General features: G+C 39.6%; 1 protein-coding gene across 3 annotated transcripts; it reads left to right on the top strand.

Moving 5' to 3' along the window:
- Nucleotides 1–21,055: 21,055 nt before the first annotated feature.
- Nucleotides 21,056–82,303, top strand: GRB14 (growth factor receptor bound protein 14). 3 transcript variants are annotated; one of them, XM_050968965.1, is made up of 13 exons: nt 21,056–21,240; nt 43,150–43,306; nt 52,964–53,085; nt 55,008–55,082; nt 64,933–65,073; nt 67,310–67,420; nt 67,613–67,708; nt 68,412–68,492; nt 71,200–71,316; nt 71,410–71,479; nt 71,552–71,639; nt 76,601–76,694; nt 81,629–82,303. In XM_050968965.1, the coding sequence occupies exons 1-13, from the start codon at nt 21,178–21,180 to the stop codon at nt 81,773–81,775; spliced, it is 1,362 nt and encodes a 453-aa protein (XP_050824922.1). In that variant the 5' UTR covers nt 21,056–21,177; the 3' UTR covers nt 81,776–82,303. The 3 variants fall into 3 exon arrangements, with proteins under 3 accessions (XP_050824922.1, XP_050824921.1, XP_050824923.1); XM_050968964.1 differs by having other exon boundaries at nt 71,410–71,639; XM_050968966.1 differs by lacking the exon at nt 81,629–82,303 and having other exon boundaries at nt 71,410–71,475.
- Nucleotides 82,304–144,179: the final 61,876 nt, after the last annotated feature.

Genomic DNA, 144,179 nt, shown 5'->3' on the forward strand with positions numbered 1-144,179 from the left:
TAAGGTGGGCTATTATCAGCAGGAGAAAAATAACTTTTGCAGTGATCATCAGGATGGCCGATTTCAAACAGTTGACAAGAAGGTGTGAGTAACAGTAGGGGAAAAATTAGCATGGGGAAATAGTTTTTACTTTGTGTAATGACCCATCCACTCCCAGTCTTTATTCAAGCCTAATTTATTAGTGTCCAGTTTGCAAATTAATTCCAGTTCTGAAGTTTCTCATTGGATTCTGGTGTTTTTTGGAGAATTGTGACTTTTAGATCGATAATTGAGTGACCAGGGAGGTTGAAGTGTTCTCCAACTGTTTTTTTTTTTTTTGAATGTTATAATTTTTGGATATTCTAATGTTATAATTCATGGATAGTCTAATGAACCAACACCGTATAAACAGAATAGCTTTTGCTGAAGAAACTTAACACTCTTGAACAGATAAAACTACACAAGAGGTTTGGTTTAATAAAACAAATAATAATAAAAAAAGACTGTGTACTATAAGGCCAGTAGGGTCACAAATCTTGAGTTCTTTTTAAGTGGGGAAAGAGAGACTGAGATGGGTATCCCAAGGAGTGAGCTGTACACTTTGAGGCACACTGGTACTTCTTGAACTAATACTTATCAATCTGTTTAAGGTATTTGTAAGACTTGATTTCAGCAAGGAGCTGCATGGGTGTGAGATTGCACCTGGGTGGGATTGATTGCAAGATCAGGCCTTGGTCTGAGAATACAAAATGCTGAGTTGTATTGCTCTGCTTAGAGAAAACCAATCTGTTCCCTGCTCTCTCTTATTTTTTCCTTAGTGCACGAGTAATACAAGAACAAAGACAAAATCAGTGTCTGTCAAATTTAGAACACATAAAAGGAAACACTTCATATAGTAACAGTACATATGTAATCAGTCTGTGGAATTCACTTCTGTAGGAAATCACTGTCAAATACTGTAGCTGTAATATAAGATGGCTGGATAGTTTTGGCCATAAATAACTCGTGTATATATGCATGCTCAGCAAAGAGTAATCAAATATCTTGCTTCAGGGCATAATATGTTCCTCTGCAGGGATCAGGAAGAAAATGTAGCCCTAAAGTACAGCTTTGCAGAATTGGCCAAGTGTGTTGGTGGGGAATTTTGCCTTTCTCTTAAGGGTCAACCATTTGTTATCGTCAGAAGAAGTATATAAGAGTTGAATCTATGGTATGATCATGAATGGCAAATCACATTTCTATCTTTGGTATATTTTATTGGATTCTATGCATGCTATACTACCTATATTTTTATATTCCTTGTAGTTTCTTAATTTAAAGAGGAAAATAGATTAAACCTCTGATCTTTGTTTTGTGCTTTAAAGTGTGACCATTAAATATATGAATGTCAGTACTTTCTTCTGTAATTTATATCAAACAAAAACCAACAGAAAAATGGATGTTTGTTTTTCTGATCATTAGCAGATTACCCAATCTCTTTACATTCTCTAGTATACTTTTTCATTTTCCCCCATTCATGTTAAATAAAGACCAGTATTTAAAGGGTTATTGAAATTATTAAAGCCTTGAGTCAGCTAAGTTTCAGTTTTCAGTGGTCTGTGATGACAAAACAAGAGTAATTTGCCCAGGAGTGACAGTTCTTGCTTTGCTCAAGGATAAGCCAAAAACTATTCTACCACAAAAGTCATTCAAGGTAATTAGTGCTTTGAGTTTCCTTGAATCCAATTTGAAGTGTAAAAATAAAACTACAATGAATCTCAAGGTAAAAAGAACAGTTTATTCCTTGAAATGTTATCTTCATGTGTTTCTCTTTCTTGGTGTTCTCAACAAATGGATATTTTTATCATTGAGACCAAATACGCTTCAAATAATTCCATAATTCTCATTTTAGAAAAACAGTGCTGTAAGAGAACCTTAGATACACATTTTAAGTTCCAGTAAGATTATTTGCTTACTTTCAGAATTTCCTGCCTTGCATTAGTAACTTTATTTAAAATTTCATGGCAAAGAAGAACTTTATGTCATAGAACATGGCTTTCTTTAAATATTTACTAATCAAAGGTTAAAATTAACATTAAGCATTTGACACTCTCATAACCCTTCTCCTTTACTGCCGCTATAGTTCAAAGTTTTTCAGTATTTCCATTTGAAAACTCATTTTTCACAGTTACAAATAGAGCTGTTAGTAATTGTGCATTGCTAAATATCTGACAAATTTGCTAAGTCCCAGTGACAACTTGATTTAAAACAAACATTATCTCTTGACTTAAAAACTCCCCCAGGCTTAGGGTTGATTAACTGAAATAGAAAGGGGAGACACCTGTGCTCCCACTTGAATGGTTCATGAATTTCCAGTAAACTGGTGGTGGTTGTACTTGTGAATATTAGGAGTCATGTAAGCCTTTGAACTATCTTATTTTTAGATTCATTTTTGCACTTGTAAATGCTTTTCATATAAATGCCTTTAGGACTCATTAACCTTAAAAGCAGCAGAGTCCTGTGGCACCTTATAGACTAACAGACGTATTGGAACATGAGCTTTCGTGGGTGAATACCCACTTAGTCGAATGAGGTGGGTATTCGCCCACGAAAGCTCATGCTCCAATACGTCTGTTAGTCTATAAGGTGCCACAGGACACTCTGCTGCTTTTACAGATCCAGACTAACATGGCTACCCCTCTGATACATGAACCTTAAAGTTTCATTTCTTTCAAATTTTGTTATTATGCTAAGATTTTTTTTTTTAAGGCTGAGAGTACAGCAGAGAATTGAATGCATTAATGAGGATTAGATTTTTTGCTTAAAAAAAATGAATGCAAACTATATAAAACAATGATAGCAAAAAGTTTTGGTGGTAAGTAGGTAGAAACTTAAGGATTAAATGCAATGTTTCAGCTAACCTGAAAAAGTAGTCTGCTAAACAAAGTCTTGTTCTACATACAGACCTTTGTACTGCTATAAAAACTGTGTGTGTGTGTGTACGTGTGTGTTAAACGAGAATAGTTATATCAGTACAGCCTTTAATATGAATGCGACTCTACTGGTATAAAGGTGTCTTATGTTGGTATAGTTTTTCCCTTTTTGTATGCTAAGATATACTGTTATAACCACACTTTCATACTGGTAAACTGTTGACCCTAGGGGGAATTGTGCCACTTTTAACTATATCTCTGTAGTTAAAACAGTACAACTTTTGTGTGTAGACTAAACCTAATAAGCTGCTATGTATTCTCTACATTTTCATTCTTTGATAATTGGAAAGATGTGTTTTAAGATGTTTCCAGTCTATTGTCGGGATAAATTTAGCTGATGCGTCAATTGATGAATACTGTGGTTAGATGCTGATAGATATTTGGCTGTGTGTGTGTGTGTGTGTATGTGTGTGTGTGTTCGTTCCCTCTGTATGCTGCCTGAGCCATGTGCAGAAAGCTGGCACAGCAGACCTCAAGTGGTCCGCTCAAGACCGCAAGGTTCATTATGGGATGAAGGCACTCACCTAGGTTTGTCAACAAAGTATGGTACTAGTATGCCGTAGACTCTTCTGGATCAGCAATGCATGGATGTCTGTAACAGTGGACCAGCTCAGTGAACTGTTGGACTTTCCATTCCTCCCTAGGCTAGACAAAGACACTTCCTCTGAGCTACATTTTTATACCCCAATACAAACAAGTTACGCACTGCCCCTTTGACATAGTTAGTTAGTTACTGCTCCCTGACATGGCTAGTTACTACCCTCACCTTGTACATGTTGATTTGATTTAAAACATTTTATTACATACTCTTATCCTGACCTTATCTTTTAGGAGGGGTCAGTGTGTTCCTGTTATCCTTGGGGAATGTTTTTGTACCATCCTTGATATTGGGATGTGTTTGCTTGAGTACTTTGTGCCTACTACATTCCTCTGCTTTTTGTCTTTTTATGGAGAGGATGTTTGCCCATTATCCTGGAAAAGCATAATGCACAGACTGAAAATGACCCAGTGGGCTAAAAACTGTTTTTTGGCCATTTTTGCTTTACCCATGATTTATTTCCTTCCTAAGTGAAGTACTTCGTATGTGGTTTTTATTGAATTCAATCTTGTTGCATTCAGATCAATTTGTCAAGGTCTTTTCGAATTCTAATATTGTCCTCCAAAGTGCTTGCATCCCCTCCCAGTTTGGTGTCATCTGCAGTTTTTACAAACATACTGTCCCCCAATCCCAGAGTGTCAAGTACTCTCAGACTTTTCTATTGTATAAAAAGGTGCTGGCAGGATCTCCCAGAGCAGTTGGTCTTGGAGTTAACATCCCACTGATCTACATGATGTAGTTCACGTCTCTGAGCTATTGTCTCAGACCGTCCCAGGCACACCATGCAAAGGTTATGTTTGGTTCCTGTTTCTAGTTAGTTCCTGTTGCAATCATGAGGGCTAGAATCTTTTGTTTGTCTTAGATTTCATTTAATCACATGAGAACTGGGACCATTGTCTCTATACCTATGAATTAATCCAGTCCTGAAAGCAAGGAAGCAAAAAAAGCGTCAATGGAAGCTAGTTTCATTGCCAGTCGACTTCCTTTCCAGTTCACTTTGTCCTGGTAACATGGCATGTAGCCTCCTGCCTCAGTTGTTAGTTCTCTCTATTTTTTCCCTAGCCTCCCTCTTTCTCTTCCAGAGAGAAGAAAGGGAAGCAGGGGAAAGGAATCTAGTAACAGAAGAATAAGGGGTTTAAGATTGGTGAAAAGGAGAGGGAGAGAGGAAGGACAGCAAGGAAAATTCCTTGGCTGCAGAGACTTCCCAGTCTGCTGACAGATAAATAGGATACTCTAGACAGTTTCCATGGGGAATCAGATGGGAGAGTCAGAGCTTCCAAGTCATGGGTCTGACTTGAAATTTTGCTCAGAATCAGCCCCTTCTTGCAGGGACAAAGCATCAGCTCTGGCTTCTTCATTGCACAGCCTGTCTGAGAGCTCCTCACCAGCTACTCTAGGAGTTAATCAGTTTGAAAGGTAAATCCAAGTGTTAAGAGACCCTCTTGTCTTTATTTTCATAGGCTCCTGACTTCAGTGTCTGTATGCTAAATGCAGTCTCTGTCACAGCCCTCAAATCCCAGATTTGTTTCTTGTCCTCACGAGGGCAGCTGCCATGTGTGCTGCTGATGAAGGGAACTTGGAAATGATTGCCCTCTTCTACAGTACAGTGGGGACCTGTCCTTCCCTTCTGCCCCAACCTGGCTGGAAAACAGAGATCAGCCTGTTGCCCCTAATCTTTGGAACCAAAATAATGATTCAGAAATTCACTCCTGGGAGTTGTAGTTCAGGTGTCTCATGCACCCATTCTCCTCTATAGGCCAGGCTTATGATATGCCACAGCCTTTTCTCTTGGTAAGGGCATGTGGTACATCATGGGATACAAAATCTGTTCGGGTAGCCTGGCCCATACAGGAGAACAGGGATATGAAGCACTGTGGTGACATATACAAATTGAAATGTTTTTGTTTTATGATATTTTTTTTTGTCAAAACTGTATTGATGGAAAATTTCTGACCAGCCCTACTGTAGACCCTTTTTTCCTAGGAGAAACTGATGAGGTGTGTCTATATGTGCTTCTCTGCATTGATTTCTTTTTGCACCGTAACCTCTAGATGCAGACACATATAGAAGTGTCATCTTCATCCATATCTCCAGAAAGGCCAGCTTGCAAGATATAGAAATTTCTTCCCACCACTCTGAGGTGTCTGGAGAGCTCCCCCTTATCTTTTTATTTACCTCACAAGGCAACACATTCTACAGAGCCTTTTGATGAGTGCTTCCTTAGAATCCTCCCTTCTCTGTGAAGCTTCATTGACTTGCCTTCTGGGAAGGACATTCATTGACTCACCATATTTGCTTCCACACCCATCACTCAATCTTGGGAAGCAGGGGTGACTCTAGGCATTTTGCCACCCCAAGCATGGCAGACAGGCTGCCTTTGGCAACTTGCCTGCAGAGGGTCCAATGGTCCCCCTCGCGGCGACCGGCAGAGCGCCCCCAGTGGCTTGCTGCCCCAAGCATGCACTTGGCATGCTGGGGCCTGCAGCCGCCCCTGTTGGGAAGCCTACTTATTATCCTTCCAGTCCACTGGTACTACCTTGCTTTGGCTCAATACTCTTGGCATCTATGAACAGTGGATTCCCAGCTACGTGGGTTGGTGGTGTGAGGATAGATGAGCAAATTGCTTTAGCCAAAACTTGGGGCTAGCTAAAGTTATATGTAGTCTCCTAGAAACGTGATATATTTTTGTTTTTATTTACAACCATTTCTGTTTCTATTATCTCAGCTTAATATCACTTAAATCTCTGTCCTTTAGTAATGAATTTATTCTCGTTTTATTATAATTCATCTCAGTGCTGTTGTATTTAAGTGAGATATACAGGCTGGTGTATATTCTGTCTCTTTGGAGACAGCAGATCCGTATTTCTGTGGGCATTCAGTGACAGGCTGGATGCTGTAGGGAGATCCTTCTGGAGAGTTTGGGAACGGAAGTACACCAAGGGTTATCTTGCAAGGCAAAGTTAGGAGTGGCATAGTCCCGAACAGTCCGTTTGGCTTGCTAACGGACTGGGACGGTGGGGAGCTGCCACACATTATGGCATCAGCATATCTTTCCTTTGCTAAGTTAGGAGAGTGGCTTTCAGTTCTGGATGCTGAGAGAGCATCACTGCTATACTGGAGACCTAGTGCCATATACCTTCCATTTAATTTAATGGAAGATGTGTCGTTCAGTCCCTTTTCACTGATTTTAAAATCTCAACCAACTTTCTTTTCCCAAAGAGCTAGACGTGCCAAGTAAGGATAACCAACCAAATAGGGAAGAAGAACCAGGGTTGCAATAATTTCATCCAGTTTATAGGTTTTAGACATATGGACCTCTTTATTGTTTTGCTAAGAGTATGCCTCCGTCTCAAACAATAAAAGCAAACCTTTTTGCTTCTGTGAAAAGTCCCACTGACTTCAGAGGTGTTCCATGCAGGTGCAATGTTCTGCTTGCACAGATCCAGTTGTAGGATCAGGGCATTGTACTGTATATTTGTAAACTAACTTAGTCATCAGAGGGGATGTGGCTTTTTGACCTCACAACAATTTTGTATAAACATCTACATTACCTCATATACTGTAGGTTTGTAAAGGGGACAACTTAGACACTATTCACTACGGGATGAGATATTAACTAGTTGGTAGTTTTCTCCATAAGCTGTATTGTGCGAATTTCTGAGAAACTAAGATGTTTTGGGATCAAAGCTTTTATTATGACTATCTCTACCTTGTGCCTTTTTGGCTTTTTTAATTTTTTACGTCAATGTAAATCAACTTCAACATGGTTTCTATCCTTAGATACTGTGCAGCTTTTTTTGTTGCAGAAGAATGGTGTGATCCCAGTGCATCTTTGGACTGTTGATTTTAAATGGTTGGGAAGCTCTTAAGGGTGTGTATAATAAAATTAAATTTCATACATATTTCTATCCAAACTGAAAATAGGAAACCATTAAATCGTGAAGATATGTACTCAGAGGTCTCTGAAAAGAGAAAGTGACCTGAATTCAGGGAGAAACACTCACAAAATAAAAATGTAGCTGCAACAGGAAGAATTTATATTTAAATAAACAGAACATACTGCCAAGCAGATACCAACAGCTAAACCTGGTCAGTGACATTAACATTTGATAAAATATATAAAGTAATTTTAAGTAGCTGTTAACGAAAATTGTTTTGTGTGCATGTATTTACTTTCCAGTTATACGCTATTCAGGGATATCTGTGATGACACTTGACCATTCTAAACAGGACTGTCATTTGAAGGCTATTAGAATGCAAGATATTTCTAATCACATTTGGATCCTAGTTGTCACCTACATAACTAAGTTTACCACTGCAATGCATTTAAGATTATTTCTAGCTTCTCGGTGAGAACAGTTAATCTGGACAAGAGTGGTTTTCACTCACGTAGCCCATGGTAAACTGACACTTTGCTACTTATCTTGTTGTCTTTCTGTTCCTCAGCCTATCCACTCCCCTCAGCACTAAAAACTTTGAGTCAGGAAAACCCAGATGGTAAGGAAAGCCTGCTTTCTGTAAGAAAAAGGATGGGGGCCTCTAAGATCACAGTTTTTTATGGTAGCGCGTTTGGCCATCTATCAATTACTTAGTGTAAGGGGTTTGGGGCAGGGGAACCATCTTTGTGTACAGTGTTTGTACAGCACTTAGCACAATGGGGTCCTGGTCCATGGCTACTTCTCCTAGGCATTCCTGAAATGCTGCTGCTGCTGCTGCTACGACTACAAATAATTATTAATTTGGTGCACACCTTTTTCCTGCAGGGCCAAAGACTGATACAGCATATTGGGTTTCAGAGCACCAGGACTTCAACTTTCTCCTATGACATTTCAGTCTTAAGCCTGGTCTATACTACACGATTAGGTTGACATAAGCTGCCTTGTGTCAACCTAGCTGTGGAAGTGTCTTCACTTAAATTTAGCTCCTGCTGACATAAGTGCCTCCCTGCACCAATTTAGTAACACCACCTCCGCGAGTGCTGTAGAGTCACAGTTGATGTAGTTAGGTCAATGCAGCATCAGTGGAGATGCTCTGTTGCTTATGTCACCTGTTACTAGCATTCAAGAGCCATCCCACAATGCTCCATGCTGACAATACAATCGATACAAGTGCTCCTAGTGAGGACGTGCACTGCTGACACAAGAAGCCAAGTGTGCCTGCACACAATTGACTTAACTGCAGTGGCTGTATGCCAACATGAGTTAGGTCAACATAATTTTATGGTGTAGACTTATTAGGGAGGTGAAGAGGTTAATTATCTGACCTTCCTTAGGCAAGATAGGCTCCCCCTATGTGTGTCCTTGCTGCAGAGAGGAAATTAGGTAAATTCCAGCTGGGGAAAGGTTTCTTCAAGCACCTAGATTTGGGGGAACTTTTTCTTATTGTATGTGTCAAGAAGCAAGAGTTGACATCCTTTAGGAAATAAAGGAGCAATCTAATCTGGAGAAACCACCATCCTCAGGAGAGCACTTTTGCTTCAGAAAAAGCCACATAAAGCAGGGTTCTGCCATAAGGAGCTGATAGAATTTCTAGCCCAATTATCATAGATGATTGGGCGTTAAGAGATTACATTGGATCATTGAGCATATTCAGTGTGTTTAGTTGTTTCTCTTTGTGAGTGCCTACAATGAAGAGCTACAGCAGTGCAGCTGCAGCATTTTAAGCATAGACACTGCAGCGGTGGGGGGGTTCTCACATTGCTGTAGTTCAGTGGTTCAGACTTTTGTACTGATGGCCCTTTTCACACAGCAAGCCTCTGAGTGTGACCCCCCCATACATTAAAAACACTTTTAAATATATTTAATACCATTATAAATACTGGAGGAAAAGTGGGGTTTGGTGTGGAGGCTGACAGCTTGTGACCCCCACTGTAATAATCTCATGACCCCATGGGGGGTCCCAACCCCCAGTATGAGAACCCTTGCTATAGTTAATCCACCTCTCCAAGAGGCAGTGGCAAGATTGATGGAAGATTTCTTCCATTGACATAGCACTGTCTCCATGGGGAGGTTAAGCTGGCATAGCTCTCATCTCTAAGGTGTGGACGTAGCTCTGCTGATTTAAATTCCAATGTAGACCAGACCTTAGTTATGTCTAAAGCTCTTATCACAAGATACCGAGGAGTGTATTCTTCCCATGCAGGCTTGCATGGGGAGAAGGGAGTTCTTAAAGACCGTGCTTTTGCAAAGGGACTCATCCTGTCATATAGCTCTAAAATGAGAGCCTCTTAGCGAGGGAGATCTAAAAGAGGCAACATCCCTTTCACCCAAAAAAGATAATTGTGCAGGGAGGAAGTAATGACAAGATGGGAGAAATGAGATGGCCAACACAAAGGAAACTCCCTCCTCTTCTCAGTCCCTAACTCTGATGCTTGTCATAGGAAGGCATTCTGTTGCTAATAAGCTGCCAGTTTGGCCCAGCCATTTTAATGACAGCTTTGTTAATATGTGAAATTACTGACTCAGTCAGCTCCAGATAAAGATTTCATGATATTGCTTAACTTTGAGAACTTGCGCTCTGTGTGTGTGTGTGTGTGTGTGTGTATTTTAAACCAATAAGCAGATACGCTGTAACATTCCTATTTCAGGTACATACGTATATACTGTGTGGCAAGTACATGTGCTAAATACTGGTTTATATGCATATACACTTCGGAACTTGCTACAATATTCATGATGTGCAGCAAAGCAAGATAGTATAAATTTTCTTGTGACCAAAACTGAAATTTTCAGCTAGTGCCTGCACTTAGGCTATAAATAGGCTTTTTATATTAGTTCTGTTATGAGAACTCCTATTACTGGTTGCATTAAGACCTTGAGTTTGTGAGCAGCTGCAAGCACTTGATAATTACATAGAAATGCTTTCAAATGTTGAGAAAACATTCTTAAAAACTTCCAGCTCTTTTCCTCATTACTAATAGTTATTGATATATTAAGGGGAAAAGAAAACATGAAATACAAGGGTTTTGTTATGACTGAGTTGACAGAGCTTTGGAGTTAATGTCCTTTGATTTAACTTGAGCATATCAATTATTACATGAATAGCAAAGCATTGAAAAGTACACAGATTTCCAGGAATTGCTTGTTATGAGGAGTTTAACAATCTGCAAATACTGACCAGAACAGGAGGGGTGGAGGAATGGGCAGAGGAGGGGGAGAATCCTGCATTATGCTATCTAATGTGACTTCTCTCACAATTTTTGTAGACAAGAAACTAGAAGAAAGCAATCTTCAGCTGTCTCCACTGTGTATCTAAACTTGGGAACAGTTGACATGCAAGGTGGGAACTAATATCCCCACAGCAGCTGTGCAGATGAATAGTCTAATAAGGCCACAGAACATTCCGGGATTGATTTTATTTTTATTTATAGGTTTTTCCATGTTCATTACCATAATATCTGAACATCTCATAGATATTTAGCCTCTGATATAGGGAAGTATTCTCCCTATTTTTCAGTTTGAGCAAGTCACTGAATATTTGTCTCAGTTCCCAGCCAGGGGCACAACCAGAATTTTCCAGGTTACCTCCCAATCTCCTCTGGTCATTACCTCAGCATCTCTTCTCCCCTCATAACCTCAGGGGTTCCCCAGGGACTCTCCGATCTCTTTCCCTGTCCCAGTGAACCTTGCTGGGAAGCACTGCTCAGGAACCAGCACTCCCTGCCAGGACTGAGGAATCTAGCTCCACTTGCTGAGAATCCAGCACACAAGTGGGGCCCTGCCCTAATGCTGCTAGGCATGGGGCTTTGCTTGCCAAACTCGACATAAGTGGTAGTGGCTCAGAAAATAGATTTTTGGGGAGCTGAGCCCCCTCTAGCCCTAGCCACTTGCTGCCTATGGCAGCCCAGGGTTCGCGAAAGCGGGGATCCGGGTCTGGGGCATCCTGGTAAGTAGACCAGGCGTGGGTAAGAGAGACCTGCTGGGACTGGCCAGGACTAATACTTCCCCCATGCTTCCTGCTCTGTGGCCAATGGGGAGGGGCTGCCCCCCCTGCCATTGTGCCCCTGTCCTTAGCTCATATGCATAATCTGTAGCAAAATCTGGAGGTAAAATCCAAACTTCCTGAGGCCCTGTTAGTGCATTACAGGTATGGTCATCTGGCTAGACTTTCTAGCATGAAAGTGCTTCTTTTTTGTACTTACTGTCTGAATGTCTCTTTGGTCTCCTCCGACAACTGTTTGTCCCCATTGAAACAATGTTTTTAAAACCTATTTTAATATTAAATTAAATGTAGTTGTAAATTGTGTTTTTGTGTAGAGCTATATGGAGACTGATTTCACAGCAACTTTCAGGGTATCAGATTTGTTCTTGTTCCATGCTGGAATGTCAACAAAACCTTTTGAACATTTTGCAGAAATACATTTGTATTGAAATGTTTCTTTTTGGATCAAAACCTGAGCTTTTCAGTTCAGGAAGGTCTTTTTGGGTCCCGGGTGCTCTCTGATCCCTTCTGATGAGAACTGACTCTCTCACTTTGTGCCCTGGTGCTTAGAGTATGGGCATGGAATGTTGGAGATCCAGTCTCAAGTTCCTGCTCTGCCAGACTCAGAGTGATCTGGGCTGAAAAACTCTGCCCTAAGTCACACAGACTCTGACCATCTTTCCCAGTGAAACTGATATGTCTCTGAAAAACGTTTTGGTGAGTTGTCATTTAGTCAATGTTCTGATCAACTCTAGTTTTGTGTTTGCCTTATTAACTGGAGATAAACCATACAAAGCTGATGATTTTCAGCCATCTTTGGAACATGGTGCATTTGGGTGGGAAGCTGAAGATAAGTAGTGTGATAACTAACAATGTGCCATCTACCACTTTTTTTTTTAAATTAATGGGTTGAATCATTTGTGGTACTTCGGGGATTTTTTGTGACTACTAGAATGAATTAGAACATTGTACCACTGTATTTTTTTTAACAAATAGAACCTAGACTGCATCCTTGAAATTACTCTTTAGAATAGACAGGCACAGGGATAAAATAGGCACACAGCATTGAAAATTAAATGTTAATAGGGGCTTGAAGTAAGATCTGGCAGGAGGTCTGTAACTCACTTTTTACTGATTTTATCTAGGGCTGTCAAGCAATTTAAAAAAATTGTCATGTTAAATAATAGAATACTATTTATTTTAAATATTTTGGATGTTTATCACATTTTAAAATATATTTAAATTACAACACAATACAAAGTATACAGTGCTCACTTTATATTTATGTATTACAAATATTTATACTGTAAAAATGTATTTTTCAACTCATACAAGTACTGAGTGCAATCTCTTTACCATGAAAGTTGCACTTACAAATGTATAATTATGTGCAAAAAAACCTGCATTCAAAAATAACACTGTAAAACTTTAGATAAGGCTAAAAGTCTACTCAGTCCTCCTTCTTGGTCAGCCAGCCACTCAGACAAACAAGGTTGGTTACAATTTGCAGGAGATAATGCTACCTGCTTCTTGTTTACAATGTCATCTGAAAGTGAGAACAGACATTCACATGGCACTTCTGTAGCCAGCATTGCAAGGTATTTCCATGACAGATATGCTAAACATTTGTATGTCCCTTCATGCTTCGGCCACCATTCCAGAGGACATGCTTCCATGCTGATGATGCTTGTTAAAAAATAATGCGTTAATTAAATTTGTGACTCTACCCCTTTTGGGGGAGAATTGTATATCTCATGCTACGTTTCACTCGCATTCTGCATATAGTTCACGCTATAGCAGTCTTGGATGATGACCCAGCACGTATTTGTTTTAAGAACACTTTCACAGAAGATTTGACAAAACGCAAAGAAGGTAACGACGTGAAATTTCTAAAAGTAGCTATAACACTCGACCCAAGGTTTAGGAACCTGAAGTGCCATCCAAAATCTGAGAGGGACGATAGTCTTAAAAGAGCAACACTCTGATGCAGAAACTAGAGAACTCACACCACCAAAAAAGAAAATCCAGCTTTCTGCTGGTGGTATCTGACTCAGATGATGAAAATGAACATGTCAGTCCACACTGCTTTGAATCGTTATCAAGCAGAACCCATCATCAGCATGGAAGCATGTCCTCTGGAATGGTGGCTGAAGCATGAAGGGACCTATGAATCTTTAGTGCATCTGGCATGTAAATACCTTGCTATGCCAGCTACAACAGTGCCATGTGAATGCCTGTTCTCACTTTCAGATGACATTGTAAATAAGAAGCAGGCAGCATTATCTCCTGCAAATTATAACCAGCCTTGTTTATCTCAGTGACTGGCTGACCAAGAAATAGGACTGAGTGGACTTGTAGGCTCTAAAGTTTTACTCTGTTTTGTTTTTGAGTGCAATTATATAACAAAAATTTGTTTGTAAGTTGTGCTTTCACAATAGAGATTGCACTTCAGTGCTTGCATGATGTGAATTAAAGAAAAGGAATAGTATTTTTCTTCATTTTTATAGTGTCTATATTTGTAATAAATAATATAAAGTGAGCACTGTACAGTTTGTATTCTGTGTTGTAATTGAAATAAATAAAATGTAGAAAAACATCCAAAATATTTAGGATATTTCAATTAGTATTCTATTGTTATAAGTGCGATTAATTGCGATTAATTTTTGTGTTGACTACGTGAGTTAACTGCGGTTAATTGACTACCATATTTTTAACACATGAAGCAGGGGGCTAACAGGTGTACAAATCCTTCATGTGAATGGTGACCTTTGAAGTCCTGTAATACATTGAGCATATTAAAGGACAAGGTGACAAAAGCTGAAGTAATGCATGGAGACTTTATGGCAACAATGGATATTAGTTTGAAGACTAAAATTGGCATGGTAATTATGCCATATAAGAGAAGAAAAATACTCAGAATATGATAGATTTATCAGCTGAGACAAACTAACTCAACTCAGTTGATTACATTTATCGTCTTCTCCTGGGGTGCTCTGAATTAGAGAGATGCCTGAGTCCTGAACAGCTTAACAAGTAAAAGCTATTCAGCTTCTTGAGCCCCCCCTAAGGAGTTGGTGGTATATCTGCAAATACAGTAGATTGTGGGATGGGGGATATGACAGAACCTTACTAGGAAGAGGAAATGAGTCACTCGGGCTAGACTTCTGATAAAGATAGAAACTGAGGAGGTATGGGGAAAGGAGAAAAGAAAACAAACTGTAGTAGACTTTCTTTTATGTCCATCTAACACATATATAGTCAACAAGCCCATCTCGGGTCCGTGGTGTCTGCTTACAAAGCTCCTCCAGCCCCAACACTAAAACTGCTTGGGAATTTTTCAATTAAACTGTTTTTGATGGAAAACGAAACTTGTGGGAATGATTTGGTTTTAACACAACTTTAATCAGTAAATTTTCTCAGATCCATGATGGATATTCTGCGGGTGGGGGGGGGGGAGAGAGAGAGAGAGAGAGAGACTGACTCTCGTGACCAACAATAGCCTGGTGGGTTTGGCACTCACCTGGGATGTGAGAGAACGGGGTTTAAGTCCCTGTTCCAAATTGGGCAGAGCAGAGATCTGAAGCAGTGTCTCCTGCCTCCAAGGTGAGTGCACTAACACCAGGGTATTGTGGGGTGGGTTGGTCTGTCTCTTTTTGCAATATTTTTTGAAATGTCTCAGATTCATCCTAATGTGTAATGAGAAAAATTTCTGAAATCTTAAAAATCTTTGCAGGATAGGAAAACCAGTTCCTGCCTACCTCTAACCCACACCTAAAGAAACTGGCAGCATTTTACCCAAGTCCCAGAACCACTTCTCACTATTTCTTTCTGGGGGGGGAGGTCCCTCTGAGTGAGGCTGGGGGTGAAATCTATTGCTGGTGCTCTGACGGCTGAAAAGAAGGGGGACACATGTGCCATGCCCTGCCCTGCCTGCAGGGTGCAGCAGGGAAGTAGCTGTTCCTTCACATCTGCATGTCTGAAAACAAAATGAATATAGCCAGGAGTCCTGGATTTTGTGTAATGTTAACCTTACATACTTATTTAAACCCTGAGCTTTGCCAGAGGTTATAAGCTGTGTGAGTTTCATGTCAGTGTTTTTTTTTTTTTTTAAACCACTGTGAACTGCATGCTAGTGGAACATATTACTAAGTGAGGCCTAAAACGTGTGGCTCGTGGTAATTATTCCTGGTGAAAATCAATCCTGCTTAGCTTCTGAGGCCTTGAATATGATTCTACTCAGGATGATATTCATATCCACACTCTGTTTCATGTACCCTCTGCTAGGTAATTATGTGACGGGACTCCATGTTTCTAAAACTAAACTGACTCTTTATTAAGAGAACTATTCATAGTGGTGCTGCATCTGCATCTAGCATTCCATCCACATGCATGTAGAGAAGCTGCTTTGGTATCTCCTCCAAACTTTTATCTCTTGCAGCCTGTGCTCCTTCTGTCAAGTTCCATGCATGTTACTACTTACTCCTATTGAGGAAATAAATATTGAACCTTGACAGAAGTTTGTCTCTTAGCACAGCCTACAGAGCTTGTAAAGTCGTCTGAGAGCTACTGTTCTTGGAATAGGAAAGTGAAGCAGCATATGTCTAGGCCTTGTTTGTCAGTCTGTGTGTCTCTGGCAGCATGCAAGTGCCAATTTCCATCTCCTCTACTCCATTAGCTATTTACTGGGTCAGTCATGATAACACGATGCAAGGGGATGGGACGGGGGCATGGATCAGTGGCTGTGTCTCAATTCCTGTGGATATCTGGCACAAGCTGAAGAAGTTAATAATGATACAACCAGCTGACCAAATTCGGTGATGAATCCTGCTCACGTCCCATCTGAGAGAAGAAGTAGAGGGGTTTCAAAAAGTACACAGTACACCTGTTTCTTTGCCTCCTCTTGATCCTGGTTGCTGCACTGGCAGCTGGCTGTTAACTGAGCACCACCAATTGACTAATCTGGGTTCAGTTTTCAGCACAGGACTCAGAATCTCAGGCTATCATGCTTTGCTCTTAACTTGCCCTGAAATGGATGGTGTTATACCTGGCTGTACACAATATAGGCTGGAGAGTTGTGGTATCCTCCTACAACTGAAGAGTGTGCTGTTGGAATTCTATACTGTACCAGGCTAGTTTTAAGAAATGCAAGTTAAGTAGGTGGAAGATCAATGTGGAAGAATAGAGGTACATAGTTAACGATGATGATTCAACCTTAATTGTAAACTTCCTAGGTATCTAGAATTCAAGTTTAAATATATGGCTATATATACTGTGAATGTTGTTTTACAGGGTAACACTTTAATGCAGCTGTCTCTACGTGGGAATTAATAAATATTTACTCCAGACCTACTTCAAGCATATCTGAAATCACATTCCATGTTCAGTTTAGAAATAAGACCTTGTTCCATTTTATGCGAGGAAGCAAAATGACTTTAAAGTCTGAAATGTTTTGTCTGGTGTGCTTCAGTTTTACTTAAGAGAATACTTTTTCAGAAAAATGCAACTCTACCATATAACATGTTTCCTCAGTAACCTTGGTAGTATAACTTTGATTCTTCTGGTAAAGAGACAGAAACTGTCTGACCCATTTAATGGCTTTGGTAAAGAAATGCAGATGTTATAGCTAACAGACTTCTTTAACTATATGTTGGTCTTTTTATGGTCATCTAATACTAATGTATTGGGTTAAAATAATAGTTCTGTAGCATCTTTCATGTAAGGGTCTCAAAGCTCTTTACAAATGCTAATGAATTTAGCTTCTCAATGGTATTATCATTATTCTAAAAATGTAGAAACTGAGGCACAAAGATTGTTACTTGTCCAAGTTCACATGCTGTATTTGTAGAGGAGGTAGCAACAGAACTTAGCTCTCGTTATTCCTGGGCCAGGGCTTTCATAAGACCAGCCTTCCATTACTAGAAGTGTATCCATACTTCATGTGCTATTGAAAAAACACTTGATTGTAGCTACTGATTTTCATGAGCTTTGCACAGGTCTTAGATATGCCCCCCCCCTTCAGTTGATTACTCTTATTAAAAAAAAAAGTGGCAACAAATGTACTTGCTTCTCTAGAATTTATTATCCAATATAACATACATTTATGTGTAGTTACTCTCAAAAGTACTATGGAAAAACTGCCACCTTTTTACTCAGCTGATCTGCTCCCTATATGTATTCAGAGTAATATCTGCTATTTTAGTGATGAAAACAGTTAAAAGTGGTACAAACACAGAGTGGGCTGGATTCTATTTCTTATGCATCATCAACATGGATGTTTACTAAGTTGCTGCTCTAGAGCTAGATCAGTAATAACTTCAACCTACAGAAGGCAAAGGAGTTGAATACATGTACTTAAGATATTAGCCTGAAAAATCTTTCTGAAGTTGAGGTCTGCTTATCTCATTCATCAACTTAACTTTGCAGAGCTGGCAGTTGAAAGTTCACCTGTTCATCCCTTTCCTTTAGGAGTCACAGTAAGAATGGGATTACCTGAATTGCTTTCAGTATGCTCCTAACGCTTGCAGCTTTGCACTATAAGATAATGACTATAATCAAATCTCATGCTTCAGGGCTTCAGATGGTCACTTGTAAGAGTCAGGAAGGATTTTTTTTTTCCTGAATGCACATTTGTCCAGATGTTTCAGAGGAAGGCAAAAAAATGCAGACTACATCAGAGATTGGCCACAGCTGGAGATGGGGTACCAGAAGGAGTGGGCCAATGCTGTGCAGTGATCAAGAGAATCTTCTTTCTAGATGAAATAGCTAAAGGTAAATAGCTAATGGCATGGGGGAGGTGGAAATTGGCACTTGCATGCTGCCAGAGATAGGGAAACTGCCAAACAAGGCCCAGACAAATGCGGTTTCCTTTTCCTTTCCAGGAAAACCACTGTCAGGCCTATTTCACCATCTTATTGAAATATTTTTTTTTGCCTGAGAATGTCCTTTATTTTATTTATTTATTTATGTATTTTTTCATGCACACAGCTTGTAACTGAAAATAGCCTAAACTAAGTTCCCTTGAGATAGCTCACATGTTCAGGGTCATACTAACTGCCGTATTTGGTATCAGGAAGGAATTTCCCCCCAGGTCAGATTGGCTGGGACCATGGGGGTTTCTCATCCTTCCCTCCAAAATGAAGCATGGTTTGGCTGCTGGGATCATCTGGACATATGTTACCTAATCAATTCTCTGCCACTGCAGGAACCTCAGGCATTAGTGGCACCTTAGTCTCTGCTGTTTTCTGCCTGTGTCACACAGTTTAGTCTTCCAAGAACCAAAATGCTTTGGTGTCGCTAAAATATTGTGGGTTTAATATAGGTGAAAATTAATGGCCCATAATATACAGGCAGTTTAATGGTCTCTTCTGGTTTTATCTCTATGCAAATTTAAAAGTTATATTTTTCTAAACAGTGCTGATTTGATATGGATATAATGAAAAAACTGGAGCAGACAAACACAAATAGTCTCTCTGGGGAAAATAATCCTCTGCTTCACCTTGTAGACAAATAGGAAAATATTATTCATTCAACGAAAAGCATTGAAATTCTTGGCCGCCAACAAGGAACTTCAGGACTTGAGGGTAAGATTAAACTGATTTTGGTTATTTTTATTCCCTTTGCAATAAAGTGGTTGATGCAATATATTGGGATTACTATTATTGAGGTGTTTTTTTAATCTCACTTTTTGTAGAAAATTGAAAAAAAAAATCTTCATGGGATCTTAAAGCTCCAATGCTGCCAACGTGTGCATGTGTAACTATATTCCTGAGAGTAAAATGTTTGCAGGATTGGGGCCTAACACCAATGTTTGTGTCTCAGGTTTTACTGCAGACATGTTAATCACATTATGGGGTAAATGGTGGAAAAAAATATACAATCAAACATTAGCTACTATAAATGTCAAAATCTGAGAATGATGGTAGGAGGAGATGCTCTTTCCAGATGCTATAGAAAGGTAATTAAAATTTGAACTTCAGAAGTAACTATATCTTAGAAATTTCCAACACATAGGTATAATGAATTCTTTACCTAAACCTTGAGATAAGCATAGTATAAAGTAAGTGAGTACCATGTCTAACATTTGGGAGATTACATAGTTACCATGATTTTGGTTTTTCTGTAGCCTGAGTGTGAAATGAACCAAAGTGAAAACTGAGCATCTTCTACTGAGCTAACAAAAAAGATTTTTGCCACATTTTAATTGGTTTTATGACTTATTAAAACTATATGATTAAAGTTAACTAGACAAGGATAAATTCTGGCCTCCAATCTAGATCCTTTTATAACTGTGCATCAGTTTACAGCAGCTATTCATCCCTGCCCTGCCCCGCCTGTCATAATCAAGGCCAATAGATTTTGAAACTGCAGGAAAATGTTTGCCTGTACTTCCTATTATCTGACAATATTTTGTCATTCTTTAACAGCTGTGGGTAACACCATCAACATACTACAGGTGAAATTGTTATATTTAATCTGCATATTGCTCTGTGCAAAAGCGCATTAAAGCTCTGATTCAGGGCCTCATTCTGCAGAGTACTTCAGAATGTGTGTGAGCCCCTGAAGCCAACAGGGCTTACCAAGGTCATCAAGCACATGCCTAATTTTAAAATCATGAATGGGCACATTGAATTTATGAGCTCTAATTATGCCGTATCAGTACCAGTGGCATGTTAGATATGATTATATTTTTTGTTAATTATAGATGATGGTATTGTTTCTCTTTAACGCATCAGCATTTAATTCTTTAAAATCACTGACTAATGTGGCTTGTAATCAGTTTTCCTTCCTCAACACATTCTGCGCATAAATGGCTGCCTTCATCTTCCAATTATTTTCCCTCTTCCCCTCCCCCCACATCTCAAGGATAAGGTGGTTTTGGCATAGATTATTATAGTATTTGCCAAGTCAGCTCTGAACATTTCAAGGATATGTACAGTACTCAGACATGCACTAAATAATTTACTCAGTGTTTTTTTTAAAGACCGCAATAGCTGTGTATGTTACACATCATTATTTGAAATGTTATGAACTTTTGACATGAACTGTTGTAGATTGTTTACCTTGTTAATCTAGTGTGAGCGACATTTTAGATGCTACATATTCGATCAAAAGAGGCTTGTGTTTAAAACATTTTAATCTCATAGTTCTAATCATATCTACTGCAGAATCTGCTTTAATTTAAGTTATTTTAAGAACAGCATATTTTAAATGTAATCTAAATATGCCTACTTCTTAAAATTTTAAAGTATAATGATGTTCTGTCTGTAAATTAAATACTTAAACAAAAAAGTCACAATTCTTTTTCTCTCCAACCAGCAAAGAAGGCATACAATTGCTCTAGTTTTTTGAGGGGGGGGGCGCGGGGCGGAGGAGGCTCCTGTGTGATTTAAATACTTGTTAATCTGCTTCTTTAAATATCATAAACAAAAGTATCAGAACATATTTCCAAGGACAAAGGAGGAGTTTGCAAGCCCTGTGATTGGTTGGTTGCTAGTTAGTCCTGTCCCAGAGTCATCTTTAATTGGCTTTGGGTAGGGTTGGATTCACATAAGCAGGGTGACATTTATTGCATTCTTACTTGTTTCTTTGCACTGACTCTAAGGTATTGGGTTCTGAGAACTGAGGCTTCAAGGAATATTGCCAGGGACGGACTTTATTTCATGTATGACCTGAATGGAGGCTGTTAGTCTAATTCTGTGAAGAGCAGACATGAGCTTATATGCAAGAAGGGTAACTTTGCCAGCGATTACTCCAATAGTTCTTCAAAAAAGGGTAGGGCATTTAAATAAGTGTGTAACATTCACTGTAGTGTGTGTGTGTGTGGGGGGGGGTGGGGATAAGTGGTTGCACAGTTTAAACAAACAATGATTTAAATACATATAATGTAGCCATATATAAGCAGATATGATTTTTAAAAATCCTGTAATATTTTAAGAAAATAGTGAAATGTCTTAATTTCCTCTAGTTAATTTAATGCTTATTAGACTGCTTGTCACACATACCTTTTTCTCTCTTATAATTTTTGTTATAATACTGTACCTTACAGAGAAAATTGTATGTACAGAATATCTTAGTTGGGCCAAAAAAGCTAAATATAATTCCATTTATTAATGTTAAAATATGCCCTTTTTATAGGGTTTTTAAGAGCTCGATCCAAATCCCACTGAAGTTTGAATCAGCGTCTATATTCTTATACTCTCTTACTGACTCTTTTGGCTAAGTTTCAGTTTAAAAATTGAATGTAAGCATTAATGTTTAGTTTTAAAAAAAAGTTAGAAACTGTTTTAAACTTATTTGTTCCAGTTCTTAGTATAAGGATTTAACTTTTAAAAATGTACTTATGATACAAAATCATACAATTTTGATATTACAGCTTGCGAATAATAACCAGAGTTAGAAACTAGCCAGTCTACATCATCTGGCCGTATAGACACTTAAAAACAACAAGTTGAGTGAGGGAGATGTCGTCTTTTCTAATACAGTGGTATTATTTTATATTAAATGCAGGAATCTCCATCAGTTTTTAATAAACCCACGGGATTTTAAATAGATTTGCAAAGGTAGGTTTCATTGCCATGTGCTATAGTTTTATTTCCTTGAAATAAATGAAATTCTAGTGAACAGGGTCTTTCGTTACTCAGTTGCTCTTGAGACACTGTCACAGCTATGAAAGATGGAATTTCAGTGAAACATCATTGTAGTTCTCAGAGGCTTTCAAGGCCGTCTCTACAGAAATAAGACACAGTGCATGTTGTTATGACCTGTTTGGCCCATGGTGTGTACACTATTTGATCATACAGCGTTTGTAGCTCTTATTACTCAGAAAACAGTTTTGGCTCAAATTTTCTCTCTAAAAAAGTACTTTAGGAGAATGGTAAGATTACCCAGTTCAGCATTCAAAATTTAGGAAATGCCACAATTAAGGTTTTACATATAACTTAATTTTTCTGTCTTATGCAATATGCATTATGATACTGTCCTAATTAGATGATTGCATACTATATCTAGGGTATAATATCCCTCCCCCCCATCTTAGATATGCAAATAGCATGTTGTAAATGTCTGTGTCCTTGTCCTTGTCTCCTGGCATTTTGTTTGTCCTAATAGTCCAATCTTAACTGACTGGCTAGAGAAGAAAATTTTCTTCTCTGGCTTCTAAAACATTTGAATGTTAAATTAATCAATACTCTTGTATTATGGATTTTATTTTCAACAATCCTTTCATGTATTTTAGGAAATGAGGCGGTTAGCTTCCAAGATAATTGAGTTGTAAACTTAGGTGGTCTACACGTGCCACAACCTTTCATTATTGCTCTATTTTTGTTTATTGGGCATTTTTAATGGACTTTGTGTAATATAGACAGAGTAATACACAATATTACCCATTACACTTGTGCTGTACACACTGACATAGGTAAAGGTGTACCTGTAACTTTGGAGTTCCCTGGTTTTTGAATACTTTACTGGCAGCCTTAAAGTTTTTGTCAGAATTTTGGGTGTGCACTAATGAAGGAAAAATTTAATTCCACATTGGGGAGTTTATTTTTTGCTGTTTAGATACCATCTGTGCCCAATCCTCTGAAACTTTATAAGGTATGCCTGAAAGACCCCATTCTTCCACGAACCTTGGAAAGTGTTTAAGTGTTCTTTACATACTTTACAGATAGACAGTGAATGGGACAAGTGTGCCAGTCAGCCCTTACCCAAGCTCCACACAACTTCACTAAGTCTTTTAACATGCAGCTAAGTGAGCTATGCATGCATGCTTAGTACAGCCTTCCACATTTTATAAGCTCAGTTAGAAAACTGCAAAATGTACTATGTGCACCCAGAGTCCGATAGTCAATGGATATCTGATCCAAACAACTTTTACACTGGAATACTCAAAGGCACATGTCCTTGATTAGGGCTAATTCAATGCCAAATCTACACTTCCTGATACAGGTTGTGCTCTTTGTATCTGTGCATGTGGCATACCTTCTGTATGGATCTCTTTTCTCCCCGCTCCCACACCCACCCCTTGAAGGATGACTTAGCCAATTCTGTAACACCATCTTCCTCAGTGTTTTCCCCAGGAATTGAAATTCCAGGGGAGTGTTTGAATATATGGGGGACGGGGAGGAGAAGAGGATCAACGAGGGTTGAGATTGTAAGGGTGAAGATGGGCTGTATAGTGCCATAGTAAAAATGCTACTCAAGCCTACTATGAAGCACTACATCTACATCCTTCTCTTGGCTTCTTGTAATTTTGCCCAAGTCTTTGGTGTCATCTTGTATGTCCATTACTTACAGTCCTTCATGATATGATCATGCAGAAGGCAACTTCTTTCAGAACACAAAATTCTATTCAATGAGGAAAAAGAATGCTCAACTGTAGCTGTTGTGACTAGGAGTAGTAAGAGATGAAGTCCTACTTCTTTAATCCCAGGAAACATAGCACAAAGATTGGGTCAAACCACTAGTAGTGATGATGAAAAAGTTGAAGTTAAATCTTCATTTGTTTGTTGTATGAAATGCCACTCTGTGTTCAAAATTCTCTTTTCTGTCCTGATCACATAGCAGCCCCGTTGCTGGTAGCACCTCACTCCACTCAACTGTAGGTGTTTTATAAGACAGACATCTGTAAAAGCTATGTAGAAGTTGAGTAGAGTCAAGAAATCACTATTGTAGATTTGTAAGAATCAAGTCTGTGTACTTTTTCAGCTGGCTTGACATCCTATAAAGAGTCAATATAAGTCAACTTCTGGACTGAAGTCTTTGTTTCTTCCAGTATGTTTTCAGTGGATATCTCTGATCCAAGGGTAGCTTCTATTGCTGGACAAAGATCTATTACTGTTGTAGCAGATGCTGGGATGACATTGTTTAATGACCCAGGTGGTTTCAACAGTAGACTTACCAGAGAGAGAATGGTGACCGTCTTCTCTGAACATAGTAACAAAAGTAGTCCAGCAGCCTCACTACTTAGATCTGTCCCATCTCGGTAGGTGCTTTCCAAAGCCAGTAATAATGGTTGCAGTAATTTTAAGACGACAGCCAAGAATCACTCATGAGAAAGCCAGCAGGTTTTCCCAGGTTGGACTGATCTGAAATTCAGTCCCAGTGTATCTTCTGTTTTGTTTCCAAGATGTTCAGTCCTTCTGGACTCTTGCAGAAAAAAGAATATAACACAGCCATTAAATTTCTGGCTTTGTTAATGTCTTTTGAAGATTCTGCAGCTCGTACTAGAGCAAGCTGGAGTGGATGGCCTCTGCAGTGTGTATAGGAGAGTTTAGAATTACACTTTTCTCTGAACAAAGCTTGCACTCCACTATGTCTTCCAGAGAAGTTTGCAGCTCCATCAGATGCACAAGCAGCCATCTCTTTGGGGTTCAATTTACAAGCATTTAACTCTAAGATATCACGGATGCAGCCAATGTCTCTTCTATAACCTGAACATCTAGAATGTATCTACTGGTCTACCACAGCTATCAAGATAACATATGCAAGAACTTAATACTTGACATCCGTTTGCAGCGGTGCATTCATCTGCCATGTATGCAAATTTTCTGAATGTGGTGAGAGAGTTCTTTACTTTTTTTCAATTACTAAGTCTTTCACTGTTGCACCGCATGCTTCTAACCAGTCAGTTTTGTTTCTTGCAGAAAGATAGTGAGCATTTGCTGGTCTTGTTCGAAATCAGTGTACAACTTCAGAACTAACAAATGACAATGCACTTAACATTGGCCTCCAGTTTTTAGTGTGTAGTATCTCTTGCTTAAATAGAAACTATCATGCAACAGCCATGTTGGTTGGCATAAACTGAGTTGTCTCCAACATTATTAACAGCCTTATTAAGTACTTCTAAAATTGGCTTTGATAGTGACCAGCTTATAAGGCTTTCTACATGCTGAGGCAGTCTATAGGCATGCAGTCCATAGGCATTTCATGTAGGTTGTCAATATTGGCTTGGCTGATCAGTCTGAAAAATCAAGTTCCTCCACTTTTACTTTATAAATTGATGATACGCTCACATCTTGAATACTGTATTCCAAAGATATATTGGAATTGGAAAAGGTACAGAGAAGGGCAACAAAAATGATTAGGGATGTGGAACAGATTCCATATGAGGAGAAATTAAAGACTGGGACTTTTCAGCTTGGAAAAGAGATGACTAAGAGTGGATATGATAGAGGCTTATAAAATGTTGACTGGATGTGGAGAAAATGAATAGGGAAATGTTATTTACCCCATCATTTAGCACAAGAACCAGGGATCACCCAATGAAATTGAATAGGCAGCAAGTTTAAAACAAATAAATGAAGTATTTCTTCACACAATGCACTGTGGAACTTTTTGATAGGAATGTTGTGAAGGCCAACATTATAACAAGGTTCAAAAAAGAACTGGATAAGTTCCTGGAGGATAGGTCCATCAATGGCTGTTAGCCAGCGTGGGAAGGGATTCAACACCATGCTCTGAGTGTCCCTAACCTCTGTTCGCCAGAAGCTGGGAGTGGATGATGGGATGGATCACTCCATGATTCCCTGTTCTGTTCATTCCCTCTTGTCATAAACAGATAGTTAAGGGTTAATGTCTCTTACCTGTAAACGGTTAAGAAGCTCAGTAAACTTGGCTGACACCTGACCAGAGGACCAATCGGGGGACAAGATACTTTCAAATCTCGGTGGAGGGAATTTTTTGTTTGTTGTTCGCTCTTGGGGCTAAGAGGGACCAGACGTGCACCCCAGGTTTCCCCAATCTTTCTGAAACAGTCTCTCATGTTCAAAATAGTAAGTGCTAGCTAGAAGAGGCGGATTAGTCTTATGTTTGTTTTCTTAACTTGTGAATGTGTATTTTGCTGGAAGTATTTTTACCTCTGTTTGCTGTAACTTGAATCTCAGGCTAGTGTATATGAGCTGAATACCCTGTAAACATTTTCCATTCTAATTTTACAGAGCTAATTTTAACTTCTTCTTTCTTTAATTAAAAGCTTTCTTTTTTAAGAAACTGATTAATTTTTTCCCTTGTTTAAGACCCAAGGGGATTGGGTCTGAACTCACCAGGGACTGGTGGGAGGGAAAGGGGGGGGAAGGTTAATTCCTCTCTGTTTGAAGATCCAAGGAGTTTTGATCAGTGTAGCCTCTCAGGGTAACCCAGGGAGGGGAAAGTCTGGGCAGGGGAAAGGAAGGGGGATGGTTTATTTCTCCTTGTTTTAAGACCCAAGGGGTTTGGGTCTTGGGTTCCCCAGGGAAGGTTTTGGGGGAACAGAAAGTGTGCCAAACACTATATTTTGGCTGGTGGCGGCGCTATCAGATCTAAGCTAGGCATTAAGCTTAGAAGGGTACATACAGGTCCCCACTTTTTGGACGCTAAAGTTCAAAGTGGGAAAAATACCTGGACACCTCTAAAGCAACTGGGATTGGCCACTGTTGGAAGACAGGATAGTGGGGTAGATGGACCCATTGGTCTGACTCAATATGGCCATTCTTACATAAAATTAATTATAATAATAAAAAATTTTAGTACAGAATCTCCCCAAGATAATGACCTCTTGAGATAGCAATGATGTGAAATACCTTGGCAAATAATGCATTTTAAAAATCTTGGCCTACTAGGAAACACATATTTATGTACATTTCCCTGTCACAAATCTAGCATTCTGGAGTGAAGTCACTAAAACATAGTCCAACAAATAAATGCTCTGGCTGCTGCTGTTCATTGTAACACTGTTCACTTCATTGCTCTGTCCCCAATGGCCCTGCACTGTCCCCTTCTGCTGCCACCTGCCATTGTGACCTCTGCGAGTTGGTCTCTCAAGGTTCCACCCAGCTCTCAGTCGGGGAACCTTGCTGCTAGTGCAGGCTGGGCAGTCTCCTCCACAGAAACACTGTCCTGCAGCAGGTCTAAGCACTTTGACCTGATTATCTCTGATTTCAGCTCTAGTGGTCACTTAACAAACCAAAAGGCTCTCTATGGAGCCTAATCAGTTTTATCTCTAAACAGGAGAGAGGGGAAGGTCAAATAGTGCTTGTGACTTTTGGGCAGAGCCCACACCACCAAGCAAAACACCTGTGCCCAACCGTCCCTCCCTCTTCACCTCATGTGTAGGGAGTGCAGTTCAGTTGAGGGTGACCAGTGCTTAATTTGTAATAAGAGGGGTGCCGGGGCTCAAGCAAGTACTTTTATAACTGATGTGACAAGCCCAGAGGTCCCAGGCCTATGAACTGCCAAACCCAAGGGGTGCCGGGGCGCAGCCCTGGCAAGCGCTAGCACAAATTAAGCACTGAGGGAGACACCCTCATTTAGGCAGGCTACATACAGTTCTGCTACCCTTTACTCATACAATAAGTATAACATTTCATGACCCCCAAATTCAATACTAAAGTGATTTGTAGCCCAGCACCAGCTAAAATTGATCAGTCGGGCAGCACAGCTCTGGCTGCTAGATACCTAGGCAGCATAGGTGTGTTCATGTAAATACAGTCTGGTCCTGACACCTTTCCACCCACCCTTGGCTCATCACTAGCTGTCAAGGGAGAGCTCATTCAGACCTTGCTTACAAATCATAATTTGAAATCATTAGGTAGGCCAATATAGTTGGAAAAATGTTCTCACGTTGTAATAAATAACAACTGTATGAGGAAGCTAGACTTTGTTTATACTTTTCAAACTCATTATGCTTTCTCAGGTACAAGTATTTTCTCCTGTACTGTATATGTTTTTAAAGTGTGTATTGTTTAAATTTCAATTCAAATTTTCAGCCAACAACTAAATTGGGAACACTGCATGTAACTGGGGGGCGAAGGGGGGGGGAGAAATTCAGGGGGAGTGTAGACCCTTCCCTAGGGGAGTGTAGGAAAATCCCTGATATTCCCTGACTATGGGCAGCCACAGTGGAGGAGGGAACAGAGACTTGGGAGGCCAAAGGCAGGAGTGCATATGAGATGATCAGTTGGGATATGTATCATTTTGTCTCCTTGTGGACATTAGGCAAAAGATAATAAACAGCCCTAGGCTGTGTTTATTTCTGTATAGCCCCCTCAACTAATGCTTCTAGGCAACTACCATGGGCAGGAAGATCCCCTAATAGAGCAGCTCCAATGGAGCTGTTTTTCCAGGGACGTGGGGAGAAGGGGGTAGTAGAGGGAAGGGGTGCAGCAGGTCTCCATGGGTATAGTTGTAGTATTCTTGGGATCCTCCAGGTTTGAAGGTGGGTTCTGCAGAGAGCAACCCCCACTCTAGAACAGTTGTGGGGAACGCCTTGCAGAGACTTCCTCCCATGAATCCCTCCCAATAAGTTTTATTACAGCTATTTAAATCGCTCTAGTGTAGAAACAAAGTTGGGAAAATGTTTATAAAGGGGGAGAGTATCAATCTCCTTTTAATATAAAAACCAGTTCAGATCTTTTTTTTGGTTAGTTCTTTCTAGTATATTTATAGTAACTACACAGACTGCATCATGTAGTATAACATTTAAGATCTAATCATACTATTATTGAAACCAAGGTCAAAGCTCTCCTTGACTTGAACCACATCATCTTTAGGCTTTTCTTACGTTACATACTATTTGAAATAGTAGATTTTTCCTTAGAAGAATGAATGCACGTTTTGAAAGCAGTCTCCCCACTGTTTTCTTTTTTCCAAAAATATGCTTTAAAAATGTCACAAATATACTATTTTTGTCCTATTTTTATAGTAATAGATTTATATACAATGTTAAAAATGGAAAAAAAAGTGAAGTATGAAATGTTATGTTGGTATTCAATGGTTATTACAAATATATTGTCAGACAATTTTAGAAATAGCAGCTCTACTTCTTTTCAAATGAAAACTGAGCCTTAGTTCACAAAGTATTCTCAATTGATGGTCATCTATTCCATAAGAATTTGACTTAAGATGTATCCAATATAGTGGGCAAAAGTGAAGGTTTTTCAATTATAAAAATTATTGCAATGGCATTTTTTTTCATGAGAAGAAAAATTAGTTGCATTACTTAGCTGATCTTTGGCTATTCTGCTAGTTCCTGATGGATGCACTAGTCACCTTCATTTTCTTTTTGAAAAGCTGAAAGGAATACATACTCCAAATATGTATCTGTTGTACCCTAATATAGACAAATGCTATTCATACCATTGCCACTCAACTACATCTCATAAGAATAAAATGCAGTACAAGCTTTATTACCTCTAGAATGTACTTCCATGATTCATGCAATTCCTTTTCTACAGACCATACATGGACACTGCTTGCTACAGATGTTATTCTAAAAGGGTCTGACTTTTTCTCCAAAAGGGAAAGCCTAAAAGTCAGCCGGAAAGGTGATTTATTGAATATGCATGAAAATATGCATATCTCTAAGCATTGTTCAAATCAGATCTGTACATTTTGGCCCCACGATCATTCTAACAGTCAGGATTAATATTGTTTTCTCTCTCTCTCTCTAGTCTTGGTAACTTTTTACTCTTCTATAAACGTTTTTTAACGAATATGACTAAAAGTATCAGTCTGCATTAAAAGCATTTATTTATGTTTGTCTGAGAACTAGTTAGTCATTAAAAATAAATGCTGATACATTCATGGGATTAGTTGTGATAATAGGTAAACATAGACACTACCATGTACATGGAATGAGGAATAAGGCATGATAAAAGCATTCTGTGACATTTCATGCTAACTAGGATCTTCTTTTATAAGGTTTCATAAGTCATACTGTGTATAAAAACCAAGTGCATATATAGCATGACACGTAACTGTGTCATGCCCATTGTTTAAAAAAATATTACGTAAGATAACTTATAAATGACAAATTGCAATGTTTTAAGAACTGATTGTCTGATTAGATTGGTTAAAGTCAGGATGAGTGTAAAGAACCAATTTGAAAGTTTCCCCCCACGCACCTAGTGTACCTAACTTCTGGCCTGCAACCGCCATTATACTTTAATCCTGGGCCTTTTCTTAGCAAAAATTGCTACTTAAGCTAACTCTTATTCAGAGTTAGTGATGAGAACATATATCTGTTAGGCTGAAAGCCATTTTTTCAATTTGTATTCTGGTCCCCAGAGGTGAAAGGTTAAGGGAACTTTACATAAAAGCACTCAAATTGACATACCAATGGTGTCTATACATGGATACATCTGGAGGCAGTAGTTTCTTCTTGGAATATTTTGTCTTCCTAATCCATAAGGACGATTGGAAAAATGGACTTAATTAAAGATGCATAAACACCTGAGCACCTTTTTTTATTTCAGTATGAAACTACTTTGTCTAAAGGCCTGACTGAACAGGGAAGTCTTGTTCTGCTTCTTGAAGCTCACAAAATCCCAGGTTCTGGTATATTGCCAGAAGGAATGAGTTTGTTGTGGGCACTAACTATATTCAGATCTGCCATCTGCTGGGTCTGGGGAGTTCAACCCAGAAATCTACAGCAAGAATAGCTCACGTGTGTGTGTGTGTGGGGGGGGGGAGTATGTGAGTGTGAAGTTTTTCCATAACTGCTAAGTCTTTCCATAACTTCCCATAGGTGTCTATCGGGAGCTGGCTTGTGTGGAGAAGAATCAGAATAAAAACTGTTCAATAGCACTACTGGATGGTTGATAAAGTACCTTCCTAGCACTTTCTATGGGATAATACAGCTAATACTACTAGGAATTTTGAGACCATATGAGAATTGCGGCTGAAATAAAGAGGAGGATAAATATTGTTGGTGTTTTTTCTATTTTTGGCTCAGGTGATTATTACTGACCACTGTGCTGCATACAGAAAAGTGCAAGCACTTTAAGGGTACATCTACACTGCAACTGGGAGTATACATCCCAGCTCAGAAAGACAGATAAGTGATAGCAAGCCAGGGGTAGTGCAGATGGTAGCTCAGGCTAGCTGCCTGAGGATATACCCTGAAGGGGGTCTGGGAAGGTTTGTATCAAGTGGCTAGCCTGAGCTGCTTGCCTGTGCTATCGCGGGCTATATTGTGACTGACTGATTTATTGAGCACTGGCTCAAGCAGAGCTAGTGTGTGATTGATTGTCTTCCTGAGCTGGGAAGTATGCTCCCAGCTGTAGTGTAGACATACCCTAAATGAAGGATGAAAACCACTATTAATATTGTTTATTATGGAGTCATTTAAGGGCCAACCAAGAATGGGACCTGTTGTGCTGGGCCCTGTACAAACACAGAGTAGTAGACTGTCCCTGCCTCAGAAAGCTTATCTAAATACATAAGACAGACATAGGGTGGGGGAAGAGGTATAATGCACAAACCACCTATATAGCTGAACATCTGCAATTTGAATGTTTATGATATTATTAGCCTAATGCTATGGAAGGCAGCTACTGGTGGGAAGCTGCCATGTCAGTCATCCTGGGCTGCTCTGTAATAAAACTGGGGGAAATAAAATTGTTTGCTTATGTTCCTCTACCCAGAGGGGGACTAAGATGAAAATGAGGTCAGGTGGCATAGTCTAATAAGGTAAGGCACTGCTCTGGCCATCAGGAGACCTGGGTTCTGTGCTTGGTTTGACTACTAACTTTGTGTAACCTTTGGTAAATCACTTCACTGCTCTGTGCCTCAATTTCCCCTTCCATTCTGTGTGTATCTGACTAACTTAGACTGCCAGCTTTTCAGGGCAGGACCTGTCTTCTACTGTATGTATATATAGCATTTAGCAAATTGGGCCCCTGTTTCAGTTGAGGCCTCTGTCTGCTGCTATCATACAAATAATAAGGCATGGGGGGAAATGTGGTTAAAAAAACTGGGAGTTTGGACATGTATTCCAAGTGCATTTATTTTAATATTGGGCATTTAGATTGTTGTGAATGCACTGCTGCGCTTGTCTCCCCTGTAAATCCTGGCTGTTTTGCCTGACATAGCTGTTTGAACAGAAGATGCAGCTGAAAGGCTGATCTTAGCTGAAAGACACCTGTGATTGAATGAATTTTAAATTAGTGTGATTTTCGGTCCTATTAATTTCCCCAAGTCTGCAGATATTTAACTGTATACATGTTTCTGAAACTTAAATGAACTTTTTCCATTGCGTATTCAAGTGTCCGGCAAGTGATAAGTTTAGGCTATGCTGAGCATAGTCTGAAGAAAAGGCTTGAAAAGGGAATGAGCAGAATTATGGAAGGGCTTAAAGACATAGACAAGAAACTTCAATTTCATTGGTGGAGGCGACAGAGGGAATAGAAGAGTCCAAAGATAGTGGTGATATGGTCAGAACAATGCTTGAGGCAGATTATCTTAATGGGCATGGGTTTTTGGGGTGGGTGGGTGGGTGTGTGTGTGTAGACTGGAAATGGGAGGGGAGCATGGTTTGTCAGTTGGACCAGAGAGAAGATGGTAGAAATAATCATAAGAGGAGATCATGAAGGCCTAAATGGGATTTTAAGATGTAATGGACGGATTCTAGACATGACCACTAGGACAAGCAACAGATTTTCAGATGGTTTTGATGTGAAGGGTGGGGAGAGGGATCATGATAGTCAAAGTTGACCTTAAGGTTATGAGCCTGAGTGACAGAGAACAGGAGGAGTAAAGAGCTGTTTGGGAAGGCAGATAAAGGTTTATTTTGGTGGTGATTAAATTTTAATTTGATTGAGAGACAACCCTAAAGGAGATGACAGAGTCCAAATATGATTCAGATTGAATGGAGGGAGACAAGTTTGTGGCCTTGCCTTCTCTATGTATTGAAATGGCTGCCCTTTGAGCAGGGGAGAGAAATAGATGACAACTACTTTAACATGCACATACAGATTATTTAAAAATTATTTCAGCAAATAGCCATATTTGTTTACAAATATGCAATAAGGTATTTTGTTAGCCATTTCAAAGGAATAATCTTAAAACAAAACCTAGTAGGAAGACCAGCGTTTTGGTTTTTCCACAGTCTTTGTAAAAATCCCGTTCCGGCCTTTTGCTTTTTCTAACATGTGCATGCTAAATATTTTTATCATGTGACAAAATACTGTGTGTTAGATTCAGTTGCTGTATGCTAGTCACTCAGTGACATTCTGGGCTCTACACTTGCTGTGGCTTTTTCAGATGATTTTTAGTTACAGAATTCACAATGATCTAATGTGAATTGTATGGCAAAATGTAGCACAGCTCATCTGAAATTTGTGTGTGTGAGAGAGAAGTCATAGATATGTGGGTTTTTTCCAAGTCTTTAAATCTCAGTGGTGTAATGCATTCTTTCATTACTACTTCGCTGGGGTGATTTGACAAGATTTAGTGGCACAATTAATGTTGCACTCCACTCCCTCTCCCTCGTCAGTTTTTTTTATATGTTTTTCAGTTTCTTCTTGACTTCTTTGAACATCTAACATTCTTCATATAGTAACCAAGGAAATTGGCAATGTTTAGTGCTCTTCTCTGCTCATAATCCTTTCCTTTTGGCAGACATCCCTTGGAAGAAAACTGATTTTCTCATCAATTGGGGAAAGTGCTTGGCCATTTCCTAGTTGAGTCTCCTATGAAAAAATTTAGGCTTCCAGTAAGTCAGAACTTAACCTTCAGACTCTGTTATCTAGCCTTGAAGTGTATCAAGAACCTTTGCTCAATAGTTATTTCTACTAGGAGTAAATCTCTTACTTAGTAGACATGATTCTGCATAGCTGTATATAAAGGCATAAATGTAGCATACATACAGCACAAAAGGAATTGCTTAGGCTTTTTATGCTAAAACTGAAGTATTTCCCATACCCCCATAACTAAAACTTTATGTGCAGCTTTGAGATTATTCTAATCCATATAAATATCCAGTTACTTATTGAGGTATTTGAGCTTTTTATAAAATCTACACACACTAACTTGCCTGGAAGAATTCAACACAATGTACTGAATCATTCATCAGGTTTAGACTGGTCTTCCCTTTTTCCATCCCCAATTATTCTCCTTCTTCAGTATTGACACTAATGTGTCTCTCTTTTTCCTACTTATAAGCCTCCAGACCTTCTTTATCTCCCTCTCTTCACACAAGCATGCTCTGGTCTCCCCCACGTACCTGTCCAAATATCAACCTATTTCCTTCATTTCTTTCACCTCTAAGCACATTCTGTGCTTTCTACAACCGTTGCCCTCCAACTCCATTCTGAATTCCCTCTTATCTGGCATCCGCCTTCTCCTCTTCACTGAAACTGCTCTCGCCAAGTCTCTAAAGACCAGATCTCAGGGCCTCTACTCTGTCCTTGCCTTCTTTGACCTTTGTGCTGTTCTTGACATTATTGATCATACTGTCCTTGAAATCTTGCCTTTCTTTGGCTTTCATGTTTGTCCCTCCTACCTACTGACAGATCTACTGACCGGACAACCAGTGTCTGGTTACTGTGGGTGGAGAAGGCAGAGAGGTGCCAAGTCATCACCTGCATCAGCCCTACTCAGCTGGTGCCACCTCCTACCTGTGTCTGGTGGCAGCAGCTCCCAGCCCTAGCTCAGCCAGCGAGTCCCTTTTGACCCGGGTGGGGGAGTGGGAGGGGAAAAGCAGAGAGTGATAGGAGGGGGGAGAAGAGGGTGGGAGGAAGACTCTGGGGAAGAGTGGGGCAGAGGTGGGTCCTTAAGGGAGATGTGGGGGGGGCACTCCCGCTGGAGTGTCCGTTTCTTTAAATTATTAAGAAGTTGGCAACCCTAGTGAGTCATTCTCCCATTTCCTGTGAGATCAGCTATGTCTGACTGATGTAATTATAACAACATAATCCCAGTGTAGACAGAGCTATGTTGATAGTGCTTAGGGCTTCCATTAACATAGCAACTTTGTTTAAGTTGGTGGTGGTCCTACACCACAGGAAAAACCCCTTCTGATGAGTGTAAGCTGCATCTACACTACAGGCCTATGCCTGCATAGCGATGCCAGAAGAGTCTGCATCATGCAGACTTAAACATATTATGATCAAAACTGAACTCCTTACCTATTCTATTCTTCTAGACTGGCTCCTCCCACCCCACCCCATTTTGTCAGCTTTAACAACACTAATATCCTTTTGTCATTTAAGCCTGTAACTTGGGTGTCTTCTTTGAGTTCTTCTTTTCCCTTGCTGTACACAGCCATGCTGTGTCCAAAACTTCCTGCTTCCTCCATAAAATCCCTGAAATCCAATCTTTTTGTTTCCATTTTAGTAAAACTCTTATTCCAGCCCTCATCTCAAGTGTTGACAATGTTAACCACCTCCTATCTGGCTTTCCTGACATCAACCTTGCCCCCCACCTCCATTCTATACTAAATTATCTTTTTTTGTCTGTTCATCTGCACTTTCCTCTTTCTTCACTACATAACATTCAAACTTCTTATCCTTGCTTTCAAGGCCTTCCACAACTCAGCCATTTGATATGTATCCACGTTTGTCACTTATTTCATCATCTCCATCCCCCAACTTTGAATATCCTATTTGTCTACTGCCACAGACATTGTCACACTTGTTGTCCTTTAGGCATGGAATTCCTTCTGTAACCATAAGACACTATCTTTATTCCCTACCTCCCATTTTTTTGTTACGTTCACTTGTCTTGTTTCAAGTTAGATAGATGTTGCCCCAGAGATATTTCAGTCTTCCTGTTTGAGCTAGATACGTTAGAAAAAACAAAGGGTCCTTTAGGCTTGACCACAGTACAAATAATAATCCATGGGAGATGTGGCATATATTTGTGCCAGGTAAAAGGAAAAATTTGCCTGGACAATGTAGGCTACTATCAGAGAATAATGCCTTAACAAGCAGACAGATTATCAATTTTTAAATTTAAAGCTGAAATTTAAAGACTTCTCAGCTTTGTTCCCTCATCTATTTTCTTTCTCTAATGAGCACCAGGAGGATAAACTGATATTAATATTGGCATTTTACCTTGAAGCCTGTATGTTATAGTTCAGCCTAGATTTCCTGTATAAAATTGCTGCCCAGAAAGAACATAATCTGCTCCTCTTATTGAATAGCAGGAGCTGCTGCAGGATGAGTGCAGGGCGGTTTTGCTCTCCAACAGCCCCCTCCCTGAGCCTCGTAGCTCCTTGGGGCAGGAAAGGTGGGAGTCCCCTAATTTCCTTAGTGCATAGGTCTCCCAAATGCTTTAATCCAGCCCCGAATGTGTCAGTAATGGATTTACTTTATGTAAGAACACCAAATTCTATTGCCCTCTGACAAGCAAAGAATATGTTAGACAGTTAAATATAAAGCACCATTTTAAATATTGGTGACACTTGACACAAACAAGAACAAGGAATTCAAATGTATGACTGATGACCACCTGCCCTTAACTTCACTGATCAGAGCAAACAAAAATGAGAAGTATGTGGTGTTAGCTTGATTTTGTAACTCCTTTCTTTCCCTCATTTTCATAGGTGACTTTTTTTTATTTTTTGTAAGTGTACCTGTATGTGGGTGTATATTCCTAGTTTAGGAGGAGAACTGTGAGTGCAGTGCAAGCCCCCTCGCTCCTCCATCGTCCCCTTCCTCCCACAGCCTGGGACTCAGGAGACAGTCCCTGCTCTGGCACAGACTTGCTGTATGACTTTGCGCAAGTGACTTAGTGTCTTGATGCCTCAGTTTCCACCATCTGCAACATAGCAATAATAATTCCCTAGCACGAGTGTGATGAGCACAAATTCACATGTGCTTGTGATGTACTCAGATACTAGGGTAAAGGAGGCCATATTGGTGCTATGGTAATACAAATAATTAATATCACATAATTAGCTTAGAATAGGAGAGAGAAATCTGGTATGCTCACATTTTCCTTCTTTTTTTTTTCTTTTACATGATTGCATAAGGTAGTTTCTGAGAGTTGTGATGGTCTTTTCTGTCTATATACCTGCTCTTTGTGGGTAAATGCTAGAGAATGAAAAATTAAAAAAAAAATAATTCTGGTAAGGTCCTTAAACTCTCTAGATTGGCATTCCACCACACCCATGAAACCTACCTGGTGATGGAGATGCTACATGATGGGCAGATAGAATCCTGCCTGTTGGTTGATAGGCTAACAGTAGCTTTTTAAAAATATCCACGTTTTCTTAACTGTGTTGCAAAATTTTCCCATTTCTAGTGGAATTCTCTGTGATAGTGATGGGAATATTGCTGGGAGTTGTAAAATGTTTCAGAATGCCTCCATTGTAGTGCAGTATGCTACAACTCTCATTGCCCTACTCTGCCAGCTCAATAAGAAAACCTTTCAGACTAGAAGAGGAGACAGTTGGGAGCTAGAGTGCAAATGCTCCAGGCAAACAGCCTGTTAGTTAACTCTAAGATAGTGGGTTATTGATGATCATGCATAATACCTGGTTTTGACATACAATAATTATCTGTTTAATACATGACTGAAACTGTAAAATCAGTACAACATGTGCAAAGTTCTATTCATAGGGCAAAAAAATAATTGTGGTAGTGATGACCTAACGTTAAGCACCTAAATCTATATAAACGTGGACTGGTTTTCAGAGGTGTTGCTCATCTATGGTTGTCAATAGGTGTTCAGAGATGCTCAGTATCTTCTGAAAATCAGGTCATTTTGATTTCAGTGCCTAGGTTTTGGCACTCAAGCTCAGTAGTTTTGGCTGTTAGCTCTAGTTCGCTCTTTACTTGTATGGTAGTTTATACATCTTATTGCATTGTCTAGACCACACATTAAATGAATTAGATTTTAAACTCTTTAGGACCGAGAGTGTGTCTTTCTGTATGTTTGTATAGTCTCGGCATACTGAGGCCCTCCTACTGTATTGTAATACAAATAACGCAGTCTGAATAGAATACCAACAGGAATTAGTTTTCAAACCTGATTCTGTAGGATTTGCAAGATTCCTCCAACAAATCCATGAAGTTCACAGTTGCAGCCCTTGGTCTGGTAGGAGACTTCTCAGCATGACAGATTGGGAGAATTACGGGACAAAAAAATCCCCTGCTCTGGTTACCTTTATGCTTCCTTTCCCCTCTGCTGCTCCCTCTTCATTTCAAGCTGTTACTGTTCTCCGATGTTAATGATATTTCAAAATAATTCACACAGTATTCATTTCCACCTTAAATAGAAGTCAACTGTGATTTGACAATCTGAATAAGATGACTAAGGAAACAAATATAATCAGGGCCCACGAGAGGGGCAGGGAGCCAGTACAAATTACCAGGGCCTGGCGGGTCCAGAAGGGGGCCCCGCTTCCCCGGCTTCATTGGCCCTGTTTAGCCGGTCCGCCCTTACTGGGAGGCCCAAAAATTTTTCTTCATCAGGGCCCAAACCCACTCTCGGTGGCCCTGAATATAATCCAAATAAAATGTATACTGTGACACTTCTGGGTTTGTCTTTTGGCACAAATGCTTTCACGAGTCTCTTTCAATGTTCAAAATGTAGTGATAATAAATAAATGATAATTAAATTGATCAATCCCCCATCCCACCCTTCAAGCAATATAATCACTTAATAATGCCTGTTGCACTAGAGGTGGTGCCTTCCCTTTATGCACAAACACTTATCTGAACTGAAGTAGAAACTTTTCCACTTTAAGACCTTATGTCTGTCTACGCTGAAATGAAAAACCTGTGGCACCAAGTCTCAGAGCCTAAGTCAATTAACTCAGGCTTGCAGGGCTTGGGCTGCGTGGCTAAAATTTACAGTGTAGATGTTTGGGCTCAGGCTGGAGCCTGGGCTATGAGAGCTCTACCCTCACGGGATTTCAGGGCCTGGGCTCCAGCCCAAATGTTTTACACTGTGATTATTAGCCTCACAGCCTAAGGTCCTCATGCCTGAGTCAACTGACCTGGGCTAGCCACAGCCATGCTGTGAATCTTCTATTGCTTGTAGACGTACAAGTACCAGGGTCTGGGGCCCACTTTTAAAATGTCCTACTGTACTGGCTTATAGCTTTACACCTGCCAGGTGCTTAAAATAAGTAAAGGAAGCAGCCTTTGTCTTCCTTATCTTTCTGTTTCCGATCACTGTCTTGGTAGGTGTCAGGAGACAGCCAGCCATCTTCATTCTCTATCCATTTCCTAAGTTCAGGAAAGGTATAGCAAAAATAGAGACAGACATTCACTTCTACAGCCTATGAAGTACCTGCCTATCAGGGGAGGTCAGTATGGTCACATTCTTGGCCATGACTTTATCCTCATTTTACTTCTAGAGAGCATTTCTCTTCTCCCTGCTTCTGGCAAGAAAGAAATGTATAGCTCTACTTTTTAAGGAAAGCCAGCGTCTCTGTACATCCGCTTTCAGGTGACTCTATTCTTGGAGACCTTTGAAACAAATACATTCTTAAGAAATTTGCCTTGGACTTCTCTCAAATGCATATACCCAGAAAATGCATATGGTACATTTTTTCTTAATTTACAAAGAAAACAAAAGGTCACTCTAACTTGATGAGACTTACCCTGTCACGCTTACTTCATCAAACTGTAACAAAAGTTCAGAAAGATTCTTATGCTACAAGCAGTCAGTTGTCTCCCAGCAAAATTTGGATCTTTTGCAAGGAACAGAACTAAATGGCACAGTGTAGCTATGCTTTTACAAGGCATCACCTGTCATAGCTGAGAGTAGGGGGTAATTGAATGTCTTAGACTTAGGCAGGATGTATTCGCCTGTACTGAGAAAGTGAAGAGACTTAAAATATAAACTCTACTTTAAAAACCTTTTTTTGGTTTTGCTTCAGCTGTAATGTTATGGTCCAAGGCGACCTCCAAGGCTTCCCTGTCTCCACGCCATATGGCCTCAGTCAGTTCATTATCAGGATGTGTGTTGCAGTCTTCAGTATTTTAAAAAGCCAATTTCTATATGTTCAGCAGTAATACAGAGATTAGTCATCTGTACTGCAACTCTTAGCCATTTTAAAAGAAAAATGTGTGTAAAAAAGGCCTCAGCATACACTGCGTGCATATTCTTGCTATGAAGTGACATTACATGACTCTTGACTTGATGTATATCTAAAGGAATCTCTATATGCAAGATACATACTGGCAGGAGACAAGTTTCTGGAATGGGAATCACATCTAGCTCTGCAACCAAAATGTTGTGTTACTGTGGGAAAGTCACTTTGTTCTGTTTCTCTTCCACAGTTTGTCTTATCTGCTTAGACAGTAAGCTCTTTAGGATAGGGCCCACTGTAATGGGACACCAAACTTAGCTGGAGCTTCTGGGTGCTATATTACTGTATATGATGAATAATACCAGTGTATCTTGAACAGTTGAGCATAGTAATTTTTTTTTTCTAGGACTGGTAGGTGCTTCTTTGCTAAGTTGTTCCAATCTCCTATGACCTTTGCAGAGACCGGAATCATTCCAATGCATAGATCTAGTCCCAACACCTACAGGGACAGAAGCTGGGATGATATTGGGGGAAAAAAAACAGTTAATGAGAATCTGACACACACATTCAAGACATTTTAAGGAACTAACTCCATCGCTAACAAACAATCTCAACTACCCCTCAGGCATCATTCCCTTATGTTAAGGTGCCTCTTTCCCATTGTATTGTAAGAATTGCCATTTAATCTGCCATACAGTGACCTAAGGTGACCAGATAGCAAGTGTGAAAAATTGAGATGGGGGTAGGGGGTAATAGGTGCCTATATAAGACACAGTCTTATATATCAGGACTGTTCCTATAACATCAGGACACTTGGTCACCCTAAAGTGACCTTGCATTCTGGCTACTCTCGTGGCCTATATCCCCTGGAAAGCTCTATTTGGATTTGCTATCTCTTAGCCTGGGCACATGTTGCTACTGCTGCAGCAATGTTGTCTTTTCTTGAGACACTGACTGCATGAGTTAGGGGTGGGATTTTCTGCTGGCTGTCTAGCTAATACTTGAGTGGAGGAATGGAGTTCCAGGGTGGATTTGGCCTTCAGTGCACTGCTGCTGATGCATGGATCAGGTGCTCACCAATAAGCCTTTCACTGGTTAAGTGAGATGAGATTCAGAGAAGGATGAAGCAAATGTTTAAGGGATGCAGGATTGCCTCATGAAGGAAAGCTTTAAAAGGAGCCAAATACATGTAGCTCATTTAAATTACAACATAAGGGAGGACAAAGACATGATAACATAGTGTGTCAACCTCAGAGGACCAGATGAGTTATGCACACTAGCATGATAAAAGGGTCTCTAGATGCATTTTCTCCTAGTGTAATAAAAGACTTTTAAGTTGAATATCAAGAACAACTTTATAATGCTGAGGTCTCTGTGTCATGGACTTTGAAGGGAAGTGAGACACTTAGTAAGACAGCAATTTGTCTACTTCAGAGTTGTTTCAAGCTACTAGAAAATACATACACTAGGGAAAAAGCTCTGTACTGGTGGGAGATATTAATGAAATGATCTACAATTTATTTGTTCTCTACCTTTCAATGATTTTAAAATAGCTGTAGGATTAAAATACTCTGCCCAGAACAAACAAAACTCAAGCTAATAAAAATAAAGGGCACAGTTTCAGATTGTGCCATTTTACTGGACTTCAGAAGATCTAAAAGATCTTTTTTTATATGCATATTTCTCCTGCACCTATGTGATATGTTGACTGATCCATCATTTTTATAATTAAACTCAAAACACTTATGTTAATTCAGTGATAAAGTTGAGTTCTAATACCGCAGTGAAGTAAATGAGAGCCCAGGCTTTTGCCAGTGTCTTCTATATTTTTCATTGCTTATTTTTGTTATCTCTTTAAAAATGGAAAAATAAAAATAAAGGCAAATTCAAAATACGGTGCTGAATTAATTCAGTTTCAAGATTCTGTTATAATTGCATGCAAATCAAGAAATAAAAAAATGTTTCCTGAATACCAGAAACTCTTCCGTGTTGATTTTAATTGGAGCAGTAGTGCACAGCACTTCAGAAAATAAACCAATAGCAAGTTTCATTAATTCCATCTGATTGGTTGCAGTTTGGTCCTTCAAAGAAATGGAAACAAAACAAATTGCATCTGAATTGACTTCTGTATGCATTTAGAATTCATCTTTTGGCTGGGTGCAAACATGAGCAATTTCAATTCAAACCTTCAGTTCTTCCAAAAAGCTGTATGGTATTAAAATAATACACATTTCCCTATTTTTCAGAAGTGTGGATCTTTACTGAAATTTTCAAGTCAACAGCTCCTCATTGCTGAAGATCACCAGAAAATTACAAATTTTATATAAAAAATGTAATACAATAGGAAGGAACTTGGAAGTTGTAAGGATAGAAGATGAGCAAATCAATGTGTCCACTTGTGCTGTGTTCCCTCCTCCAATATTTTGAACTACTCCCTAGTTACTCATAGCAGTCTTTCACATGTATCATTTTTGTTCAGGTGCATGTTTTTAATTCTACTTCCATTCCCTTGTGTCTCAATCCTTTTTTAATGCCCTGATTCTTGCTTGTCAAAATTCAAACAGTCTTGTGGAATCTATCCTTTCTATTCCCTACAGAATTACATACACTCAAATTAGCTCACCTCTCTTTTGTCTAATTTCTTCCAACAAATTCAGACCTGGTTTCACTAACCTTTCTGTATAGCTCATTCTCAGGATCCTTGAACTGTACCATTCGTCATCTGCAGCATTATCCTTGTCTAATATTAATGTGGAAATCCAGTTACTAGAAGGGGACATGGAAGCTTTCTGCTTTTGTTGAATGTCATGTTACACTTTTAGGTTCTTGTCTCAGTCATAAGGTTTGGAGATGAGTAAGTTGTCTGGGCTGATTTAACCAATCCCATGCAATTTTAAATGTATGGGCACTTGAGCTTTTCCAGTTTATACTCATTGTTTTTGCAGGTAATTAAAGTATACAGTGAGGATGACACTAGCAGAGCTTTGGAAGTGCCAAGTGATGTAACAGCCAGAGATGTATGCCAGCTATTAATACTGAAGAATCATTTCATAGATGACCACAGCTGGACACTGTTTGAACACCTTCCTCGCATAGGTCTAGGTAAGATTGCCTTGTTCACAGCATAAAAAAGGTATCATAGCTGCTTGTGTTTTTGTTTTGTTTTGTTTTTTTAATGTAGGAAAATTCTAGGAAGCTATTCGAACTCATTCTTCTGTTTTCCACATTTCTTTTCTGATGCAGAGTCATAAGGGATGCTCTTGCACTGATCCCAAATTACCTTGACCTGAATCTGAAGCAGGGGTCTTGAGGACATAGATTCTTCACACTTATGATAAATGGCTTTTAGTTCTTTCCTGCTTTTTTTTTTTTTTTTGGACAGTTTTTCCCCTTTTACTTTCTTGACTTGCTCCTGTTTACCTCTAGCAAAAGAGCGGGGCCCGTATTCCAGTGCAAATAGTAGCTGTGCCACTTCAACACAACCAGCTGAAATTTTTGAGAGGGCGTAGTCGATGAATATCTCTCATACAAAGGACAGAAGAGCTGTTGTACTTCATACTTTTATGTGGACAGTGGGTGTCTATCCCTCTAAATTACATCTTTCTATTGAAGTAGACTTGTCAACATCCTACTGCAATACAGTCAATTAGCTTTGTGAGGTTTTGATATAAACTCCAGAGAAATTGACCTACATTTTTTTAAACTTCCCCCCCAATCTACATATTAAATACAAAAGAAGCCTACATAAAAACAACTGAGCTTAAGATTTTAAACCCACAAAAATCAAGATATTCATACTTCCGCTTCCACAACTATATTTGCCTTGTTGGTATTGTGTTGTCATATAAAGTGTAAATGTTTCTGCCTTATTTATGTGTAATGTGACGGACACCAACTTTTCTGTGTCTCAGATAACTACTGTAATGTTGTGGTGGTGTTGTGGTCTCACTTCCTGTTTTCAGTGTATACGTAGTTTCAAAACTCTGCAATAAAAAAGTAAAGTAAGACGTATCAAGTATCGGACATGTTAAAAATGTGTAACACAGCAAAGATTTGCCAAAGAATTAGTGTAGATGTCTTCTCCCAGAAGACATCATCTTAAAAGTTACTTTACTCAGACAGTCTAAATATCATTTTCAGTATAAAAAGGACAATATCTTCCCATATTAGATTTTGTGATTTTTTTTTTGAGAGCTATAGTGGAGAAATCTACTATAAATCAAGTCATAAAACAACTCCGTTACCTCCCCCTCAGCAGCTATGAAATCACCTGGATTCAATTTGTAACTAAAAGAATAGTCAGTAATGCTAGAGTATTTGCCCAGCATAATGAAATTTTATTCTCCCTGTGTGGCATGGAAACACCATAACGACTTCCAGTGTAGGACTATGGCTAGAGAATAGGAAGCGGAAGGCATTGCTGGAATGTTTTTGCATCTACAGCTTCTAGAAGATTCTTGTGATGTGAGATAAATTTAAAACCGTCTGCAGGCTGTTCTACCACATGGAGGGAACTATACTAATAACTAGCAGTTCCAGGACTGAAACTACCTTTGGCCACCTCTGTGTTTTGTGCTGAGTGTTCCTTGTTGCACCAGAGAGTCTGGCCCAATCACAGAAGATTAGGGTTGCAAGAGCCCTCGGGAGGTCATGTAGTCCAAGCCCCAGCTCAAAGCAGGACCAACACCAACTAAATCATCCCAGCCAGGGCTTTATCAAGACGGGCCTTTAAAACCTCTAAGGATGGAGATTCCACTACCTCCCATTGGTAACCCATTCCAGTGCTTCACCACCTTCCTAGTGAAATAGCATTTCCTAATATCCAACCTAGACCTCCACCACTGCAACTTGAGACCACTGGTCTTTTTCCTGTCATCTGCCACCAGTGAGAACAGCTGAGCTCCATCCTCTTTGGAATCCCACTTCAGGTAGTTGAAGGCTGCTATCAAATCCCCCCTCACTCTTCTCTTCTACAGACTAAACAAGCCCAGTTTCCTCAGCCTCTCCTCTTAAGTCATGCGCCCCAGTCCCTGGATCATTTTCATTGCCCTCTGTTGGACTCTCTCCAATTTGTCTACATCCTGCCTGTAGTGGGGGGACCAAAACTGGACACAATATTCCAAATGTGGCCTCACCAGTGCCAAATTGAGGGGAATAATCATTTCCCTCGATCTGCTGGCAACGCTCCTACTAATGCAGCCCAAAATGTCGTTAGCCTTCTTGGCAACAAGGGCACACTGCTGATTCATATCCAGTTTCTCATCTACTGTAATCCCCAGGTCCTTTTCTGTAGAACTGCTGCTTAGCCAGTCAGTCCCCAGCCTGTAGCAGTGCATGGGATTCTTCTGTCCTAAGGCAGGACTCTGCACTTGTTGAATCTCATCAGTTTCGTTTTGGCCCAATCCTCCAATTTGTCTAGATCACTCTGGACCCTATCCCTACCCTCCAGTGTATCTACCTCTTCCCCCCAGCTTAGTGTCATCCGCAAACAATGTGTGTTTATGTAAAATGATACCCGACTGTGCAGCTCAGAGTGTATTGTTACCCGACGTTTTGGTCCCCTTGTGGGTTAGCATAAGCAGGCAGAATCCCTGGAATGATGGCACAGTCGCAAACTCAGTAACAATAAAATGTGTTTTTAGTATTGGAAGAGCGAACAAAAGCAGCTCCCTTCCGGCTTCTGGTGCTACTGACTTCAAGCCCTTTTTCTTTCCCATTCAGGAAGCATACTCTCATTGTACTGTCATGGGTCCTTCCCTTCTGGGAGGATCCACACCCTGTATAGGCTGCCTATGCATATGCCACACACAGAGACCGAGCCAGAACATACTGTACTATGTTTAACAGCAGTATTTTAAAGATGAGCCACAAAGCTAAAATTGTTTTTGCCCTTTACTGCTCTTTTATGGTGTATAAAGACAGCCAAAAATATTTTTGCAAAAAGGTTTTCTCCTTTGTAACATTTCAAAGATATTTCTAACTTTTTACCCTGAGTGCATCTGTTGTAAGATACTTCCAGCTCAGAGAATAAGGCCAGAGTTAAAACTGTGTCAGAACTGTACATTGACTAAATGTGCTATCGGGAGAAAGCTAGGGATACTAAAGCTATTGTATAAATAATAGAAGTATTTTCTCTCTTTATCAATGAGACTGGATTTTAAAATAGAGAAGAAAGTTAGTAAAAAGCATTAAGGAAAACAAAAATGAATTATAAACCTAAAGAAGTGATTCTGCAATGGTTCCTGGCCCAGTCTGTCACAGTTGTTGATACAATGCATATTTTGTCATGTAATTGGACCACTTCAATCCTAATGATATTAGTTGTTGCTGAAATATCAATCTTCTAGCTGTCACTTTTCTTAAGATATTCGAACAAGGGGAATTTTTAAACATCTATGAAGTACTATGTTGAGATATGTCCATTCCTTTTAGAGAACGAGATTGAGACCATCAAGGTGTTTCACTTAAGCATACAGATTCTTCCAGTAGTAACTACTGAGCTCTGCTAAATGTGAACCAGTACTAAGGCACTGCATTCCCTAACCAATCCTCTGAGATGTCTGGTTCTCCTTCAGGTGTAATTTTAGTAAGAGACTATATTTCCCTTTTTTAGTCAGTCTGCCTTCTTCAGGCTGATGTTAGAGACTAATGAGGTACCAGTTGGTATGGAGATTAGTTCTCTTTCAGGATGCCGCCTCCTTCTGTAATACTTAATGGTTAAACCACGTCTACTGTTTGTTATTGTTATTTATTTGTTATAACACAAATGTAGACCCTTTTTAGGTGTGTGATATATTCACAAACTGATCTTCTTTCTTGTAAGCAAACCAATTCACTATTTGTAAGTATTGTACTAAATGAATAACTTTCAGTCTGTGGTTTGTGAACAGTTTGGTTGACTGGTTGCTATGTATTGTACTGTGGTGTGATTTATCCACTAAGACACGCGCGCACACACACCACATTTTTTTTTCAACTATCTGGTTGAATGACTGAAGCACTTGAAACAGGAAATAGCGAAAAGCTCATTTCCAGTAAAACATTTTTTTGTATGAATAATAATTAATGTTAAAATTCCTGAATCTGTCATGGATACAAACATTTTAGCTAATATCCAACAGCTATCCAAATACTTGTGATTTTTTTGACCCCATGAATCACAGTAAACTGAACATGGTGCTTTTTATTTGCAAATAAAGCCACAAGTCAGCTGTTATTTATATAAACATGACATTAATTATCACAAAGTCATTGGAATATGCTCTCATCTGTGTACATATATTTGAGTAGCTACTTGCACATTCAGATGGGTATGTACCCTGAAAGGGGATGTGTTTACCAGAAATTATTTCAGAATCCGGTAGACTTCATACATTTTTAAACAGTGTTTTTTTACCTTTGTCATGGACAGCAAATACTAAAATATATTTGGTTCTCCATAGTACATTTTATAGAATTGTTACACTTTTCTCAAATGTTTAACCTACAATTCCTTTTCTAACAATTACGCTCATCACAGGCGTGTAGGATTTTTTTTTTAATATCCACTGGATGTCACTATTGTTCCTCATATACAGGTACTGTACTAGATTTATTTGAGCAGAATAAAGGGTAGCACTTGATTCTTAGGCTGTGTTTACACAGTCCCACAATTCAGACTATAGGGTGTACAAATTACAGTGCGCATTGGATTGCCTCACTGTAATTCCCCTAAGTGGATGCTGAGGGCATAAACTAAAAAGTACTTCGTTTGCAGTTAAATAGTCTTGTTTAAAGAAGGCCATGTTAATGCAGACTAGGTACCTTGTAGTTTGCAACAGCAGTGTCCATACAGTGTAGTGCACTAGTATGTGCTACAATTCATCCTTCCATAGTTCAAAGTGAAGAGCTCTGTAGACAAGCCTTTAGGCTATGTCTACAGTTGGAGAGGGGAGTGTGATTCTCAGTTCCAGTAAACATCAAGCTAACATGCTAAAAGTAGTAGTATAACTGCAGTTTTCATGGTTCTGGGCTAATGCACCTCTGTTATCCCTCTGTGATCTGTTCTGAGGCTTTCAGCTCCCCTGCATTCACCTGTCTTGAGGAGAGACGAACATCTCTGTCTCCCTCTCTCCTATCTGAGGATTTCCATGCTGCCCACTGTGAATTCTCCAGCAAAGCAGACTGCCTCAGCAGGCCTGTTTGCCTTTCTTCTTCACAGGCTATAAACAACATAATTGCCCACAGTTAAGTGACGACATAGTTCTTTCTAAAATAATCACATTTATTCTTAAAGTAAAAGAATTATGGAGAAAACATTAAAAATAATACGTTTGCAAATTATCTTACCAGAGATTACCCTGACTCAACAAGAGCTCTGGCAGGTAAACAGTCCTGCAGACACCGACAAGGGGTTTTCCAATGGTTACAAGTTCATAACTGCCTTGGCTCAGAACTAGCACACCCATGAATCTGTGTCTTTTTTTTTTTTCTCCTTTTATACAGTTTAGGTCTTTTTTCCGTAGAGGCCAGGAACTAGGTGATCAGATGGACAATGGGTTTCTCCACAAGGCGAATCTTTCAAAGGTTTGGTCTGGAGGTGTGGAATTTGCATTCCCTCCCCAGGATATTTCCCTAGGAAATCTATTTAATTTTGTTTTCCTCCAAAATATACTAACTTATCTGGCCTGTTGTTCTAAAATAGGCCTTTGACTCTCATAATGCTTCCCAGGAGACATTTGTCATATCTCCTCCCTAGAGATGTTACATACAGTCCCACAATAATACATAACTATTTGCATTTTTAATACAATGAATTCCTAAAATACTTAATTCAGTAAGGTTTGTCCAGAACATTGTAGGAAATAGCTGCATCTGTCAGAGCTGTAGAATGGTGAGCAGTGGCACAAGCTAGAACCCACTTCATCAGATGCACAGAGTGGAAAATACAGGAGCAGGTATAAACACATGAAAAGATGGGAGTTGCCTTACCAAGTGTCAGGTCAGTCTAATGAGACAATTCAGTTAACAGTAGGATACCAAGGGAGGAAAAATAACGTTTGTAGTGGTAATGAGAGTGGCCCATTTCAAAGAGTTGACAAGAATATGTGAGTAACAGTAGGGGGAAATTTAGTATAGGGGAAATTAGGTTTAGGTTTTGTAATGACCCAACCACTCCCGGTCTTTATTCAGGCCTAATGTGATGGTGTCCAGTTTGCAAATTAATTCAAGTTCTGCAGTTTCACATTAGTCTGTTCTTGAAGTTTTTTTCCTTGAAGAATTGCCACTTTGAGGTCTGTTATTGAGTGACCAGGGAGACTAAAGTGTTCTCCTACTGGTTTTTGAATGTTATAATTCCTGATGTCAGATTTGTGTCCATTTATTCTTCGGCGTAGAGACTGTCTGGTTTGGCCAATGTACATGGCAGAGGGGCATTGCTGACACATGATGGCATATATCACATTGGTAGATGTGCAGGTGAACGAGCCCCTGATGTTGTGGCTGATGTGGTTAGGTCCTAGGATGGTGTCCATTGAATAGATATGTGGACACCCTGGTGGTAGCTTCCAGAGCTGTTGTGTTTTTTTTTAAGTCAGTGAAGGTCATTTATTTCCCAAATCCTATTGTATTTAGTAGATTATGGTGAGCTGCTGCATTTTTCCTTTGGATTAGGCATGATGTAATAATAATAGCGGGTTTTCAGGACTAATGTCAAATGTTTCTTTAAAGTCCCTTTAATTAAGGTGGTTTTTACCTTGTCACCATTTCATCAAGGAAGCCAGTTTGGTGGATTTATTTATAGCATTTATTTAAGAGCAGAAACAACTATATGGTTAACTAATTTCTCATACTTCCTTCAAGTGCTAAACAATATGAAAAATACATTGGGATTATATTATAAATAAAATTAGTCAATCAAGGAGTTAACCAATTTTGGTAGTATTAACTAAAAAGATAACTGTTTAAGATGAACAATTGGTCTAATCATTGCATGAGTATTATCAGTATATGTGGCCTGCAATGAGTCCACTTTTTTTTTCCTACTTGTAGAATTTAGCTGTGTGAATGTAATATCTCACTCAGAGGAGATTTGGAGACTTCTTGACACAGTAATTAATCTAGGTTTGCAGACTTGACCGTATTTGGGCTGTGGATAGTATTTCTTGTTTTGTGAAGGTGGGTGTTGCCACAAGAAGTGAAGACCATTGATGGAAAGAGGCTGCAATTGTACTCCTACCCTTTTAATTCTTTCTGGGCCAAGATATTCCAAAGTAATTTTTAAAAGATTTTGTGTGCCCAACTTGAGATATCTTAATTAGGGTCTGATTCACAGAGGACAGGTGCTCCACATTTTCTATTTGGGGCCTCAAAATCACTTAATCCCTTTGAAAATCTTGGCCTTTGTGTAACAACAACAACAACATTTTTTTAAAGGGATAGAGGTGTACTGTTTTTCCTCTTTAAGATTGCTACTTCTGTCCAGCAGCATGCGAGCTGCCCGCATGTCGCTAAGCTTGGTGCCCACCCTGGTGGACAGAGCTGGGGGCGGTACAGCTGCACTGGAGGAGCAACCTGGACTGGGCTCTGGTTCCTATGAGTGGTGGCCTGGCAGGCCGCTGTGGTTCCTGGTAGAGCCCTGCAGCCTTGTATCCATGGATATTCACATCCTCAAGTACAAATTTTGTATCCGTGCAGAGCTCTACTTTTAGTATTCATCCTTTTAACATTGTGTCTCTGAGAACTCTCCTGAACTCCTTTTTCCTTTTGATTTTATTCCCATGGGCCATTACCAACCACTTCTTTGAGTTTTGTAAAGTCTGCTTTTTTGAAGGCCATTGTCCTTATTTTGCTGCTTTTGCTCCTTTTTCTTAGGGTCACATAATCATCATTTCATGATCACTTTCACCCAGATTACCTTCAACTTCAGATTCACAACACTGTTAGTCAGAATAACGTCTAAAATGGCAGTTTTCCCTAGTTACTTCCTCCATCTTCTGAAACAAACATTTGTCCCCAATGTATTTCAAGAATTTAATGGACATTTTGTGTTTTGCTGCATTACAATCATTCTGTTCACACAGTCCTGGAAAGTAGTGTTGTGAGCTCACAATTTTATCACAAGTCTTGAGATATGTGGTGGCTCTTAAAGCCCCAGCTCCTGGACTAAAGTGACTACGTAAGAGTTTCAGTAATTTTTTTAAAATTTAAGCTTAAAGCCCTCATGATTATGGAATAAAGCATGAGAACATGAATTGGCTGTACCTTTTTAAAGGCTGAAAAACTAGAAGGAAAAGACATAGAACTCCGTCTCTCTCTCTCTCTCTCTCTCTCTCTCTCTCTCTCTCATATGTATTTTTAGAGCTTGACTATGGTGGTTTTTTTGGTGTGCTCTTGCATTTTGGCAATACTTGGGGGTGGGGAGGAGAAATAAAATAAGGTTGTTGTATAAAATTTGTATAATTGGCAGGGGGACCAGGAACAGTACTTGAAACTATTTTAAATTGTTGATTTGTTGGAACTAATTAGATTTGAAATTGACAGTGACCCTTTAAGTACAATTCAATAAAGTTCCAGAAGAAATATTCCCCACTTACATTTAAAATAACTTGTTTCCTCATTGGTTCACGCTGTCAGCAAAATGAAAATTGCCCACAAAACTTTTTCCTGTGCACTTTTTCTTTGTAGCATGAATGTTACATAAGTTGTTTGAGGTTTTTTAAATGTGATATCCAACGTACAGAAATAAATTTAATCACAATCCTGCAAAGGGTTATGCATGGGCTTACCTTTACTCACTCTACGTTGTCTCATTGAAATCAATGATAGTGCTCCTAGAGCTTGTAGTTAAGCACATGCATAACTCTTTGCAGGATTGGGGCCTTAAATTCAAAACCATATTTCCTTTCATACAAATGTAGTTTAGTATTTTTTTACATTGCAGGAAACTGTCAAAAATGAGATAAAAACAGCTTGCAGAGGAAATGCATTAGTATTCTGAAAATCTTTAGAAAACTCTGGAACAGACATAGGCGGATTGATTGGTTATTTATTATCCATTTACATAAGTCCTTTGCCATTTTATTTAGATTTTTCTAAATCCCCAATTACTGTAAAGTTAATTAGCAATCAGAACTGGTTTTCAAAAGGTTCAAATTCCCCACATGGCTTTGCAGATCTAAATGTCTGGCATCCAACCTAGCTAATGAGCTCACCTCTATACAAATGGGATCACTTCTAATATCTTTGCCAGCTCTTGAGTAATTCAGGATGAACTCTTCCAATGTGAAAAAATGCTTTATGAATGAATGTTGGGTGTTTTTGTAATTAACCATTCCCCTTAATTAATTTTGGCTCCAAGTCTCTAATTTCTCAAAGAAGGAAGTTATACAACTGAGAAGTCTAGCTGCCAAAATCACCATCTCTCTATTCCAAGCTTTGTAAAAAGTTACAGTATGTAATAAGTTGGCTTTGGAAGAGGCAATACCTCATTTTGCATTTATGTGAGATTTTAAAACCTTATTGGTGTTTGAGGAAGAGGAGGAGGAAATTCACTTGCTCACCTACTGCAGACATTCATGTTTCATGAGCAGAGTTGGTGTATAAAAAAGCACTGTATAGAATACTGACCTTGGTGACAAAATGTAAAACAGACTTGATGAATTGAAGGTGTTCATGTTGGGTTGAACATAACTCTTCATTTGTGTCTGAGCCTAAGTTCTTATGGGTTTACCACGATGGTGGGCTTGGGTGCAAGGCTAAGTATTTTTCTTTGTTTTACAGAAAGAATTCTAGAAGACCACGAATTGGTAATTGAAATTCAGTCACACTGGGGAATCGAAGAAGAAAATAGACTGTATTTTAGAAAAAACTATGCCAAATATGAGTTTTTTAAACACCCAGTGGTAAGTCTGTCGTCTTAAAAGCACTGTTTGGGCAGCTGCTACTGCTGCCCTGACATCTGAAGCCATGTGGCATAGTGATGAGGGGAAATGCCAGAAATGCAGGAGAACCTAGAGTGAGCCTTAAAATGAAATCTTCCTGTGACCTGTTAAAAGGAAAGGAAGAATCACTATAGGTATGTTTATGCCAGAGCTGGAAGGTGTAAATTCCAACTTGTGGAGACATGCCTGCAGTGTGCTAAAAATAGCAGTGCAGTCGCCATAGCGTGAGCTCTGGGAAGGGCTAGCTGCCAGAGTACGAATCTATGGTCTCCAACAAGGTCGTACTTATGGCAGCTCCCCTGCTACGCCCCATCACCCTGTTCCCTACTGTGACTACACTCTAGTTTACCACATTAGCTTGATCAGAGCTAATGTGGGTATGTCTCCTCAAGCTGGAATTTACACCTTCCAGCTGTGGTGCAGACATACCTTTAGGGACCTAAGAATTTGGGTTCTGTTCCTTGCTCTGTGTGTATTATCTTGAGCAAATCACTTAATCACTCTCTCCCTCAGTTCCCTATTTCTGAATGAGGATAACTACATCTCAGAGATGTTGCTAAATTAATTAATAGTGGGGGGTCAGATATTATAGTGGTCCATGGAAATGACTTTATATAATTATACCCAATACATTGCATGACCATGGTCAACCAGCCTTGGTGGGCAATATAGGCTAACCAATCAGGGCCCAATTAGGTAACCAATCAGGGCCCAACAAGAAAGGTATGATCCCAAGAGGAGGTGGAATTTAGAACACTGTATCAAAAACACTTAACTCTTAATTAATCCTAAAAATAATACACAGGATCATTTGGAATGAAAGTCTCTGGTGATCCAGCTACTTCACATACTTTGAAGGATTTAATTTGGGAGTTGTCCAGCTATTATAAAAGACTATAATTTTAGATCTGGGGCCAAATCCTCAACAGATGTAAACGTGCATAGCTACAGTTCAGTCAGTGGAGCTATGCTGACTTACACTGGCTCTGGCCTATAATATCTTTTTATTTTTTATTTTTGCAAGTTTCCACCATTTGATCCATATTAATATCATATAGAATAAAGAGAGCATTCACAGTAAATCAGAGAGGATTTTTTCTGCATTAGTAAAAGATAGCATAAAATATATTGACCAACATTTTGTTTCAATATGATTTAAGTAAATGTTTTTGACAGTGTATTCCACTTATTTCCTCATTCCACTGGGATACCATATCAAATTCAACAAAATGCCCCTTTTAAAATGCATTTTCCCTCTTCCTAGATAGTAATATATTGACGCCTAGGGCCAGCCTATGCAGCTGGAAGGAGAGAGTGAATGATTACCTGTCAATCTAAAGTTACATCTACACTGGAAAAAAACAAACAAAAACAACAAACCAGAACCTGGCAGCAAGTATGAGCCTGAGTCAACAGATTTGGCTCATGGGACTTGTGCGGGTTTCAAACCCTGGACTCCAGCCTAAGTAGGAACATCTATACTGCTGCTTTAGCCCCATAGTGTGAGCTGAGTCAGTTGACCCAGGCTCTGAGATCCACTGACACAGGTTTTTTGTAGTATAGACATACCCTAAGTATGGGCCTTTCTGCAGTCTGACTTGACTCAGCAGATCCTTGTCCCTGCATTGAAATCTTAAAAACAAACAAATAAAAAAAATTTGAAGTTTGCTCTCACAAACTCAGCAGGTGAATCTAAAAGATACCACAATTTGAGGCTATTTTAATGCCCTCCCCCCTTCCTAAATTGTTTGAGAGTGGGGAAATCTCATTGTCTTTTTGCTCTGTGCAATTGGGTGGTAGATATGTTTATATGTCTAAGAGAAATATGAAGGTTTTTGTATTCACATTTACAGAAGTTTTAATAATACGTTCTATTGTAACAGAATTATTTTCCAGAGCATATGGTGTCGTTGTCAAGCGAGACTAGTGGAGTGATAGGCCACACACAGATATTACAGGTATGCAGTATTTGCATTAAGATAAACCAGTTCACAGCAGAATACCTCAATTTCAGGTGTCTAGTTTGTGTGTACAGAGTATTTTGTCACTGACAGAATTATAGTGACCTATTGGACTAGAGAGACGTGTTGTCATGAAACATAAAGGTAATATTCCCCCACTGATATAACTGCACCTGGAATGATTCAGTTTTGGGGAATTCATTGCCATAAAGATATTGACCAGTTGGAGGGAGTTCAGAAAAGAACAAAATGCAGCAAAAAATGGTTAGGATCAGTTGGGTGGAGTAACTTACAAGAACTGATTGAAAGATTGAAGTAGTGTAGCCTGGCTAAAAGGATGGGAATTCAACAGTCTTCAACTGTTTAAAAGTGGTATATGCAAAAGAAAACAAGGAGTTTGTTAATACATTACAAGTGTTACAACCTTTAAAAATCAGGCCATTTTTCTTTTGCTACCTAAATATGGGTTTCAGAGTCTAACTTTAGGCACCTATGTTTCAAAATGTTGGCCTCTGTGCTAATAGAATTTAGCATCTCTTTATCTCAAACGTGATCTGGTAGTTTGAAAGAAATATTTGACTTATTTTTGTAAACTAAATGATATCTACTAAATACCTGTGTGCAGAGTAAGTTTAAGGCCTGTGTACCATTAAGTCACTTGAGTCCTCAAAAATAGTGTTTAGACAGTGAATAGTTTGTATGCTGGCCTTCTGCATAGGGGTCAGTTCTACCCCAAATAGGAGATTACAGGTTAACTTGTAAATCAGTCAAAACTGGATAAACCTGTATTTCATGTTACTATTTTTTTTTACATTGTTTTGTCTGATTATTTATGTTTGGTTCAATAGGAGTTGCTAGACATTAAGTACAGAACGCCTTTGTGAATTACAAAGCCATCATGCACATTTCAGCAAAAGCCATTCAGTAGATCATTTACACTATGCCACTCTTTCCTTGGAAACTTTCATTAAGACAAGTTAATGGGCTTGCATTATTATCTGTGACATGCTTGGTCAAGTATCAAGAGAGATGTTAGTTTTAACAACCCAGTTTTGAAATTCTCTTACAGTTTTCTGTGAGTTGAGCTATGTGCAAGTAAAATATTCTCCAGCTATGTGTTAAACATTTTTCTTGCCTTTTGTTATAAGGCAAGAGTATGAGAAGGCAAGAATTCTGGCTCCTTCCTTTTAACTCAAAGAGCTAAAATATCTAAAAATGTACTGATTTGTTTTCCTTAGTTATTCTCTAATAGTCATAGAAATGTAGGGGTGAAGGGAACCTCAAGAGGTCATCTAATCCTGCCCCCTGCACAGAGGCAGGACCAAGTATACCTAGACTATCTCTGACAGGTGTTTTTCCAGCCTGTTCTTAAAAACCTCCAGTGACAGGAGTTCCAGAGCCTCCCTTGGAGGCATATTCTGGTGCTTAGCTATCAGATGTGCATTGATTTGTAAAAATTGTTTCTGGTAGTGTTTCCCAAAGAGTGAGAGGTTTAATCCTTGCCCCCAACAAGACTTAAGCCTAAAGAAGAAGGTGAAGGGAGTGCGATGCGTAGATGGTATGTGGCTGTGTCATAGTCTACTTTAGGGAGGTACAGTATTTGTGCATATGTTTCTTGGGCATTGAGTGTGGAATCAGTGAGCATAGCTCACGTTCTGGGTTTTCATGAACGTGATCAAATTTAAACATAAAAAATTAATGGAGCAAATGGATTTTAAACCTGAGGCCTTCACAATAATATTAATAGAATATTCTGATATTTCATTTTTATCTGTTTCTTTGAGAAATTATAGATCTCATAGTATGAATGGATTCATTTATAGTTCACCTATTTCTGGTAATTAAATGTGAAGCTGATGTCTTCAAATGTAATTTAAAATCAGATTTTTTTTCACTTGTAAAACCTATTCAGTAGCTTGCACCATAGTTTACTATGGAAACCCCCCCCCCCACCTTTTCAATAACAATATATGGATAAAATCTCATGTTGTTAGTTCTTACAAATACTCCCATTGAGTTAATCATGTGAATAGGATTAGACCCCATTTGAGCTAATTTGGATAATGAGTGAAATCCTAATCCCATTGAAGTAAATGGTAGTTTTGCTATTGACTTTGATAGGAGCTAAGAGTTCATCTTTTACTTATATGAATAACACTTCTCTGTTCTTGTACTATTCAGAACTTTTGGCTGCAGTGTTTTTTGGGACCAGGATTAATTTTTTTCACTCTGAAGAATATTGTTAATTATTTTTGTACTTTGAGAGTAACAATTTCACAATTGTTAGTCTGTAAAATTATCCTGATGATTATGCTTTTCAACTTTTTCTTTAAGGGTAGCTCTAGTCTCCCCAAGTCCAATTCAATAGATGCAATTGATATTCAGGTTCTGTAGGTGTACTTTGAGTTCAGAGTGCAAATCTTCTATTGACTAATTTAGCTGCTTCTTTCTTATTGCCTTTTCAGCAGAATGCAAATACATTAGAAAACACGTGTAGACAGCATATGTACAAGTCATTTTTCACAAGCAATGAAACAAAGTATTTTTATCTAAATGTAGAATATATGTTAAAGAACAGGGCACATTTCCTTTCTAGACAATTTAAAATAATTTTGTGTGAAATACCTACACAAAAATGATGATAAAAGAGCATGAAGGCTGCAAAGCACTCAATTCCGGCATGTCTTAACTTTTGAGTACTTGACTTTGCAACCTTAATGTTCTCTTTAATGTAGTTTTGTGTGTGTAATTTCTGAGGTTCTAAAAAACTGAAAAACAGAACATTAATCCTATGGGAATAGCCACATGGGACATCAGCAGGGTTTGAGCCTTTAGATCCACTTTACAGACCTTCGCTAGTAGAGCTAATGAAGTTACTGATACCAACAGTAAGCTGTCATCCTTTGTGGGCCAGCCACTAGAGCTGGATGAAACATACACTTTGCCAGAGGGTTTCACAGATATTTGCTGACAATAGAGAAATGTTGAGACTCGGGAATCTTGAGGAATCTCCCCTCAAACTTTGACCCCTTTTGCCCTGTCCTTTTTCCTCCCCCTTATCACCCCCAGCTCCTTGTCTCATTCCTATTTCTCACTCCTCTGTGCTCTTCACTCCAGGCCCCATCTCCTGCTCTGGGCTCCTCAGCAGAGTCTTAGTCTCCTTTATCTCCCATCTTGGCTTTCATTCCCAGTCTCCCTCCTAGGCTCTTTGCCCCAGTCTGTCCCCACTACCTCTTGCTTCTCATTTGATCTCAGTCTCCTCCGCCTGGCTCCTACATCCAGTCTCCTTGCACATCCAGGCCCAAACTTCCACAGACCTCCCACTCCCAGTCTCTTCTCAACCCACCTCACTTCCTTGTCCCAGTCTACTTTCTTCACTGCACTCCCCACTGCCTTCTGTCCCCTCTGCATTCCAGACAGGCTGCCATACTGCCTGGGCACTAGCAGGGGGAGCATTGAGTGTCAGTCTCCTTGGTCTCAGTTCTGATGCTTGGTGCTGCAGCATGCAGGAGTGGCAATTACAGGGAAAATCCTGCTTACCCCCCTGTAGCTTGGGGCTGGAGCATGCCCCATTCAGACAGAATCCGGAAAGTTCACTTGTCAAGTCTCTACTGAGCATGTGTGAGCTGTTTCCCCCCACCCCCTCTCCAAGGTTTATAAACGGAGGTAGCTGGGAGTTATTTTGCAAAACATTTGTTTTCAGAAAATGCTACTTTGTCGGAACCTAAACTTTTTGTGGAAAAGTTTCTAAGGGGATAGAGAGAGAGATGATTTATCTAAAAGCCTAGTGGATAGGACACTCACCTGGAATGTAGGAGACCCAGGTTCAAGTCCCTGCTTTGAATCAGCCAGAACAGCAACTTTCACATCCCATGTCACTGTTCACCAGAATGTTAGCTTTTTGGGGTGTCTTTCTGGTTTTTCATAAACATTTTTGATAGGGCTTGGTTTTACCTCAATGCAGAATGGGAAAACTTCTTTCCACCCAACTCCTGTTTATAACCTGGCCAAATCTGGGCTGGGTTTCCATGGCAACAGCAAAGATGACTTCCTGCCAAATTTCACTTCCCTGCTCCAAAGAATGAAGGTATTATAACTTTGCAACAAACATGGTGAAATGGTTTTAAGATGGGAAAACCAATATATTTTTCCATAACCTTTTACGGTGAAATTGATGAACTACTTTTGCAGAAATGTTCCAAAAATATTCCCCCAGAGGCAGATGCCCAGCATGGAAAATTTCAGCATGGATAGGTAAAGTTTGGCAAAGTTTGAAGCAACTGAAAACTGGGCTTTATAATGGGGGTCATTAGGCAATGTCACCTGTTTACTGTGCTACCAGCTCTGCCTAAGCCCAAAATGTTGGTTTTTCAGTTAGTAATTTTCAAAGATATTTCCAAAATATACCCACAACTTATATGTTAACTGTGTACATATAACCCTCCATTTATGCCTGCATTATCACCAATTTGCTTGCAAGAGGGCGTGCTCACTAATTTATTGGAACATTTTTGGAGGCAATTCTTAAATATTGACCAATAGTAACACACATGGAGCAATAAGGAAGCTTTCAACACCAAATTTGATTTTATGGGACTGAGTTAAACTCTGAGCAATTAAGTAGAAACTTAAAAGCAGTCTGGGTACAAACTGGATACAAAATAGGGTACAATTCAAATCTGAAAGTTTAAAAAAAGAAGCTGGCTTCCTCTGAAATGAGTCTTCATCCCATTCTGTGAGAGTCAGAGTCTCTGCTCAAGAAGCAAGATGGTGCATCTAACTTCAAGGGCACTGTTAACACCTCTAGCACTTCAGATGTTTCATTGTAAGTTTGAGGGATATATATGAATAAGTTCATATAATGGGAAACATAACTTTAGGCCTAGATGTTCTCATGCAAGAACATCCACCTCTTGTAACTTCCTTGGTTTTTATGTTCATCTCAGACATTTGAGTTTGCATGAATTCATCTGCTGAATTCATCTCTCTTTAAAAAGGCTTTATGATGTCCAAACTAAGCTATAAATGTCTGATACTGTTGTATACTAGAATCTGTAATATACAATGACATTTTACACCAGTGATATTTACAGTTCATTTGCTATAAATCATATCATATATATCTCAACCCTACAGAGTAAAATAAATTGAATATTACTGCATTTTATATAACCAACATATGCTTTTTTTTTTTAAAGAGGAATCCTCTAATTTTCTGTACTTTTTATCCAATGTTACTTGGCTCCCTAATAAAGCTTTTATTTGTCATTGATAATTTCTTCCACCTTTAATAAACTTTGGTCTTAACTTGGTTGGATTTTCATCAGAATATGTTTATCCATCCTACTATCTTTTACAGCTCCATAAACTGAAGAGCAGGTTATTCTCCTCATTGTCTAGGATTTTCAGTATTCTTTCATTGTGGCAGTAATGATTTTGTCAGATGCTGTTAGTCGTGATGTGTCTTGCCATACAGTCTGTTGCTATCTGGGAAGAAAAAAAACAGATGATTTAGTCTTGCCTCATTACAAGTAATGTTGGTGTGAACTACTTTAAATTGATAACACTAGTGTGGGTGCAACATTGACTGCTAAAGCAGAGCTTTGTGTTGCTTTCAGTAACATTGGCCTGTTCAAGGAATGATGTTTTGGTTATCATTTTGTCATGCATATCTTCCTAGTGAGAGGATAGGTACAAGGATACAGGGGGTCTTATGGGGTTAGGGAGCCATTAATTGAGTCTTCAGACAAAATGGGCAAGGTACTAAAATTAAGAGCTAGTATGGAAAGGAGGGGAGAGAGATTCTTCTCCGCAATCTCGATGAAGAAAATCAACAGCTGGCCTGTACTAGAAAGTTAGATTGACCTAGCTGTATCATTCAGGCATGTAAGCCCCAGTGTAGGCAATGCTAGGATGACTGAAGAATTCTTCTGTTGACCTAGCTACTGCTTTTGAGAGGTGGATTTACTGCAGCAACTGAAGAATACCTTCTGTCACTGTTGTAAGAATCTATACCACAGCATTGCAGCAGTGCAACTCTTTCAAACTCTCCTAAAGCTTCCCTTTGAAATTGGTCTGTCGGATTAAATTACAGCTTTAATATAGTCTTTTTATTCACTATCACATGTGCCTGAAAAAAGTTTTTGTATGTTTACGTTATTCATCTTCCTCTTTGTCATATGCCATAAAACCTTCTTAACCTCGATAATATCTCAAAGACACATACACTCTCAAGTTGGGATTAGAAAGTCTTTGCTTCAAATTTCTTGCTTCTAGAAGCCAGCATTATCTGATATTTGTGGGCTCATCAAGCAATGTTCAAAACCAAAAGCAATAAGAAAGCAAAATTAGGGTTTCCTTCTTTTCACTAATCACAATTTTTATGCCTCCTTCAAGTGCACTCTTGCATGATAAATCTCACTTACGGCTGCTGAAATGGAGCTGTATTGTGCTGAAATGGAGCTGTAATGCAGTGCCTGCATTGCAATGGAGATGTCAGTCCCTTCAGCTGTGAACAATGCTGGAAAACCTTTCGTGTAAGCAGCTCTAGGCCCTGATTCTGAGACTGTTCTGTGCATGAGTAGTTTTATTGATGGGACTGTTGACATAGACTCATAGACTCTAGGACTGGAAGGGACCTCGAGAGGTCATCGAGTCCAGTCCCCTGCCCTCACGGCAGGACCAAATACTGTCTAGACCATCCCTAATAGACATTTATCTAACCTACTCTTAAATATCTCCAGAGATGGAGATTCCACAACTTCCCTAGGCAATCTATTCCAGTATTTAACTACCCTGACAGTTAGGAACTTTTTCCTAATGTCCAACCTAAATCTCCCTTGCTGCAATTTAAGCCCATTGCTTCTTGTTCTATCATTGGAGGCTAAGGTGAACAAGTTTTCTCCCTCCTCCTGATGACACCCTTTTAGATACCTGAAAACTGCTATCGTGTCCCCTCTCAGTCTTCTCTTTTCCAAACTAAACAAACCCAATTCCTTCAGCCTTCCTTCATAGGTCATGTTCTCAAGACCTTTAATCATTCTTGTTGCTCTTCTCTGGACCCTCTCCAATTTCTCCACATCTTTCTTGAAATGCGGTGCCCAGAACTGGACACAATACTCCAGTTGAGGCCTAACCAGCGCAGAGTAAAGCGGAAGAATGACTTGTCGTGTCTTGTTTACAACACACCTGTTAATGCATCCCAGAATCACATTTGCTTTTTTGCAACAGTATCACACTGTTGACTCATATTAAGCTTGTGGTCCACTATGACCCCTAGATCTCTTTCTGCCATAGAGGACCCTGTGTATTCTGCAATTCTGTGGGAAAAATTTTACTGAAGAATTTGACCTTTGCTGCAGAATTGTGCTCCACAATCTTTCCTTTTCATTTAAAATATGTTTCTAGTTCTTACGGCCATTGGGAAAACCTCAGAAAAATGAAGAGAATGGTAATTAAAGCAATATGCCTGCCTGAATCTGTAGCAAGGCTGAAACAATGACTCTTGAGATAAAAACAGCTCTAATATAATTCAAGGCTCTGTGGGCTCAGTGATTCTGTAGCCATAAGAATTTAGCATATTTCCATGGGATTAGCCATTTTTCTGCAACCAGGTGCCTGATACTTTGTTCTGTCTTTCTGCTCTCTTGGATTCTGCTTGCAACTTTTTGTCTCCAGCTTTCGCTACAAGAGGAAGTTAATTGGCTCATAGCTTACAGATTCTAAGTCCGGATAATCTAGTCTGACCTCCTGTATAACACAGGCCGTTGAACTTCCCCAAAATAATTTGCAGAGCATAACTTTTAGAAAAAACATCTAATCTTGATTTAAAAATTGTCAGTGATGGAGAATCCACCATGACCCTTGGTGAACTGTTCCAATGGCTAATTATTCTCACCATTAAAAATTTACTCCTTATTTCCAGTTTCAGTGCATGCTTCTTACTCTGTGACATGAAGCCCTATTGCTGGGATGCTACAACAGGTGTCCAACATTCAGACAATGAGCGGGGAGCCTCAGAAATACAAATTCATGAGCTAGACGGCTTGGAGAAAAGTACAAATGCCAAGACTCTGGAGCCAGGGAGATGAGCCACTGCAGCTAGCTACAGCATTCTCCCTTCCTTTCCACACAAGAGGGGAAGGTGATTCTGACCTGACTGTGTAGAAAACATTGTGCATAGTCCAGGCCCATGGTGTGGAGATTGCCACAAAAAAACCACATCCTGAAATAACCGTCATAGAAAACAATAATTTTATTTCAATATTTACTGTTGTGTGTGTTTGTGAGGGTGTAAAGATGTGGGAATGAAGGGTATTGCATGATAGAAAAAATGTAATATTGCTTCAGAACATGAGTTTATGATGCATAATTTGCTGCAGAGTGCATAAAGTTACATGTCTGCTTAAGACTTTGCAGGATCATGGTTATTGTGTATCAGACAAATTACTATGTTAGTAGGAGAACATACTGTATATACTCGCTCATAAGCCATTTTGTTTATAAGCCGACCCACCCAAGATGGATAAGTAAAAAACCTCGACTGTCTGCAAGCATGGAGGTAAACCTAAGTAAACAAAGTGTCCTGACCTGCCAGCAGCTTACCCTGATGGGCCAGGATAGCAACCGGTGGGGAAATTTGGGGTGAGAAGAGAAGCTGGGAGTCAGGGTAGTAACCCCAAAGGATTCCAAGATAAGAGATTTGTATGAGGGAAATGGATTGAGAACCCCTGGCCTGGAGCTGAATCAGTTTCTTGGGTTGAATTAGGAAGTGTTCCAGTATCTGATACAATTTCTTGGGCATTCTGTCAAATTTTCAAAAGGCATGATATATTCCTTTAGAAAATTCAATACAAACAGCAAAGGCAATGTATTGAACTAATAATGAATGCTCTTTATGGAATATATGTACCTTTATCTGTCTATTAAAGGCCAATTCCCTATAATAAATGGTGTTTGCTTCTCTGTGGCTTCAATATTTGCAAAACTATAGTGTCACATTGGCACAGAACATTGTGGTAACATACTGTGTAGATATCTGCAAACTATCCTAGGGAATAACAAATTTTTACCTTGTCAAGGACTTGGAATATTTCTGTCTAACGTATTTGCAAAATAATACAGCTACATTTTTTTTTCCTCTAGGAGGAAGGCCTTTCTCCTGAGGGTTTGAAATTAACTTTGATTTAAGGGTCACTTTTATGCGTACTTTAATTTTCAGTCAGTGCTCAAAGTGTACATGTTTGGATTTTTGTGTGGTAGAGAGAGAGAGGGGCTGTGTGTTTAAATGGTGATATGCTCCCTCACCCCCAAACGATGGCATGTGCCTATCTCTTATAAACTTGTTTCCTTTCCAGTGGTTTTTCAGCTGGCAGGAGTTAGAATTGGGAGATATGACATTAACCCACCACTTTTAAAAACACAACAAAAACAAACAAAATACCCTAGAGCATTATTTTTAATTTAAACTTACAAACTACTGCCAGGAATATCTATCTGAGCTCTTCAAGTTTTGTAGAAGGCTGTTCTTTCTTTCAGGGTGCAAGAACTTAGGTTTTATATTTTATATAGTGTTATTTATTGCCTTCTCTAAATTTCTGATGATCTTTGAAGGTTTAACCTCCTCCTTTAGTTACCAGAAGGTTGTTCAGTGTCTTTTTATGCTGTTGTAAGTAGATCGTCCCACTGTTTTGAGGCATGTATATAATTTTCCATTTTTGAAGTGTGTATTTTCACCATTTAAACATTTAAAATTTTACTATAATGTTGGCAAAACTGTTGAACAGTATGTCAATAGAAGAGAAAGCTGGCTTCAGGTGGGAAATACATATGCAATATTTTGTTTCAGATGTTCCTAAGTTCCAGCACATATCCTGAAATTCATGGTTATTTGCATGCAAAGGAGCAAGGGAAGAAATCATCATGGAAAAAATTATACTTTCTTTTGAGAAGATCTGGCCTGTATTTTTCCACTAAAGGGGCATCAAAGGTAAGACTAAAATATGACAGAGAACAATAAGATAGGGCAAGCGTGTATTTTCATTTGCAGTAGTTTTTACCTAATTTTATTTCAATCCATGATAATTAAAGGAAAAAAACCTTGCTCCCAAATTTCCTGTTCAAATGTTCATTCTAAGGATACAATGCGATTGGCGGGAGTAAGGATATGTAAGAACAGGGCTTTGGAATAAATTAGAAATTCTTGTATAAACCTGAGTACTCTGGCCTAACAAGTCTGGTTCATTCCAAATATATTAATTTAAAATTTTTTTTTAGTCAGGCAACATCAGAGCTCTTTAAAAATAAATTCTGCATTTCAGATATACTGATTAAGAATTCTGAAGGGTGAGAACATAAGCAAATGTTAACTGTTGTTCCTGAATATACCATTTGGACCTGTCTTTCAGAGCATTTATTTATTTTTAAGCAAAAGAGAGGAGAAAATTTGCAGAAAAATAATTTGTAGGAAAATTTTTGAGCATCTCAATTTTTATCATGACTCTCTGTATCCATACCTCCTCCCCGCTTTACTTGTTCATTTTTATTGATCTGTAATGGAAGCATAACTATTGACACCTCTGTTAAACAGGGTGCTTTGGAGATGAGAGAACTTTTATGTAACCCACTTAGAATAAAGATTTTGTTAGTCTGAACTTCTGTGTTAGCTGTCAACGTATTTCCACAGCTGTCCTCATTTAACTGAGGACACAAAGAAGCAAACAAAAGAAACTTGACTGGTTTCAGCTTGGGGAAAGGAATTAATATTTAGAATGGGACTGGACAGTAATTGCTAAAATATGTTTTCTTGCTTCTGATGATGTGTTTTAAACAAGGGAATTAAAAATAAATTGCAAAGTGTCTTCAAAAGTTGTTACATTTTAAGATGTAATGAATCATTAAGCATTATGGCTTATAGCTCATGTATGCTTTTCCAGAAATCAGTTCATTGGTGCTACATATGTTTCTCGCAGAAAACTGAAAGTTTGCTTTTTGGCTTTGTCTAGTTTTGGGCATTTTCCTCTGCTGCAGAGGTAGAATGTTCAGTGGCCTTTTTCTGGATTTCTTCAGCCAGTTCAACTTCTCCTGTCACAGTATCAGACTGCCATTTGGAACAAGATAAGAGATTCAGATGAGTGTAGTTATTAGTATTTAAAGAGGCTGTCTGGCTAAAAGGGGAAGCGCTCAGTGTTTCTCTCCCTGAAGATGTTCTGTGTAACTTACTCTTTTCCTAACTTACCGTTAATTTCCTTTTAAAGGTAAATTGCAAGTTTAAGTTTTGTAAACTTCCTCAAGCAATGTGTGTGGTATTTTTATTTACAAGCAGAATGCTATTATTGTGTCTTGAGGCACATGAACAGAATGCAAATTAATGCTATACAGTCCCTCCCTCCATTCCCCCCCCCCACCCAAAAGGAACAAGCAGCTCCCTTCAGAACAAAAAATTCCTGGATGACGAGCTAATCATCACATTATGCAGTCAAGTTTGTGTTTTTAAAATGGAGTAAAAATTCCTATTTCTCTAAAAGTACGTGGCAAGTTGGTGTGACATTTCACACCAGGTTAGTTTTTATACCCTTGTAATTTTCTGTGTAGTGTGGTTTTGGTTTCTCCTCATGCATTTTTAATAGTTAGGATTTAGGCTCCACCTGAATATAGGCTCCACCTGAATATTTGTTTTTTTTCTTGCAAGGTTTGCTTTTCACTGTTGAGTGATATCTCAAAAACTACTATCTATCAACACAAAGATTGTTAGGAAGGTAGGACTAGAGGTGATATGATGCAACAGTTTTAAAATTTTGATTGAGGGCCATTTTTTGGCCAATTGTTCACATTATATATGAAAATTTATGCATTATGCAGAAACATTATTGATGGAGGCTAAGTGCAAACTAACCTGATTAATAGGGTTGGGTGCATGCAAATCTGATTGGATCAGATGTATATAAGACTCATAGATGGAAAGCACATAACTTGATTGATGGTAAGGGCCAAGGCACATGCAACCCTGAGTGGTTGATAGGGATGTATTTTTAGCATAGGTATATCTATTTTTTTAAAATATGGATTGTAGTGTATTTCCAGGAGAGAGATTTATCATGCATTTAAATAATTTACTGTATAAATATTTATATTTTTCTGTTTTTCATGTAGTTATTTATTATTTCCTTCATTGGCTTATAATAAAGTAAAAAGGGCTAATTGTTTTATATTGCTTTTCCTTTCAGGAACCAAGGCATCTGCAGTTTTTCTGTGAATTCAGCAGTAGTGATATGTATATGTCTTTGGCAGGCAAAAAGATGTCTGGAACACCAGCAAACTATGGATTCTGCTTTAAGGTACAGGCTTAATATTTTGATAAATATATGCTAAAGCAAGCCACAGTTCTTAGGTAAGCTTAAGTTTCGATAAGATTTTTTAAAAAAGATTCAGCTGTCTATTATAAAATAGGAGAATTAGTGGCTTTTATTTCAACAGGTATTATCTGCAAGATATGCATTAATGCTAAACAATGTGCTGTGGCCTTCTAGCCTAACAAAGCAGGAGGAGCCAAAGACCTGAAGCAGCTCTGTGCAGATGACGAGCAGAGTAGGACTTGCTGGATGACAGCAATTAGATTACTTAAGGTAAAATCTTCTGTGAAGTTAATTTCTTGCTAGTAATTCACTATGTTAAATGCTTTTACATTTTGAAATAGAGAAGCAAGGGTAACTTGTAGGTTTCAATATAATAAAAATCCTTAATTTTGTACACTGTGGGCTCTTTTTGACTTCTCCCAATAAAGAAGATAGACACTGAATTTCCAGTACAATAGAAAAAGCTGGCACTGCTGCTATTGGTGCTGTCCCCAATTATCATGCAAGAACTTATTTGAGTGGTAGAAGAGGCTGCTTTTAGTGGCAAAGTAGGCAGAATGAGTCATACGGTGCCTATAAATGACTAGAATTGAACATACATGTAAGTTATTTCTTAAGAAAATGAAAACTGTAGCCATTTACTCATTGTGGCCAACTTTTTGTGTGTGTTGTGTTTTTGAGGGAGCAAAATTTACACATTCCAGTTTTATACTTAGAGAATTCTCTTTAAATGTAGTGTCAGAAAACCATAATGACAAATATATTTCTAAGGCAAGGATTCCTATTGTCTGTGCAGGCGGTTCTATTTTTAAATTAATGTAATTAAGCTAATAAAAGTCAATCTTTCTAAATGAAATTCATTGTATAGTATTCAGGAGCTCCTGTGTAATTTTTATTTAATACTTCAAGGTGGTACTACTAAAATCCCCATAATAAACTTGTAGTGATAAGGTATATTATTTTTTGGTTTTAGTATGGAATGCAGCTGTATCAGAATTACATGCAACCATATCAAGGTAGAGGTGGCTGCAGTTCTCTGACTATATCACCTATGGTATGTACTGAAATAACTTATCGAGCAAGTAAACTTTTTAAAATGGAACCTATTGCAGAAGCAATGTAACCTGTGTCTGTGATCCTAGAAATGTTTATGCGTGTGCTTAACTTTAAGCATGTGAGCACTTACCAAAACCTTTCGGAACAATGGTCAGATGCCTTTATTGGCATTGGAGCTGGAAGTTGAGCCAGTCAGGAAGCTCTTACTGATTCCATGCACTTCCACTGTGTCTCTTTCTGTGCCAAGTGGCTCTTGGTGCAGTAGAGAATCTAGCCCTGTATTTGCACCATGCTTGAGCTAAGGAATATTAAGCAATTCACCACTTTTGTGTAGAGAAACCAATCAGTCCAGCAGCACTCTTGAAAAAGGATTAATATAAATAATCAAACTGAGATTGAATGTGCAGAATATTGTCAGTACAGAAAGCAGTTAATTTCTCACATCCCTGAATCATAATTCACAGCAATGCATATCCCATTCTCTAAACTCCCCTTTTATCCAAACATCACCTTTTATCCAGTCCTTGTTTACACCTTTTGTAAAAGTTTAAGCAGATTGGAATTCATTGGCCCGATCTTCTGCTCAGGATATGGCCCCTGGATTTGAAGTTATTCAGGTGTGATCTGTGATGAAGTAGTTGTAATTAAATGTTTTTGCTAGGAGTAGGCTGTCCTAATACCTATTATTGAAATCTCTTCTGTTCTGAGTTCTAAAGGAACCTTTCTAGGGTTGTAACCGAATAGGACTATTTTAAGGCTACATATTTTTGGTTAGGAAGCTTTAACTGCACAGGCATATCTTTTGTGCGCTACATACACATTGCTTCAAATTAGAGAAGGATAGGGATTGTTCTATTTATTCATATCCCAGTGCCCACCAATAGTTGCTGTGGAGCTACTGTACTTAGTATCAAGCTTAATTTATAAACCTGAGTGCCTAAGATACAAGTGCTAACTTTGAGTCTTCCTTGCCCGTGAATCCATGTTTACTCAGTTACATGAAACATTAAATTACTTCCCCCTTGCAAACCTGACCATCAGAATATTTTATACAAGAACTTGCATTTACTGTTGTTTTTATGCTCCTTCATAACAGCCAGGAGTTTAACAGAAAGCCCTGAAGTAGATCTTACAATCAGTGAAGGCATACAAACTAACATTACTCAATTCCTCTTAGCAGTCCCACAAAAACTTCCAATAGAAGTTTAGATTGTGAAGCCTAGTGTACAGTCATACATACTTCAAGTATTTAGCAAGTTTGGTTGAATTTAAATGGCCTGGGGAGAGGGGAAAGAGATGGGGGAGAAACAAAGTAGAGTATAAGAATCTTTCTCCAAGGGTCTTAAGGGGATCTCAATTCCCCATCCCTCCTTGTTTTAGGGGTGTTGTAAAGGGCTTTTGAACAGAAAGGAAAGTGCCAAAGCCACACAAGACGCAATAAGATTGTTATTGGTACCCTCTATTCCAGAACGGCTTGATGTCTCAGAAAAATAAGGCTCTTTGGCTCTTTGAGCATTAGCAGAAAAATTCTTGCCTAAACATGGTTAACTTCAGGCTGTACAGGCTGGCCATACTATGTTTGCAGCATTGGATACAGATGACTCCAGGCTGAAGTGTGGAGTTTAATAGGCGTTCCTACTTATGTAGTAATGTGGGCTTCCTCCCCTACCCCATCTCCGCCTGCCCATTCACATCTAACTGAGCTCATTGAGTTGAGTAGCACTGTTCTGTTTGAAAGAGGTCTGCATTGTGAATACCAAATTATATTAAGTAGTGTGTGTTTAGCAGTTCTCAAAAGCTGTAATAGTAGGTATGCCCCTCATATACCCACTCTTAAATTTAGATGGGACCTTGGTAAAGCTATATTTTCACAATTGTACTGTGGTAGTCACATCAATGTATGATTTAGCTATCAAAAAGGTTGCGTTGTTTTTTCATGATTTGCAGTTTTCTTTAATAACTCTATTCAGTGTGGCCATTGAAAAGGAAATTGCATCCTTGATGGACTTCCCCTCTCTCTTAATGTATCAGAGTCTCAGATCAGTGATGGAATATTACAGAATCATCTTGGAAATTTTTAGTCCTTTGGAAATGGTTCAATGGGTGTGGTTTTTTTGGTAACAATATTTGAGTTTCAGGGAAGTTGAAATTACTTCTCAGCATGTGTGAGTACAGTTATTTTGTAAGGATCTAGTTTTACAGCATTGGTGAGATCACATACTCCAGTTCATACCTGTGGCTTTTTTGGTAGATGGAGGCTATCATTTGAAGTAAGCAGAGAAAAAGTTTTTTGTGTCTAGTGTCTCATGACAACTATCTTAAACTAGCCATAAATAGTAAGCTGAGAGAGTTTAAATTCACAACTAGCTACAGCTGGTGAGGACCAGTCTTCAGTAGCTTAAGCATCTTCAGACCAGGTACTATTGGCTGCAGTGATGCAAAAACAAGACACATATTATAAGTCTTACGATACTAAGTAGCCATTACCTTCTCCTTCCTCCCACATTTATCTTGCCAACTGGCCAAACTTTAAAGTTCAGCTGGATAGTCTCCCTTGAAGAGAATTAGAATTACAAATGTTGTCCAAAGTGAAACAAATCTTGGTTGAGAGAAGAAAACCTTGCAAAATGTAATGTTATTTCAAAATAAGGTGTTTTTTTTTTTCAAATCTGAATTTCTCTCTTTCCCCCTATCCTCTGCCCCAGAGAAGTATTTCAGAAAATTCCTTGGTAGCAATGGACTTCTCAGGACATAGAAGCAGAGTTATTGAAAATCCAACAGAAGCCCTTTCAGTTGCAGTTGAAGAAGGGTTAGCATGGCGGGTATAAACACCTTTACTTTTTCAAAATATTTTTTCTAATTTTATTTTCACACAAAAAGCTTTGACACATGAATTTTTTTTCTCTCCCACTCAGAGAAAAGGGTGTTTACGACTCAACACACATGGAAGTCCTACCACCTCTCAAAGTGCCACATCCAGTGTAGGTATGTGTGAATTAATTTACAGCCCCAGAAGAGATGCAATAATGTTTATAACGATCTTTATAATTTTTCCAGCAATACATAGAACACAACTGTGGTTTCACCATAAAATCTCTAGGGATGAAGCTCAACGACTTATTTTACAGCAAGGACTTGTAGATGGGTAAGTTGATTTCTTTTCTTAACTTTTTTGGGTTGTAGTTACAGTCAGAAAAATAACTATGTAGAAACATTATTTGCTTATTGCAGAGTTTGTGACATGATAGCTGCTTAATGGAAGTAAAATAAAAACATTCATATTATTAGAGCTATGGGAGTATGAGTTGGATTATATTAGGGATCTTTCTTCAACAATAAAATAGCGCTCTGAAGCTCTGATCCTGCAGTTGAGTGGATGGACTGCTGCATTTGCACAGAGCCATGTTGAAAGCAATGGGCTCTGGATTGGCACAACAATCTGTCATCTATACTGTCAACTGTAAGATCAGGGCCTCAAATTGGATTCCAGCATCTCTTACTAGTGATGACTCAGAAAACATTGCTTGGCTTTCATACCATCTCTGCCCAGTTTACAAATGTAAATGGATTCTTCCAACTGCCAGCGCTAGAAACTCAACCTCAGATTTGAAAGTAATTGAGAGAGAGTAAATGTTGAACTTCAGGATGAGTCATTTAGTCTTCTAATGATATACTTTAAATATTCTTTCTCTGGAAAAAAAAAGTACAAAGTTAATGTATATTTCATATTTATTTGTCTAAATTTTCATATTTATTTGATTGCTTCCAAATCTCTTCTCCTGCCTTGCTGTAATACAGCCCTATAACTCATCTGTATAAGTTCCCGTCTTATTTTGGCCTCCCTGCTGGCCTTCCAGATATGAACTCTTATCATCCATCTAACCTATTAGATTGGGCCACCACTTCAAATCTTCCTGGAACTCATAGCAATGCTGTTGGGAACCCCTTTAGATCACTGAATTAACAGTTTCCTATATCTGTCAGAAAGGGCTGCACAAAAAGTGGCTCACAGTGCTGAAAACATTTTCCATTGTGGAGCTCTGAATCTCTGCTGCAAAACCAAGAGCTCCATCCTCCTTGAATTCTGTTCACTGCAATGATATTAGCAGCTGGTCTAATAAAGGAAAGTAAGATTTCTAGTAATGTACCTAGCAAGTAATGATTCTGAGGTATGCAGATTTAAAGTTGCAAAACCCGCTTTTTAAATGAAAAAAATAAGAGAAACTGGATTGGGAAGCAAAGAGCATTTGAGCCTAGAAAGTGACCCAAAGTTACCTCCGTACAATGTTAGTGTGTGATAATGCCCTGGTGTCTATAGAGAGATGTACATTGCAGTTTGGTGGGAGGGATCTTGTTGAATAGACTGTCTAGAATTGTTTGAAACTGCTGGTACCTGTAATCATGGACTGGCAGCTTGTATTGAACACAGATATATCTGCCCAAATTGCAGACTAGACTTTAGTGGTAACTGGCACCTATAATACAGTATGTGACAAATGTTTCACTTGCTTAGTTGTCTGAAAAAATGAACTACCACCTTTAATGTAGAGGCTTTGCATGAGAGTAATAAGATGTTCTTCCTGTATAGGTTTGCACATGTATTAGGCAAAATTCTGCATTCCTTGTGCAGAGCCTTGGTGGGTGTCAGTTCAAAGATAAGTGTTCCAGGCAATGAAACCCACTATGTAGATGCAAACAGATTATAGGCTGCTGTTCTAATGTGTGTCCTGATAAATAGTGTTCATACTGGCTTATAAAAAAGGAAAGTTAATAGTTTAACAAGGGCTATTATGTAAAGGAACTGCAGCAGGCTGATAATGGTGCCATCACGTGAAGAGAGTGCTGAACCTAATTACAGATAGCAACAATTTTAAAGCATTTTTTTGAGACTCATCATGGTACAACTGCTTTCTCAGGAGATGAAGGGAATACTAATGAGTCACAGATCTAATCTCCAGTAATTTTTACAAACTTGTCTATTTCTGGAAAGTTTGTGAGCACTGCATGTTTCTAGGTCATTTTTCTTCCCAAGTTTTACTACATGCCAAATTTAGGTGAAGTAGTGCAATAATAATTTTGAAAGCATTTGGGGCTATTTTACTTTTAATCAAAGTTTACATGTTTGTTAGTTTCTCTGTGGAGTTTAGGAAATGCAACAAATAAATAAAATACATTTGACAGATATACAACTGATGTGGGGGTGCGTGTGTGTATAGAGAGAGAGAGAATACTCTGGGATGTTTCATTTTGGATCTACTAAATTTTAAGCAATGATATTTGCTTTAAAGCATGGCAGAAGCTGCAGCGAGATTATGGTTATGATATTTGACTCTTAGTGGCTGTTTGAAGGCTTTTTAGTTAATAAATTGCTGACAGCCAGGATTTAAAACTACTAGGTTTCTGATGCATGGAAAGGATAATGTCATTGTCATCATCAAAGAGCCCAGTTCACTATGCATCTGGTCAAGCGGGGAACTTCTTACAAATCAGGGTTATTTGGGCTTTGGCACCCAAGGTACATGTTTGTATGTGTAGGTCGGGGTGGGGGGTTGATGATTTTAGATATAGGGTGGGCTTAATGGGGGAGGATGATGGGTTTTAGATGTGTGTCAAAAACTATATACCTGGATACTTTTGTTTGCTCATTCATTATGTGAGCTTTAAAAGCTCCTGAAGCTTAGGGTTGAGGGACTTCATTATCTAAAAGGAAATAACCCACACTTAACACAAAAACAGGGTTAGGAAAGGCTTTAACTAGTTTAAAAAAATAAATAACTAACAAAGGATGAGGCCCAATAACAAAGAGATAAGGCTGCTGAAACGAATGGGCCTTATGATGTGCCCTAAAATGAAATTATGAATATGAATGTGTTGGCTGAGTCCTGATCCTCCTTTCCAGCCTCTTCTCTTGTGGTCTGATGTAATTACCCGTGATGTTTGATTGGACAGTAAGCTGCTTAGGATGGGGGCCTTATTTTGAATGTCTATAAAGTGCTATGCTCAAATAATGAAATTGTATGTTTTCCAGACCAGTTTGTCCATCTTTAATGTTAATGTTTGAATTATAAAATATCATATGATTTATTCATGGGATCTAACTGTAGCCTGAAAACTTTTTTCACAGCCCTGGAAAGGGCAAAGAGATGATTTTTTGGCCACTAGATGGTGTGCCAGAGCTTTTTTAGAAAAGTCTAAGTATATTCATCACTCTATAACTCACTTAAACCCAATTGCTACTTTTACTGGTATAATATATGCATAGTTGCCAATATATGTATTTTTTTCTCCCCCTGGACATGTCTTCAAATGAACTGAGCATCAGGGTTCTGAGGTTATCCTGGTGAATTTTAGTTTATTTTAAAATAAAATGATCAGGGACTTCAGAATTGCTAACCCTAGATAAATCCTCCTTTATAGGTATTGTTATAATAACCATTCATTGGTGATGGGAGAAACTCAAAAGTTTGGGGATTTACATTAACATGTAGCAGTTTGGGGGCCTATATGAGCCAATGGAGGACCCTATAAGATTCCTATCATCCTCTTTTTCCCACACAACTTTCCTTCCCCTAACGGTTTGAATGTAATTGTCTGATAGAAGTGTGTGTGTGTGGGGGGGGGGCAAGTTGCTCACTACCCTTACACTCTACCAGCATGTGCATGCAGAGGATAGAAGACTAGTTCTTATTCTATTGGTGACTATAAGAGGCAGCCACTCATTTTCTCTACCCATGTGGATTTCTCCTTCAGTGGATTCTTTCTTCCTTTCCCTCTTTATTTTGGAGTGGTTACCCCTCTCTCAGTTCTGTATTATTATTCATCCAGTCCAGATTGTCTCTACTCCAACTGTAGCAACTGCTTTGTTCTATATCTTTTAAGCTATTCTCTTCTGCACATATTCTAGCCCCGAACCTAAAGATTAATTGAAGCAGCAGAGGACACGGCTATGGCAGGTGCTATTCCATCCTTTCTGCATAGCAGTTCCTATTGCCAATACTGCTCCAAAATCCCTCCAGCTGCAGTGTTGCCCAGGACAATGGCTGTCAGAAAAACTTGTCTGGAATGGCTTTTCGAGTCTTAGAACAGCCCAACTAAGACTGGGTCTGTTAATATTTTACTTGAGCTCTGCAATAAAACAACCCGTAATTTGTAAGATTGAGAGTTTGATCCTGAATGAGGAATTTTCTTGCTCTACAGACAATGTTTGTTGTATGCATATATTTGCCAGTTGTAACAATCTAGTACCATATCTCCTATAAACTTTCCATTGAACCAACAGCTTGCAAAGTTAGCAATCTCATATGCATTTGCTCTTATGCTATATGAGCAACACGCACATAAATTGGGATTTTCAAAAGCCCTTAAAGGAATTAGATGCCCAAATTCCATTGATTTTAATGGGAGTAAGGTGCTTAATTCCATTAGCCTCCTTTGAAATTTCCAGCCATACTATTTGAAGATTTAAAGAAACAAGTAGCAATGTACCAAGTGGACTAATGAATATAGAAACTGAAATGTTCTCCTTCACTCTGAAGTATATTCTAAGGTAAAATTTCCATATGTCAATCTACTGGTGATTGGTACCTGTGGCGGCTTCTGATGAAAATAAATAAGTTTTTACAATTCCAATTCCAGTGTGAAAAACCAGAGGCTGCCAATTCTTAGCATTCTATCTCTGTATAATTTGTGATTTTTGGTAGCTGTCAAGATCTTGGTCAAAACTTTGCTAAAAGTGCAAACTCTTAAACATGGTTTTCATGTCTGGGATAAAGAGCTACACCTTGATATTGACCTACAGCAGCTGTTAACTTTAAATACTTTGTATCCATCACTGTGTAGATGCATATTTTTTTCACATGAGACACAGTGTTTGATGAAATAGACTATTTTAAAGCTTGTATTTCCAATTCTGATACTTTCTCAAAACATATAAAGATTTAAAGCAGAACTCTTGAAATTAAACTTTGGTACAAAATTGGTTGAATTATTTTTGATGTTCATTAATACTGTGTTTGCAATTCATTACAGTGTTCGTTGGAAAGCTACAAAAAATTTCTGACAATTCAACGTGAGCTTACTTTGAAAATTCCTAATCTCTCTCCCTAGGGTTTTCTTGGTACGGGATAGCCAAAGTAATCCCAAAACGTTTGTATTGTCAATGAGCCATGGACTAAAAATAAAGCACTTTCAAATTGTACCAGTAAGTAACACTTCTTAATTTGTATATAATTGAAAAGGCGTAATTGTGTGCCATACTTTTGAAGATATTTTCTTCTGGTATATGGAAGATGGTAAATATTGGTTCTACAGTATTAGACACTAGAAAAGCTTATCTTTCTCACCAGCAGAAGTTTGGTCCAACAAAAGCTATTATGTCACCCACCTTGTGTCTCTAATATCCTGGAACCAACAGAGTTACAACAATCCTGCAGAGATAGAATTAAAGATTTTATGGACCTTGCTGTTTGATTTGTTATAAGATTTGGCAATATTGTTTGGGTTTTGTGTGAGCTGTCCTAAGATGAGGGCAAGTCTGTTTTTCAAACTAAATAGACAACACCTCTTATGGGATGAAAATTTGTTTTATTTTCGAATGTCTCTCAGCTTCCTGACCCCACACCTTTTTTTCTTAAATTTTGGTTAGATGGACCCAGCTAGGTTAGAAATCTTAGCCACATGCACAGGCACTCCCTCTGTTCAGAGCAGCTTCTTTCATGTCTCAGGGCCCAGTCTTTTTGATTCAGTGTCCTGTGACCCTTCTGATCCCCCACACTGGTTATCGAGAAGCTCCCAGTCAGCACCTGGGTCCAGTACAATGAGTAGTTATTTAAAAAATTCTGCCCAAATATTTAAAATGTTCTCCTGATCCCAAAGGGTCAGCCAATCTTTTAGTGTCTAAAACATGCCAGCCAATCTTTTAGTGTCTAAAACTAAAGGTTTATTATAAAGGAAAAAAAAGAGAGAACAAAAAGAGAGATGGTAAAGCAGTCACATACATACAAAGACTTCAGTCCATCAGGTTCCTAGCAGTATTGGTGAGTTTGCTGGCTTGAAAGTCCTTCTGTAACGCATGGAAGTACAGCCATATTTCCATTACTTTCTCAGTGAAAGCAATCACATAGCATGTGATGCTCTTGACATGACAGTGGGGTAATCTCATCCATTGCACTGACTCTGGAGGCAGTATTAAAGTTCTTACACTTTCTTTCCATCCTGCTTTGTTGAAATATATTTTCATTGCCTGCTTTAGCCCTGGTGCTTTGCCTTTACCTAGGAGCCACAGCTACTATTTCTCTTTCCACAAAGAACATCCCTCCCAGACTGTCTTCTACCCACAATCTCCAGGCTTCTTGATAATTAGCTTCCTCTGTTGGGTTTATCAGGGGATTCTTCTATTCTGCAGGACTGGGCGCTTCCCCAAATGCTCTTTCTTTTGACTCACTGGTGGTTTGTGGCTCCAGTGAGAGATATCAGAGGGCCATCATTTGGTATTTCCATGCTTCACCCTGCTTCTGTAGCCAGCATCCTAGAAACCCCCCTCTTTGCTGCACAATGGAGCTGAAACACTTCAGGGGATTCAGTAAATCTGATCTAGTACTTGAAAACCAGCCTGTAACTCCTTAAGCATTGTGAACCATTAAGCAAAGTCAGTGCCAGGAGAAAAACATCCACAGTTTTGCACTGCCTAGACAGCTGGGGTGGTGGTATCTCTCACCTAAATAGTTCAAGGAGGTGGCTCTTGGCACCAGTGTCTTTCCTCTTTGGACCCACCCTGTGTTCCCTATAGTCAGGGCCACCAACGATGTACCTCCGTTATCCAGTTGTTTCTATCTGTCCTTAGATCAGATGGACTATAGTTGAAACAGCTTCTTAGATTCCATGCAAAAACTGAATGATTCAGTTCCATCAGGATGGCACTTCTTTGACTTACCAACTTCAGAGATCACCTTCTCTTTCCCCTACCAGGATATAGGCCTCTAGTTCTTTAACTTCTCCTGTGCAGGAAACTTCAGTTCCTCTTTAGAAATTTCCCCTTCCCTCTGACCCAGACATGCCTCCAATTCCCTTCTCAAAAACTAATCATTTCTCATACACCTCTGCAGGTTGCTCTGCAATAGGATCCCTAGTGGTGGAAGAGGAAATATCTGCTTGGTAGCACTCATAGTCAAGAGTCAGACCAACTTTTCCATGGGATGATCTGGAGGATCTCATCACATTTATTCATACCATTTGGAAACCGAGGAACCTTTGTCTACATCACTTCAATCCAAACAAGATTCTCTTAAAATGAAAAGTTAAAAAGGCAAAGCCATTTATCCTATTCCACAGTCACTAGAAAAAATAGTGTAAATCAGAACAATTCAAGCCAGAAAGAGAGCGCACAAGAAACCGAGCCTCATGAAAATAATAGGTCCAAAAGGACAATGTTCTAAAATTCTCATCCATTCCAAATATTGATCCCTCCTTCTTATACCTTCGCTAAGAGTGCTCTCTGTGTAGGAAGATACTGATTTCAGTGGATGGAGCAGGGGCATGAGACTTTGATTTTTTTTAAAGACATTTCCCTAAAACACAAGATTATTTTAATCCTACACCTTCTGAAGGATGGCATGCTTCACTTTTGTAAAATAGATATGGAAAGAAGTTGTCATCTATTTTTTTTTTAAACAATTATTTTCCCCATCAAATTCTGATGGCTCCAGCATCTCCATTAATTAATTGCTTAGAAGGAAGTATGACCTGCATGGACAAATGTATGGCCTAGTAATCCTAGTTTGAAGGGACAAATATCCCTTGTCTAATTCCTCACCTCATCTTTTTCCAGGGATCAGAGGAAAAAAAAACCTGTCATTTTTTACACAAATGAAACAATCAGTCCAGTTCCCACTGATCACTAAAGTCAGGAATTCTGCTTCATGTTCTTCAGATCCCCAAAGGATTGGAGGTTTTTGCCAAGTTTTAGATGAGTGAAACTTAAACTGATTTGTTAATAATGTCTGCTTTTGCACAAGGCCTCTAGCCTGCCAGAGCTGAGAGAACACATCAAATGAGTTCTTGTATTTAATGGATGTAAAGCAGCATTTCTCCAGCTTCTCCAATATTAGCAATTTATTTAGCGATTCGTGCAGGGATGTTGCACGATCACAAATGGATGTGTGATTGGAAAGTTGAAAGGGGAAATGGTAGAAGACAATTTCTCTTTATGAGATGCACCATCTGTGAGAATGTTTGAATGTTCCTTTAAAAAAAAAATCCTTCATTGCTATATGTTCCATTCCCAATTTATGCTTTATGACTCTGGGCTGCCACGATCAATTAATCACCATATATTCTGCTCTTCTAATGTCTAGAAAGCTAATGGCTATTCAGCTGTTCAAGTTGAGAGAGGAAAGGGATACAATTACAGTAGTTCTTGGACAATCATCTTCTAATAAAAACTTGATCATTCAGAATAACAACTTTGCAAACATGCTGAACATGTCAGATTCTTGGACACTGTTTTCTTCATTAATCTGCTGAAAAGCTGTGTTTGCCTTGAGGAAATATTCATGCAATTCATTTCAAGGCAAACATCGGTTTGGGAATAACAAAAAACAGTTAAATTTTAATTCCTGATTAACAAATGCCTCAGCTCTGCAATGTCTATCATGTTGGCATGATGGTTGTATGCATGCGTAGAGTCCCGTGGATGACAGTGTATCTTCATAGGCATTATCAGACCCATAGTGTGACATATGTTAACACTTCCTTACCTAGTAGTGTTTGTCCTGGATTGGTGACAGTGTATCTTCATAGGCATTATCAGACCCATAGTGTGACATATGTTAACACTTCCTTACCTAGTAGTGTTTGTCCTGGATTGGTGAAATCTGAAAAAAGGAACTTAGAAGCTGCCTCCAGACTTAGAATGGGTAGGATAACCCAGTAGTTGTGGCCAGTGCAACTGCTGCTTACACTGAGAAACCTTAATTACAGGTAAGAGACCTAATTTTATAGATCCCAGAAGGATGGTTACATCTTTCCTCTATGCTGCAGTAACTGATGCTGCAATGTGATCACCATTTTAGGGTCTTCTTTTGTGCACTACTATCCGCTGTTGATAAATTGCCATCTTTCATTAATTGATCAATATTACTGTTAAGTATCAAATGTTTTAGTACCAAGGCTTCAGATTCCCTTTTCTGCTGATTGAGGACATTCTTTTAGCCAAATAATTAGTTTAAGAGTTAATTAGGTGATGCAAATTATGGGGCTATCCATTTGTAATAGTTTAAAATTGGAAATATTCCCTGTAAATCTATGTGTGTGTATTTTAAAGTTAGCCAAGGTAACCTTACAGTGGGTATTCTCCTCCTCCTTCTCCTTTCCTGTGGTTAGCGTGCTAGTATACACATGGCTGTCTGGAGCAGCAGGAGTCTTTCTCTCTTTTTCCTCTCCTCCTGCTCCCCTGTTGCTCCCTCCGGAAGCAATGAACATATTACTGTGCTGCCACCATCATGGTAATCAACAGTAGAAGGCTCCTGCCTGGAAGCACCTTCTGTAGCAAAGGCTACATCAATGCACAAAAGTAACTATGAATATACAGCCACCCACTGCTACACAAAATATACTAGGTACACAGCAAATGAGTATAACGAGCGTAGAACAAAAAGTAGTTCTAATATGACACCTCTTTGTTTGGAGAGAGAGAGAGAGAGAGTATGCCTAAATTCAGATTTCTTATTTTATGAAGGCTTAAGGTTTTTATGGTTCCAATTAAATCTTTGCATGTGATATCAGATGTTCTTTCTGAATAAAAGCAAAGGCATAATAGGCTGATGTTAGCAATTTTCATGGCCTACTGTTCTAATACATATTCAGCCTTGCTTCCTTTTACCTTATGCATTTGCCTAAAATTGACAAGAAGTTAGAGAATGCACTACTTTTCTATTGGTCACTTCTGAATTTGCTATGAATGAACACTAAGCTTCTCCCCTTCACCACAGACTATAAATAACTCAGGACAACGAATCTACACAAAGATGTCACAAGGCCTGATTTCATTAAAGATCAACAATGTACATATTTTGAATGTCTGACAAACACTGTAGCTCAATAGCGTTTTGTTATTTTTTGTGTTTTTCCCTTTTACAGCTGGAAGATGATGGAAAGCTATTCTATACACTGGATGATGGTCACACCAGATTTACTGATCTCATCCAGCTTGTGGAGTTCTACCAGCTCAATAAAGGAGTATTACCTTGCAAGTTAAAACACTATTGTGCCCGAATTGCTCTTTAACCAAAACCAAGTTGGTTCACCAAATAGAAAAAAGGAGATGCTAGAACACTTTTCCAAGGCAATTTCCTAGGAGGAAAAGTCAATATATTGAAATGGTTGTGATTTTCAGATGCAAAGAAAAGTTTATATGCTCTGTACAGAAAGTACTTTGCATTGTAATTGTCACTGCAAAATAACTTTACAGTCAAATGAACTTCAGAAAATATTTCATGTGAAATTATGTAATGTTGCAGCACTGGAATCTTTTTCAAATGCAAATAGATATTTTTAATATAATGCAACTTTATTTACCAAAATAAAATTGGAGGGTGCCTCATTGTTAGTAATAGATGACTAATAAATGAGTTAATTGCATTCAGAAATGCTCTACACTGTGGAATAGAAATTGTGTGTGCGGAGTATAACATCAGCTTTGGGTGGAAAAACTTTAGAAGCTGGATCGTACTTAATTTGTAAATCAATTATTTTGCACTATATTTTTAAATGCTATTTTGTGGCTTATTGCATTCAAAAGTGAAAATATTCTGAATTAACCCATTAAAATTACTTCTAATGTCTTGACTAATTCTGGATCAGTTGTGTTATGAATTATACTGTTGCTGTTGTGATAGTACCCTTTAAAGGTTTTCTCTTTTAAGTAGTGACTTAAGCCACATTTTATTATACAGATTTGGAGCTGTTGTGCATATGAGCATGCATATTTGTATTTTGCAGTACACGTAATGTGCATGTGTACATGTGCAATCTTTTATTTATCCATAGGCACTTAAGAAAGCCCTGATTTTAGTGTTATATTTTTGAAGTAAGGGTATGTGGAATGCTATCCCCTCCCAAAATAAGTGTTAAACTGGATTGTGGTTCTCTGTGTGTGTGGTTCTGTCATGGTACAATTCCCCACTCTGAACCTTAGCGTCCAAAAGATGAGGTACCAGCATGAATTCCTCTAAGCTCAATTACCAGCTTACAACCTGTAGCGCTGCCACCAACCAGGAATTCCAGTGCCTGGTACACTATGGTCCCCCCCAAGACCTTGCCCGGGGCCCCCGCAAGACCCAGACCTCTGGATCTTAACCCAAGGAAAGTAAACCCTTTCCCTCACCGTTGCCTCTCCCAGGCTTCCCCTCCCTGGGTTACCTTGGAAGATCACTGTGTGATTCAAACTCCTTGAATCACAAAACAGAGAGGACAATTTTCACCTTCCTCCCTCCTTCTCTTTCCCCCTCCGAGACTCTTCCTGAGAGAAAGTAATCCTGGCACAGAGAGAAATCAGCCTCTCTCACCCTCTTACCTCCTTTCTCCCCACCAATTCCCTGGTGAATCCAGACCCAGTCCCCTGGGGTCTCACCAGAATAAAAAAACAATTAGGTTCTTAAACAAGAAAAGCTTTTAATTAAAGAAAGAAAAACAGTAAAAAATAGCTTTGTAAATTTAAAATGGAATAGGTACAGGGTCTTTCAGCTATAGACACTGGGAACACCCTCCCAGCCTAAGTATACAAGTACAAATTAAAATCTTTTCAGCAAAATACCAATTTGAACTCCTTTCAGCCAAATACACATTTGCAAATAAAGAAAACAAACATAAGCCTAACTCGCTTTATCTACCTCATACTCTATTCTGGATCTATAAGAAACTGTATCAGGGAGATTGGAGAGAAACCTGGTTGCACGTCTGATCCCTCTGAGCCCCCAGAGTGAACAACAACCAAAACTAACAGCACAGCACAAAAACTTCCCTCCCTCAAGATTTGAAAGTATCCTATCTCCTGATTGGTCCTCTGGTCAGGTGACAGCCAGGCTCACTGTTCTTGTTAACCCTTTCCAGGCAAAGAGATATGAAGCACTTCTGTTCTATTAACTCTTACTTATCTGTTTATGACAGGTTCAAAAAAAAAATCTCCCCAAACGATTGCCTACAATATTAACAGTCTGCTGATAAGATTGCACTATTGACCAATCGGAAAGCAACTAGTTCAACTTTGCAATATTAAGTACCAGCCCATTTCCAAAAGGCCTTTAAATAGCTACTCAGCTTCTAGTACTTCCATAAAAACTAAAACAAACAAAAAACCCTAACCAATCTGTGCCACACACCAGAGCCCCTTCCCTCTTGAATGTAAAAATGTTTGTTTTCAAAATGACAGTAGAGCCTGAGGGCTTGTTTATACTTTGAAATGTAACAGTGTAGTACCACAGCTGCATCACTGTAGCAGTTCAGTGTAGACACTACCAGACACAGCACCAACAGGAGGGGTTCCCCACTGAGGCAAGTAGTTCCCATTCCCATCAAAGGAAGAACTCTTCCATCAACCTAATGTTGTCTACAGTGGGAGTTAGGTCAGCTAACTAAACCGCTCGGGGGAATTGATTTTTTACATCCCTGAGTCATGTAGTTAAGCTAGTGTAATTTTCTACTAGAGACCAGGCCTAAGGGGAGCATCATTCCAGAATGTGCATTGAAGATGCAACTTGTGTTGCCCATCATCTCATACAAATTAATACTGAATTTTAAGGTTTTTGCATCCCAAATACATTCAACTTTTAAATTAAACCTGAAAATAAACTCAAATTCTAAGGATAATTTTTAATTAAAAATGCTTCCAAGTTGCTATTGCATTATTTAATGAAATTTGTTGAACCCCAATTTAACCATGTATATAGATTTCCTTTGGGCATTGCATGACTCCAGGGATTGCAAATGTAAGAGACCAAACATCCTCCACATCACTATCCGAGGCAAATGACTATAGGTTGTCATCTGATGCCTAAAACAAGGTGTTTACTTTGGTCCATTTCATAGTGAGAAAGTGTCATTTTAAAAAATACCATAATTGCCATTTTGGCACTCAAGCCATCAGCTTTCTCCGTGGAGAAGTTAACCACTGAATGAAAGTGGAGACTGAATCCTTTCACCTTGGGTCGCTCTAGGTCAGAGATGAGAAATGTAAGTTCAGGAGTATGAACTACCAACTTTGCTTTATTTGTTTTATGGACAGAGGGTTCCATGGCTCTCCAATCCAGAACTTTTCACAAATGCTAAATTAATGGAAAAAGATAGTACAGTGAACTGGCATACAGTTTGAACATTTTTAATGCTTTTCACCTGGGAAGTATTCAAGACAAAAATGTTGTCTTTTTTACTTTAACAACCCTTCTGACAAAATAGTCTAAAGCAGAAAATTATGCTGAAATTCGTCTGAGAATATAAAATCTTATTTTCAGATATGCACATTTTCTTTTATTTGTGTAATGTTTGAGAACATTGATAAAACCCAAACATTATAAGTAGTAAAAATCTAAGTTAGTATTTAAAAGACATTTAAAAAAAATGGTTTTGATCAAATTATAGTGGTAGAAGTACCTGAAGAAAAAGCAACTTGAACAAGAGGTTAACATGTAAAAACTATTGGCATTCCAAAAGTCTTAAATAGGCAAAATTGTACAGACTTGTTTATCAAGCTCTCTGTTAGCCACTCATTAAGGTTACACGGGGTGGACTGTAGCTCATTTGCAGTAAAAGTTGGAAGCTACCTAGTGAATAAGACAGATGAATCTCACCCAGAATAAACTTACTTCTATTCTTGCTTCTACCAAAACTTTTTATGTGATGCTGTCATTTAAACCAAAAATTTGCCAGGTGGCCTCTAGTTATATATTTCTCATTTTCTTGGTGCCAAAGTTGAGAAGGCAATCCAGAGATCATGAGTTCCAGTGCTGACTCCACCATTTAATTTCTGTGTGACTTTGGGACTCTCTATCAGCTTCCTCATCTGCAAAATAAGGGTGATACTTTCTCACCTACCTCATGTTGTAAGGATTAGCTAGTGTCTGCACAGTGCATGGAATGTATAAAGGGTGAAATTTGGGACACTTTGAAGTCAATGGCAAAACTCCTGTAGGTTAAAAATATTAAATATTTTGAAAAATTGTTCCAAGATGTCTCAAGTTGGGTGCCCAATTGTTGAGGAACCATAATTAGTGCACACACTGCAAATTTTGGCTATAGGCTCTGTGCCTCAGTTTACACTCTGTAAAATGGAGATGATAAACATTCCTATCTCACAGGTAAATGAACATGCACTCATTAAAGTTTGAGAGACACTTTGATACTACAGCATTGACTGTTACAGAAAACCTCCTGAAAAGAGAATTCAGTATTCAGTACAGAATTTGGATGGTGAACAGTAAATAAGGCATAGTGACACACACTGCACGATGAGAATAAAAAGAAGTATTAAACAGCTACCTCATTCTTTGAGCATGTTTTATCCTGTGCCCTGAGGGAGGGGGATCTGTGGGGAAATAAAATTGATTATATAATTAAAGACTATCAAATACATATGTTCAAAGAGCAGAATTCAGTTTACATGACATATCTACCACTTCCTAACTTTCTTAATGTAAAGTAAAAAAACTCAAAGGTTTTATTAAGATTGTAAATTTTTTGTATGTAACAGCCAAGACTTCAATTCAACAAAGCATTTTATGTGCTCAAGTCAAATTAACTTAAAGCACATGCTTAAAGTTAAGTATGATCTGAAGTGCTTTGAGTCATGGCTATCCTAATAAATACTACAGCATTAGATATATCATTGGCTAAAATTTGGTTCTTTCAGGAAGAGTTCAGTCTTCTGTCAAAAGTTGCCAGTGACATAGGCATTCTATTTGTGGGATTGTAGTATTCTGTTTTCTCTGAGGGAAGAAAAATCTATTTTGTAGATTTTTTTTTTTTATTAAATATTGTCAGCTGACTTTACCTTTCCTGGTTCAAGAAATCAATCATCTTGTTTTTAATATGATGTACAATTTGAAATGATCATTTTCACCAAAAGAAGAGCAGCTGACTCTAATTTATATTTTGAATGTTAAACATTTTTATAAATATGTAATTGGAAGCTTCCACACTATACTTTAAATAGTCTATCAGTCAATGAGATTTTATTACCTTTTTATTAGTTATTTTTTTTGCAAACATATGGTAGCAAGACATAACTTGCACCAACAATTAATTTTTTTATTACTTCTCTGATATTTTAAATTGTTATCCTTTAGCATTGGAGTGTAATTTTTCCTAATTCAGGCCATAGCTGAAGTCATCCAAGATGGGACACACTGTGTTATTTGAAGCTTGCTAGCTTTTGGAGGTTAAACACTTGATGGTCTATGCATAATCAATGTGTATGGTAGCCCAATTAATGTTAACTTTAATGAAATGTATGAATATTTAAAATGTAATGAATCTGACTTTATAGTTGGCTTTATAGTCCAACCAAAAGAAATGTGAACAATATTGAAAGTTGGCCTCTGGATGTCAGCAGTGTATCATGGAATTCCTCCCATCTGCTGCTGTTTGCGTATTGCCTCCCAGAAATATCTGTGACTGGCAGTCTCTGCGCACCTTCAGAACACCCAGTGCTTTTTCCTCTTATAAATTATTCACTTGTTCTGTACCAATTAGTTCTACCAGTTGCTAGGTTTGTTATCAAGTTAAGCTTCAAGACAAGAACCTGAACTCAATGAATGATTAAAAATTTATTAGTAGAGATGATTAAATATGCAGATAGTCTGTGAAGCTTGTTCTTGAAACCATTACATTACCTTTTTAATACTAATGATTTGTATAATTAATTAAAAAAAAGACTTTTTTAAAAAGCAGAGTAGGATATGAGAGAGGATTAAATTCAGCGGAGGCAGTGAACCTATCACATGAGATGGTAGTAAAGTTATTTGTTGACAGAAAATTTTTGCTTTTTTTCCACCTTTAAAATAATTGTGTCATTAATGGTTTCAAGCTCCCCACAGACTAGGGCTTATCAACACAAAGCTGCACCAGACCTTGCTATAACAACAGATGCAAAATCTGCAGCCATATCTCCACTGCTACAATGATCTATACCTCCCACAGTGCACCTTTCAAGATCTATGGGGCCAACACATGCCTGTCGCATGTGGTATACCTTATCTAGTGCACTAAATGCCCCAATAACAACTATGTGTGTAAAATGAGATTGTCACTATGCTCATGAATGAACTCGCACAGAAAAATGATAAAAGACACAAACACCATATTGCCTCTGGGCAAACACTTTTCACAGGATGATCACTACCTGTATAATCCCTCAGTCCTCATCTTCAAAGGAAACCTACACAACACCTTCAATAGAGCTTAAATTCATAATTTTGCTAGACACTAAAAGTCATGGTCTTAATAGAGATGCTGGATTTATGGCTTATTACAACAATTTGTAACCCACTAAACCCCCACTTTTGTTCTGTGACTGCTGAGGTGTTAATGAGCCACTTCACCTTGAATAATCCCGTGGTATGTGTTAATTTCTTATGCTAAACAATCTGTTCCGCCAATGAGTACCTTTCCCAGACCTGAAGAGCTCTGTGCAACTCGAAAGCTTGTTTGTTTCACCAACAAAAGTTGGTCCAATGAAAAATATTGCCTCACCCACCTACAGTAAGGGCTTGTCTAAAGACACAGTACTGCACTGCATCTGATGTAGAGTTCTCCTGTCAGCATAATAAAACCAATGAGTGGTGGTATAGGGCTGTCTACACTGGTGCTTATGTTGGTGTAATTTATGTCGCTCGGGGATGTGTGCTTTATTCACACCCTTGAGTGACAAGTTATGCCTCCATAAGCTGTAGTGTAGACATAACCTAAATGTTGATATTTTGGTTTCACCCGTCAGGATGGGTAAATTACATATTAAAGTGCCCTTGGATAAATAGTGAGCTACACAAAGTGAAAGCTTAATTTTTATTTTCACTTTTCCTACTCCTAACTTGTGAATGGTGTTTGAAGCTGCGGCTTTTATGTCCTTTGACTTAACATGTTTTCCAATATATAAATATATTTGAGGTCACTTCACTTGTAATATCCATTTTCAAATGTATGTTGGCTTCTATATTCTGCTGAAGTTTGATTTTTAGGGTGTGATTTGAGAACATGTAGACTATCTGAGGATAATTAAAATATTTATTTTTTCCTACTGTTTACCTCATCCTAACTTAGCAGCATTTTTAATATTGCAAATAGGGCTATGCATAATGTTTTAATTACATACAAATTGTACTTTTTTCATCATGGATATAGGTGAAGGTGATTTTGTTTTCCAATACTTGTTTCAAATTACTGACCCTTTCCCCACTTTTGAAAACAATAATTGTTTGTTAGAATATTATAGTAAAACATCTTAAGATGATTTTATTTAAACACCTTATACTTGAACACTTCTTGTCTTTCACGTGATGTGCCAGGGCCAGATTCTGCTTTTAGTTACACCTGAAGAAGGCCCCTGGAGCAATAATTTTGAGGATGTGTCATTGGACTCATTTTCTACACTGTGGATCTTATTACCCCAGTGCAGTACTCCTTCACATCTGCACCCAAAAAGGCCCAGTTTATGCTTCTGTAGTAGGAAAGAAAACCTAAGGCCCCAGTCCTACAAAGACTTATGCAGGAGCTTAACTTTATGTACCTTGAATAGGCTTATTGACTTCACTGGTGTTACTCACAGTGCATAAAATTAAACAGATATGTAAATCTATGCTGGATTGTGAACTAAGACTTCAGAATTGGAAATCTTCAATGCACTATCAGCAAAGGTGTAACCCAGTGGTTTTCAAACTTTTTTCATTTGTAGACGCCTACAAAATTTTGAATGGAGGTATGGACCTCTTTGGAAAACTTAAACATAGTCTGTGGACCCCCCAGGGGTTCGCAGACCACAGGTTGAAAACTACTGGTGAAATAAAATGATGCTTTCATTGTAGTTGCAATGGGAATAATAGCTCATATACTCTCTTTCTATATGAAAATGTTCTAGGTTTACACTAACTGACCCATGCCTGTCTTTTCTTTGAGGTAAATTAAGCGAAACATATGAAGAGAAATTAAAAAATAACATTTTGCCTTATTTCCTCTTTCTGTGCTCTGTATATTGATAACACCATTGGCAGTTAATGCTATTTGTAGCAAAAATGGGAGTGATCTTACCTACAATAAACAGTTGGTAATAGGATGCTTACACTTGAAATGATATTGTTTGCTGTTTTGTACAGGACCTTTTATGCTGCTGGTGGTCAGTAAATAAAAAAAAAACATAAGGAATCCACATTATACTCATGAATGAAAACTATATTAGAAGCTAACAAACACAACAGGAATAAACTGTTGTTTCACCCATTCCCAGAGAGTAGTTATTAGTGGTTCACAGTTATGCTGGAAGGGCATAATGAGTGGGGTCCCGCAGGCATCAGTTCTGGGTCTGGTTCTGTTTTATATCTTCATCACTGGTTTAGATAATGGCATAGAGAGTATAGTTATAAAGTTTGCAGATGATACCAAGATGGGAGGGGTTGCAAATGCTTTGGAAGATAGGATTAAAATTCAAAATGATCTGGACAAACTAGAGAAATGATCTGATGTAAATGAGATGAAATTCAATAAGGACAGATGCAAAGTACTCCATTTAGGAAGGAACAATCAGTTGCACACATACAAAATGGGAAATGATTGCCTAGGAAGGAGTACTATGGAAAGGGAGCTGGGGGTCATAGTGGACCACAAGCTAAATATTAATCAACAGTGTAGCGCTGTTGCAAAAAAAGTCTTTGTTGCAAAAAAAGCAAACATCATTCTGGGGTGTGTTAGCAGGAGTCTTGTAAGCAAGACACAACAAATGATTCATCTGCTCCACTTCACGCTGATTACGCCTCAAATGAAGTATTATGTCCCCTTGTGGACACCACATTTCAGGAAGGATGTGGACAAATTGGAGAGAGTCCAGAGAAGAGCAACAAAAATGATTAAAGGTCTGAAAAACATGACCTCTGAGGAAAGATTGAAAAAATTGGGTTTGTTTAATTTTGAAAAGAGTAAACTGAGGGGACATGATAACAGTTTTCAAGTATGTAAAGGTTGTTTCACGGAGGAGGGAGAAAACTTGTTTTTCTTAACCTCTGAGGGTAGGACAAGAAGCAATGGGCTTAAATTGAAGCAAGGGTGGTTTAGGTTGGACATTAGGAAAAACTTCCTAACTGTCAGAGTGGTTAAGTACTGGAATAAATTGCCCAGGGAGGTTGTGGAAGCTCCATCATTGGAGATTTTTAAGAGCAAGTTAGACAAACACCAGTCAGGGATGGTCTAGATAATACTTAGTCCTGCCACGAGTGCAGGGGACTGGACTAGATGACCTCTCGAGGTCCCTTTCAGTCCTATGATTCTATGAGTCTATAGGTAGCTATAAATAAATTGCCACACCAATTCACAGCATATTCAGTGGTGCTGAGGTGCTAAAAAGGGATTCCCCACAAAATGACCCAAAGAAAGAAGCAAAGCTGTAGAAGAAAATACTTGTAATAAGCCAATAGCTTGCTCTTTGCTTAGGATAGTGCCATTTACTACAAAAGATTATTGATTGTTATTGTTAGTTCTATTAAATAAATAATATAATGAATAAAATTACTAATTTGGCCATCAGAAACATCTGTTCCACTCTTACTGCTTCTTTCATTTTGAACTAAGGCTAAACATCTTGTGTGAATTCAGAGTCAGAAAAATGAACCTACTGTTGCCATCACATTAGTTCTAAAGATCAGAAAGAACTAGCTGATGGTATTCTTTCTGGGTTTTTTACTCTTTTCTCTCCCTGCACAACTTCTTTTCCTTTATCCTTTTTTCTTTGCACAATTTCATCTCACCTTTCATTTTAAACTTTGAACTACTTTGAACTACTACTACTGGTGAATGACCTATCATGGAGGAGCATTTGATTGCTGGATATATTTTACGCTCTTCAGAGACAGGGAATGTGTCTTATCTATTTTCTGTAAATTTGCAGAGTGATATAAATGTTCTATAACAATAAAAGTGCTACTGAAAGTAATGTGAGTGCTACACCCACATGTTTCATTAATATGACAAATCTGCTTCTGGGGAAATGTGGTAATGAAGGGTTAAAGCACATGTACTTATTGTGATGTTGGGAAAGAGAGGCTTTCAAAGCAGTATTGGTGAAAAAAATTGCTGTAATGATAAACTGCATATTAACTTACAATGTGATGCGGGTGGCAAAAAAGCCAGTGCAATACTACGTTGTTCAGGCAGAGAAATAGCATCTTGGAGCAGGGGCTAATTGACCTCTTCACAGAGAAGTGGTTTGCCTGCATTTGGAGTATGCTGGACAGTTTGCTTGCCCTCAGTTCAGGGAAGAAATCAACACACTGGAAGTGATCCAAAGAAAAGCTACAAAAATGATGAAGAACTTGGAAGGCCTGACCTTCAAGCAAAGGTTAATAAACTACTGCAACTTGGCCAAACATAGACTATGGGAGTGGGTATTACAAGTCGACAAATAAATAGAAGAAAGGCATGAACATTAACAAGGGGAAGAATAACTGAGGATATTAAGAAGAAACCAAGAGAAGTCTGAGCTAAGGTCAAATGAATTAAGGAACAAATTTCCAAGGGAAGTGATGGAGGTATTCAAATTTAAGAGTATACAAGGTTGTGAAGAAAGTCATATAGGAAACAGTTGTGCACTAATTGGTGGGACACTGGACAGACTTATTCTTCAGCAATCCTGAACTTATAATTCAAGAGCCTCATGTTGCTGGAAGGGTCCTTGCAAGGATTTATTTTGGAATCTCTGATCAGAGATTCTGATGCTCTGGCTGGTATAATAGTGCTGGAAAGAAACAGCCCTCACAAGATCGTTCTCCTGTTCAGACTGTGTGGTGGAATGCAGAACAAATAAAGAGAGGTCAAGAAGAAATGAGAGAAAGAAATGCCACCTTCAATCCAGTAGCCAAGAAGTTTGGGAGAAAAATGGAGTATGAGAAAGACAAACTAATCAGTGGAGCATTCTAACATTGCTTTGTGATATTGGACCAATGTGTGATACCAGTTGCAATGAGGCAGCATGGCAATGCAATTCATTTGTTTTGTGGCCTTCTCTCACTCGAGTTTTTTACACTGAGCTTGTGGCTCTCCAGCCCTTCCAGACTAATGGTTCCAACAGGTATTTTTAATGTTTTACATTCTATGAAAAGACACTTTAATAAATAAGCCAGTTGTTCTAGAGTTGTGGCCTCTTGAATGAAGTCCTCATACTCTTCAAAGTTTCATCAGATATTTAAAATGTAAAGGTAAGTTAACTGCCCCTTCCTGATGATGAACCTGCCTCCTATCAAGATGATGTAAGGAACTGAGCAGGTGGAACCCTAATCAGCACGAATTTTACAAAAGGTAATTTAAGGTAAAAGAACAATAATTCCAGGTGACCTCAATAAGCCAGAATGCTATTATAAAAGCAAATACACATGTTGACAGCTACACCCATAAATTTGGAAACTGCAAATATGTTCAGTGTAATATAATGACAGTTCTTTAAAAAGCTCTTAATTTGCCCTTGTACTATTTTAGGAAGCACTCTTCTTTCCTGTTATAGCTTTCTTTTCGTATGTAATCTCTATATGGAACATTGATTTTTAAAAATGTTCTGATTATTTTTCACAATGCCACTCCTGTCACACACTGCAAGTGCAGATATTCATACATAGCATTTTGAACTCAGTGACAAATAGGCTCAGTGAAATCCTCCTCTCCATAAAGAAACAAAACGTACAGTCCCCTTTATTGTGTCTTTGGGCAAAGGTCTCTGCAATAGGATATGCAGCATGTCCTTAAAGTTAGCAAATGCCAGCTCTGATGGAACAATAGAGAGGAAATTCTAGAATCAAGGAATACCGCTAAGCATGTCACCTGTAGGAGAAAGATGAGAATCTATCTGTCTTGTAACATGAGCACCACTTTGGCATCTGACTACAGAGTATGCGACTAAATTATTGTAGTGAACACAAGGTGTCTCTTCTTCTCGCTCTCTAGCTGGCTCTTCTTCCTCTCCACCATTTTGTCTCTCTAAGTACTCCTGTGGCTTTCACTTGAGCACTGTACAGGCATACATGGACTTCACAACTCCCCCCCACCCCGCCAGTGAAGTAGCAAGGTAGTAGTATTCCCACTTTGCAGTTGGGTCCTGCAACAGAGACAGAGAAATTTAAGGGTCATGCCTAATGCTATATTGTGTTTGTAAAAGAACCTGGAACAGAAGTCAAATCTCAGTTCTGTAACTTAACCACAAGACTTTCTTTGTTAGGGACTAATTTTTATAGACCCTTTGTTTGAAAAATGTGACTTCTGGGGTATTGAAGGACGAATGGGTCAAACTTTTCTTTCTGAAGGCACTGAGGTTTGTAGTCATTCTAATCTCTTTTGGAACAGAGTTCCAGATCTGTGGGTTAGTTCCTGAGTTAGCTCTGTCTCCAGCTTCACTCTTGAGGCTGACAATTCAACTGCTCTAGCCATGGGAGACTGATCTTATAGGATGAGATTTACAGATTCCAAGGCCAGAAAGGGCAATTGTGATCATCTAGTCGGACCTCTTGTATAGTACAGACCACAGAACTTCCCCAAAATAATTCCTACAGCGTATCTTTTAGAAAAACACCCCATCTTGATTTAAAAATTGTCAATGTTGCCATGACCCTTGATAAATTGTTTCAGTGGTTATTGTTAAAATTTTACTGTTTATTTCCAGTTTGAACTTGTGTTTAGCTTCCATATTATACCTTTCTCTACTAGACTGAAGAGCCTATTATTGAATATTTGTTCCCCATGTAGGTACCTATAGCCTGTAATCAAGTCATCTATTAACCTTCTCTTTGTTAAGATAAATTCAAGAAGCTCAATCTATTTATCACTATAAGGCATGTTTTCTAATTCTTTAATCATTCTTATGGCTCTTCTCTGAAGGCTCTTCAATTTGTCAACATTCTTCTTGAACTGTGGGCACCACAACTGGACACAGTATTTCAGCAGCGATCACATCAGTGCCAAATGTAGGGGCAAAATAACCTGTTTACTTAGATCCCCCTGCTTATGAAGAAAGTAAGGGCCAAAAAAATTCTGATGAACAATACAGTACATACTCTACTAGTGCTGTGATATTTATCGATCAAGAACTGAAGTAAAACTGTAGCACAAATACTACAAATACAAATACTATATTTTATGCTAAAATAATGATAATATCCCCAAATGTTGCTAAATTTGCATTAAAAACTTGTCCCATCAAGCTAAAAAACACAGTTTTTCTGATGAAAGATCTTCTGTGCTGTGAGGTGGACATCAAATCAGCATGAAACCAAATATGCTGTAGTTGCTGTTAAATACCAGGAAGAAATTGACAGAGAGACTCATCCGAATGAGATTAATTGCTGGCATAATTGTACTGTTCTCTGGCATCTTTCAAAGTAACTGAACATAAGCTCCTTAACCAGGCTTTTTATTAGTGAATACCAATGGAAACCATCTGGTTAAGGGGAATCTGTTTGTGCAAAATACTTCTTTATTTCCAGTTAGGGGCTTCAAACAGATTTTAATTTCCCTCAGAATATATTGTGAATGTGATTTATGAGCTGTGGAAAAATTACGGAAGTATATTTCATATATAAAATAAGTGACTCAACAGTAGTTATCCTGATTTCCTAAGTCGTAGGCAATCCCTCGGAGTTTGAGGATGATTGTCTTCCATAAAATGATAGCCAGTTATCACTGGTGGATCTGCAGGTGGTTAATGAGACTGATACAGGATCCACAGTTCTTGTCACAATTGAGACAGTCATTTCTCAATGGAAGGGGAGGATCTGGATTGTTGAGTCGGGCTGCAGTGTGTTCTTTCCTTCTTTTCTGTTTCTTCATTCCTGTTGTCTACATTGCATCTCAAAATACTGGGATCCTAGCCACAAGGTCCTTTCCCATTTTGGTCATTGAGGGCTTGGGTTTCCCATGACTTCATGTGCTGGTTGCTTTTCAGGTGATCCATCAGAGTTTGAATGATCCAGGTTCCAAATTTCATTGTTCAGTTTTGACTGCAGTAAGTCATGTGGTTGTGGCTGCGGTTATCCAGTTCGGGGGAGGCAAGGCAGACTACATTTAGGTACCTTTTCTAGCCACCTCCTTGTGCAGGGAGAGGAAAGTGGATCCTAAAAAGGGCTGCTCAGTCGCAGTTGTAGCTGTCAAGTTGCACTCATGCCTCTGTGATTACCTCAGGGTAGTCACCTCAGATGTAGGAAACCCAGGTTTGAGTCCCTGTTCTACCTGATTTGGATCAACGACTTGAACTTGGTTTCTCTTATCCCAGGTGAGTGCCCTAACCACTGGGCTATTGGCTATTCTGGGGACTGTGGCAGTTTCTGAGAGTGAGGCTGTGTTTGGTATGTACTGTGTGCACAAGCTGTCTTTCTGTTAGTTTGGGTTTGCTTTGTTACTGGTGTGTTTCTTTTAGGGGTGGTGATGTTTCTCTTCCCCCTGCTTTTTACCTATGCGGGACACAGGGTACTCATTCAGAGGCCTTCCAACCCTGATATTCTATGATTCTATGAGCTTTTTAACATTGAGCAGGTCTGAGTTGAGAGGGGATCAAACCAAGAAGCTGGATCCAAATCCCAGGCCTGAGTATGGATCACAGGAGTGTTCAGTTGGTCCTGCTTTGAGCAGGGGGTTGGACAAGATGACCTCCTGTGATCAGTTAAATCTAACTATATAACATTGGGGAAAGCTCCAATACCTATCCAGATGGGTTTAGCACTCTTACCGACAGATATGGGGTTTGATGTGTGCCTGTGTATCCTTTTCTGTGGAGGACCTTTTGCTGAGTTTAGGTGAGGTTATTGGCTGTGCCAATATAAAATCTGCCTCTCAAACAAATCTATAGTGATCTTCGTGACCCAGAAGCAGTTTGTGACTTGTTTGGTCCTGGCAGGGCTCTGGGTCAGGAGTCTTTTGTTCCAGTTTTCCCTTTGTTTACCACTGTCATTAAAACAGTTTTTCCCAGTCCCTCCTTTCCTTTGCAATGAGACCCTGGTGTCTGATCTCTCCTGCTATGGGAAAGTAGTTTTTCCTGTTTGGATGATCCTGCTAGCGTGTAAAAGCCCAGACATAAGGTATGACATGTTATTCCCAACACCTGGTTCATGTGGTTTTAAGTCACCCTAAGCAGCCCTGGTGATGGGACAGATTATACAGTGTTTGCCCCCACTGAGAGTATGAAATGTTTCTTGTGTGGTGAACCTGGTCACCTGAGGGGATCATGTCCATGTACTGCTGGCTCTGGAGTAAGGAGGAAGGGACATCATAGCAGAAAACTTCTGTATGCACAACTTGGATCTGCTCTCGCTCCTCTCCCTAGATGGTCTGCTGCTGTTCAGGGGACAGTCCCCGTAGAGGAGCCCTCTACTGTAGCCCCATCACTTGTGCTCAAACAGAAATGAGTCCTAGAGTCTGAGGAGCACCTCCTTATAGAGCAAGTGGAGACAGTTGCTGGAGATGGGGGTGAGAAGCAGACTAGTGAAACTGATCTGTGTGGGGCTGTTATTAAAAAGGCCAAACATTTGGAGGCCTCTGAGCTGTCAGCTGTGGCTGCGGGTGGAGAATTACAGGCCCCTGTGGAACAAGATAACATGGCCCTGGGTGATGGCTCCATGCCTGGCATAGCGATCCTTCAGGCCCCTGATTGTACATGTCATCCTGCCTGCCGCTCCCGAGAGGAGAGAAATGTCAGCACTCCCACAGAGTGCACCTCTCTTGTGAGTGATGGAGGTGTTGCAGCAGTAGCCCAATGCTCTTCTGAACTTGTGGAGTCTGAATGTGAAGAAGGAGATGATGATGACCTTTGAGTCCTTGCTGGTCCCTGATGTTCCAGCTAGTTAGCTGAACAGGAGGGTGGGCAAACTGTGCACGAAATCAGTGATTTCTTAGGTAGCACTAAAGTGGAGCAGTGAGTTGAGGTTGAGGCCTGTTTCCCTGATTTGCTGTGCTTTGCCCATTTAGATGCCCTTATTTTGAGAGACACCTCTTTCGATTGCAGGAAACACTTTTCTCTCAGGAAGTTGCTGAGTAAGGTTAGGAAGCATTCAGGGACGGTTTAGGGCATATTGACTTCCCCTTGGCTCATGTCTCCAGATACCTCACTTTCCATTGTTTCTCTCTTCTCTGTGGTGTAATAGGCTTTCCTGACATCACACCATTGTCTCAGGGACTAACACAAGGGCTTCTTTTGTGGCTACCAATGTTACCAGAACTCAGCCTGGGTGAAATTCAAGTTCTGCAACAGTTTAGCATTAAAGTGCCAGCAGGAAGCATGCACAGGAAAAGGGAGAGACATAATAGTAGTCAGACAAGTAGTGTGAGAGAAGTACCAGCTTCTGAGGTGCTTACTGAAGGGGAAGGTTTAGAGAATCCTGGTTTGGGACTGTTTCACCGAGCTGCATGACACTGATGTTCCCACAGGGTTTTATTTATTTATTTTTGGTTTAGCGGAAAAGACTATGGATCACCAGAAGATTCACAGTCTCGGCTACCTGGTGGTCATCTGATGACTGATGCTGCAGAGATCTGGAGAGCAGCTGTTTCCTTTTACAGTTCTGTATTTGCCTGAAGCCTGTGATGTCCAGGTAATGGATGAGCTGTACCAGGTGTTGCCCAGTCCAAGTGGCAAGGAGATGTAGTATCCGAATGCACCTCTCTTTGTAGGAGCTCTCTTGCAGTCCTGCAGCTCTCTATGGGTAATACCCCAGGTTTCAATAGATAGCCCTCTGAATATTATAAACACTTTTGGAATCTTTTGATATTTTCCTGGTGGTGTTGAAATGTGTCCAGGAGAAGAAGGTGCCCCTCACATGCCATGGGTCACTAATTACCTCTGCTGCCAAAGAAAGGGGGCCTTTATGATTTAGAAAAATGAGACCTGTTTCACGTCTCTGTTCTGATTATAAAATCCTATCCGGGATTTTAGCAAATAGGCAGATGGACTCTTTGGACTCTTTGATGCACCTTGATCAAACATATTGTATCCCTAAACTGCTGTATTTTTACTATAAGCAAACTTCTTAATCTGCATATGGGGTTTATTTCAGTGGACCAGGCAAAAGCCACGGTGAACTCTGTCAAAAGGTATCTTTTGAAAAATGTAAAAGCACTTGGGATTTGGCCAGTGTTTACATCATATTTTTTTATTGTCAGACCATTTTTAGTGTTTTAAAGATTAATGGGGGTCTTAGCTGCTACTTCCCAGTATGCAAAGGCATTTATCAGGAATGCCCTCTGCGTGGGGTGTACTATGCCCTGAGCTTGGAGCCAAGTGACCAGCCTCTCTGTGCCACGGGTGCTGGATGCTTTCCCAGTCTGTCTGTTGATCTGTGCAGATGACATCTCCACTTTTATCACGCCTGAGGGTCATGTGCGGGCACTTTGCCTCTGTTTGTGAGTATACAAACAGGCATTCTCTTCCCAAATCAATTGGCTGCTTGTGCAGTAGTCCCCTACTGTTGCTCCAGCAATTGCAATGGGGCACTGTTACAGGCTGGCTGGCCCTTTAAGGCAAGCTGGTCTCAGTCTGGCCCATGACCCAGCAGTAACCCCTCAGACTAGCTCCTGGTCTAGCCATGCTGGGGCAATTAGTAATCCCCTCTGGGTGAAGTGGAGTTAGTAACTGATCTCAGCTGCAGAAGACTACATAAACAGAGCTGAGCTCAGCTTAGGAAGATCCATGAGAGAGAGGGTAGAGAGTTTCTCCTCTCTGGGAAGGATCTGGGGAGTAGGCAGACTGAGGAAGAAGATCATGTGGGCAGAACTGATCCCTGTGGCAAGACCTGGGAAAGGGGGCAAGATACAGGGAGAGTCTGCAGAGGAAGCAGGACTCTCCTGTGGAGAGAAACCTACAGGCAGTAGCATAGGTTCCTGTGGGAGGAATCCCTGAGATAGGGTTTCTAAGTGGAAGTAGAGACTGCCCAAGGAGGGCAGAAAAATTATTTGGATTTGTCTCGATATTTCATTTGGACTTTTTAATTACCCTGGAAGGGGTTTGAGCTTCATATGTCTTGGGCAGAGGGCTGAGCTGTGGAAGGCCTGGTGAGGCGGTGCTGGCACAGAGGATACCAGCAATGTTACACACAGATGGAAGAGGGTGCTCCAAGGGTGAGTGTGCTCCATCCCAGGCATCTCTGGGATTAATGTTGGATTTTTGAGGGGTGGAGAGTATCTGAACAATAGATGTTAAAAAATTGGGAGTGGGATGAGGAGAGGGTGCAGGGCCTGCTGCAGAAATGGCATTGGCTTCTCGCTTGACTTCTTTTTTGGGGATGGATTTGGATTGTAAACAACCTTGCCTCAATGTTGTTGCACTAGTTAGTGTGTCTGGATCTTCCTGGGGGCTCCTGGACGAGAGGCCCATGGACCGCGCTTTTTTTCTTTTTTTAAAGAACAGTTACAATTGTCTGGACCCTGCTTTGTTGCTGTTCATTTTTTGGGGGGTGCAGGTTGTAGGATCTCATCAACCTGATCAATAATGTGGTAGCTTTTCACCTTTGTTCTGTCCAGTCACTGCTGTACTCAGACTCCCCTCACTCTCTTCCCCTTCCATCACGCTTTGACTCTCATTTGTTTCTTGTCACACCTGGTCACTTAAAGAGCCTAGAACTGCTGACGTATGGGGGCTCTGAATGAGCATCTAGTGATGCACTGGGGCAAAAGACTTCAAGAGCAGATCATATTGGCATGGACAAACTTACTTTGCCTGATCATTCAAAACGGTCGATGGTGTGTGGTTTGTTTTTTTTTAAACTGGTTTTGGGTTACAATTCACTTTAATATTGAATATACAGGTAATGAACTGTTATCCTTATTGTATGAGTTGAGGGCAGCAGAGCTATACTTAGTTGACCTGATTAAAGGTGTCACCCTAAACTGACTCTCCCTTGTTAAGAAGGCAGTAGGAATGCCAAATCCCATTGAAGCTGAGAGGGGCTGGGCACAGATATGCCTACCTGATGGTGTGGACTCTGAAGAGTACTAGACACAATTTGACCCTCTGCACATCAGTACTTTCAATCATCTTTGTTTTTACTCAGTTGAGCATCCTTGCTTTTGTTCAGTGATTACTAGCGCTGAAATCACTGATGAGGAGGTCTAGGGGCTAAGGCTTGGGCCTTGTATGGGGCAGTGTTGCAGTGCAAGATAACCAAGAGGCAGCAACACAGAGCTTCCCCCACTACACAGTGAAATCACTAAAAGGTGGAATTAGTAAGAGCTGGGCTAAGTGGGGGAACCTCTGAATGTAGCACTGCAGAAGTGGCAGCAAGAGGACAGCAGAGGCAGAGAAAGCAGCAGTGAAGTAGTTGCAGAGGCAGTGGCAGCGGCAACATTGTTCAACCCCCCTTTTTTCTTTGTTTTTTTTTTTTAGGGTTGGAGGTGGACTTATGTGAATGCAACTCTGGGACTTTGCTCACTAAGGACAACCAATTGTGAGTGGGTGCAATGAAGAAAGATGGGATTGGTGTGTTAGAAAGACACTTTTTGGACTTTCCCACCCCAAGATGGGGAAACTTGGGCAAAGGATGTTGCCCAAAATACTGTGGGGTGGCTTTTGGCTTATGGTTTCATGCTTTTGAATATGGTACATGTAGTGGTGTTTCCCCAAATTAATTCTGGGTTCCCTTTCCAATAAGATTTTTTTTCTTTTATTACATGCAGACTCCATGCTTGTGGGTAGAGAGGTATTGCCTCTAAGGGTCTGTCTACTCTGTAATTAGACACCCACAGCTGGCCTGTGCCAGTTGACTTGGGCTAAGGGGGCTATTTATCTGCAGTGTAGACATGTGGGCTCAGGTTGCAGCCCGAGCTCTGGAACCCTCCCACTTTGCAGGGTACTAGACCCCAAGCTTCAGTCCAAGCCCTAATGTCTACACTGCAATTAAACAGCTCCTTAGCCCAAGCCCTGTGAGCCCGAGTCATCTGGCACAGGCAAGCTGTGGGTATCTAATTACAGTGTAGGCATATCCTTAGGGGCACCCAGGGGTGATGAGTTTTTCCAGCTTACTGAGGGCTCGAGCCAGTCCTTTTAGGAGGAACTCCTAGATACTGAACTTGGCTGACTACATCTGGCAGAAGAGTTCTACAATGAGGTTTTTTATAAAAGGGTTCTACCACCGTTCTTCAATGGCATTTTCAATGCCTGGGGACTCTTGCAAAGTATTTGGTCAGACCAAGTGTTTTCTAGTCCATGGCTCTTGGAAGAGCTACTTTGAGGCTCTCATAAATTTGTTTTTTGCTGTTTACCCAGGCTGGGTTGATCAAGCAGTCCCATTGCTTGTGGTTGGTGGGGATGGAAGCTGGCAACAGCCCTGTCTGCTCAGATTGCAATATTATCTCTGCATTTTATATATAACTTTTTTTTTGCGGGGAGTGGGGAGGGAGGAAATAAGGTCCTTTCTGATTTTTCAGGCAGTGGTTCCTCAGCAGCATGCTAAGGATCTGCAGAGACTCTTCTTCTGTGGGGAATTCTGTGCTCCTTTCACTAGTTACCTCCCCTCCGGTGGACAGGAGTTGTGTGCAGCTGGGGAGGTGGTTGTCTTGGAAGGGTCAGGTAGCTGTTCCTTTGCTAGCCATCAGAAAGAAGCAGCTCTGTGGTATGTGTGGCATTCTGTTTCGCCTCAGATAAGAAGTTTCATTTTTTCCCCTCCATTGCCCCCGTTTGCTTTTTCTTTTTTCTTTTTTAAGCAGCAGCTGTTTGGGACTAGTTTTCTTCAAGCCCCAATTTGTTTTGGGTGTGAGATACAGTGCCCACATACAGCCTGGTTCCTGCCTGGCCTGTCTCTTGCTGGGTTAGGCCAAACTCCTTGTTTTGAAATCTGACAAGGACAGAGTAGCTGGGGATGAGGGGTGTGTTTGGCTGAGTCCGTTTCGTGTGCTGTAGATGGACTATACTTTTTATTAACCGACTTAACCTAAAACTGAAAGGTGTCAAAATTTAACTTGGTGGTGATGCCTTGGTGATCCATGTGTAAGGGTTGCTTAGGGTCTGACTCTTTACCTTCTGTGTGTGTACTGTAATCTTAATATTTGACACTTTTTTGTTTTATATGGGATGTTATATGAATAAACATGTTTCCATGTCATCTCTCCTTGCTCCCCTTCCTGCTTTGCTCAAATTCCTTCCTGCCCTTTAGAAGGTTTTGTTGAAACTGATGCATTCCTGTGGAAACTCTTGGTTTCTCTGGAAAATGCTGATTTATCAAAACCATGTTGTGTTGAACAATTCCAGATTAGATCTAGTCCTAAGGGATTTATATTTTTCTGTATATTTAGAGTCTTCCTTTAAGCTTGCATTTTGTAATGCCCTCTTCTCTACTGTCCTAACAGCCTACATAAGAGTTATAAAACAAAGAATAACAAATTGAAGTGGGTTAAATACCAGGGGGTGCATCTACAGTTAATAGAAACCCAGGAAACGTATTACTCCCTCAAAGGGCAAAATCTGGTTTTGATATGTTCTAGAGGCTTTATCTACTAGAGGGTGACATCACACATTTGAACTGATCCAACAAGCCACCCAGGAGAAGGCAGTGAACAACTTAATAAGTATTTTGGCACAGATGATCTCTGGGTCCAGCAACAGCTGGATGTACTGTGGAGTCAGTGCAGTCAGAGTATATCCCTAGCAGTAAGATGCCACCTCAGCTGATCTAGGAATATGGCTGATGGTCTTTGGATGGGCAAGCTAGCATAATGTCTATAGCAGAGAGGGGAATGGAGTGACTTTAATAATGTATTTTAGTCTAGTGCTAACACTACTATGGAGGGGAAAGTAAACAAGTATGTTTATAATTGGCTCAGTAAATCCAATCTCATTCCTGCAATTTAAGAGAAGTCTGGGTGAGAGGTTTTTTGTGGGGAAAGGGGGAAATGATAAAGACCTCAGATACACTCATCACAATGGTGATATAACAACCTAGATAGATGGCAACAGAAATAAGCTTATGTGAGACTGGAAAGTTCTTTTCATCCATGGAAGCAGCAACTCCAGCAATTTTACATCAGAGGGCTCTGTTGTGGGGGAAGCAAAAAAAAAAAAAAAAACAGAGTTGATGACTACAGCACGATGAATCAAATAAATCATGCTATACTGGTGGAGGTATGTAGTAGTTGACTTTGAAAGTTTGTGGTTTTATCATCATTTCTAAGATGAGGCATCGTTTCAATGCATGGGTTCATCTTTGGTAGCTAACAGCTAAGGCTACGATTTAGTCGTGGAAAATTTTTAGTAGAAGTCATGGACAGGTCATGGGCAAAAAACAAAAATTCACAGCCTGTGACCTGTCCATAACTTATACTATAAACATCTGCAATTAAATCTTGAGGAGGGGGTGGGCACTGCTGTGGATGGGGGACAGTGTCACCAGCTGCTGGGGGCTGTGGACTGCAGCTGCTCCGTCTGTCCCGGGACTGCTGCTGGGGACTGCCAGAGCAGCGGCTGGTGTGGCTGTCCCAGGGGCTACCTGAGCAGCTGGCCCTGGGATCAGCCACACTAGCCCCTGCAGAAGTCACAGAAAGTCGCAAAATCCATGACTTCTGAAATCTCTGAGAAAGACACAGAGCCCTACTAGTGGCTTATTGGAGGGAAGAGAATCCTACTGGGGCAATGCCATGGGATTGGGTGAGGGTATCAGATTAAATTAGTGTAATCTTTTTTAAATTGGCAAGTGCAAAATGACCTAGAATATGAACATACTACATAATAGGAGCAGAGATTGTGGCATTTGATCATGTGCTAGCAGAAACTTAGTGCAAGAGTTGTCTAGTAACATGTAAAATGATGAATTTTCTATACTTGCTGAAAGTCTTCATTGAAATTTTAGTTTAAAGTTATGGAATTAGTGTGCATAACATTTTTAACATGTGTATCTGGTACCAGACAAACTAAACATACATAACTGTTAACTTTGTTGACCCAAACTGAAATGAGATTTTAAATGATCCATTGTATATGGTAGCATATATCATCTTTGAATGCTGTACGGTATGTTCTCAAGCACAAAAATCATGGGGGAATAGTTCCCCCCCCCTCTTTAGTAGGTAGCTGGGCAAAGTACAACATATCATATGGTAGCAGCCCATTCTGGATCCTTCTTTGGCAGCAGCAGTAGTATGTTCCTGAAACACAGGGGTGGCCAGTGACTCCTGGCTTTCTGAGGCGTCCACAGGAAAAGCCTACTGTGTGGAATGAGTGGTCTCAATGGGCCATCAATATACAGCTGTCTATTCCTGAGGTAAATCTGTCTGGGGTGTTGTCTCTCAAACAAGTGTTTGTGTTCCTTGGCAAGTACACAACCAATATTCAAAACTTCAGATACAAAGATGATACATGCATATTAACAGGATACTTTGTACTGGACAGATTGTAATTTTTCCATTGAGACCTTACATGATACATTTTGCATAAAATGTCTTGCAATTGTATAACAGTGGTAGCAACAATGATGCAAATGGTAATCTTCAATCCTGCAGCATCACAGGGTCCATATGGAACTGCATGCAATTCATCAGGGAGGTGTCCTCACTGGATTCAAAGCCCAATTCTGTATTTTTGACACCTTTCTCTTATTTTACACCTCCCAAGTGTATACTCAATATAATAAACACAGATGTTATTTTTAATATCTTGTGGAAATACACACTGGAGATGTTCGAAAAGGCCAATGACCAAAGTAAACCCTCTAGGTTACAGTAAATGTCCATTTTTAGCTGCTACAGAACCTCTGACCAGAATTTTGTACACCGGAAAGTTCCTAATCCCTGTTAGAAGTGGAAAAGCAGGTTGATTGTGTGTGTTTGTTTTTTTTCCCTCCCCTTCCATGGAAACAAACAGATCTAAATTATAAATGAGGGTTATATAGGTAGTCGGGCATTGCATTAGCTTGGCAGCAGCTGGTTTGATGACAGTAAGTGAAACTGCCATTAGTGCCAGGGGTATTGCTGAGCTGGAAAGGATAATCTTTCCTGTTAATGTGGGGGTGAGTTTGTGCCTCTTCATACTGTGAGCAAAGGACTTCTGGGAGATACCTTAGGGCAGTTAGCAGCTGAATGAGAGGGGATGATTACTCTGGACATTGTCCATAAGACTCTAAACCATACTCTTCTTAAATACGAAAGCACAGATTTTATAATTTATGTAATGATTTAGTGAACTGGAGAAGGCCAAGACAGTAGGATGCCTTGGGCAGTGGACAACAAAGAGGGCAAAATAGGAGAGGAAAAAATTATTTATTCTTTTATTTAAATGGAGGCCAGTTGGCTGGGCTGGCTTTCTAAATGAAGAAAGGAATTGATGCTGAAAATTAAGGCAGATGAGAAGAGGGGACTGAAAACTAAGGGTTATAATGATGGCAATGGAAGTTATGCAATTAAAGGTTTGGCAGGAGAAGGTTTTGTTCAGAGAATCGCTGGGTACTTTTAATTACTTGTAAAAATTGCCAAGTGTAAACTCTCCAAACTGCCAGTATGAATGGACTGGGTAGACTTCTCCCATCCTCTCCTCTTCCCTTTGCAAATTTCATTTCCGGTTCGACTCTGATGTACAGCATTATTTTGTCACTTTGCAACACTTATATCTAACACAATGCAGTGATATACTGTGCAACGATAGATGCAGTTGTAGTAGCTATTAGAACAGCTAAAAATGAACACTTTCCATAATCCAAATTGTTTACTTTGGCCACTGGGCTTTCTGCACATCTCTGGTGTGTATTCCCACAAGACATTAAAAAGATGTATATGTTTTTATGGTGTATGTGTGTGTGTATACACTTTGGTATGTGTAAAATAAGTTTACATTTTAAATGCATTTGTGCTGCTATCAGAGAAAAGCAAAACAAAATAAATTGATACCAGGGGAAATGTCAGGCGTGCAACATAGATTTGTTAAATAAACATTACTGTATGGCATTACTTAATGTTATTACTTTGTGTCCCTCGTGACTCTTTTTTGATTATCTGCATTTCTAAAGAATATACACATTGGGAGCAGAGCACAAGGAGTCTGCATGTGCTATTTGTTGGAGGGGAGGGGAGTGCCAGGCAGTGTGTGGTGTGTGGGTTTTTTTTTGTTTGTGTGTTTTTACAAAAATTTTCTTGGTGGAGAAAATTGCAGAAATTTCACCTGACATTTAAATACAAATTTCTACAAAACTTATTGCTTCCCTCTGCTTTTAATTTTTTTTTGGATTGGCGAAGACTGATTTTGAGGTTGTAATAAGAAGTGCACACTAAACTCTTTCCTCAAAGTTGTTAATTTTAAACAAGAGTGGATGGGGGGAGGGGAAATGACCTGTAGATTTTGTAAGCTTACTACATGATGATGCTGTAGTCTCAAACTGATGTCAAAATACTAGGATTCAGCAAAACACTATGATCTGATCTTGCATATCCATGTTAGCCTAACGAGAATCTCAAACAATTACATATAGGACAGATAAGATTGTCCATGGCTATTCCAGGCTGTTGTATCCTTACTTTGTGCAGTTTCTTTTCACATAAAAGATGGTCTTGCTTCAAAACGGTCAATGGCAACATGACAGATCTGCCACCACCTGGCTCTGTTTGTAGGCTGTTTCCCACTTCCTGGGGTCAACCTGACATGCTTTCAAATTTGACTTGTCTTTGTTTGTACTGGCCACTGTGAGAACAGGTGCCTTGCTTTAGCTAGCCATAAAATATGGCCTTGCATATTTTCAAGTTGGCCATATGGATGAGATGTCCAGACAAAGCATCTGAGCTTTTTTAAGCAGGCTTTGAATGCCAGACTTCTGCCAAGGATTAAGGACTTCAATATGGAGAATCTTGTCCCTACAAACAAAGCCAAGACTGCATAAGAAGCTGATCGTTTCCTAATGTGGTGGTGGCATGTTGTCCATGTCTCAGTCATATAGGAGCATTGCCCAATATACATTTAGCTTAGTGCTTATTTTGACTGCCCTGTTCCCTAGGCAGTGTGACAGTATTCCAAATGCACTGCTGGCCTTGGCTATGGGATGGGTAATCTCCTCAGTCCCAGAATGCTACTCCATAGGTGGAAAAACTTCTGTATGGACTTGAGAAGAGCACTGCTGATCATAATTGGGTAGATCTGTGCATTTCCTGGTACAGGTTGGTACAGTACTTCAATTTTATTTAGGCTGACTGTGAAACCAAAATGATTAGCTGCATGACTGAAGTGATCCATTATAAATTGAATGTCATCAATTGAGAGAGCAACCAGTGCTTGGTCATCAGCAAATAACAGCACCTTAATGGGTAAATCTGCCACTTTCATGCAACTATTGAAGTGTTGCAGATATAGAGTTGTTCAATCAGCATGGAACTGGATAAACTTGCTACTTGCATGAGGATCAAAGGGGCTGATCCTATACCCCTTTTAGAGGTAACCAGTTCTTACTCATACAAATAGTCCATTAATGCAAATCAGCTCGTAAGTAAGATTTTGCCTATAATACAAGTATGTATCCTCACTGATGAGATAAATTCATATACCTCTGTTTTCTTCAGCAGACACAGGGTCTGGATGGCTCTGGAGGCTTGTAATGTCTACAGTGCATTAACCTCTAAATTGCTGGATCAAATCCAGCTGTTAATAGCAACCATGCATAGCAGTATCAACTCGCTATACTAGTCTGATCTGAATGAGCAGCTATTGTGTTAGATTCAGGTGCACATCTGCTAAATTTCAAGTTCCCACTCGAAAGCACATAGACACTAAACTTCTAAAACAGTGGTAAGACTATTTATCATGGGCAAAACAACATATCTTTTTCCTAATCTTACTCTCTGCAACAGTCAAATCGTTTTCCAAATAATTCAGCATGGAAAGTATTAGCCCAAATGGTTGAACTTTGTCAAAGATATAAGCAACTTAAAATAGGAAGTATCAGAGGGGTAGCTGTGTTAGTCTGAATCTGTAAAAAGTGACAGAGTTCTGTGGCACCTTGTAGACTAACAGACATATTGGAGCATAAGCTTTCATGGGTGAATACCCACTTCATTGGATGCAGGACTTTGTCGTTTTTTAAAATAAGTGTCAGGTGACCTTAACTATAGGCAGGGTGTGCATGTTGAATCTTACATATATAGAGTTTGTATTACTATTTACCATTTATATATGCATGTGTATGTCCGATGGGGACACAGGCTGAATAGAATCTTTCTGCTGTTAAGGAGCATGAGGTGGTTCGTGCTTTGTTGCACAAGTGTTTGAAAGGGTCTATGGCATTTCAACCTACACATATATTAAATAGTTTAAAACTAAAACCTAAAAATATGCTTTGTCCTGATCCCTCTGAAGTCAATGGCTGCTGTGCCATTAATTTCAGTAGGAGCTGGATCAGGCTCTAAATTATTCTCCCTTTATTACAGGAAACTGAAAAGGAAAAATTTCAATGGGTTTTGCTGTAGGTATAAAACTAATTGCCATAGCTCTAATTTCTAGGCTGGTTTTCAACTTTCTTTTAAAAAATGAACTGAAAAAATAACCCCTCTTTTTTTGTTATTGTTAACCCTATTAATGGATTTCATAACCAAGCAATAGGACTCTAATCCTGGCACTCACCCTTCTCCATAATATTCCTGAAATCTATCACACGCAGCATGTAGCAATGAAGACTCATAGTGACATATTTATCCTTAAGAATCAGGTTTTGCTGGGATTCATGCTTGAGTCCATTTTTCTTATCTTTTTCAAATGGCCAAAGTTAACTGATTTGCAAGAGGCCTCATTTTAAATTACAGTCATTCAATGAAAACAGAAATTAACACTTAGAGACATCTATATGCTAATGATTGTAGCTCAGGGAATACCCTTCTAACCTTTTCAAAAGGAGTTGGTAAAAAGCCATTTCACTTGAAAGCAACTTAGTAAAACTGGTAGATTAATTAAATACAATAAAATTTCCCTAAAATCTTTATTCCATTTATCATTTATATCATTATTTTTCCTTCTTGCATACCTTAACTCCAAACAGAATATTTCAGGATGCATTTATTCTGGGATGTCACAAGCAAAACAGTTTTATTAGATGCTGGAAAACAGAGGTTAATAATGTCATTGGTTTTAGGAATGGCAGGCAAACGGGGGGGAAAAGCACTTCCATCTATCACTCTACATATGATACTAAGTGTGTGAATTTTTTCAAAGGGTCAAGAGTAGGGAGGAGGAAAGATTTCCTATAACGCTTCCAAATGCTAAGCTGTGAAATTAACAAGAAGATCTCAAGCTTTCAGACCTTTTAAGTGCTGTTCATGTGCACCCATTAGAGATGGAATTTACAGTAAATTCCATGTGGATATTGCCACATATAGACATAACGAAGTATTGGCAGGTATATGTTTAGGAGTAGGCATAGTATATGCTTATTCTTGGCTCTGCTTGTAAGAGGACAAGTAGTGATCCTTCCCTGTCAAGATGCCAACATTCATGATGATCCGAGTGTCTCCAAGTACTCTGGGTCACTTTGGCTATATGTATATCTAATACTTCCTATGCTGGGGCTGTCTTGCATAGAATGTCTGTAACAAAGCAAGGGGACAACAGTTTGTAAAGAGATTATAGATCTTTGCCTGTCACGTGACAACTTGGGCAGAGTGTAGCAGAAAGGGGAAAATACCCCAATGGGGAAGGGTAACTGGTTAGAACAGGGAAAGCCTGTTGGAATTATTGCCCAATGTTTCAGTTGATTTGGAGTCTATTCTTTTTGTGTGTGATTGTTTTTGTGCACAATAAAACAAGTACTGAGGAAAGGCCTGAAAAGATGAGTGCCTGAAGCTCTCTTCCTTTTTTCCTGGTTGCTGAAACCACCATCAGTTTATGGTCTCCAAGTGTCTAGCAGGAAGTTGGACTAGGGGTCTAATGAAGGGCTCAATACATTATTAAGGTGTCTGCCTTGGACTAGAAGCCATTTTGCACTTGAGGAGTCGGGCAGTTAAGATGCTTGTTTAAATCTAATAGCAGCAAAAATCCTATTGGAACAGAGGGATACTTATTACATTTGAAATTCCTGGAAAAAAGCATGAGGGGAGATCATAGGTCTGCATTTAGTGAGCAAGTGAAAATCTGGTTGTAAAAGTGATGATCCCAAGGGATAGTTGTAGGCATTTTATTTTGCGGCTGGCTTTAGCAATATTTAACTGATGAACATCAAGCTTAAAATATTGATAAATGCACATTGGAAAATATAATCCCAACTATGCATTCAAAATGATGGGTCTAAATTAGTTGCTGCCATTCAAGCAAGATCTCTGAAAACATTTGCTTGCTGTGCAGCAAGAGTCAAAAAAAAAAAAAAGCTAACAAATTAGGAATCATTGGGAAAGGAATAGATAACAGAAAATATCATCACACCACTACATAAACCCATGGCATGCCCACACCTTGAATACTGCACACAGTTCTGGTCACCTCCTCTTGGGAAAGATATTAGAATTGGAGAAGCTATAGAGAAGGGTAATGCACATGATTAGGTATCTGGAACAGCCTCCATATGAGAAGACATTGAAAAGATTGGGACTCTTCAGGTTAGAAAACAGATGACTACGGGGGAATGTGGTAGAGGTCTAAAATATGAATACTGACAAAATGAATAGGTAGGTGTCATTACCTCTTCATGTAAACATTAACTGTGGGTCTCTCTATGGAAATTAATATGCAGCAAGTTTAAAACAAACATAAGGAAATACTTCTTCACACAATGCACCATCAACCTGTGCAACTCCTTGTCAGGGATGTTGTGAAGGCAAACAATATAATTGGGTTAAATAGTTATGTTCATGGAGGATAGGTTCATCAATGACTATTGACCAACATGGTCAAGGATGCAACCCCATGTTATGGGTGTCCCAATACCTCTGGCTGCCAGAAACAGGTACTGGATCACTCAATTGCCTTGTTATGCTCATTCCCTCTGAAGCATCTGGCACTGGCCACTGTCAGAAGACAAGATACTGGGCTAGTTAGGCCATTGGTCTGACCCAATATGGCCATTCTTATGTTATCAAAAGACTGAAAAGTAGAAGGGATGTAGTGAGCCTTTTGGACTCTACTGGAAACCCAACTGTGCCATAGGTTTTATCTGCCTGTGGATTCCAGAAGTAATGACCCCTGATGCTCTGGAAAAAGGTTTTCTGCAGAGTGACATAACTAGCTACTGTCTAATTGTATGGGAAACTGAGGACATGGAGTTAACCATTTATGAACAATTTTTATATTAAGTGCAGAGTTATCTATTTACTAACCAAGCAATTGTTCTCTTGACTCCACTGAACTTGCCATTCTACAGGATTTTTTTTTAAATGGTGGCCACATCTATTTCTGTGGGGTTTTGAGAATATCCAGATTGGGCAGGGCACTGCTGTGTGTGCAGAATCATTCTGTTCCTACTGTAACAGTGCTGAAGGCTTTTAAATCCTGCAAAAGAAACTCCCCAAAAGCACAACGGTCTAACAAGCAACCATCACTTCTGCTCAAATCTCTCCACAGATACATGCCCAAGTTAAAAAAAAAATTTAATTTATAGCTCAATGCATTATGTTTTGATTTTATCACTTTAAGCCACTAGGAATTAAGAACTCGTATTGGTTACAGGTTTGCCTATTTGTGTATTCTAGGAGATAATTACTCTTTAGTTCCTTGTGTAAGGCATGTGTCTAATAGCTTACGACTGGATTGTTAAAGGTACCTAAAGGAATGGACCTAAACTATTTGACTTGGTTCAGGAGGTGTTTTGCTGTCTCTCTGACAAGTACCATACCCATCTGTTGAGAGTTCAGTATGCTTCTTTATAATTTGACTGATCTACATTGATTAACTCCACCCTGAATATTACATTGGTTATTTTGGTGTGGTTTGTCTCACTCTAAATTGCAAGCTTCTTGGGTCCGAGGGTCTGGCTGTACTTGTACAGAACCTTGCATATTTTGGGCACTGCCGTAATACTATGTGAATGATCATATTAGGCAGGAAAAATGTGAATTATTTAAGGGCTAGAAAATGAATTATTTTCAATATTGATTTCTGAATGAAGTTCTCTCTGGTTCCAGGCTGAGGGTTGCCATGTGACCACCTGTTAGGTGGAGGTGGATGTGCTGAGGTGTGCAGCATTTTAAGGGTGATGAATCAGTTAAAATATGTATTTCTTGATCCTATGAGCAATGAAGGACACCTGAAGTGATAGTGATAAGGCTAATGCAACAAAGAAGCAAAAAAACGTTGCTAGAAGAAGCAGCATGTAGAAAATCTGTTGCTTTAATAGGTCTGCCATAAATCAGACCTTGGATACCTAAACTCCATGAGTCAGATTCAGCACTGACTTCAATTCTCTCAACCACATTGAAAGCAGTGGGACTGTACTGGCTGTACCAATTGGGCAGGATAGGATATGGCCCTTTGTAATGCTTAGCTGATGCACACATCTTCCCCATTGTATGTCCTGATTTTCAGTGGTATGACCCTTCAGAGACCCCTAAAGCAATTGTTTAAGGAACTGTACACATGTTGTGACTGTACTTGAGACTTTAAGAGAAGAACATATTTAAATTATACTGAGACAAACATTGCTCTGACTTGTACTTGTGTAAATCTGGGATAATGCCATTGACTTAAGTGTCACTAAGATCATCACCTGGCTCTGTATGTTCCCAGACTTTTCTGTCTGGATCTACTTAGCCTACTTTTCTATTATTGCCCTTCTGTTCTTAATGTTTTGTAAAGCCTTTTTTAAAAAAAGATTTAAAATCGACTTTGCGTCAGTGCTGTTTTTTGATGCCTTTACAAAAATCAGTGGCACAAACAGCTGCTGTTTCACACTCCTAAACAACATTGATAACCGTCAGTTGATTAGTAATAGATTACTAAGGGAGAGGCATCAATGGCTCTGGGGTATGCTGTTCTTTTCCGAAGTCTAAAATTGCCTTTGCATGGCTACTCTGAACAGAGGGAAGCCTGTGAGTTGGAAAACCGAATGTAGGGGAACAAAAGGCTGCAGTACTCACGAAGACTTGGGAGATCTGTGTGGGGTAAATGGTGCTGAGTCCACTTCTCCTGTCAGCAGGGGATTTTGTACAGATGTGAGGGTGGAAAAGAGCTTGAGGGAGAAGAGCATAGTCTTGCTGGCGGTTGGGAGGGGAATACTGCAGAGAGACTGGCCTAGCAACTTATGGAGAAGTCCTACCCTGCTCTGTGGGGCCTATTTCAAATCCCTTTCCTCTTCCACCACCCCCAAAGGGAGCATGCAGCCAAAATTGTGAATGTCTAAGGTGGAGTTTTTTACAGGTTTTTCTTCAGGAGGTTTTGGACCTCACTGAGCAAATACCAGGGGAGTTCCCTTGTCTATATTGGATGTCTGCCAGTAAATCTGCCCACATCTGGTTCACAGCAGTCGGTAGGCTATATTAGCATTGATGCTGATGAGGAAATGACCTGTCTAGCATCTGTACTTGATTCATGCTTCAGAAAAGCAAAACCTCCATATAAATCCCTATCCACTGCAATGGAACTGGAATGTGTAAGATTCCACCTCACATAGTGCTATGCAATCAATTTCCTCAGGTAAGCCGTGTAGGTATGAATTTAAAACCAGGGGGAAACTTAGAGGAATTGAGCAAATCCTCTCCATTAAACACATTAGCGGCTAATCACTCAGTTTACCATAGCATGGAAATGGACTAGCTGAGATGGTTATCAGTCAATGTGTCTCAGCCCTTTGAACAACTTTAGAACTGACTGGTGATTTTATGCTAATGAAGATATTTTTAAACTGATAGCTATATTAAAAGACAACAATTGTCATGGTTACAAGAACAGAAGGAAAAGCCTAATAGTAAATTTTCTAGGCAAAGATAATTGGACAAAATTCAAATCACTTAATATTCTATTATAGCAAAACAGACCTTTTTGGGGAAAGCATTTAATGAAGTCTTTGTTGTACTTGTAGGCAAAAATTTTAATTGCTCAGGACACTTCATAGTCCATAAGTGCATCTAAATCTATAGAATAAATATTGATTCTATCTTGTAAAACATTCACTGTCTAGCTGATTTGACATTTTATCTATTGGCCAGTTGCAATGTGTTCTTAAAACAAGGGACTATCTTTTGGAAGAAGAATAGCTCAGGCTTCTTTAGAACAAAACTTCAAGGGAGGATTGCAGGAAGCTGTGTTGTGCCCACAGATGCCCTTACCCCCATTAGAAAAAGAAGAAAAGGATTTGGAAGAAAGTGAACAATTTTACTTTTTAGGGGGAGTTTAAACTATCACTTTCCCCTGTGTTGCCATGGAATCTAAAAAGTGTTAATAGCTTGACATAATCTCTCCTTCATTACTTCAGCCATTCTAAGCCACCCAGACATCAATGGGTGGTAATGTTTAGAAAATTATACATTGGATTTGCAGTTCCTGAAATTAATTCAGGTAAATGTTGTGGGAAAAACTCCCATTGTGTGTGAGACCAAATCAACATGGTAATGTTTAATAGTTAAAAATAAATGTCCATATTACTAGTCTCATACTAGTGCCATAGAAAACAATATCTATGAAAAGGATGATTGCTTGGTTGAGGGTCTTTAGTAAGAAGACTGAGCGTAAGGGAAATGGGATACCCTTAGGTTTGTGGGAACAACTATGGAGCTCTTGCATAGTAAAAAAAACAACCCTTGTTTTGGGATGTTGCTTTTCATGTATTAAACTTTAAATGTAGCCATTCTTCCATTGTAAATACTCAAATGCTTTTCTGGTGATACTGTCATAAACAGATAGCTAAGGGTTAATGTCTCTTACACCTGGAAAGGAGTAACCTGAAACACCTGACCAGAGGACCAATCAGGAAACAAGACTTTTTCAAATCTGGGTGGAGGGAAGTTTGTGTCTGAGTTCTTTGTTCTAGTGTTCTGCCTGTACTCTCTCTCGGCTATGAGAGAATTTCTGTCTTCTGCTTTTTTAATCCTCTGTTTCCAAGTTGTAAGTACAAAGATAGGTTTGGTTTTTTTGTATTTACATGTGTGTAGTTGCTGGAGTGCTTTAAATTGTATTCTTTTTGAATAAGGCTGTTCATTCAATATTTCTTCTAAGCAATTGACCCTGTATTTGTCACCTTAATACAGAGAGACCATTTTTATGTATTTTTCTTTCTTTTTACATAAAGCTTTCTTTTTAAGACCTGTTGGAGTTTTCTTTAGTGGGGAACTCCAGGGAATTGAGTCTGTAGCTCACCAGGGAATTGGTGGGAGGAAGGAGTCAGGGGGGGAAATCTCTGTGTGTTAAATTTACTAGCCTGACTTTGCATTCCCTCTGGGTGAAGGGGGGGGGGGGAGGGGAGCTTGGCTCTCTCTCGGTGCTTGTGTTTTCCAGGACTGGAAATAGAAAGGGTGGCGTCCCTCTGTTTAGATTCACGAAGCTTGCTTCTGTGTATCTTTCCAGGAACCCAGGGAGGGAACACCTGGAAGGGAGAAGGGGGGGAAATGGTTTATTCCCCTTTGTTATAAGACTCAAGGAATTTGGGTCTTGGGGTCCCCAGGGAAGGTTGTTGGGGGGACCAGAGTGCCCCAAAACTCTCTAATTTTTTGGGTGGTGGCAGCTTTACCAGCTCCAAGCTGGTAACTAAGCTTGGAGGTTTTCATGCTAACCCCCATATTTTGGACGCTAAGGTCCAAATCTGGGAATAGGTTATGACAGATACATAACTCTACAGAATACTAGATCCTTCATACTATATAGTGTGTGTCTAAGGACCTGTACATCTTCCCTCTGTGCACTTGTTGCAGAAACATGTGGGCTAAACTCAACACACTTTTTTCTGATGATGAGTTGGAAATTGTGGTTCTGATTCTCCTCTACCTTGCACCATATGAAGACTTCTACAGTGTACAATGTCCCCAAATTGGAACAGTAAAATTTTACACTTATTTTGCATTCACAGATAAAAACTACACAATGGGCGAGATAGTGGAGAATTGGGCTCTTTGTGGTGGTAATACGTTAGGATTCTAATGGCTACACTTCCAAAAATAGTCTCTAATTTTGCCCCTGCAATCAACTACAGGTGCAAGCATTTGTAACCAATCATGGGTGCAAATGACAGACATTTTAGGTCTGTCTACCTCATCTGTGGGCACCAACGGTATTTTCACCAGCCAGTTAGGTAGAGAGAACATGTAGATGTTAAGTCAGAAGCCAAGCAGAAGCCCGTTTGGAGCAGGAACTTCCTAATTACAGAGGTGGACAGCTAAATATACATTGTGCTGACCCACGAGACTGAAAACAATAAATGCCCCTGAAGAATTCCCCTTGTGTTAGGAGAATTCTCTAGTAGTTTAGGGCTTCTATCCCCTCATCCTGTACATGACTGTTGGGTTGATAGAGTTCAGCTCCTTGTCTATCAGTCTATTTAGATCAACAAAGAAATGATTCAGGGCTGACATAGCCTGTAAGTATCTACATGGGGAACAGATATTTAATAATGGGGATCTTCAGTCTAGCAGAGAAAGGTGTAACATGATCCAGTGGCTGGAAGACGAAGCTAGACAAATTCAGATTGGAATCAAGGTGTCTTTTTTTTTTTTTTTTTGCAGTGAGTAATTAACTGCTGAAACATTTTGCCAAGGATTGTGGGGGAGTCTCCATCACTGATAACATCCAGTCTTGATTTTATCCTTAAAAGATGTGCTCTAGGAATTATTTTGAAGAAGTTGTAAGGCATGTATCATACAGAAGGCCAGTCAAGATGATCCCAATGAGCGCTTCTGGCCTTAAATTATGAAACTGCCAGTTTCAGTACAGGTGGCTGGGCCACCTTTGCACTTGTCTCATCCCCAGCAGCTACAAGGGCTCCTGTGGGTCACTGGTAATCTCGTAGAAGACAGCAGTCTGAGTCTGAAGGCTACTCTGTCCTGCTCCAAGTTCTGGTCTATCACCAGATGGATGCAGTATTGGGCAAAATGCAAATGTGACTTTCCCATGTTCTTGCCTTCCTGGACTTGTGCTGTGTACAGCTCAGTCAGACCAGAGAATACACACTTCTATAAAGATGCTGGTTCCACACTTCTTAAAAAAACCTATCAAAATATACACTGCCTGCCTCACTGGTCCATGTCTGCTTTATCACTTCCCAATAGATTTATTTGCCCCAGATTAGTTTTAAGGCATTTTGTTGCTATAAGAAGTCCTCAGGTAGGCAGACTCAAAGCTAGCTTTGAAGGTTTGAGTCTCCCACTTTGCAGCCAGGCACAGAGCCAACATCCAACTAATATACAATGTATCACCTGAAGAGGTGCCAGTGGGTCTGTAATCCAGCCAAAACATCAAGCCTTCTTCTAAATGTAGCCACATAAAATACAATAATAAATTTTATTAACTGAAACAAACTATGCTGCTGAATTCAGGAAACTTGAATTTCTTGGGCAGCAGGGCTTGGCAAATCTGCTTTAAAAAAAGATATGTTGAAAATATACTCCCTTTATGCACCATATGTAGGGTGCAGATGACTTACGTGGCTTCAAAATCAGAGAGCTTAAGGTTTTAATGGTACTAAATAGGGGCCTGATCCTACATCCTTTACTCATATGAGGAAGCCATATTGGCCCCACAACCTGTATTTATTTCCAGGAAATTGAGGGGTGGGCCCTATCCAGGACTGGTGCTAGTATTTTTAGCTCCCTAGGAGCACGGCCATTTCGCCACCCTGAGCGCTGGCCTGCGGAGAGGGTCTACTGGTCCGCGGCTCTGGTGGAGCTGCCACAGCCATACCTGCGGGAGGTCCACCGGAGCTGCGGGAGCAGGGGACCCTCCGCAGGCACGACTGCGGCAGGTCCACCAGAGCCGCCTGCCACGCTCCCCCCGGCAAAATGCTGCCCCCCAATAATCCTAGCACCCTAGGCGATTGCCTAGGCTGCCTAAATGGAAGCGCCAGCCCTGGCCTTATCAGACTATTTGTATGAATATGTACAGTCTAACTGATGTCAAAGCTTTACAATTGTCTTTCAGTATGCACAGGTATAAACATACCTACAAAGGCCATAAAAGAGGCTGCAAAGAGTGACACAGACCCAAAATAAAATTCTGTGGGATTTCTTCCTTTAGCATAAATATATTCTGCAACCTCTGTTTCATGATTCTGTACTTCTGATGGAAATAACATTCAATGAAAAGCAAATGAAGGCCAAATGTATGTGAAGTTTAAATAATTTTGAAAATGGAAAAACATTTGAGAGGCATAGATGTAAAGAGAACCCATGTTTAAAATACTGTGTAGCTTTTTCTAAAACAAACCTACCTTACCTTGCTGAGCACAAACACTAGTTTGAGTTGAAAATCTGTTTTTATAGATTAGCTTTAAACTATTAGGCAGGTGAAAGTTTATTCATGATTACATATTTTGCAGAGACCCCTGGATAAGACAAAATTCGGTGCAGTTTTCCTTTAAGGTAGAAAGACACTCATTTGGCTTCAGTAGGTCTATTTGCGGGAGCATAACCACAGGATTGACTCATGATGCATTTTTGGTCTTCTATGATCATGAATTGGGAGAAGAGGGGGAAGACTTACTGTACCTGGAGTTCTAAAATGAAATTAAAAAAACCCCAAACGTCAATGTACTTGACTGACTCTGTACTGCTATTTGTCTCCAGTTCCTGGAAATTTTTGACTGCACCAAGGCACATTAGATAGTGCAGAATGTGATGCACTATGCATAGCTTGCAACACATAAGAAGGCAACCACTGAAGTTAATGCAGCTCCACAAAGGCATGGAACCATATGTGGCTCACATTGCAGAATTGTGGCCTTGCTTTGTAATATCCTGCTAATGTTAAGATAGTCAGTCTGTTTTTATAAAACTATACTAAATTCAGCAGTAGGATTTCTTTTTTCTATGTAGCTCATCTATATAGATCCTTTACAGTAATAAAAACAAGTTTTTAATAGTGAGGACTGGAAACCAATGTCCTATGTACTTTAAGGTTAATGCACATGCTGTTTCTTCCCCCACCCCTGCCTCCTCCATGACCACCTTTGCTTTTTAGCACTAGTTATATGGAGAATTGGATGCTACCTTATATATAATGTATTAAAGTGCACACTGTTAAGAATCTGGGAATTCCCTCAATGGAATATTTTGAAAGTAGTATTGGCATTCCATCCCATGGTGTTACCAGTGAATGACATGTCAGTGCCTTGATGCCTGCTGTTGATTATTCACAATCTGCCATTTCCACTGCACTGAGATGGTTTCTATCTATGCTGACACATAAAATACAGCAAACAGCATTACCAGACTCTAGAGGAAGGTGAAAAGAATCAGCTTGTGCTAGAGGAAAAACCGAGGATACATATTGGCAAGAATGGTTACAAATACACTTTGCTCAGTGTTGGGGAATGCATGCTTTATTCTTGGAGGGTTCATAGCCACATAAAGAACAGTGTTTGATATTAAAGTGTCAACACTTAAAGATACTGCACGATCATTTCCTATTCTAGCTACATGGTGTTTCAGATGTATGTGTGAGGTAACTGTTGACAAATTCTGGGTTTTTAATGGTGAGTACTGTAAGTAGTGCTCTTCCAGGTTAGAATTAAGAACCTGAAGAACATGTGCCTCCAGAAGAATTTGAAATAATGGTGTTTGAACTGAAGTTCCTGTACTGAAGACAAAATGGTTCACCAATGTTAATGTTAGGGCTGTGATCAAAGAGAACATTGGAGAGTTGGTTGAGCCTATTGTCTCGATTGGCAGATCAATCACTGAAAATTCACAGAAGTTTTGTCTCATTTTGCAGAAGGCATGTGCACTGATGGAAAGATAAGCATTTTCTAGCTGAAACTGTTCAGTGAGCTGATGGCAACTCATCACTATTCCTGAATGACAGAACACTTATTCTAGCAAAATCACATACTAATCATACTACTTAATCCTTAACAGTCTAGTCTTTAAAAGTGACTTATTTTAGTGAGAAGAGGTCCATTTAAAAATAGCCAGTCATAGGATTTCATATTTTTGTCTGTTTAAAATTGAAGCAATTCCAGAGAAAGCAGATTGACACAACTTCAATGGAATAAATAGTGGTGTGTGTTTTTTGTTTTTTTTTATTTAAAGTAGGGAGCAGTCTTTTATTTAAGAATAATTTTGAAATCTTACATACAATGGTAATAGCTTAGATGTAAAATAGTTGACAAATTTTGGCTCACTTTTTTCTGCATCCTTTCTCTTACCACAAGCAATAAAATGTGCTTAATTGCTGGGTACTACTGTATTAGATCTAAAGAAACTATTTATTTTTACAAATATTAAAATAATAAGGTAGGTATAGGGCCCATGGTTTAAATATTAATCTGCTAAATTTCTTTTGTTTCAAGATATCATCTTGTCCTTTTCCAGGTAGTATCTTATGATTTTATCAGTTGTCCTTTCTAATCAATGTCCTTGTGTTAAGTCTTAAATGGGCACTCTTGGGTTAAATGGCAACATTATATTAACTTCCTGGAAGCCTAAATCCCAATAGATGTTTTCAAAATAATACACAGGGCATAGGGTTTTTTCTACAAGAGATTCACATACTTTTGCAGCATTAAGGTAGTGCTTGAGATCAAAGTGAAACTTTTTAGAAACTGACTGAGAAAACAATGACACTGACTAGAACCTTTTTTGGTCCTTCAAGTTGGAAACAAAAATGCAGAAAGTCAAAGGAAACAAAGTGAGGAAAATAAAATTTTAATTCTTTTAAAAAAACCATTTTCTGATTTTTAATGAGCAAGTGTAGTGACATGAGGGATATTTTGTTTCAAATATAGTGTATATATGGCTTTAACCTGACATTATCAGAACTGCTGTGCTCTTTTGAGCCATTAGTCACATGGCCAGCTATTTTGGAAACTGATGTGGTGCCAGCACAGTTGGACATATAATAGGTGATCAGCCACCTCACTGCAGCTTTCATTCAATGTGTTCCTCTTGGTAGAGGTGATAACTTCACAAATATCTAAAGCTCAGGTAACTTCTTTCCTGATTCTCCTGAATAACAGCTGTGATGCTCTCTTCCAGCCACAAAAGGATATTGTTTCCTATATTGGAGACAAAAAGTACTAACAAGAACTGGCAGATCATGCAAGACTGCAGTTCTGTACATGACACCAAAATGTGACCATTTTTAGAGTCTGCTCATGTTGAAATCAATAGACTTTTTGGCCCATGTTGACTAAAACAGACTTTGGCTTCATATTATCAATTGTAGCAGAAGGAACACACTACTTCAGACTCAGGTCTTGACAGATGAGTAAAGTTTGTCTTACATAAGTGGGAAGCTTCCTGGTTGACTTTCCCCCTCACTCTCTATTCTGATTTCTTTATGGACCTACTAATAAGCTGAGCAGTTGTGGATGTGTAAAACATGTATAAATTTTTTCATGTTTTTCAATAGCATTTTGAATAATTATGCATGGAAAGTGGTGACATTGACTGCAGATACAATTTTAGGTTTTAGGGTCGTATTGTGCCTTTCAGACTTGCACAACATTTTAGGATCAAGCTTAGAAGAATTCAGCCTGCTCACCATCTTAGTCAACTGTTTTGTAGTCTAACCCATGGTTTTAATTACAGGTCTATTTGGCTGTCCCAGAGATTTCAGATCTTGTGGGTAGTCTCAGCAAAAAGCCCATTGAATGGGCATACAGAGTAAACTATTCTTTCCACTCTACAAATATCTCAGTTTGAGTAAGATTGAAGACTAACTGAATTTACCACTTGTCATTTTGGGGAATATGGAGTTTACATCCTAAACGTCTCCACTACTTGGTGGTTCAGATCACAGCTGAGAATTCTATTGGCAGAGAATCTTCAAAGGCCTTTCCTCACTTTTGTACCATAGAGAGGATGACTAAAGAGCACTAGGTCTGTCAATCTGCTCCCTTTCCACCAACAATACACTTGCTTAAAGGGAGAAAAATGTGGTCATCCGATCCTTCTCAGACCTCCAACTGCTGCTGCAGCATTTGGCAAATCCGAACTTTGTGTTCCAAAGAGCAAATGTCACTACATCCAGTGGAATCAGTTTTTGATGCAATTCAGGGTATATTTTGGAACAAGAAAAATGTGTATGGGTTTTAACCTGTGTGAAGTACATTGAAATAGCCAATAAATGCTGCATACAGTAGTTGGGCCTGAAAACTTTAATTAGCTTGTAGGGCTTTTATTTTATCTTTGGATGTTCTGTATTTTCATCATCAAATAACTTGCTGGCTATTTTTGTTGAAGAAGCCTGAAACCATCAAGTTGGAGTGCTGAGCCTGTCTACCCATTCTGTCAACAGGATGAAAGCAAATCTCAAGCTCTTTTAATTACAAGGATAACATCTTCACTCTTCTAATAATGAAGATGGTTAGCAATTTTAAATTTTAATAATCAATTACTGAAAGTAATTCTCCATTAAACCACAAGAGAGCTATTAAATCTCAAAAGATGGAACATGCTGTATGTAACAGCAGCAAAATGTCTATTTTTAAATATCATTAGGGAATATCTGATTTTCATTTCTCTGCATTTCTTGTACATCTTTTCCTCATGCAGACCATCTAATTTTCAGTAGGAAGACAGTACATGATCTTATAAATAATAAAAGAAAACCCTTGCAAGACTTGATCCGGTGTATGAAATATGTGCTAAGAATCTAATTTGTTTCAATATAGCATATTTTGACCGGATAATAAGGAAAGTGACTAATGTTGTAGTATGAGGAGAGCTAGATATGGTGATCTGATATACTCCACTTTCTCTTCAGGAGGACTCTTTTTCAAATTTGACATCAAGGCAGTGAACTGAATCCTGTGGTCTGTCTTGTCTATTGTGTTGTAAAGATCTCTCCGCCTTTTGAGAACCACTACAGAATCCAGTGCAACTGGTAGCTTCCGTTTTGAGCAGGGTAGGGCTAGGTAGCAAGGATACCACAGACTGGGCCTGAGGTGGATTGAGAGTGGCTTAGCTGTCAGGATACTTGCTCATGTGTAGTCTCGTTACATTTGGCACTAGCCAGTGCCATCGGGGTGTGTGGTGGAAATAGTAACCCAGAAGAGAACGCAGCTATAACACAGTATTAAATTAGTTATATTTATCATTTTGAATCCAAATATTCTATTTCACAGTAACTATACACAACATTTGACTCTTAAAGAGCTGTAGTATTCTGTAAAAGTTTTACTCTTCTAAAAATAGAAATGTATAATCTCAGCCAATGTATAAGTGGAAGGGACTCCCAGCACAAGCGCTAATATTTGAGATTTTTCTCTTCCAAAACTAACGCAGTGATTGTTCTCAAATGCAGCTGTTTGTTGTTTTCATGGTAGAGAAATCACTGGTGTTTGAGTCCCCTTCACGTTTCCAAGTCAGGCTAGATTAGGTCAGGCTTCCCATTTCCAGGCAGGGCCACCCAGAAGATTCAGGGGGCCTGGGGCAAAGTGGGGAAGCTGCAGTGCTTGTACTCACCTGGTGGCGGTCCGGATCTTTGGCGGCATTTCAGCGGCGGGGGGCCCTTTAGTCGCTCCTTGTCTTTGGCAGCACTGAAGGGCCCCTCGCTGCCAAAGACCTGCACTACTTCCGGGCCAGGGCTTGCAGGGGCCTGGGACAAATTGCCCCACTTGCCACCCCCGCACCCCCAACCCCCGGGCAGCCCTGTTTCCAGGTAACATTAGGTCAGGCTATATTATGCTGGTGCTATTGGACTTGATTTGAGTCAGCAAATTACAGAAGACCGTGTAACATACGAGACTCTATTAGTAGAAAAGCTGGAGCTAGAGTTCAAGGGTTCATAATTCATTGTCTTAACATACAGGTCTCAATATCTAATGAAACTCAGTGCAATTTCAAGTTCATTTATTTTCATCTGTTTCCAGCAGGGATGCAGTTGCTTTATTGCTGTTTACTTGACACTCCTTTAATTAAGGAGACCTAGCAGTGACCTAAACTTTATATACCTTTTGAAAAATGCTAAAGTGACACAGGAGCTGAAATCCCATTTTCAAGAGACATAGCTACCTAAGTGCTTAAATCTCATTGAAAGGCAGGTATGTTTGAAATTTTCCCCCTGTTTATGCTGTGTGGACATTCACACAGCCATGACTAAATTCACAAAGTTCTGGGCTAACATTCTCTGAGCACAGTGTAAAACCTGGGCTAGATTCTCTGGTCCCACTTCTTCCCTTCCCCTTGGCATAGGGATTGAGGGAGTTAGCCTGAGAATGGAGGCATTGTATTGCCATCACAGTGGATATGCCTGAAGACTCATCTAACTTCGGTCACTGCTATAACAGCTGCTGTGAGCTAGTGTGTATTGCAACATGGTATAGAAACACCCTGGCCATGTCTTTTCCCTTCCCTAGCCTGTACTTTCCTTCATCTACCCATGACATGCCTTCTGCGCTGGCAACTCCTGAGGAAGCCCAAATATGCTCAGGCTGCTTCCAGAAGTGGGTCAGAGTTATGAGGAAGGGACTTACAGCTATGTAGTTGATGCCAAGGGACTGGCAATCCCAGCAAGACTAGACCGCTTCTGTGGCCAGTCTTCCTCTCTCCCCTCCTTTGCATTGCTCTGTCATGTTTTTGCATTCTCTCTTTCAGTGAGCTATAAACTATAGAAGAGGAGATGAGACTGCTCTTTGAAATCTGGGTATGGGTTGAATAAAGCTTCCATGTATTTGAACGTACAATTCTTTGAAAAATTATGCAGTGGCACAGGAATACTACCTAGCTTTGATTAGAAGCCACCACTTCTCTTAATTACTCTATTTCAGCTTCTCTGACAAGCCTTTGGTAAACAACAGCTGCTAAATAAGTGCTGTTATTAATTGAGGGCAACTTCTTTTTTTAATGAAAGTGAAGTTTCCCACAATAGGTGGGATATGAGGGCAGAGCAAACAGTGTATTGCCCTTGTTATCCTGTCTGTAGTGCAATGAGCCTTTTTGGGGGTGGGGGTGGTGTGTTTTTTTCTTCTTCTACCAATTAATCCATTAAAAACATCCAATATCTGGATGAGCATAAATGATAAATGAGCACACCCCAGAATAAATGTACACAAAATGTAACTAGTCAACTGAATTGCTTTTAGTTTTTACTGAACTGAAATTGAAATGAAGTGACACACTCCTGAAAACTGCATGAGTGAATTCAGTTCTGCAAGCCTTGTGGCATCACTGCATCAATACAGAACCCAAGACAAGAATTGCCCTTGATGGCAGTGATCTCTCTGGAAGTGCCTAGTGATCTGAGATGTGCAGAGTTGGAAAACGGTAATGCTCTGGTGGATCCCAGCTTAGATGGATAGGAAAAGACTCTCTCTCCAGAGTCATTGCTACTCTGGTAAATAGCTCATCAAACCATCTTCTGAAAGATTGCTGCTGTTCCAGGCAGGGGCAGGATGTCCAGCCATGATGAGTTGCCATCCCCGAGCAAACTAGCTGCAGCATTTTGTGAAGGCACATATCCCATGTTTGTATTCTTTAATCAGAGATTGACTGCTAGCTGTGCTTTACTGCTCCAAAATTATAACCATCCTTATCATGCAAATTCTTATTCCACCTCCATGTTGAGGGGGGGAAGGGTCTATTGCACCATGCATAGCTGCTGTTCTGTCTCTGTTCAATCCCTGCAGGGGAAAAAACACTTAAAATAATGCCTTCAATTTTTTTTTGGGGGGGGGGGTTAGAAATCAGTCTGTCTTTCTTTCTCATGTGACTGTAGAGAATCAGAGGGAGGACTGTTTGACACTGAGCATAAATGGTCTCCTAGAAAACTCTAGAGAAGTTTGGCTGTCCCACCAACATTTTAACATCTGTCAATTCCATGAAGACGTGGCCAAGTAACCTCAGATGATGGCCTCTCTAAACAATTCCCCAGGTCTAATGGGGTGAAACAAGGCTGTGTGCTGGTACTGGTCCTCTTTAGTCTCTTTGCACCCATTCTGAATTATGCAACTGACAACCTTCAGTAGGGCATCTACATAAGGTACAGGACTGGTGGGAAAATTCTTCGGTCTCTGAAGGCTTACTGCAAAGACCGACATCGTGGAACGCCTGTGTGAAGCTTTTTGCAGATTGTGCTCTATTTAGTCACAGTGGAAAGTGACTTACAACTTCTCCTTGTTCAAAGCAACCAAAGAGTTTGGGTTCACCATTGGCCTTATGCGGGGTGGGGGAAAAATGAATTTTCCTTTCAACCACTTCCCCCATTAACCAGTGTCACTGAGTCAAATATGACCATTGGAAGTACAAACCTGAAGAACATCAATCATTTTACATACTATGGCAGTACCACCTCAAGTGATGGTTTCCTGGATCAAGAAATATCAAATAGAATATGAAAGGAAAGTCAGACTTTCAGAATACTGTGCCACAGGCTTCTCAGCAGCATACCATCCAACTGGCAGCAAAACTGCTGATCTACAATGCAGCAGTAAGCATCCATTTTTATGGGTGTGAAACATGGATTGTTTATCACAAATGTATCAAGCAACTTAAAAGATTACACATGCTTTATTCTGTAGGTCTTAATGTTTCACACTTTCTCCACTGGGTCCTTGAGCAAAAAATCACCAGCATTGAGGCAATGATTATCAAAACTCCACTTAGATGGACAGGTCATGTTATCAGAATGGGCGATGACAGACTCCTGAAGAAAGTTCTCTATAGTGAGCTGAAACTCAAAGCACAGGAAAGATGGTAAATGTAAATGCTTCAGATGCCCTGATGCAGAATCTCAACTCATGCTGTATGAATATTAACTTTGAAGACACTGTTAAGAATAAACCTGAATGGAGAGCAACTATTTAATGAAGGTTGTAAACATTTTGAGAGACATGAACAACTGATTATAAAAAGGGCCAGGCATCATGCCAAGGATTCAGTGGGAGCCTGCACATCCTTTGTGACATCTGTTTGATGATCTTGCACCTCCAGATTGGACTATACAGTTAGCAATAATCATAGATTATTAGGGTTGGAAGGGACCTCAGGAGGTCATCTAGTCCAACCCCTGCTCAAAGCAGGACCAACTAAATCCCCAAATCCCTAAATGGCCCCCTCCAGGATTGAACTCACATCCCTGGGTTTAGCAGGCTAATGAGTTCCAAGGGAACATCTGAGATGCCATGATGTTGTCTGGTATGACAGATAGCCATACTGTAATAGAAGAGCAGCACAGTGAGTGTTGTCCATCTGGGCATTGTCCATTCCCCAGCATAATAGGATTTCTCAATGACACTGCCTTGTTGGGTGTGATTGCCACCTTCCAATCAGGGCAATGTAATTGTTTCCTCATTTAGCCCTTGTTTTAGGTATCACTAAAACAATAAGAAATTTACCACCCACTGACTAAACTGCATGCCAAAATAGTGTATGAACCTTACAGATTTCTGAGGGATTGGATGACAGATGGGGCAGGGGGAACTGACCTGGTTGCCACTATGTGAGAGGGAAGCAGGAGAAACAACAAAGCAGTACCCAGAAAAGGAATCAAGGAAGCCTGAGAAACAGAGAAGCACTTGTACTGTGATCTGAAGAGGGATCTGTGAGGTAGAGTGCTGCCTGGAAAGAGGCTTGGAGCTGTGAGCAAAAAACTGTCAATGTTTGCCTCCCACTGTGTGTGGGGGGAAATGGGACTTTATCCACATTCTTTGTAAATAAACAGAATTGCACACAAATATTTAACTCCATCCTCAATTTCTCTCACTAGTAGAAAAAGATTTTAAGGCGCTTAAGAGTTAACTCCTCTGGCCAAAAGGATAAATAGTATTTGCTGCCATCCAGTCCAGATACATTCTGGAAGGAACTCGGGGGGGGGGAAAGCAACAACTGTCATACGGAAGGCTGAAGGAACTGACTTGTAATGACACATTTTAAAGATCTCGTGTAAACATGTAGAGCTTGACTGTGTCAACTAAGAGAACATATAGCAAAAGTCTACAAATAGTGGAAGAGACTGAAGACCAATGAGGAAGAGGAATTCTTTAGGGTGGGACTCAGGCTTTAAGGTCAGAAGGGACCATCGTGATCATCTAGTCTGACCTCACCCACCCACTCCTGTAATAGACCCCTAACCTCTTGCTGAGTTACTGAAGTCCTCAAATGATGAATGAAAGACTTCAAGTTACAAAGAATCCACCATTTACACTAGTTTAAACCTGCAAGTGACCCGTGAGCCAGAGGAAGATGAAACTTCCCCAGGGTCTCTGCCAATGTGAGCCAGGGGAAAATTCCTTCCTGATCTCAGATATGGTGTTCACTTAGCATGTGGGCAAGATCCACCAGCCAGACACCCAGGAAAGAATTCTTTGTAGACCAAACGATTGAAATTGAGAAATGGAAAATTTAGGTTGACTGTCAAACACTTGGTGGCAGTGGCAACTATTCTGCTGTGGATTAGTTGTGCCAAGAGAAGTGGTGAAAGCCTGTAGCAGTGTGCTCACCACCTTCTGCCTGGAAAGGCTTAAAACCTAGGCTGATTGGGGAAGTAGCCACAGCTAGGCCATGCTTGGATCATGCCGCAGCTGGCCCTTATAAGAGGGCAGTGGACCGGGGAGCAGTCAGTCTCTCTGCCTTCAGAGAGAGAGGAGCCTGGCTGCTGGGAAGCTCAGGGTGTCTAGAGTGAGGCAGGACTGGGGAAAGGCCAGAGGGGCTGGGGAGCTCCAGACTGGCAACTCCCCAGGCTGCAGGGCCTTGTCCAAGGCCCCATAGAGGCACTGGGTTGCAGAGAGAGGCAGCAGGTCCAAACCCAACCTTGCCTATGCTGAGTGGCTAACACTGCAGTCCTCCCTAAGGTGCAGGGGCAAGTTGGTGACAGGCAGTAGCCTATGACTCAGGTGAGGTGGGGATAGGGGCTGGGGGTTCCCTGGAGAGGGGAGACCCTGAGACTGAGGGGTGTACTGCCAGAGGGCAGCACCCCAGATAAAGGGGCACGAGTCCAGGGAGGTACACGGGTCCCAAGCGGCAGTGAGATACAGGCCTGCAGAGGGCACTCCAAGGCTGGTGAACTAATTCCCGGAAGAGACCAGAAGGAGGCGCCACCGGGTGAGTCTGCACCAACTTACAAAGCTCTATCTGGAGCATTTAAAACCAAACACTAGACTATGTACTTTAGGGAACAGTCCTGAGTCATCAGGAAGCTGGACTGGGTAACCTACCTAATACATCTATTCCATCACTAACATCTGATTTTATACCCTGGCTAGAATCTCGAGGGGAAGAGAGATGGCAATTGCAAAGGAGCATCTTGCCTGACTTTAAAATGGCTTCAACACTACTCTTTTGGCTAGCATAGCTAAAATCTGTAGGCCACAGGAAGAATGTGTGAAATAGAACTGCTTCACCTGATGCGGCTCTAATGTTAACAATGCCTGTAAATGCATTCTTCATGTTTGAATTCACACACAGTGTGTGTGTGTGTACACATACATAGTGGAGAGTCCATGTGGCATTTTTTGGCTTGGTCCTCCCACTTGTTCCTCCACCTCTAACTTGACATGTTGACTCTCTCAACTCACCTAATAATCCAGAGACACTGCACTTCAACAGAGGTCCCACCAGGCTGCAACCCACTCATCCTTCTCTGCCCTATGAGGTGTTCTCTCAAACCAATCACTCTCCTTGCTGCTGCTGTTTCCTTGCTGTTGGATTTTTCCCTACTTGGGATTCTGACTGGCAGTATTCATATGATCAGTATCTTCCCTGGTCTTCCAGTTTACCCTTAAAGCCATTCAGGTAACTGCTGTAACGTTGTGCAAGAAGCAGAAAGTTTTGGACGTGGTACTACTATTTGCAGTGCTCTAAGGAAAACACTAATGGGGCAGCAGAAGACATTGCAACTTCTCTTGCATGAGTAGTGGGTAATGGGCCCAAAGATTCCTTACTCTTCCACCATGGGGCATAAAGTGGATCACATTACAGCCTAATCCTACTACAAAGCTGCATGTGTGCCCTAGTTACAGATGTCCTTAAAAGTGCTTCTGAACACCTGTTAGGCAGCTCATTGAGGGTTCTATAATTCATGGAAATGCAAGCTACTTGCTGCTGGGGAAGGTCCTTATGGAATGAGTGAGGCATGATCTGGTGTACTAGAACTCCTACCATTAAATAAATTCCTCCTAGAACAGGAACTGCAATACAATGGCAAAATACAGTCCTGGGATCAATCCTGGTTTCACTGCTGAAATCTGATGTTTAGGGTTTTTTTAGGTGATTTTTCTTCTGAGTTCTGTGCACCTTGGCCAGAAGGCTGGGATCTTTTTATTGTTTGTAGGGTGACTGGGCACTGCAATAATGTGTCATGCTCAGTTAAACATTCTTCTGATTCAGTAAAGCAACTGAAAATCTCAGCTTCTCCTCCTCCTGTGTGGCACCCTCCCTCCCCAGAGTGTCTCTGAATATATGAAAATCAATCTCTATCAGTATGATCTCCTCTCTTCCTCTTCCCTTCTCATAATGCTGCACCACTCATGTGTTCGACACAGTTTCTCCCCAACCCCGACCCCAGATATCTGGGATTGAAAAATTACTTGGGTTCCTGGAACTGGTATGTCTTAATTTGAATGAAGGAAGTGATGTGTAAAACTACTGTAGCCCAGAGGTAAAATTATTTTAATTTGGTTTTATTTACTAATTTTTGAGTGTCCCAAAGCCAGAATGACCACTGTCTGGGGCTTGTAAATTCAATTTGAGGGCTACTTTTTGTATCCCTGGCTGGTTCATAGATCATCTCGTATTAGCTTCTTGACATTAAATTAACTAGAAGAATTACCCCTTCGACACCTCAAGGCTTTCTTATTCTGTGCATAATAGTGCAACATTCTCTTGAGGTCTTTTAGATGAGATGTAAATTCAAGGTCCTGACCACTTGTGGTCATTAAAGACTTCATGGCACTTTTTGCAAGAGTGGGAATGTTAACACCAATGACCTGGCCAAATTCCAACTCTAGCAATTACATTCTTTTAGCAAAAAATGTCTGCAGCTTCAGTTGGAAAAGACGTTATTCTCTCCCTATATTAAAGCACTGTATGTGTGTAGCTGTTCAGTATTAAGAAACTACTTTTGTGTTCTGCCCTGGAAGATGCTGCATTTCAATATCACTATGTTATTGGTTGGGTATTTTTTTTTGTTTGTATCTTGGTAATGCCTAGAAGCCCTAGTCAGGGACCAGTATCCCATTCTGCTAGGCAATATACAAACACAACAAAAAGATGGATGGACCCTGCCCCAAATAGCTTACAGTCTAGAGCAAGAACTTCAGTTTGATTCTCGGATCTTTTACAATGAAAGGGACTCTGTAATTCTAAGGAGATTGTTACAGTATGGCCTCCCCACCCACCCTTTTAGCCCCGTTTTTCCCACCTCCTTCCCCTACATTTCTTCTCTCTCAATCCTAGGACTTCTAGGACTCTGTCCCTCCTACAAACACTCTTTTAAATTTAATTTGCATGTCACTAAAGATTTCTAGAAATTGATGTCCTTTGTTTCTCCAAATTAGACAGGAGAAGTTCCAGCTTCCATGCCTACATATTCCTGATAGTTTCTCTCATCCTTTGAACAGGAGAAGCGCTCTCTAGTGGTGAGAGGGACATTCACATTCTGCTTCTAGTCAATCCAACAGGTAAAATTAAAGGCAAGTTCTTCTTGGCATCTCTTTCAGTGTCTGCTAGGTCCTTTACCAGACCAGCAAGCCATTTTTTACATTTCATGTTTACCTTCTTATACATTATTTTGCAGTGGCTTGACGTGAGAAGAATAAGTAACAATTTATCAGAAACAGACTTTAAGGAAGGCTCTGTATTAGCCCTGCTAGATTCTTGATACAATTGTTTCTCCTTTTCCCTGCCTTGGGCTTTTACTTGCTTTGGAAAGGTTAAAAAAGAAAAGTTTCAAATCTTGGTATACAACCAAGCTTAAAACTGTGGCCAAATAAAGATAGTAATTAAAAAGCACACCCATGCAGAGAATGACCAAGACTTAATGCCTCACAATGAATTACTGAGTTGTTCAGTCTTTCTGCTTTTCAAGGAAGATAAATCCTTCAGTTTAGCTGAGAACCTATCACCATGAGTTATGACTTAAGGTGAGGAAAGTATTTATCATACATGATTTGGTGGTGTTTTGGGGGGGGAGGGTTGGTTTTTTTGGCTACCATGTTTCTGATCTCTCATTACTCAAAAAATGTAGGCTTTATTGCAAACATTTTATTGAAAATATATTTGAAAGTTTCACACAGCTTTCTCTCCCCCATCCCTTTTGCTATGAGGATGACTGCATAATGTGGAAAATGCATCTCTCAATTTTTAATGTCATACTGGATTGGGCTCAGACATGTTTTGGTCCTTGTACTTTGGCTGAGCATTTCATGCAATCATGACAGCATTCTGGGTCAGCGTTCTAAATGTGATTCATTCAAGAAATGACTATAGAGAATGAGAAACAGTTTGTATTTTACAGTCAAAGCAGAGGTGGGATCTGATTAATGACTTGTATAACTATTTTTTACATAGTGTAAATTCACATACAACACTATCCTTTTCGGACTAATGTTACAGGCTTCTTGCTTTAGCCACTGGTATGTGAGGCATGACTCTCAGTATTATGTTTTGGCCACTATGTCTATTATTTATTTTTCATTTTTAATTTCAGTTGATTTGGATTTTTGTGGTGTGTGGGGAAAGTTTCAACTCTTCGGTGAAAATTGAAAATCAAAATTTTTGGTTGAAAACTAGAAGCTTTTGGCCCCAAACCTTGGAAACTTTTTGATTTGAAAGTGCCAGGAAGGCGGGATTGTTCAGGTGCCTCATGGTCCCTTTCTCTGCTGTCAGCTGTGCTTTCTGGTCGGACTACATTTCTGATGATGCACCACCGTCTTCCCTCTTACAGAGACATAGGAAATGTGGTCCCCTGGGAATCCTGCCCTTAGAAAAGAAAGGGGGCACACGGGTGCCAAACTTCAACTCACATGAGGCACTGTGCAAGCATTTCTGAACTGAAAACTTTGGTTTTCAGATGGTTGGTCTTTCAACAAAATTGACATTTTCCACAGAAGACAAACTCTTCATAAAACCTTTCATGTATTCAAAAATCCAATTTTCAATTGTAAAACTGTTCTGATTGGAAACTTTCAATCTGTCCTGATTATGTATTTTTGGTTTTTTTTTAAACAAACAAACAAAAAAACCATTTGCGAAGTCTACTGCCATGCATGTCTCAAATGCTCTTATCTGAGATACATGGTCATCCACCAATTTTGATTCCTTTCTGATTTGGCTGGGCAATTGTCAGGCTTCATCACTACACATTTTAATGTAGGCCTACTGATTTCTTCAATTCATCCTGAGGGCTGGGGAAATAAACAGGCTTTTTTTCCTTTGCCCAGTTGATCCCAATTCGATAACTAACTCTGCGATTTCTTCTTTGACATTTATTTGCTGCATGCTTTTATTTTTATCACATTTACAAAGTACACTGTTTTGCTGTCATTCTACTGGTAACTGCTCTCTAACTTTGATCAGATACAAGATTATCATGTTGCTGTTGGTTTTTTAACAGGCATGAGTATCAAGAGGCCACAGCTATATGAAAGGGGGGCAAGTTTAATATCCTAGCTTTGTTCCTGGTTTTCTAGAAATTGCTGCTACTCAGTCAAATCCTACTCCGTCTTTTAGGTTGCATGAACATTGGCCAACAATCACAAAACACCAACAAAGGACTCTCATTTGGCATTTGTCTGCTTTTACTCAGCAGCAACATTTTCCTGTTCACCAGCAATCACTGTCTGGTGTGCCCACATTTTGAAAGGGCCTTTTTTCAGGGGTGTGGTAAGTTGTGTTTTGTGTGTGTGTGTGGTGTGTTTTTTTTTTTCCCTCACCCAATTCAGCTTTGCATTTATAGATTAGCCAGTAAGCTGAAAAGGAGATCAAAGTCAGTTTAATTTTCAGCTAAAGAAAATGAAACCACCAGTAGAACTAATGGGAAGGTGTTGTAACCGCTGCATGGGAGTGTAACTCTATAGTTGCCACGAGCAGAATGCTGAGAAAGTCAATGCTGTACATTGGTGAATTCCACTGGGAGCAGGGTTCATATAAAGAACTTCAATAAATGTATTTGGACTTTTCTAACCTGGTTGGTCTAGCTTGTTTTGCCTTTTTCCTAATGAATTGATGTACACCATAGCCTTATAAATAAAACTAACTTCACCTTAAGCTGAAACTTGTATCATGCTCTGTGTAAACCCATATCTTACTACACTAAATAAAAAAAAAAAGCTGCACAACAGAAAAATGTACTCAAAGTTTGTACTGTATGGTCTAATTAATAAAGCCACTGAAATCTTTGAAGATCAAAAGAGACACTATATGGAACCCAACTGTTTGTATCTAGGTACAAATCCAGATCTAGCGATTATCGAATGTTTCAGTTTTAAAAACCCTCACAAATATAAATTCTGAACTAACATGCTGTACAAATACAACAATGGAAGAGAAACATAGTGGTATCAGTTTCTCACACACATCAATACAGTTTTATCATGTCACTTGCTGCACTACACAATGACATAATCTTTGGAAATGCAGCTTTAATTATTGAATAGAGACCAATACTAGCAGTTGCCTGCTTGGTTTTCAAATCATACTTTCACCACTTCCTAAATGAAACACAACTGCAGGATACTAATAAAATGAGGCACAACTGTGCAAGGTAATTTCCACCTGTATTAATCTTAAATTCTCAGAGCTTTATTTCACTGGCTACAGACTGAAGAGTGAATGTAACAAACACATTAAAACCTACATTGGGGAGGTGCAATTCAAACAACCCCCCTCATTGCCTTCTGCCAATATTTGGGAAAAAGATCCTATCTTGAATAGAAAAGGGTATAGGGCTAACCTGTTTAGAGGAGCCAGCAAGGCAATATGGAAATGTTGGCTGCTCTCTCTGGTCTCCCCGCCCTCCACTATTATTTGTGTGAAGAAAAGTAGTTCAATTTTTATAAGAAGGAAACACAAAGGGGCAGCTGCTCTTCTGCACTGAGATCCACTTTGCATGGGGTAGGTCAGGAGTGGTCAGGGAGAGGGGTACAGTGCCTTGATTATCAAACTGCCCTGACCGCAGCCATGATGTGAGGTAAAGCAGCTAGGGTTTCCTCTAAAGTTATGTTTGGCTTGGGGGCCCTAAAGAACCATGCACCATCTGTGAATTCAGAGTACAGCATATTCTGCATCGCTTGAATACACCCCTCATGCTGTGGTGGGGAGATAGTTGAGATAGGAACTCACTCCTATAGGTTTATGCCACTGGAGAAATTCCTCTCATTAGGGAATTAAGGGAAACTTTTAAGCAGGCAGCAATAATGAGATTCTTGTCTTTTATGCCACAAAGCTGACCCAGAGGGGCTAAAACCAGGGCAAAGAATCGGATCCTAGTTACATTAAATGCAGTGTGCTTGGAAAAACATATTGGAGATAGTCCTTAGCTTGCAATCTCATGTGCTCCTTACAAGATTCCATTCTGTTCATTCTAACAAGACTCCTCATGTGGGTATCAGAGTAGCAGCTGTGTTAGTCTGTGTCAGCAAAAAGGTGCCACAAGTACTCCTGTTCTCATGTGGGTAGTGGCTTTAGCATCTGGACTTTAATTTGTGTATTTCTCTCTTGCTTTGTGAAAAGACAGTCTGGACTTAGACTAGAGCCACTATTTGCACCAAACAGCAACCTTTCAATGACCTTAATTTCTGCTGCTCATCTTTTGTGATATATATATACACCTGCAATAATCAGATGTATGCTGAAAAATCCATGTATAGCTAATGTCTAATCAGCACTGCTTTAATAAATGAAATGGAAAGTGCTCTGTGTTTAAGTTAAGTCAAGGTTGTGACAAAGCAGGAACTGCAAAGTTAGAGAGAACCCTGCATGTTGGAAAAACCTCATGTGGGTGATTCTTAGCCCCTGCTCTAACCCCTCTATACACACCACACAAATCATGGGGCTATTTTCAGCTCAGTTATTTCTCTTGAGGAATTGTACATACTAAAGACCCAGGGCCAGCTGTCAGCAGAGAATTCCAGGAGTTTGGACTTCCACCATTTTCCCAAAATTCTCCTTTCATGGTAATTTCCCCCCCTTCATCTCCAGGGCATTAACAACTAGCTAGAGGTTCAAGCCCGAAGACTTACTGATCTCCCCTGGGGTCACAGAGAGACAGTCTACTTTCATACAGAAAGGATCCATGCCTTTCTACTCTGACTTGGCCATGCAGACAGAGCTTCATGAATGAAGGGACCCCAGAACACTTGTGGTGATGGTGTGGTGTGACTGGGGCCAAGGGAATAATCCAAGTTTGGAGATAAATGAGTGAGGTAATGTTGACAGGATCAGCACTAAATCACCTCCAAAAGTCCCATGCATTTCTAAAATACGATGCCATTTCCAAGAATGCCCCCCTTCATCCACAACCCTCTCTGAATCTCACATGCCGAAGAGCTACCATGGAGGAATTTCAGCATGGAGAAAGGGATGAGGAAGCTTCTGGTTTGCTGGCCAGGACCCACTGTATTTGTCTTCCCTGCAGAGGCAGTGGTCAATGGGGCCTCAAGTTTCCTGCCGCTTACATAATTCACTGCAAACAAGGCAACCAGGAGTCATACATCCCTACACATCAAGCACCTCGGTTACTCATTCCTGTACCTCTACTGAATCTTCATGCATCCAGCCAGCCTGTGGGCAAGGGCTATAGTTGCTGTCCCTGGGTACCCAGGGGATGCCATGGTGTCCCTTTTGCAGATGGCAGCCAGGTGGTGTCTCTCTCTCCTCTTTCTTCTCTCCTTTTCTGTAAGGAAGGAGCAGGTGGGTGGAGACAGCAGCAACAGGGACAGAATGTGGGAGGTTCCATACTAGCTCTAGCCTTCCTCAGTAATCCTGGCAGACAGCCCCAATCTCTCCCCTCCCAGTGCTCCAGAAATCCTAGCAATCACTCACCCCAACACCCATCCACATAACTGAGCACCAATAGAATCCTTCCCTCCCTCCACCCTGAATACCCTAGCCATAGGATACTAAGTTTTGCTCCATGCCCTTCGCCTTGTCTTGGGGTAGTATGCATTGACCATAAGTAGAAGTGTATGATTCTATGCAGATCCTTTTTTAACATGCAAATCAGGATAATTAAATTTGCATTGTCCCTCTTTGCAGCTGTGCAACCCCCAACTACAGCTCCCTTTTCTTGCCCCACTCTTGTTTACCCTTCCTTAACTTGGTGGAGCAATAACTAATTTTCCCCAAATACCAAAGGTTCTAAATAAAAAGCTAATTTCTAAGATGGAACATAAAAAAAATTCACACTCCCATCATTTACGTTCTGTACAAAGATGGGAGTGTGAATTTTTTTTACGTTCTGTACAAAGAGGAAATAGCCTCCTTGGGAGCCACCTTATGACCTTTAGGTGCCACAGTACACCTTTAAAATGGTTGTCTCTTACACAATGTAGCAATTGCACCTATTAGGTATATGCACATATTGCCTCTATTTTAGGAGAGAATTTCAAGCTGCTTGCAGTCTGTAAAGTTTAAAAGCAAACCGTTTTAGGATGTTAGGCACTGTAGCCAACAAATGGTGTGCTTGATTTTTCCATTGCACCTTTCTGGTTTAATCTTAACCTAAATGTTTTTCTTAATTTTATTCTTTTGGTTCTCTGGGTTATTTTCTTTCCTAAGTGCTTTCTGTCAGAACAGAGCAATCTTAGGTGAAACACTGAATTTTTATTTCAAAATTACAGTTAACTCCCCTCATGACAACATTTAATTTCTTCCTTTTTAAATAGTCATCTACTAAGTAGGAAATAATTCTCTCAGTGGGAAAATACTCCTCACCTCGCCTAACACAATATTTATTTTGGTCCTTCAGTTATAGCATAAAAGAGAGTGTTGGGTTTTTGGGTTTTTTTTTTTATTCTTTCCCCCCATAGTAGTTGGGAGAAAAGACCCTAGAGACAAAAGAGAGAAGTTGGCCAGTCAGAGAATCAGTCTATTCCTACATTCCCTTCAGGGTGGATTTCAGCAGTCTTCATATCCAGTACCAAAAAATTATCCAAACTGTATTAGTAGGAGCAATAATACAGCTTTATTTAAATGGTTCCCTTTCTCGGTAAGGAGCAGAGCCTTGCTGACTACAAGAGTCAATGTAAGGTTTAATGAACTGATATAATTAGGAGCTAGAGGTGTAATTAGGAATCAGGATTCTCAGACCATAGGGCCTTTTCTTGATGAGAAAGGGAAAAGGAGTAAACTCTCACCATCCTTCTTAAAAATACTGCCCTTCTCAGAGACCCTGAACTACATAATCATTGCCCTTTAAATATGAGAAATAATCATTGACTCCATCTCTACAAGAGGTCATTATTGCTATTCTCCTTATCTCTGTGCGGAAAGTACTTCCTCAGTTACACTGCCTGTCTTCAGTCCACACATACAATTCCTATTGCCTATGGCCAAATCCTGCTCTGGTCGAAGTCAGAGACACCAAACCCCAATTTATTTTAGAGAGGATGACATTTGCCCCTTAGTGTGAAGAGCAAAGATATTCTATGGCTTAGAGTACCTGCTTTATGCTCTCCATTTTCTAGCTGAGGTTGTTTCTATGCTAACTGTAAAATGATGTTAGCAACATTTTTGACGTTCTCTTCTCTCAACTCCTATTCACATTAATCATGGGATCTGTTTTGGAGCTGCTCCACTGTCTTGGCTTAAAGAGTTTTAAAGCTGTTTTTAACGCAGTGTACAGTCCTATGTCTTTTTTTTTTAAAGTATTCTTCTCCCACTTTTGGATGGAGTGTATGTGAAGTCTAGTAGGTGTGTACAAATTTGTAATTGTTTCTAACACATTATTTTTCTTAACAGACCATAATACTCCCCTCCCCCCTTTTTGGAGGTTTGCCAGATTATTTGCAAATATATATTCATGAAAATGTCAGAAGTCTTTAGATCTTTTTGACAAATTGTGTCTCTGGCTAGATCTCCATACACAGATCTCCAGAAGCATGGCTGTGTAACCCAGAGGTTGCAGAGGGAGGAGGCAGAGGATGGACATTGAATAAACCATGGTGGGTGAAACAAAAATCATCCCCTTAGAGCCCTGATGACCTTACTTGGAAAAGGTCATATATTTGCAGGCTCTATTCCTTTTCCATGTACCCATCCCCAAGGTGTTTTGGAGGTTGATGCAGACAGAGGAGTTGGTTGCTTGGCTCTAATAGAAGCAGTGATGCTCTATGCAGGACCATCACAGGACCTAACCAGATCAGCCACATCATCACTGGTTCATTCACCTGCACATCCACCAATGTAATATACGCCATCATATGCCAGCAATGCCCCTCTGCTATGTACATCGGCCAAACTGGACAGTCTCTACGGAAAAGGATAAATGGACACAAATCAGACATTAGGAATGGCAATATACAAAAACCTGTAGAAGAGCACGTCAACCTCCCTGGCCACACTATAGCAGACCTTAAGGTGGCCATCCTGCAGCAAAAAAACGTCAGGACCAGACTTCAAAGAGAAACTGCTGAGCTTCAGTTCATCTGCAAATTTGACATCATCAGCTCAGGATTGAACAAAGACTGTGAATGGCTTGCCAACTACAGAACCAGTTTCTCCTCTCTTGGTTTTCACACCTCAACTGCTAGAACAGGGCCTCATCCTCCCTGATTGAACTGACCTCGTTATCTCTAGCTTGCTTGCTAGCATATATATACCTGCCCCTGGATATTTCCACCACGTGCATCTGAAGAAGTGGGTATTCACCCACGAAAGCTCATGCTCCAAAACATCTGTTAGTCTATAAGGTGCCACAGGATTCTTTGCGGCCTATGCAGGTATGTCTGCCTGTGTGGAGCAGATTGTGGCCTTAGTGAGCAGCCATGTCACAATTCTTTTCAACCAGCAGTGCAGCTTTCCCTAGGTGCAACAGAGGGACTGAAGCAGCTAACAGCAAAACTAAATTAGTTGCAAATTTAGATACAGTATATTCAGTGTTCTTATACTTAATCCTCTGTAGTACATGTAAATAATAGCTTTAATGGACTTTTTTGGTCTGGCATAGACGGTACAAAATGTTAGATGTGTATCTAAAGTTGCAGAAAAAATGTTTATTATATTTAGGGCCCTACCAAATTCACAGACTGTGAAATCTGGTCTCCCCCTGTGAAATGCAGTCTTTTGTGTGCCTTACCCTATACTATACCGATTTCACAGGGAGACCAGCGTTTCTCAGATTGGGGGTTCTGATCCAAGAGGGAGTTGCAGGGAGGTTGCAAGCTTATTTTAGTGGGAGGTCATGGTATTGCTACCCTTACTTCTGTGCTGCCTTCAAAACTGGGCTGCCAGAGAGCAGCGGCTGTTGGCCGGGTGCCCAGCTCTGAAGGCAACACAGCTGCCAGCAGCAGCACAGAAGTAAGGGTAGCAGTACTGCAACCCCCTCTACATTAGTCTTGCAACCCTCCAACTCCATTTTGGGTCAGGACCTGTACAGTTACAACACCATGACATTTCAGATTTAAATAGCTGAGATCATGAAATTTACAATTTTTAAAATTGTATGACCATGAAATTGATGAAAATGGACTGTGAATTTGGTAGGGCCCTAATTATATTGTGTTCTTTGAGAAATAGAATGCAGTCATATATTTGTATTGCAATGTGTACACATTAGGGAATGGTTAAGGTTGCACACACAAAATTAGCTTTGTCATTTCCTAACTTGTAAATTCTTCCCAGTGCAGCAGCCTTAATGATTAGGACTCTTTGTCATCCAGATTTCAACTTTCTCTCCTTGGCAGGTTCAGCCTTCTTTTAATATAGTCCTCTTGATGTAATGGCACTTAAAATTATCCAAACACTTAAAAAAATGGTATAAAATGAATATTGCTGCAGAGCTGATTCTTTTCCAGGACATTTCATTTGACAGTAAAGACTCTCATGGCCAGGTTGTAAACTTCTAAAACCAGGGGTTTGTAATACTAGTACTGAAAAAACTTAAGGTGGAACAGTGTGAATGTGATATAATAGAGTCCAAAATCTCCCTCAGGAAAGGAAATTTCTTATGGTGGAGTTTTACCTAGTTAGTCATTTGAATGTCACGGTTTTCCCACATTAATACAATATAAAGGACAGTTTTTTGGCACTTAAAAAGCAACCACTCCAGCAGAAAGTTTAGTTTTTTATCTGTTTTTCATGTTTCTGTAGCGCTTCAAGGGGGAAAATCCAAGACTAATGCACTTTTGTAGACAAAGGAAAGGGAAATGGACAATCTGAAAAGAAAATAGTGTGTGAGTTAAATATATTCCTGGCTGAAACTTACCATAGAACATTCCTGCCTAATTTTATTTTTTTTAAGACTGCTTTTGTCAATTTTACAGTAACTTTATAATTAACTCAGTGCTAAGATATAGTAACACGTGAAATTTTTTAAAATTCTTTGCCATTAAGTTTCACAGACTCATAGAAATGTATGTCTGGAAGGAAGCTTGAAGTGATCAAGTCCAGCCCCCGTGCTAATTAAGAACAAAGTAGACCATCCATGACAGGGTGCTAGCTATCTAACCTATTCTTAAAATAGGGTTTCCACAACCTCCTTTAGAAGCCTATTCAAGAGCTTAAATCCCTTTTATTGTTAAGTTTTTCCTAATACTTGTCCTAAATCTCCCTTGCTGTAGGGACTTCTTGTCCTACCTTCAATGGACATGGAGAACAATTGATCCCATCCTTTTTGTAACAGCCCTTAACATATTTGAAGACTACCAGGTCTCTCCTCAACCTTTTATCATTAATGCTGCTCTCCTCTGGATTCTCCAGTTTGTCCACATCTTTCCTAAAGTGTTGTGTCCAGTACTGGACATGGTACTCCAGCTGCGTCCTCATCAGTATTGAGTAGAGTGGGGCAATTACCTCCTGTTAATACCTCCCAGAATGATGTTAGCCTTTTTCACAACTTTATCACATTGTTGACTTGTACTCCATTTGTGATCAGCTATAAACCCCAGATCTTTTTTAGCAATACTACCACTTAGCCAGTTATTTTCCATTTTATAGTTGTGCATTTGATTTTTTTCTTTCCCAAGTGAAGTATTTTGCACTTGTCATTGTTTGTTTTCATAGTAAGCAGTAAAGCACACTAATAACACCTGGATCTCTATTGGCCCGTTAGGCTCTCATGCAAAACAAATGACATTTTAGGCTCCAATTTCCAAAGGCACATAGAACTGGGCTGAAGTTAGGCACCTATGGGATTATATGTGGCAGGGTTATATGCGCATTCTAAGTGCTCTGTGCACCCTAGATAGCTTGTTCTGTACCTGGAGACAGTAAGAAGTATGTAAACCCTTAAAATATGTATTTGGGCACCTGTAGTAAATGTATGGTTAAGCTCTTAATTGCAGAATTGGGAACAGTAATTTGTATTTACCTTCACAAAGCCAAAAGTGGTGGAAACCCCATCTTCCAATCAGCAGAGACTCTGCATCCACACTGCAGTTCCTACCACCATTCCTGAATTCCAGTATCAGCTGTGTCCTGCTCCACTGTGATTTCACTTGGTTTTGAACTGTGGATCTATGTAACTCATAGACTCACCAGCTACTCCGTCTCCCATTGACTCCATTTAGGAACTTGGGAAAGGGTGGTGTGGTTTATTCTTGTGTAGCTCTATGGTGCTGTCTCTTTTCATAACAGAACTACAAGGCTTGTTCCCCTGAACAACCATGGATTAGGTTCTAAAGATATTTGCAGCATATTTTTCTGCACTGCTTAGCTGTTTTAGACTGTAAGCTCTCTGGGACTGGGATGCTTAGCATAATGGGGCCCAACGTGGATGGTCCTACGTGCTACTTCAATATAAATTTTGAATAATAATTCTTCCATGGTTTACTTTTCAGTGGGTGCTACATGAAATAGTTAGTAATTAATATATTTTCTAGATTTATTGTAAAGTTCATTAGAATGATTTAATTCTCTCTAAATGAAACAAACTTAAATAACAAGTTTTCTATTAAGCTACAGCAATAGATTGAAGTATATGCCAATACACTTTTTCACATGCTGGTACCATATTGCTTACAAATTTTATTTTCAAGACATACAAAAATAAAACCTATTTTATAAATAGGAGATGAAAATGGCAAAAGGAGTCTGAAATGTTTTAATGTTGTGTTTGGTTTATAGCTTGCTCCTGCTAGTGTACGAAGTGCTGCGAGCGAGGGAGTAGCTGTAAATACATAGTGGCAGATGAACCACATGAATGCAGTCAGTGCTGCCCTTCCCCCCGAAGTTTTTGTGTTTTTTTCATTGGTTACAATGGAAAAAGGAGCATTTGTATATAGAATCAAAATTCTGTATGATTGAAGATGTCGACAGACACACAAACACATACACACAATTATTGCTTGAGCTTATGAAAATGTAG

This window comes from Gopherus flavomarginatus, chromosome 10, assembly GCF_025201925.1.
Source record: "Gopherus flavomarginatus isolate rGopFla2 chromosome 10, rGopFla2.mat.asm, whole genome shotgun sequence".
NCBI classification, from domain to species: Eukaryota; Metazoa; Chordata; order Testudines; family Testudinidae; genus Gopherus; species Gopherus flavomarginatus.

Excerpts from the sequence above, each read along its gene's own strand:
- GRB14 (XM_050968964.1), top strand. The coding sequence starts at position 21,178 with ATGAGCTTATATGCAAGAAGGGTAACTTTGCCAGCGATTACTCCAATA. Across the intron at positions 53,086-55,007 it reads AGTTTTTTAAACACCCAGTG|AATTATTTTCCAGAGCATAT; the intron begins GTAAGTCTGTCG and ends CTATTGTAACAG. Across the intron at positions 71,317-71,409 it reads AAGAAGGGTTAGCATGGCGG|AGAAAAGGGTGTTTACGACT; the intron begins GTATAAACACCT and ends TCTCCCACTCAG.